Below are 100,973 nucleotides of genomic sequence, written 5' to 3' on the forward strand. Positions count from 1 at the left end.
CATTGCGGCGAAAATTCAGTTGATGGGGGATACTAGGCTACTACGGGCTGTGAGTGTGCGGCTGTGGGTGTGTGTGCTGCGTCATCGTCTATATTGCACTCCCTCTCCCTGAAACACTTTTTAAAATTCATCTTTGGAAAATGGTTGACAATGAGTGACTACCATGCCAGTGTAACATTGAATGGGGTCATGTTATAGCCATTTCAGTGACGGCAGTATTAACCTACTATATTCCAAATGGTTTATTTTCGTGTTGTAATTTGACTTTATACATTATAGCTCGACAGGCCTGATATTTTTTAGATATTAAACCTTGTGGGTGAACTGGGGCATGCATGGGTCCCTATAGTGACAGGCAATATATGAGCATTCACCTTCAGTCATCATCATGGCCACTGCTCAGTGAAGTGACTGTAAGCAGTGTTTTTACATGGATGAAATTGTAAGGTATTGAGCCATATGCACAGCATGGTGCTGCAGCGGCCCTGTGCTTTCTGCTTGAGTTCAAATAAAGGAGGTCTTGCTTGAGAAAATAGCCTTGAGTGGTAAATGAAGTGAAGCCATGGGTCGAAGTGAAGGCAGGCTTTATAATGTGTGACTGTTGGTGCAAGGAGGTGCCCTCGACCCCACAGTAAATAAAGTAGCGGAGGTAATGACGTGAGCAATTGACATCCGTGTTTCTGTCACTGGAGCTGGGCTGTAATGCCGTGATTCTCGACCCTTTTCCATTTCAAGGACCCCCAGATATAAGCATTATAGGCCACGGATGGGTCCCCATTTGTTTTTAATCTCTGGGACCCCAATATGCACGCAGTAAAATCCTTGGTGTTAATTTAACCCTAAGATCCCTTTTCCACCAGAGTTGAACCGGTTCAGTTCTTTCTTCCCACCTAATATTGAACCGGTTCAGAGTGTTTCCACTGAAAATGAACTGGTTCAGAACCCTAAGTTTGTTTGGAACTGGAATAAAAAAAGGTTCCAAGAATCTAGAAGGGAACCAGTCCTAGAACCAACGTTATTTTGGTGGAAAGGGGGGCGTAAGAGTGTACCCATACGGGTCCATTTGGTTCCATTTGTACACCCTCAGAGTTACAGACCCATAAGTGGCCATGTGGACCCCTGGGGGGTCCCTGGACCCTGTATAACAATGGTCTGTGTGGGTAGTGTGACATTGGTTTCTTGTGCCAATCTATCTGGACTAATCTCCTTCCAGAGGATGTCCTGCAACACATCCTAAGCTACACTTAAAAGTGTACACAGTTCAAATCCACACTGTCGATTTTACTATCAGAGTGTGTATACATGGAACCTCAGAGTCAATTACTGTGCACATACAGTGAACACATCCATGCAAGCTCACACAACACAACACACCCACGCACACACATGCCTGTATGCAGGAACATTTGCATGCACCTGCACCACACATGCACTGTCATGCATGCATGCACATGTAATGTACCACACTCATGCACACATGTATTGTGCACATCACATATAGCCTATATAAGCAGGCGTACACACATACACCCACACACACACACAAACGTGCACAAGAATGCATGTCGGCAAGCGCATACTGTACAGAACACGCATGCGCACACACCACGCACATGGTTCTATATACAAGCATGCATGGACTGCATTGGACTGGCAATATACGAATGTACACATACATATGCTTGCATGCAAGCCTAATACACACTCACATATGTACACACGCATGCAACACATATGCACAGACTGCACACGCATCTGAAAACGCACGCACGCACGCACGCACGCACGCACGCACGCACGCACGCACGCACGCACTCATGCACGAATGCACGAATGCACACACACACACACACAAACACAAACGAGCACATACTTGCACAACACACCTATACACGCATGCACACACGCATCACACATGCTCACAGAATCTTTGCACACAGTTACGGTCCCGTGACAGTTCCCTGCAGTGCTGCTGTGTATGTGAGGCTTAAAGATGGTGCTGAACACTGAACTGCACACTGGAGAGCATTAACTTCTCCAGTAAGGAACTCTTTGTTGGCATCCCAGTGGAATCAAGACACTTAATTTAGCTCCCTGACAGCTAAACCAGGGAGAGAGTATTGGGGCCATATCATCCGATTAAGACCATAATGCCTTTTCCCATTTCGCAATTACTGTAAAAAGGCAGAAAGTGAATTGGATTTTTTCCCCCGTTTGCATGCCATCTCAACATAAATCCAATGATACTTGACTTGTACTGCCTTGTTTTCCTAAGAGCCTACATGCACCAGCCCTTTGGCCTGGCATTTGCATTCTGCCTTTTTGTCTCTGTGAAAGTGCCTAAGTTGCGTATCGTCACATCTGGTTGTTGCAGCGGTATTACCTCAACTTGAACTCCCGCAAGATTTCCCATGTGCCCCGAGGTAATACATCTTAAAGAACAGGGGCAAGCGCAGGCGCAAATATACGTTCGATTCCGGCTCGGTGCCATGTGTCACGCTGCTGCTGCAGTGGCCTAAATTTTTTATAGCGAACTTAATTCACAGAGCTTGCCAATTAGAAGTTGCAAACACTCTTGTCTTAGCCGGTTCTGCTAACTGCGACGGCCTTATCAGATTCAGCCTATCGTTATTAAAGGAACATGTCAGGCCCGAGGCTGCCGTCGGGTCGGATGGCGATTGAAGCTGCCTCCTTTTGAACAATAAGGGAGATTGTTCAGATAAGGAACAGTGCACTGTGTGAGCGCTTGAATGAGGCAGGTGCAGCAGCGTTGCCAGTTTGAACTGCCATGATGTCTTGAGGTCGGAAGGGTAATGGGGGGTTTCTGTCAGCCAAAATGTGCAGTGGAACTCCAGCAGGGCGATTTCTCAGTGGCACAGTAGTCAGCTATGTGTCGATACCCCCCCCCCCCCTTCAGTTAGTTCACTGCAAAACCTGAAATAGACAAATAGGAAAAAGGTTTATTGGCAGATTCCACACTTATTTCATATACTCACACCGAACTAGCTTCTGTATTCAAACGTGTTTATACAGTAGTGCGACTGTTTGACTCCAACTGTTTGACTCCAATGACAACATTCATGTTCATTCATATCTCGTTAGATCATTATTTATCACTTTCATTGTCACGTCCATGTAAACATTACACTTGGTAATTAGGTGTGTTTGCCAAAGCGCTGAGCCGTGGCCTCACCACGGTGGAATTCAGTCATTATTTTTTTAAATGAGATGTTGATGCAGGACAAGTAAGTCATCTCAAATGAAACAAACCCTTGTGGGCTTCTTCAGGCAGTTCTTGCTCTATTTATTGTCACAGCTGATTGTAATTCAGCCCATGCTCATGAATCTAACCTAACGGTTAATATTCAACAGTGTCAGACTCAGTAGAACTAACTGACCTCATTCAGCCACTGTTAAACTCAGAGATGCCTAATCTGAGACTGTTAGTTAACATTTATTTAATAGTTTTTCAATGCTTTGTATGCTATGAGCTTGCCGATCTGCTACTTACTAGCACTATTTGTGGAAGTTTTAGAAACATTTAGCTTCTAATACAACTTGCCCATAATAGGTGGATGCCAGGTTGAAGGTGGCTAACACTGTACAGTGCTTGCAGCGCCCAAGAGTACACCACTGGAATCAGAAATGAGGGCAATGAACGTATTGCCAGGCAATTATTTCCATTGTGTAGAACTGGGTGCCATGCGATCATCCCTGTGCCAGGGCCTGTAACATCTGGTGAGCGGTTGAAGTGTGCAGCGGGGAAGCAGGCGGTGTCAGACGCAACTTGGACCACCCCCCCCCCACAACACGCTCAGCCAGAACAGCCGTCACTGCCCGTTCCACTTCCAGGGGACTGCCTGGGCATCCTCAATGCATCAATGCCACCAACCATCACATGGGAGATGTAGAGTGCCAAACCAATGATTCATTAGGACTCCGTTGGCTTGGAGGCAACCGGGCAGCCCGCCATATGCCTTAAGGTTTCAGAGGCAATCTGCACCCACTTCCCCACTACAGCATATCGTAGCTGTCAGGCAGAGAAACCTAGTATATTTCCATATTCCATCTGTATGTTCTTTTGTCGCAGGACAGCGTCATGCGGAATTAGCTAATTATACAAGCTCAAAACATGTGGCATTAGCTATTTTTGAAATGTTAAAAACAATTGCCCAAAATAGGGACGCAGAGTTGAAAGTGGTTAAGTCTGTCGGTGCAGCCAGGTTTATAAATATTTAACCAATGAAAAGCATAACTGGCTAAATCCTTACTATACTGTACCTTGGATCCATTGGACCATAGGTTATTATTTCCCCCCCCCCCCTGAAAAGTAACAATTTTGGACATACAAGGTCTCCACCCGACGACGGCAATTTTCAGCTGTTTAGGGCGAACCCCAAACGGCCTCTCCGTGTGTGAGCTAATCCGATAACTGCAACCAGCCACGCGGGAATGCAGCCCTGCCTGCCGCCGTGTTTGTGTCTCGTCTTCAAGCAATCGCCTCTTTGTACAATTAAACAAGTCGATAGCGGAGATGTAGTGGCCTCAGTCTCCAGCCACCCATTTTCGGAGCTGAAAATGAGTCACGGTGACCTTCAGCTCAACTTATGTTGTGCCAGTTGGCACGGTATGAAACACCCATCCATCTATTGAAGAACGAGGCTGCGGTGCCCCAGATAAATGTACAAGAGGCCAGAAAGAACCAACTCAATGCAGACTTCATGGTTACGGTCTTGCCAAGAGGCCGAGGGTGCGTGTTTTCCAGAAACCTACCCCTTCTTCAAATCAAGTTAGTCTCATCTCTGCCAAGGTGAAGGGCTCATCCACCGGAATTAATGGAGTGAGACGGGGTGGCGCACACACTCAGTGTGTGGAAGGGCCCCCGGTCTACGACATAAGAACGTGTAGTAGACGAACACGGCAAACCCCAGAAGGGTACTCTTTGAAGCATGTGTTGTGTAGCTGATAGAACATGTTGTGATGCAATGCATGTGTGTGCATGATGCATGTATGTTTTATATTTGACGGCCAAACAGATAATTCTGTATATACACTTTAGTAGCCATTTAATGAATAAGTAATTCATATCTGCAGATTGTATATGGGCCTACTAGTATCTTATCCATCACGAGAATGTGTCATTTGAGTGTGTAGAAATCATAGTCAGACCCTTCTATCAGTATTAATATTCATTCGTATCCATAAAATATGGATATATAAAATGAGTTTGGGCGAGCATTGCAAACAAATCAGTCAGGCTGTCCAGCAAAGGCAATTCTAGGATATACAGTACTGTATGTGTTTGTGTGATTGCATCACACGTGTGTGTGTGTGTGTGTGTGTGTGTGTGTGTGTGTGTGTGTGTGTGTGTGTGTGTGTGTGTGTGTGTGTGTGTGTGTGTGTGTGTGTGTGTGTGTGTGTGTGTGTGTGTGTGTGTGTGTGTGTGTGTGTGCGTGCGTGCGTGCGCGAGAGATGTGTTTTGGCAAGGCGTAGAAGGAGATCTCAGGCATGTGTGTAAACGTGTCCTCGTTGGTGTGTGTTTTCCAAAAAGAAGGCATAACATATCGATATGGCTCCGGGCGAGAGAGTGAGAGGATTGGAGGAGGAGGAGGAGGAGAGGAGAAAGGAGGGAGTCAAGTGGAGTCGAGGAGCGGCTCTGCCCCAGTTGTTGTGGGCACGTGCGCCCACAACCCAACCGTACTCCCGAAGCCTTTTCACCACATTACCCAGAAACGCCATGTTGGCGTGACCCAATTTATCAAAGTCTCCTCCCCATTCATCTGCTCTCGCAGATGCACCACAGGGAGGCTGCATTCGCTGCGGCGCATTCATCACCTCTGAGGACGGAGGTCCTTCAGTCCCATCTCCGTGGTCTGAGCTACAGCCCCTTTATTCCCCACAGGCCAGACAACCACTCCATATGTGGTTGATGATTATAATTGTGTAGCGGGATGGCAGCACTAGGCTATAGCTGAGATGCACTGGTGCATGCATTCGTGTGTGCGTGTGTGTGTGTGCGTGTGTGTGCGTGCGTGCGTGCGTGCGTGCGTGCGTGCGTGCGTGCGTGCGTGCGTGCGTGCGTGCGTGTGTGTGCGTGCGTTTTATAAAATATGCACTCACATGTAAGGCTTAGAGCATTGTTTTAAGTTTCTTTCACTCGCGTAGACGCTCATTTTAAATATTGTATCCACCGCAATCCTGAGTGCATTTCATTTCCGACCACTGTAGTAAATGGAAATGTTTAGTTCCGCCTCGAGGAAGCTATCAAACCCATCTTTGTGTTTCTCTATTTCTTATTAAAGACAAAGTGGATTTTCTAGCCTTTGATCACTCACACCGCTTTGTAACGAGACCTTAATTGACACGAGAGCAAGCTTGCTTGCACAGCACAGTTCTTCTCACAACTTGTGAATTAGATTAGCATAGATGTATGGTTGTTGGAATCAGCCTTATCTGCCCAGCAATTGCAGGACAGGCAGTTTCCCGCCCATAAGGCTGGGGTCAGATCCAGAGCGATAGCCTCTACAGGTTAATCAGGTATTGGGACGTGCGGGCACTTTAGCCTGTTTCTACTGTATGTTAACCACATTTTCACCCTGGCGTCCCTATTTTGAGCACGTTATTAACGTTCATTATTATATGAAAATGTACATGTTTAAATAATAATACAAAAATAATTCATAATGGGTCACAATGCAATGTGTTGTAACGTTGTAGATTAGCTATTTTCACCATGCTCCTTATTGGCTATTTCCCCTACCATAAGCCCTAAATGAATTGCATTGAATTGAATGGGAATTGAATGGGGCTATGGGGTGTTATGCTAATTCGCTTATTTCCATCGCTCAAAATTATTATTTTTTTGTATATATCCTCTCTTCATAATGTAAACAATATAAGCGGCACACTTTACTACTTATTTCGATGGAAATAAGCGAATTAGCATAACACCCCATAGCCCCATTCAATTCCCATTCAATTCAATGTAATTCATTGAGGGCTTATGGTAGGGGAAATAGCCAATAAGGAGTTTTTGCACAAAAAAACACCTGGACCTCTTTGGTGGGGACGTAACAACTACAAAGAAAGGTAAGAAAGCCTTCTAGCATGGAATTCTCCTTTAAAGTGGGGTCCCAGGGACCCTCTGGATTCCTTGAGGGTGTTCCATTACAGGCCTGTACGTAACTCGGTGGGTCAGTGTTCACGTTTGTACACTCTCAAAGTTATGGGTGGCCATGCCGGGTCCTCCAAATGAATAGGTTTGACAACCACTGAAATGGGGCTTACTGTAAGTGGTTCTTCTGTTTCTGCACGGTGGTGACATGGAGAACCACTGAAATGGGGCTTACTGTAAGTGGTTCTTCTGTTTCTGCACGGTGGTGACATGGAGAACCACTGAAATGGGGCTTACTGTAAGTGGTTCTTCTGTTTCTGACCACTGAAATGGGGCTTACTGTAAGTGGTTCTTCTGTTTCTGACCACTGAAATGGGGCTTACTGTAAGTGGTTCTTCTGTTTCTGACCACTGAAATGGGGCTTACTGTAAGTGGTTCTTCTGTTTCTGCACGCTGGTGACATGGAGAAAAGATAATGACTAGGATACCAACCCATGACTCAACCATACGATGAGCTTTGTCTCAGACATACATGAACAGAACTTGCTGTCAAACACTGAATGCCCTGTTCCTACTTTGATGCTGACATTATGTGGTGTGTGAGGGAGACATGGGCGGAATTCTAGAATATCTTTTCCCAAAGTTATTCATCAGTCATCACCAGAGCAACAGAATATAATGCAAGTAAGCAGAATTGCTCACAAAAGGTGGTTCATTGCTTGATTTTCTGCAAGGCAAATAGTTCTGGCATTGTTTGAAGGATAACTTTCTGATTTTTCACCTTTACTTTTGACTGAGTCATTTTCTTGCCAGTCATGGTGATGGAGATATTGCAGTAAAAAAATAAAAATAAATCCAGAATAGCTGTTTGACAGTAAACGTATAACTTTGATCCCACTTCTCTCGTGTCTAATAATAATAACGCTTACTCAAGTAGAAATAAATACTTGACAAATGGCTGACCCAGTACTATTTATTTTAATGATGAGCCTTATTGTAGAATGTACTTACACTTTACACAGTATTGCTACTCCCATACTCCAACCAGACCACTTCCACAGATAGTATTGGCTCTTTTTGACCCAGAACCTCCTCTAACCTGAAATGTTCCAGAAAGTGTGAAGTTCTGTGATCTTTTTGTTTGTGTTGTTCTGCCGAAAATAGCAAGCTGCAAGCTCTTCTGCTATTTTCACTATGTTGAAACATTTTGAAATGATACATTCTGAGTCCTTAGAAGTCAGGGTTTGTAGCCTACTATCTCCTGACCAGGTCCCAAATTAGGTTATGAGAATCCTATCCGAAACGGAGCTGTAGTGAATGGAAACAAATCCAGAACCTGTGAAATACGTTTAATGGCACGACACGGTTCACTTATAGTTCTTAGTCGAAACGAGCACTATGATACAAACAGAACAACATGCTCTCACTAGGTTTTTAGCACTGTAGCCGGGTGTGACAGTACAGTTACTCTCTGAACCACAGGCATCTGGCACAGTAAAGACATTGGTCAGCATGACGTCCCCCCTCTCTAGCTCACTCCTCCTTATCAAAGCACCTCGGTTGTTTGGCGCTAATCAGCATTCAAAAGTGACCCATTCAAGAGGGGCTTCACTCCAATTTGTTTCCCGTGTCTGTTTGGGGTTCAGACAAAAAACATGAAAGAAAGGGAAACCGTGAGGTGGGCGGCAGCGTGCATTATGCCGAACGCGTTTGAGGGACAGATCTTGACCTTGTGATGCCATTGCCACGACAGGGAAAACTACGAATATTTCACTTATCATTAGCGGCATGATTAGCTGCCAATGGGCTGTGCCTGGGCACGCTTTAATCCCGGCGGTCTCCAGAGGGCGATAACGTATGAGATGACAACAGTTTCACACCCGGTTTCACACCTCGCACCATACGTCGCGGCGGCCTAATCACTCTTGTGAGATTAATGAGGGACGTTGAGGTGTGGTTGGAGACTCACTAATTAGCTACACGCACACTGTATTGTAATCGGTGGGGGGGGGGGGGGGGGGGGGGGGTGTGTGTGTGTGTGTGTGTGTGTGTGTGTGTGTGTGTGTGTGTGTGTGTGTGTGTGTGTGTGTGTGTGTGTGTGTGTGTGTGTGTGTGTGTGTGTGTGTGTGTGTGTGTGTGTGTGTGTGTGTGTCATATGTCTTGTATGTTGTCAACGTTACATTGATGTATGGCTCACCATGACCCTAATGCCAAGTGGTGGAAAAAGTACTTATTTTTACTTGAGTGAAAGTATCAATACTGTAATATAGTCTGTTGCAAGTAAAAGTCCGTAATTCTAAATTTACTTGAGCCACAACTTTAGCAGATCTACAAGCTCACTTTGACCTTGTATATCTGCTATTTTCAGCACTCGACACGATGCACAACCAAGTACAAATTGGGCGTAATCATTGCCAACGAACACATAAGTTGCAGTCTGTCTACAGTGCAGTGTCTCGCCTCTTTGTGTCTTTTATTGGGGATGCAGGCAGTCTTGTCTATGCAGACGATACGGTACAGTAGTAGCAAATGGCTTTTTCATTGCAGTATCCATCAGATAACTTTTATCTCACAGAGAGAAGGTCAAAAGCCGGAATCGTGTCATTTTCATCTTCAAAATATATTGAAACCTAAAAGTCAGTCACTTATTCTCAGCCGTGCGACTCTCTGCAAATTGAAACTAATATTGAAACATGTTCATGCTCAGCTGCAGTGCACATCTTAATTACGGTATATCCGTGACCTGCATGCAATTAAGGAGGTTACTTTTTGGCTATTTATTTAGTTCAAAGACAACACAGAGACAAAAAAACAATAAGAATAATTGTCTCATTAATTACTCTCTCACACTGATATGAGCTGGCTGCTGTTGTTTTGTAAGTTTCAAAAGGAAAATGGCAAGACAACAACGTTTCAACCTCCTCTCAATAACAGGCATTGTGTGTGGGATATAGAGGGAGAGGTAGAAAAGGAGGACAGAGGGGGGGGGGGGAGGAGTATAGTAGTAAATAGAGAATGGAGAGAAAGAAAGAAAGAAAAAGGACAAAAGGCTGAGAAACAGAACAAAGGAAAGAGGAGAGAGAGAGAGAGAGAGAGAGAGAGAGAGAGAAGGAATAGAAGGAATTGGGCGATGAAAGAGAGAGAGACACACACACACAGAGAGACACAGAAAGCGAGATACCGTGTGAGAAAGAGAGAGAGAGAGAGAGAGAAAATAGAGAGACAGAGAGAGGTTGATAGGAGGGGAAAATGAAGGGAAGAGAAGTGTTGGCTGGAAGAGGTAGAGCGTGGTGTCCCTTCAGGCCTTCTTGCTCTAGAGACCCCCCCCCCCCCCCCCCCCACACACACACACACACACACACACACACACAGAGTGAACAGGCTGTTTTCAACACACGCACTTTGTTCAAATGCCCGGGAACACCGCGCGACAACAAACCAAATCAGCAGTGAATTAAACACTCCTCAGGGAAGCCATATCGGCTAGACATCAGACGAGGTGTCGGTGGAGAGAGCCCCGCCGCGGAGACCGCAATTAAAGCGGCGCACGGGCGGTCGGGGTCCGGCGTCTCACGTCTCACGCCTGGCTGTGGTTCCGTTCCGCGCCGCGCCACGCCGTGACACGCCGCGCTGCGTGCTGGGCATCCATCCGGTGGGAGGAAGTGGATAAATAAAACAGCGCCTTCCCATTGTTTACTGTCACCATAGGGAGATAGTGACACCAGATTAGCCTGAATATGTCTGTTATTTTTGGCTGTAAAAAAAAAAAAAAAAAGTGTCTCAGAAATGCAAACATTCAAAGGAGCGTGCATTACAGATTGTGTGTCTCCAGATCTCCAGTGTACGCCGTACGCATACCGCTTTTTTCACATTTCTGTCACGTCTCAGACACGAACCCCCCCCCCCCCATCACACACCTCCTCTTCCTCCTTTCTGCCGTCTAAATTGGGGCCCGCTATCCTGTAGCTGAGCTGAAACCAATGTACAGTAGGGCTGTTTTTAGTGCCGTAAAGTAACGAAGTAGCTACATTTACTATCTGCTATTGTATTCAAAGATCTGAAAGATTTGAGTACTATTACTTTGGTTATATTGATGCCAACGGTACTTTTACTCAAGTTTTGAATATAGAACTAATTACTTGCCTACTTCTTCCCTGGCTGGGTGTTTCTCCTCTTCTCTGGCCTCTGTCTGGCCAATGTCAGGGCCACAGCTAAGTGAGTGGCGAGCTCCAAGGTCTACTCTGACATAAATCTGCACGGCAAGGCAACTGCGCCGCTGCAATACTAATTTACTTTACCAGCTGTAGCCGCTGAACCTGAAGCAACGAGGACTCTGTGTCTACCGGGAAACCAACGAAAGAGAGCTTCAAGCACATCAAGAGGATTTATATATGCATGTATTTTGCCACACAACCGCATTTCCTCTCTCCCACCACACACACATACACACGTTTTTATTACTGTACTTGTGAGGACACCTAACATTTTAGGACAATGATTTTATGAATGCCTTTTTTTAATTAGCCACCCTTCCCCTAAAGCAAAATAAATCTACACGCATTGTGAACTAGTAGATCGGCTATTTTTGGTGCACGACACTAGCGAGCAACCAAGTATAAATCAGGAATAACTTCAGCCCCGCCCCCAACACCTAATGTCTAAAAGTCTAACCCCAACCTATTCTGTTCCTAATATTGAAAAGAAAAATGAACCATACAATCAACAATTTCTCTAGTGAGGATCAGGACAATTTTCCTCACAATGTCTATTTCTCAAATTCTACTATACTTGTGGAGACATTTGAGGGACAGCAGTATCGCTTGTGTGGGACAAGTGGGACAGGACGGGGTTAGCAACGTATTTCTTATGTTGCTATTTAAATGCCTTGATGATGTCATATTTGACCATAGGCCTAATATCGCCTATCATTTTGTTATTAAACCCCTCTGGCGTCTCACATTTTGTTTTACAATGCTAATTTTGGTCATGGGTGCATGGCCGACTTGGTATACTGTAGCCTATAGGGGATATTTCTCATGTTATTTTAACAGGCTTAAAAACACGTCTTGCAGGAAAAGAGGCTATGAGAGAGCTTTACAACAGAATTAGGGGACTAACTATTAGGGCATTTGAACACTGATGCCTGCCAGTCACAAAGTGGGACAGGGTCTCAATTTGTGGTCCGCCTGAAAAGTCTTGGAAATGATGGACTGTCCCACGCAAAGGGGGACATCTGGTCACCCTAGCGCGCACGCACGCACGCACGCACGCACGCACACACACACACACACACACACACACACACACACACTCTCTCTCTCTTTTACTTGAACGTTGTGTGGTCGGAGGTCCTCCATCTTGTCAGAATGTGTTGGACTAATGGGCCATGCAGGCTGAACTACTATGTGAACAGGCTGAGCTCAGAGGCCATCAGTTCCCCCTGGAAGACCAGCAGGCTGTCACTTCCCCCCAGGACAGGACAGTGCTTCTGCTGCTCCAACACTCCCATGTCAAGGAAAATAGTTTGTGCCAGGGAAGGACCCCCATGAGAGACCAGGGAAGGACCCCCATGAGAGGGAAGGACCCCCATGAGAGGGAAGGACCCCCATGAGAGGGAAGGACCCCCATGAGAGACCAGGGAAGGACCCCCATGAGAGACCAGGGAAGGACCCCCATGAGAGACCAGGGAAGGACCCCCATGAGAGACCATTTGTGTTTTTATTTTATGTTTGTGTTTAACATTTCAAATGTTAAACATAAAAACGAATAATCAGACCCGTCTAAACTGAGTGGTGCTGTTGGGGTGTCAGACTATTGGTTGTCGGACTACTGGTTGTCTGACTATACTGGTTGTCTGACTAAAACTAAAAACGAACACTGGCCAGGGCTCTGCCATCAGACCCACAAAGGGGCCACGTTGGGGGCCCCACCAGAGGCCCCTGAGGGCCACAGGTGCACCGTTGCTCCAATCCATACAAATTCAGGGGTCTGCCATGACAATAGTCACAACAGGGCCACGTGTGGCCACCGGGGGCCACTTCAGGGTCCTTCGGGGATTATAGGCACACTGTTGCTCCAATGTGCACCAAACTTGTCACACATGCTGTTCAGGGGTCTGCCATGACAATAGTAGCACCCCAAAAAACTATAAACAGCGCACATATGGGACATTACGGCAGTGTTACAGCAGTGTGTGTCTAAACATTTCAAATGACCATAACCTGGTGACAATTGCTCTGATCGGGGTGCAGACGTTGGTCACACACTCTTAGTACGTCAGAACAAACAGATGTACCTGTTCTGATCAGTGAGATGTAGGACTGGATTTGAAGGCTGCATATCTAGTACATTTAAATAGGGTTTAAGCGGCTAAACTGATTTTCTACAAGCTGGGGCCACCCAGGACCTTCTCAGGGACTCTGGAGCCCACATTGAGAAGCACAGCCCTATAGGCCTGGAAGACCTAGCCTGGCTTTGGTCCCACATTGAGAAGCACAGCCCTAGGCCTGGAAGACCTAGCCTGGCTTTGGTCCCACATTGAGAAGCACAGCCCTAGGCCTGGAAGACCTAGCCTGGCTTTGGTCCCACATTGAGAAGCACAGCCCTAGGCCTGGAAGACCTAGCCTGGCGTTGGTCCCACATTGAGAAGCACAGCCCTAGGCTTGGAAGACCTAGCCTGGCTTTGGTCCCACATTGAGAAGCACAGCCCTAGGCCTGGAAGACCTAGTCTGGCTTTGGTCCCACATTGAGAAGCACAGCCCTAGGCCTGGAAGACCTAGCCTGGCGTTGGTCCCACATTGAGAAGCACAGCCCTAGGCCTGGAAGTCCTAGCCTGGCTTTGGTCCCACATTGAGAACCATAGCCCTAGGCCTGGAAGACCTAGCCTGGCTTTGGTCCCACATTGAGAAGCACAGCCCTAGGCCTGGAAGTCCTAGCCTGGCTTTGGTCCCACATTGAGAACCATAGCCCTAGGCCTGGAAGACCTAGCCTGGCTTTGGTCCCACATTGAGAAGCACAGCCCTAGGCCTGGAAGACCTAGCCTGCAGGCTTTGGTCCCACATTGAGAAGCACAGCCCTAGGCCTGGAAGTCCTAGCCTGCAGGCTTTGGTCCCACATTGAGAAGCACAGCCCTAGGCCTGGAAGTCCTAGCCTGGCTTTGGTCCCACATTGAGAAGCACAGCCCTAGGCCTGGAAGTCCTAGCCTGCAGGCTTTGGTCCCACATTGAGAAGCACAGCCCTAGGCCTGGAAGTCCTAGCCTGCAGGCTTTGGTCCCACATTGAGAAGCACAGCCCTAGGCCTGGAAGACCTAGCCTGGCTTTGGTCCCACATTGAGAAGCACAGCCCTAGGCCTGGAAGACCTAGCCTGGCTTTGGTCCCACATTGAGAACCATAGCCCTAGGCCTGGAAGACCTAGCCTGGCTTTGGCCATACTGATAACGTGGATTCACGTTTCTGTGGAAACTTTTAAACTTGTTGCATCGAGGGCAGCCATTGTTGTTTTGAAAGTACCACAGCATGTATGTTACGTCACCATATACACATGGACCAATCAGAGGCTGCTTTACCACTGTTGTACAGACAGAAGTTGAAACGCAGTCACTGATTGGCCCGGTCATTTTCTGATTTCTCCAGCATACTTCTGCATCTTCCACATACTCTCTGCCTATGGGCCAGACTCATAGCGGTGAGGAGGCGAGACTGAATCCACGTTATGTGTCTGGCAAAGCCAGGCTATCGAAGACCAGGCCCAGAATATGACAGAGAAGAAGAAAGCATAGTCTCTCTCTCTCTGTTCAGAGCTAAAGTCGTCGAACGGTCTCTCTCTCTCTCTTTTTGGTACATTCTCCAAGAGTATATCTTTGTCTGCAGAGTCTCTCTCGGGGAAAAGAGCAGTCCGTTAGGCTTAATCTCTTTAGGCGGTTAGACAGCATGTAGATTTATGATACAACCACAATATATATGAATAGTACTGTGTGTGGGATCATCATGAATATGGGAAGTTTTTGCTAAAGCCAGAACAAAATGCAAATTATTATTTGCGTTCTCACCAGATATTCTCTGCTCATTTATTTAACTGTTAATTTGTTGAAGACCAGTCCATTATTCTGATGACTCATTGGTCCGACTGGCCCCATTATAATAACCAACCCTAACCTCACACTAACATAATGGTTGGAATAATGGGATGTTGGAATTAAGAGTGGACTCCATTAGAATGTATTATTGTTGTTTTATAATCGACCTAAATTGTTTAGTCTGATTTACCACTTTACCTTACATGTGTTGTACTTTGTTATGTACAGAAATAACGAAAATAGCCAATCTACAATGACATGAAGTCACATCGCCCATCCGTCTGTTAGATTTGAATTCTGAACCTCTTTTACAGCTGTCACTCCTCTCTCCTCTGGCTACTACTCTGGCTACTACTGGCCAATCACAGTCACTTGAGTGGCAGCGAGACATGGAGGAGTCGCATGAGTGATGTCCCCTGGGCAGCAACGCAGCATGAGTGATGTCCCCTGGGCAGCAACGCAGCATGAGTGATGTCCCCTGGGCAGCAACGCAGCATGAGTGATGTCCCCTGGGCAGCAACGCAGCATGAGTGATGTCCCCTGGGCAGCAACGCAGCGTGCCTTCAGCACAATGAGGCATCTATTTTCCTGAATATCTATGCTTGTTCTGGCACAGGCACTTGTTGTGGCGCAGGTGGAATGCTGCCGCAGGTGTGTGGGATTGGGGAGATTGCACACATGTCTGGACATGGAAGCATGGTCTGTATGTCGCTGTCTGGCTTTTTATGTTTTTTTACTGCAAGCTCTGCCAGAGGCTAGTTGTATAAGGTCTTGCGCTCTCTCTCTCTCTCTCGCGCACGTGTGCGAGAGAGAGACAAAGAGAGAGAGAGAGAGAGAGACAAAGTCTATGGACTTTAATGTTTGTTTAGGGTAAATAATCTGCGACGTCATCTCACTGATATAAATACATCTTTTACCACATGTATTTCATTCTTTACAGACATGAGAACATCAACATGCCCCCAAAAATCTGGGGGCCCCTCACTTCACAAAAGTGTGATTCTAACGGGCCCGGCCCACAGGTTGGGAATCACTGCACTAGGCTTTACTTTAGCATTCCACTTACACTGCAGTGAAACCTACCGTTTTCTGTCCGGATTTCATTATTCTCTTAATAAGTACTTTTGTTTAATGTTTGCCCGCCTGTGTGACCTCCCTTTTGTTGCATGCCAGTGTAACAAATGTGGCTCTCGTACAGGATTATGTAAGCGCAGCTTTTTCGGAAATGAACTACTTTGTCTTCTATCCAGCATTGTAGCTTTGTTTTTTTCCCCGAGACAATGTAAGAATAGTGTCTGTTTGGGGGTTTTGGTTGGAGAACTGCTTTGAAGTGTGTGAGCTTTGAAGTGAGTGAGGAAAACAAACTATTAGTGTTCATCTTTAGTGGGAAGAACCCAAATGGAGTGATATTGGTTGCAAAATTTTGATTTGGGTTTGGTTTGCTTGTTTGTTATCTGCTGTGCTTTAGCTGGAGTTGGTGAGTACTGTGTGTGTGTGTGTGTGTGTGTGTGTGTGTGTGTGTGTGTGTGTGCGTGTGCGTGTGCGTGTGCGCGTGCCGTGCGTGCGTGCGGGTGCGGGTGCGTGCGTGTGTAATGGCCGATATATTGATCAAGTCCAGAACCGATATATTGGCTAGAATTTTACAGGTACTAACATTTGTAATTTAAGTGAAAGTATCAATACTGCAATGTAGAAATACTCTCTTAACACATTTAGTGCGGGGCTTTTCAATCGTGAAACTAACTTTACTGCAGGAGCTTTTCACTAACCTTTAATCCATTGAGACCTGGAACGCATCCATGTCACGTTAGCGTTTAACCACATTAACCATTAACCCATTTTGGGGCGGGAACCCCTTTTGGTGTTTTAAACATTGTTATAATTTAGCTATTGAAAAATAGCAGATCTACAAGCTCATAGCGCGCCACCGAGTGGCGCGCTATGAACTTGTAGGTCTGCTATTTTTTTAAAATCGTTAAAATGTGCCTCAAATCTTTCCGAAAATTGTCATGATTTAGAAAACTTTTTTTTTTTTTAATTTCGACGTCAGGCCTGAATGGGTTAAAGAAACACCCGGTCGTTAACGTAGGTCTGTTTCATGAATGTCTGCCTTAAAGATGGAGTGCCGTGATTTTTTTCCACCAAAATACTCCACCGCCGCCATCCAGGACAAGGAAGGAGAACAAAGCGACACGGAGGCTGCCATGATCCCCCATAGACATTGCATTGGGACTAGTTTTCCTAAAAGCCCTGAGAAGCCAGCGTCATTTTATTTTATTTTTTGGGTCACGTGATCCCAACGTGCGACGTATCCCAGAGTGTTCGAGGAAAACCATGTATGTCTTAAAACAAAAGTTATCAAAAACAGCAGATAAAACAAAAGTCACCTACAGTATATTAATGAACACAACGTGAAAACAGGAGTTGAGGCTGCTGTAATTGGTTGAATATGTACTCATAAAAGCCTGTGCATGATGAAGTCTGTGAGCAGGAGTCCTGGGATTTGAAAAGTTTGTTACGAATTGCCCATACAGTCATTTCTCAGTTGCCTACAGTATGATGTGTGTTCATTTGTCCTTTTTCTGTGTCTCTTGCCACATTACCGTGTTTGACAAGGTGCACATTAGAGCCCTGCGTGTGTTCTATTAATCCCATTCCTGCCCGCTCCCATTGGATTTCTGACCACTCCCGCCCGCTCCCGCAATGATTTCATTTTTTGACCGGACGCATTGACCGCCTGTCTGCCGCTCCCACCCACAACAATAATTGAAGTCTCATTTAGTCCCGCACCATCTCGCTAAACCAGCAATATTTCCATTGAGACAACGCCTGCTCGAGATCGAGCAGGCGTGCACGAGAGAGGCGTTGTTTTCAGAAAAAGCAAAAAGGGGTTTAGAATAGAGAATGTCCTTCGCCGGGAAAACAAACTAGTCCATCTGTAAAACACACACTTCTCACTTCTTCAGTCACATGCCTGAAGATGTCTCTTGGACTTTATTACAGAGAGACTCCACGTATGGTGCGTTGTCCAGCACAGTAGGGGAAATTACATTCTTCTCAGACATATTCATATCTTGTTAAAGTGTATAAGCTCTGTAGTATCTGGTTAATTTGCGGGAGGATGCAGGATTTTACGGGGCCCGCTGGTTTTTAAATACCACCCGCAACATTTGCGTTGGCTCCCGCTCCAGATGCAGGGCTCTAGTTCACATGTCCTGTGTGTCTCGTTGTCTTGGTGTGTGGCAGATGAGCGTCTTTGTAGATACATGCACAGAGCAAGTTCTGTCCGGGAACTCAGTGCACTTGCTGCTGGCCGACCATTGGTCGGTCTGAGCTCCATGCTTCTATTCTCAACCAATCACATGCTCACGTCATAATATGTGCGTGCCGTTTGCCGCTGCTTACAGCTGTCTGTACTCTGTGCTGCTGCTTTAAAACTTGCTCTATGTACTGGGGATTTGCAGTCCCTATTGGTAGGGAGATGTAATGTGTTTTCTCAGAGTAGCTAAAATCACATCCAATTCATCGCAATTAATCCATTCAGTTGTCCTGACTGGACTGGGGTTCTGATGCTCAGTGTGCTGCTGCTGCTGTTGAGCTGTTGTTCTACACTGGCTTGACCTTTCTCTGAAGAGATAATGGCCAATGGGTGGTCCCTGCCTGCACTTCCTTCAAGCACATCCAGCTTTGATGTATTCTAAGAGCTCTGATAGTAACCTTGTACTGTACCAGCTACAGTTAAGGTCCCTGCACACTGCTGTGTGCTTCAGATTTTTAGCCACGTTTTTCTGCCGGTTTTCCGAAAAAAACGCGCCCAGTCTGCGAGGACCTTTATTACTGTACATGTTCAGACCTGGACGATATGGAAAATAATCAAATATTCACAATATTTTCGAAGGAAGGAGGAGCTTGTGAAAGATTAACTGAAATAACAAAGTGTAAATTAAGTCTTAAAGCAGCACTATGTACTTTATTTGGGGCCACTTTGGACATATAATATGGAAGCCTTAGCCAACATCTTTGACTTTATTACACAAGATTCTCTGCAAGCATGTCTGGCAGGACGTGCTATGATTGGCCAGTCGTCGCTTTGACTGGCAGTTCTGCCTTGATGCCTTGGCAAATGCCAGGATGAAAATCATTGTCTCCCTTATACATAGAAATACAGTCAAGCCCCTGGCAGGGACTATACAGAGGGAGTCTATACATTTATGGAAGGATCATGTTATTGCTTAAACATGTTAACTTTATACTTTTGTGGGACATAATATGCTATATATCTCATGTCACATTATCGATTTGATAGTCATAGTTTACAGGACTGGGTGGACAATATATATTTTTAAATAACCTAAGTATAGTATGCATAGGGCTGAGGTGGTTAATGCATGTTTTGTAATAATAATCAGTATAAGTCTAATATTTGCCTCTGGGATGTAATGCAGTTCAAAGTAATGAAGTATTGAAAATTAGAAACAAATCCTCAAACATTCCTCAAAACTTGAGTGAATGTACTTAGTTACTTTACTCCACTGGTTACCAGGTCGTCAGACCAGAGTGTATTTTCCTCTTTGAACCTTTGGTAGCCATGGGGTAGGTACAGTAGGTACTTCTCTCCGAGGAGAGATTAAAGTGTGAAGGGAGTTGGTCTTCATGCATCACTAGTCCATGACAGTCCCACAGGGCTTTGCTTCTGATGAGGGGGATTCTAGTTCATTGAATGTGTTTGGTTTGCCTACAACCAATTTACATGTATACGTCTGTAATGCACATAACTCGAGAACCGTTCCCCCCCCCCCCCCCCCCCCCCCCCACCGACTTAAAATTCGACACACGCGTTCCGCACCCCCGCAGGGAGTGCAGTGCCCGGTGTCGGACCCACGGTTGTCCGCCACGAAAGGCCTCTACCCGGGCTCTGGACCTGATCTCCATATATGGAGTTGTCCTGTTCTGACATCATTATGATATCGGCATAGACTCCATATTTGAGCATGCGCCTGACAAAGAACTCCATATATGGGCATAAAAGGGACACAGACATAACTAAATGCAGAGGTATACAGACTTGCGCCTTGCACACACGTAGGCCATACATGGCCTACTTGTGCGCAAGCAGAGAGCGCAAGTACTGCTACTAACTAATGTCTATTACAACTGCTGTTCTAAATCCTTTAGACCCCTTATTGACCTTATACCTACCTTGAAGCGTACCTTATGTCACCATCAGCAGCCAATAAGGGACCACCATTCTTACCGTTCTTACCGACATACATACATTCATGTATACACATACGTTACCCTTTACCCACCCAACATTGAAACATATCTTAATTACATCACCATCAACAGCCAATTATTTATAACCATGCATACCATACATACATAAGACTTTCAGGCAGGCCGACCACAGTACTTGCACGCTCTGCTTGCGCAAGTAATAATAACTGGGTGGGGCATGCATTTCCAACTTGCATCGTTCCAAATAGGCCAGTGCCCAATGGCACCGCTCTAGAGGCTCTGGAAAGGGCCCCTGCCCAGGCTCTGGACAGGGCCCAATTTAGCCAATTGATCACATACCAAAATCTAACAAATAATTTTAGCAGTGTCCTCAAAAGTTGAGGATGGAAAATGATTATGTATGGCACCGAAATTGAGGACAGAGGGGCCGTTGTGATTGGATGGAAATTGGCGCTGTGATTGGCCGTTGTGATTGGCTGAAAGGTGTGCCATTCTGTGCTGTGATTGGCTGAGCATCGCATAACGGGTGCGCCACAGCCCACAGGGGACAGCACACAGCGAGAGGAGAAGCAAAAAGTTGGATGAGCAGCAGCCAACATGGTTTAGCTTTCGCCAGAAACGGTAATATGTCGGGCACGATGCGATAAAAAAATCACTATTTACATCTGAACGTCGGACGGATTGGACAAAAACAACAACTTTGGAGTATTTTTCTGAGAAAACAAGCACCAAAGAAACTACAATGAATGGATTCCTATGGGGTGCGCGCGCATTTATCCTCATGCTGGGAAGGACGTATAGTCGTTGCCTATAGCAACCTGTTTAAGAAACAGTGGTCTATATGATAATGATAATGTGTGGCATTCCGGAAGGGTCTGGCTGAGGCTATACTGTACTTACTGTATTTGCAGTGGACCAGACAGTCCTTCTGTCTCATCTCTCTTCCTTAACCACATGAACCCTACCGTTTCAGGGGGTAAACATTCAGCCGATCTACAAGCTCACCACGCGTCCTAGAGCCCTGGCGGACCCCGGGCTGGCTTTAAGTGCTTTTAAAATTGGCCCCAGGCCTCTTTGGTTAAGCCACGTTGGGGATCTCTCTCTCTCTCTCTCTCTCTCTCTCTCTCTCTCTCTCTCTCTCTCTCTTTCTCGTCTACGTTTTACACTATGAGAGAGGTCATAAGAGGGACAGGCTATAGGTCCACGCACAACATTGTTTTTTTGTTATTGGTCAATCAGAAATCGTAATAAAATGCTGCAATCAAACTATATAGGTTCAGTTGGACACAGTGACGCACAACCATCACAGCCACTCTCCAGACAGCAATTTTGGATTAGGTTGTTTTTATTATCATGCGCAAAAATAGGTCTCCAGTGTGCAAGGGGCTTAAAGGAGGGGGATTGTTCAGTGTGTACTCTCCCCCTCGGCCTCTATCCGTGATTTGTTTGTCTTCACTTTTATTATACTGTAGTGCCAAATTACAACAAGTTGTCTCAAGACACTTTGCATATAGAGCAGAGACCCAACATTTTCCCCCTGAGCAAGCATTTGGCGACGGTGGCAAGGAAAAACTCCCCTTTAATGGGAAGACACCTCGAGCAGATCCAGGGCTGTGTGTGCCTGCGTGCGTGTGGGCGTGCGTGTGGGCGTGCGTGCGTGCGTGCGTGCGTGCGTGCGTGCGTGCGTGCGTGCGTGCGTGCGTGCGTGCGTGCGTGCGTGCGTGCGTGCGTGCGTGCGTGCGTGCGTGTGTGTGTGTTTGTGTGTTTGTGTGTGTGTGTGTGTGTGTGTGACCATCTGCCTCCACTGTGTGGGGTTGAAAGAGCGGGAGAGAGTTGGGTGACACAAAGATGCACAGCCACTGTAATAAAAACAATAAAATGACAACAATCTGCAGTACATTTTACCATTACACTATATCTTAATGCACTACACTTTACTCTAGGAATCCACTTAAACGGAAACCTTATTACATTATATTCTCTCTGAATTTCATCATTTTCTTAATATACTCTTGTTTAATGTTTGCTGTTAATGTTGCATTGCCTTGTGCCGAGCAAGTTTCTACATTTAAGTATTATTATATTCCATCTTTTGGCTTTCATGGTGACAATTTTATCGGACTTTCTAATGTTACACTTAGGCTACTTATTTTTTCTGATCTTTTAACGCATTTTTTTAACAAATATATATTATATAAAAAGAAAAAAATATATAGATTTTTTTAAGCACTAATTGAATAAATGTACATTTCTAAACATGTGTTTAGTTGTTTACTTGTCCCCAACATCCTTTTAATTTGACACCTGTAGAAAATAACCATCCTGTTGACTCATAAGGTCAGAAGTATTAACTCTGTTATGGCCCTGTGTGCCAGTTAGCCATACGGTACAGTACAAGAAGCTAATTAGTCTCACACAAGCAAATTAACCCTATCTAACATTCCAGGGCTATCAGTCTCTCGTTAGGGCCACATGAGACTAAGTCTATTGTTGCTTGAATTTGATAATTGAAGCTGATAAATTGATGATGTTCACAATACATGCTGTTTATGTAATGTGTATGGCGTTTATAACAAATGGGGGAAAAGCTTTGCGAAGGCAACAGAGAATACAGACTTTTCAATAGAACCACACACAGATGTTGTCAGGTTGCCGTGGCCTTGGCTGTGTTCCATTCCGAGAAGAGACCATAGCTGTTGGCTCGCTCTGCGTGCTTGTCACATAGGTGACACACGGCAGCGCGGCGGGGCTATTCTCTGAGGCTGCGCCGGGCCACGTTGTGACAGCGCTGTCCCGCTCCATAAGCCGGGGGGCGTTCTGTAACAAAGATGACCTGCGCTAGGTGCCAAAGCCACTCTGTCGAACAAACGTTCCACCAGCACCAGCCACCCTCCCAGGCCTCGCCAGCCTTGGCCCGGGAACTCACTGAGATGATCGGGGGGGCGCCGCCTCCCCCCACTCCCCCCTCCTCTTCAGTCACGCAGCAAAGCTGGAGAGCACAGACTGTGCCGTCCGTCGGGAGCAGAATGAATGGAGGTGTAATTGGCCATATCCGGTGATAGATGGCTGTTCAACCTGTGTGGCTCATCGGTGGCAAGATGCAAGGAGGCTTGTCACACAATATGAGGTTGATTGTGCAGTCTATTGAGCCGCAGTAGTCTCGGGTGGAAATGTTACTTACCGGTATGCAGGGCGCTAAAGAGAGACTTGAGGTTGGCCTGATTGAAATAGCAGTCAGTGTTCTATGATTGCCCATTATATCTCCATGTGAGATGCAAAACAAGACTGATGAAGCCAGGCTTACTTAATGAGTCGTGCTCATCCATTGTAATGGCGGCTGTGGCTTGCTTCTCTGCTCTTCAGCAAGCAGTCGGAACAGACACTGGAGGTTGGTAAATTGGCCTAATGAGGGCCTTAGAAAGAGTTGAAGCCCTTTGATATGAGTACGATAGTCGCTCAGTAGTCTTCCCGTCACGGGAACTGCAGAACCTGATCACAGTTTAATTCATAGCAACTCAAATGAGTAATTGCCACCCAATTACATTTCTTATGCTTTTATTCCACATCTGGCACAGATATAGCCCATGCAGTCAACTGCATGTATGTGACAGTATGTCACTTGATTTATTTTATTATTTTTAACTTGCTCTTTTCAGTATGTGTGACTGGTGATGGTATTGATCTCATTTTCGGCCTACTTAAGGGGATGGCTGTGAAACGTGTGAAATATATTGAAATGAAAAACAATCTATTTTTCCTATATGGTAAAGCTTCTTGAGTGCGTCTCATCGTAGTACACTTTATGCTACATGACAGCATGTGTACCTGCAGCCTGTTACCCAAGGGGACTGGAAGCTATACGCTCCACCTCTCCTCCTGAAAAATCAATGACTCACACTGTGATTGATGTGCCGGGTGTGAGGAAGAGAGAGTTGTCATATTTTATCAAGCTTCCCGTTCGCCATTTGTTACAGTCCGCAGACTTGTGCAGACTCTCGGAGCTGCTAGACTTCTGTGCTTACACAGCCGGTTTAGTGAATAGTTATCTCGTGGTAACGTCAGCCTTTTTATGGAGAGAAGTGGGCGGTCAACTGCCCGCTGAAATGAAAATGACATCTATCTCTCTAGTGGTAGCATTTCCAGTTTTTGATCATTTATTTTTTTATACTCTTTTTTTTGGGATAGTGCACTGTACAGTAAGCTGACAGAAAATGGGGGGAGAGAGATACACGCAGCAAAGGTCGTCGGGATGGGGATGTGCTGTCAGGCTGGATTAGCAACCTAGGTGCCCGGAACGCTAGGCCGGCCCGGGCCATCATTTACTGCACTAGCCTATATCAGAGGCAAATGTTCAACTTTTTGAAGATTTAGATTATAAATGCAAAAGTCCAAGTTCATAATTTTGGAAAAAAAAAATAGTATAACTGTTACTTTGGTACTTTAAGTATTTTGACGCCAATACTTTTGTACTCAAGTAAAAGTTTGAATGCAGGACTTGATACTGTAATTGATACTGTAATTGTTGCTTTTCCACCATTGCATCCCTCAGGGAAAAGTTTGCTCACTTCATTAAAAAAAAGAAAAAAATGAAAAGAGAAAAGAAAAGAACAGGTGGTGATGAAATTAACAAACAGATAAATGAAAGTGTGGCTTTTCGTCAGGGGGCTTTTGGGGCAGACAGACTCATGGACTAGCGGCTCAGCGGTGGCTGGAGAGAGGTAGAGTCGTTCGTTAACTCTGACCCAAATCACAAGAGACACTGGGAGCCGCTCGCTAAAACAGCACAGCGGATTGGGGAGGAGGCCTGGGTGACCTAGATAGCGTCGGGTTTCTTTTTTGAGAAGCAGCCGTACATCATATTAAATCGCTCCCGCGTCTTTAGCACAATGAGGCATATCTCCCTTCCTCGGTCATGAAAATTACATTTTTGATAAGGGTCTCTTTTGTGACATGGAAAATATACTCTGGAGGCTTTTCTCTTTCTGCCGTTTTGAGACGTATGGCGGAGATTGCCCTCCTCCTCCCCTAGGCCCGGCTGGCGAGACATTATCTGCCTCATGAAGTGCTCTTGAATCATGGTGCGCTGTGAGGCTGCGGTTGCGGCGACACATGGGGCCAGACATCTGTGCAGGAGTATAGGACCAGTAATGACTACTAGGGCCATCGCCACAACCTGTTGTTCAGGGAAATGAAATGTGTCTGGGCTTCACTGCTCATTCCTGGAGGAACAGGCTAGGACAAATACTCGCCTGCAGAGAGGGAGAGAATGATACACAAGGAGATGGATACTGCTGTGGACTGGCTGTGCTTTCTTAGCATGCTGCGCACACACACGCACGGAAACATATACGCACACACGCATGCACTCACACACACAGACACACACGCACGCACGTACAAACAGGAAAGGGTTGTGTTTATTCACTGGGGCTCATACATTCCCATTATCTCATCATCTCACTTGCAATTCTCCACTCACAGTCACCGCGCACACACACACACTGCACACACACTCTCACAGTCACACACTCGCAATGTCACCCAATGTCACACGGAAGGACGTGCGTGGCCCTCCCTGTGCGAGCGACGTGCCGTGTGGCGGTCCTCTTGTTTTCAGACCGGCGTGGATAGAAGAAGGGCTACAGTGCTTCTCCAACAATGGTCCATCGCCATGCCAACCGGGGATGTGAGGGGGGTGGGGGGGGCCTTGGCACCACTGCTCATGTTGATTCAAGGGCATTAAAACACTGTGTGTGTGTGTGTGTGTGTGTGTGTGTGTGTGTGTGTGTGTGTGTGTGTGTGTGTGTGTGTGTGTGTGTGTGTGTGTGTGTGTGTGTGTTTTGGGGGGGCGGTGTTCCAGTTCCAGTTCATAACTAGTCTGTGCCAGGATTCTCTCCATCGAAACAGTCTGTCATTCACTAGTTCCTCCTTAACATGCTGATGGGCTGAGTGGAGGGGTTGGGGGGAGCGGAGGGGGGGGCATTACAAACTCATTTTACTGGAAAGAGGGGAGCGGGGGGTCTCTCACAATGCGGGCCGTGTTGGTTATGCTTTTTTCCCCCCCGTGTGCAACATATTTATTCATAACTTGGCTGTGAACATTTCCCTCTGTGCCTGCGTGTGTGTCGTTCCTCCTGGAGAGGGTGTGTGTGTGTGTGTGTGTGTGTGTGGGTGTGTGTGTGTGTGTGTGTGTGTGTGTGTGTGTGTGTGTGTGTGTGCGTGTGCGTGTGCGTGTGCGCGTGCGCGTGCGTGCGTGCGTGCGTGTGTGTGTGTCGCACATACTGAGCAGGAGCTGCTGCCGGTGGTGTGTGTTGGGAGAGGGAGACTGAAGACCACTGTGTGTGTGTGTGTGTGTGTGTGTGTGTGTGTTGGGAGAGGGAGACTGAAGACCACTGAAACAGTGGTCACCTCATCACCTAAAACTGGAGTATGAATAGGCCGTGACAGCACTGTTGGTCATGTGCTTTTAAAACTTTTCCACGTCAAGGACCCCCAAATGGATGTGTGTTTGGCCATGGACCCACATCTGTAAAATATGTTGTGCCAGGGAGGGACACCTCCCGTACAAGATTTGTGTTGTTAAAATGTTTGTAAAACTAATTAAAACAATTAAAATGATATTAAATGGCTCACAAGGGTCACAACATGCATCGCATCGGGACGCATTGCTCATAGATCGGCTGTTTTCAAATAGCCGATGTGTACAATATATATCGTTATGATGATATGATGCTATATTAACTCAAGGACCCCACCTTCGAAAACCTCGCGCTGCGCAGCCTCGTGTGCCGTGTGCACAACTGGGTGTGTTTGTTGATACTCTGATTAGGACCTGATTACGCCTGGATAACAGATAATAACCACCTCGTTGAGTTTAGTAAATTGGTACCTGTCGACTTTGTCTACGTCTAATTAATGTCACGATGAGAGGGCGATCAGAGGGGGGTCACATGTTTGTCATGTTCATTAATCACTCAACATTAATGCCCCCCACCCCCCCACCCTTGTCTCTCTTCTACCTTGCAGTGTGCAGAGTGAGTGAGTGTCGGCGTACGCGCTGCAGTTGGAACGGCATCCGGAGTGCTCTCAACCAACGGGCTACGCTGACCTGCTGCGAATTGTAATCCATGATCCAAGCTGCGAGCTCCGCGGCCGCTCCGCTCTGCATTGCTCTCCCTCGGGGGGAATTCCTGCCTGAGCCATATAGGTGTATCGGCGGTAAAGAGCAACGGTGGACCATGTGATGCTTGACCTTCACTGGAGAGCTCAGGGACACTCCACTCCGTATGAGATGCCAAAGCGCCTGTGAAGCCCCTCCGCTCTCTCTCTGAGCGCTCTGTGTTCCAACGTTGTTCCATAGTGGTGCCTGTAAACATTACCCGAGAGCCAACGCCGAGGGTGTTCGAGGGCTAATTATAATAATCAAATCCCCTGCTGCTGGATCTCCACCAACCCTGAGAGGATTTTAGCAGACTTCTCGCCATGGGCTTGGAGGAGATCCCCTCCACCGTGTAGAGCAGCTGTGTGTGAGCGGGCTGTGGGGAGCGGCAGCGGGGCGGTGCTGTGTGTGAGCGGGCTGTGGGGAGCGGCAGCGGGGCGGTGCCAGGACTGTGGAGGAGGTGGTGGTGGGACGGAGGAGGAGGAGCAACGTCCAGTGCTGGAAAAAGTACTCATTTGTTTCAATTATATGTAAAAGCATCAATACCACAATGTAGAAATACTCTGTTACAAGTAAAAGTCAGAAATAAAACAAATACTTGAGTAAAAGTACAAAAGTATTGGTATAAAGATTAACTTAAAGTACCAAAAGTAGAAAGTATTCATTGTCCTGTTTCACAAGTTTTCAAATGTAATGCAAGCTCACAATGCGTCTCGATGCAACGCATTGTGAGCTTGTAGATCGGCTATTTTCAAATGGCCAAAATGTATATAAGGTTGAAGAGCTGATACCCCCCACCTCAAGGACCAGGAGTCCTTGAGGTGGGGGGTATCAGCAAAAGTGGGGTCCGCAGACCCTACACTTTCGCCAAATCCTACTATAAATGTGCCACGTCTCTGTGTGTCTGCGTGTCTGTGTGTACGGTTGTAATGCACGTAACTCGAGAACCCACCGACTTCATATTCGACACACGCGTTCCACACCCCCGCAGGGAGTGCAGTGCCCGGTATCGAGTCGGTCGGACCCACGGTTCTCCAGAACCACCAAAAAAGGCTCTGCTCAGGCTCTGCCAGTGGGCCTAATCAGCCTAAATCCCCTCACCTGTGCAATTTCCAGCCTCTGCCTCAGCCAATTGATTGCCATGGTAACCCCACACCTGACAATTGATTAGCCTACTTAACCAGTCCCCTTTTCACGGTCAGTCAATTTGCCCTCTTCAGACACAGGCAGATACAGAGATCTCCATCTCCATGTGGGACACAGACAGACAGTTAAAACGGGTGCTATGACAAGTTGACAACAGGTATTATTAGGTTCCCAAGTTGCATCGTTCTCAAGTAGGCCAGTAGCTGACGGGCACGTACAGGTCTAGTACAGATAATTCTGGGGGTCCTTGACATGAAAAAGATCGAGCACCACTGACATAGAAACATAGGTTTTTCAGATAACTGTTAGGATATAGAAGCCATTTTTTTAGAATCGGCCTCAGGTCTAAATGAGTACTTAGTAAATGGACTTAATGACTTTCCACCACCGGTAGGAGGAGTACGTCCATGGTGGGTCTGCTGTGAAACGGGCGCAGCAGGGAGGAGGATCAGAAGGTCCATGGTGGGTCTCCTGTGAAGCACCACGGACGCAGCAGAGAGGAGCATCAGAGGAGAGGGTCCATGGTGGGTCTGCTGTGAAGCACCACGGACACAGCAGAGAGGAGCATCAGAGGAGAGGGTCCATGGTGGGTCTGCTGTGAAGTACCACGGACACAGCAGAGAGGAGCAACAGAGGAGAGGGTCCATGGTGGGTCTGCTGTGAAACGGGGCGAGCACCACGGACGCAGCAGACAGGAGGATGTCGGCGGAGGCCGAGCTCCAGCCGGGCGTCAAGACCAGCCAGAGAAGAGAGTCCAGGAGGGTCAAAGGTCAGTGTGAGGCCTTCATCCATACTCTGTTGACGAATGAAACATACAACTCTGTGTGGAACTGATTGATTGATTGATTGATTGATTGTTTGATTGATTGATTATTTGATTATTTGATTGATTTGATTGATTCATTGATTCATTCATTGATTGATTGAATACTTTATTAAACATTTTGTAGGAAAAACGCACAGGAAAGTACAGTTCAATACAAGGTCTGAGAGGTCTGTTAGAGGCAAAAAGTGTGTGGTTGCCTAGAGACAAGGCAGCCAATCAGGACGATAGGTTGTCAGTACAGCCAATGAGAAACATAGGTCTCAACTACAGCAAGATGGCATGAAAGCACCGCAGAGAGAACATTGACCAGCTGTGCTTACACAGCAGCTGGTAAAAAAACATAATTTTTCTATAGCCAACGCTAAAATCTAGAATGACAGAGATGCGTTTTAATGGGCTAATACAACTGTGAGTCAATACAACGGGCCCACAACAAATAATTGGATAAACACAGACACACATATACACACAGTTAAAAGAATATTCACATTGACATAATCACATTGACATGGGAAGGAAAGACAAGAATTGCTAGCAAACACAACAGAAAGCACTTAAAAACACACGGCTAACCGGGGCACACTGCTCAGGTGCTGTATTCTCTTACACAATGCACGCACGCATGCACGCACGCACGCACACACGCACGCGCGCGCACACACACACACACACACACACACACACACACACACACACACACACACACACACACACACACACACACACACACACACACACACACACACACACACACACACACACACACAGAAGAGGACACAACACTCGAGGCTACAAAAGAAACGAGGACAAGTAGAGAAAGGTAGAACAAGCAGGACAAGCTTTTATACTCTGCACGTTTGGCAGACGACCGCTGAAACAGTGAGTCATGTTAAGGATGCAGCTAAATATGTAGCTGGACCGCAAGCCCTGTCTCATCCCAGAGGTCCAACAACGTGTCGTAACATCTTCCATCCCACGCGGCCCCGGGGGCTTGGTGCTAGTGCCATGATTTAGGTGTCACGGACGGGGGGGATTCACACCCTGTCTCTTTGATGAACAGTATAAGTGATGTAATAGGCCGAGGCAGCCTCGGAACGATCGCGGGGAGATTGAAATGGGATTGAATTGGCTAAAAGGGAGGAAGAGGATGAGGGGGTACTAGAAAGCACGAGAGAGAGAGAGAGAGAGAGAGAGAGAGAGAGAGAGGGAGAATCAGAGGGAGCTAAGGATATCATCGTAGTTGGACCTGTGTTGTCCAAAACTGTTACTTTTCACCTCAGGAAAAAGAAACCTGTGTTCCAATGGAGAGATTGTAGCTATTATTTAGTTGGTTAAATATTTACAGTATAAAACCCACAGACAACTAGTTGTGTTACTTTTGCAAGACACTGTCATATCACAAAGTATAAAATAGGGCATTCATTCATTAAAAAGATTAAATATAGAGATACTACAGTAGGTTTCTGCCCTTCAGCGACGATTATCTTCTCCCCCTCTCCGTCCTTCTCTTCACCCTCCCGTTTTCTTCATTTCTGGCGTCCATGAATAACGCCCGCTGCTGCGGGGTCCAGTAAATCTGGGGGGCTTCAGGAGGGCCGGCTGTAATGGGGTCCATGGGGCCAGGTCCTCCGTGGCCGTTTCTCTGCCTGCGACGGCTCGCTCAGATAAATGGCCGTGCTGGAGGAGGGCCCATCGATTTGAGTTAAGTGGAAGGAGGGAGGGGGAGAGGGGGGGGGGGTAGAAAGAGAGAGAGAAGAGCTGGGGGTTGGGGGCGTTTAGGCCATTATGCATAAGGCCCAATGCGACTCACTGGAGGGGGCTATCAGCACACTGGAGGGGGCTATCAGCACAGGCTATCAGACTTTACCATGTTAATCACATGTGCTGCGGGGGACCGGCGTCGCAATCACTGAAGATGCTATTTAGATCCATATAAATGGAAATAGGGCCACATCAAGATGGATGCGTGGTGTCACGCGTGAACGCAAGCAGCCAGCCGCCAGTCTGCAGCGTTAGCGGTGAGGTGGCTGGAAGTGGAACCAGGTGAAGGAGCCTCAGTGGAGGGACAGGCTGATGACATACATTTAGATAAAGCACTGCCTGTGTTTTCCATTGGGGTGTGGGGAAGGAGGGACACATGGTGACTGTGTGTTCCATTGGGGTGTGGGGCAGGAGGGACACATGGTGACTGTGTGTTCCATTGGGGTGTGGGGCAGGAGGGACACATGGTGACTGTGTTCTCCATGGGGGTGTGGGGCAGGAGGGACACATGGTGACTGTGTTTTCCATTGGGGTGTGGGGCAGGAGGGACACATGGGGACTGTGTTTTCCATGGGGGTGTGGGGCAGGAGGGACACATGGTGACTGTGTGTTCCATTGGGGTGTGGGGCAGGAGGGACACATGGTGACTGTGTTCTCCATGGGGGTGTGGGGCAGGAGGGACACATGGTGACTGTGTTTTCCATTGGGGTGTGGGGCAGGAGGGACACATGGGGACTGTGTTTTCCATGGGGGTGTGGGGCAGGAGGGACACATGGTGACTGTGTGTTCCATTGGGGTGTGGGGGAGGAGGGACACATGGTGACTGTGTGTTCCATTGGGGTGTGGGGCAGGAGGGACACATGGTGACTGTGTTCTCCATGGGGGTGTGGGGCAGGAGGGACACATGGGGACTGTGTTTTCCATTGGGGTGTGGGGCAGGAGGGACACATGGGGACTGTGTTTTCCATGGGGGTGTGGGGCAGGAGGGACACATGGTGACTGTGTGTTCCATTGGGGTGTGGGGCAGGAGGGACACATGGTGACTGTGTTCTCCATGGGGGTGTGGGGCAGGAGGGACACATGGTGACTGTGTTTTCCATTGGGGTGTGGGGCAGGAGGGACACATGGGGACTGTGTTTTCCATGGGGGTGTGGGGCAGGAGGGACACATGGTGACTGTGTGTTCCATTGGGGTGTGGGGAAGGAGGGACACATGGTGACTGTGTGTTCCATTGGGGTGTGGGGCAGGAGGGACACATGGTGACTGTGTTCTCCATGGGGGTGTGGGGCAGGAGGGACACATGGGGACTGTGTTTTCCATTGGGGTGTGGGGCAGGAGGGACACATGGTGACTGTGTTTTCCATTGGGGTGTGGGGCAGAGGGACACATGGTGACTGTGTTCTCCATTGGGGTGTGGGGCAGGAGGGACACATGGTGACGGCAGTGGGATAACGTTACTGTGAACGTTTTTCCTATTTTCAAAAACATTTTTGAATAGTTCAACTAGCCGATCTACATCGACACATTGTGAGCTTGTTTAGATTGGCTATTTCTTTTTTCTAGAGCAAGGATGGCCACATTTTTGTTCGCTAGCATTGACGCTAATATTTAGCATCTACAATAGAGTGCCAAAACGGACATGCGTCACTAAAACCAAGTAGATCCGTGTCGGCAGTGAAGCGCCATCACTTTCGTCCACCAGGGGGCAGATAATGTGTTAATGTACCAAAAGTACTCATTATGCAGAATAAATGTCCGGTTTCACAAGCTGTCATAATGTCTAAAAATATAGCTTGTAGATCGTCTATTTTCAAATAGCTAACATTTAAATAGGGCTGAAGTGGTTAATGTATCTACTAATGCAAATCTATAAAACGTAACTTTTCAAATAATTTGTTTCTGAGATGTAATGGAGTAGAAGTAAAGGTATTGCAAATACTCCAGTAAAGTAAAAGTACCTCAAAGTTGAGTAAATGTACTTAGTACTTTCCACCACTGCTGATATTGATCCTTCGAAAGGCCTTCTCACCGCTTTTATTTCCAAACGAGAACAGTATACAGAGCAACAGCCCATGCAGGCGAGAAGGCACACGCCTCTGTAATGACACTAAATGATAGACTAATTAGTGTTTGTTGGCTGGACCTCAACGGGGGGTCAGAACGCCAATGTCTCTGACTCACCGCTGTCTGCTGAAGTCACAGCATTGGTGGCCACTTGGCCTAACGACCAACTAGCCAATTACAGAGGCACCGTCACTCCAGGCTGTGTGTGTGTGTGTGTGTGTGTGTGTGTGTGTGTGTGTGTGTGTGTGTGTGTGTGTGTGTGTGTGTGTGTGTGTGTGTGTGTGTGTGTGTGTGTGTGTGTGTGTGTGTGTGTGTCGCGTGCGTGCGTGCGTGCGTGCGTGCGTGCGTGCGTGCGTGCGTGCGAGAGAGACCAACCGCGGACAGTCTGTCAGCCTGGATGATCTATTGAAGTGGGATGACAAACCTCTATGGGGATAGCACAAAAACCTGGACATCACTGACTGATGAAGTTCTAGGATTAGGCTATAGGCTACAGCTAAGTTATGGGTGTCAGCGCTTGGTGCTTCCTCTACGTGCTGTTTGAATGAGAAGCCCTGCAGCATTTCATACAGCAATATACTATAGGTTTTGACCCAGTCTTGTCTAGTCTTGTAAGAGATGTTCGTGGTCTTTCCTAGACCCCAGATGTTAGTGGAAGAGGGAAAAAAACATGGCTGGTCGCAGCAGGGTCAGTCTCTCTCTCTCTCTCTCTCTCTCTCTCTCTCTCTCTCTCTCTCTCTCTCTCTCTCTCTCTCTCTCTCTCTCTCTCTCTCTCTCTCTCTCTTTGCTTGGATAGAAGCGAAGGCTCCCCTCTGCCCATCGACGGATTGCTTCACATGCGTGACTTCACTCCATCTCCATAGCAACTGTTGCTCTCCCACTGTAATCTGTGCACACACACACACACACACACACTACACGCACAAATATTAATTTCAAAAAGGGATAAGAGAGAGTGGGTGAGAGCGACAGAAAAAGAGAGACAGACCGAGGGAAAGACAAGACACGAAAGACGGAAATTGCACACCGTGAAATCTCCAGATGCCTTTTGTACACGTGTTGCACATGGTGGGGTTGTAGCATGGCCTAAATATACTGCTTTCATCCTAGCTGCAGAACAGGTTATGATTTAAAAATAAGTACCGGCGACAGGAGCCATGCTCCTCTAAATAGAGATTAGCTGACACTGTGGTGTGCTGTTCAGCTATACTGTTGGGTGAGCAGCACACCCATCCTACCAGTTCACCATTACTGGAGGTGCTGGGAGATATTATTAACATTATTTCTATGTTTACCTCGATTATGATTAATTCACTTTTATATATTCACGTATGTATGTATGTATGTATGTATGTATGTATGTATGTATGTGTGTGTGTGTGTGTGTGTGTGTGTGTGTGTGTGTGTGTGTGTGTGTGTGTGTGTGTGTGTGTGTGTGTGTGTGTGTGTGTGTGTGTGTAGTGAAAATTGCAGATCTACAAGCTCACAACGCACCACCATGCGACCTTTGCACACCACCATTGTACAGGGTTAAGTGGTTAACCCATTAAAACCGGGAAAGCATCTGTGTTGTTCGCTATTCAAAAACAGATGATGTGCAAGCTCACAGTCCGGCACAAAGTGAGCTTATACTGTAGATCTGCTATTTTTTTGTATCATGAAAGTGTGAGTACTACTGATTTAGGAGGAAGAATTGGACTCAGGCATCAACGGGTTAATCAGACTAATCGTGTCGATTCGTTGATATATATATATATATAAATAAAAAAGATGATAAAAAAAAAACTTGAATATTGGTTATTCAATTAACCTACATGAGCAAGATAAGTAGTTTTTTGGTTAATCTAAATATGGGTTTCGATAGATATATATATTTTGGGTTAATTGCGCGGCGGTAGATGACGGTGTCACTGAGCCCTCCAACCTAAAGAGTGATGTGGGCCATCCCCGCTCACCCCCGCTCCCATCAATAACTGTATGTAACTCTGCCGTTGGATCGATGTGCTATCCACTGCTTTGATGATGTGCACAATACCCCTCATTAACTCTATAATTGGTTTAACGATCCTCTCATTTAACCAAAACCTCCTATCTCGCCGTTTGCCGCCGGAGTCGCACGCTGTAATTTCTTTTTATTTGGCGTCTCGCACATTAGCGTGGGTTTGGAGGGATGGGGGGGGGGGGGGGGGGTGGAGGGGTGGGGCCACGGCACGGCACTGCTCCTAATATTTGTAAATGTGTTTGCGGAGAGGCTGGTGGATGTTAGCTGGTACACATGGGCGAGGCAGATGGTCGGGACAGATTTCCCCCCCCCCCCCCCCCCCCCCCTCCCCCCATGCACTCTCTCCCCCCATTTGGAATCATCAGCCCTCTCTCTGAGTTACATTAAAGGCCTATTCATACTCCAGTTTTAGGTGATGAGGTCATCACCTAACGAATAGGCCTTAACACTCAAAATGTTGCTGTGTGTATACCGTCTATAAGCAGACAAGGCAGGTGGACATAGACGACGTGTACTAGACGTGTACTAGACATCTACTAGACGTGTTCTGATGTGTATACTAAACGTGTACTAGACATGTACTAGATGTGTACTAAACGTGTACTAGACATGTACTAGATGTGTACTATAGACATGTACTATATTATACTAGATCCATGCATTTGCAATGCAATTAAATTAATGTTGTCTCTGTCGGGGGAAAACCTCATATGTCCAAAACTGTTACTGTTCAGAATTCAAATTCAAAAGTAGCAAAAGCAGCAGATTGGCAAACATTGCGTTTCGAGCTTGCGGATCTGTACTGTAAGCGTGTGACGCTGTAGTACGATCAGGGTGTTCATTTACGAAATCAAACAGAAAGAAAGGTTAAACATGGAGATGCAAGGTTTCTGCCCTGACAGCGATGATATGCACGGCGGCATATCGTCGGCAGACACGGCTCTTGATAGAAGACGACTCAGGAGTCGGGAGAACGCGGCGTGGGGGCACGTTTTCGAGAAGTTCAAAGGTTATTCCTGGTTGCCAAGTCCTCATGACTGGAGGGGCGCTTATGACAGTCCATCTGTTGCCATCTGTGCCTCTTCGCTGTCCCCATTCTGGTGCGGCGGGGAAGGAGGAGGAGGCTTCCGACCATCCGATCAGGGATGAGCCCCTCGTAACAGTATGAAGCACCGCTAGCAGTAATTGTTCGCTCTGCGGGCCCGCCAGGTCCTCGTGTCGTATAGGTGGGCAAATCCCGCCGCGTTTTAATTTTGAGTCACTCGACCCCAGATCCTCCTCGCATGGCTCTGTTCCTCCGTTCCTCAAGGTCGGGTCTGGGGGACGACCGGCATCAAATGGACCCTTGTGGGCTTGTATAGTTAAACACCCATATGAGTCACACTCTCTATTTTATATGAATGCTGAGGTTCGTGGCCTAATGCATATTAAACTGGGGGTCCTTGAAATTAAAAAAGGTTAGGACCCCCTGTTCTACAGCAGTCTTTAAGGTTAGGACCCCCTGTTCTACAGCAGTCTTTAAGGTTAGGACCCCCTGTTCTACAGCAGTCTTTAGGTTAGGACCCCCTGTTCTACAGCAGTCTTTAGGTTAGGACCCCCTGTTCTACAGCAGTCTTTAGGTTAGGACCCCCTGTTCTACAGCAGTCTTTAGGTTAGGACCCCCTGTTCTACAGCAGTCTTTAGGTTAGGACCCCCTGTTCTACAGCAGTCTTTCTCAACCTGTGGGTCGGAACCCCCACATGTTTTTCGGGGGTCCCCACTCCCATGATGATGAAAAAAATGATAATAAAAATAAACTAAATGAAAAAAAGACCATTACTGGATCAAAGTATAATACACAAACTATATACCATTAGAACTGGTCAAATATTGGCCAAAATGTATTGTCAAATAATATAAGAAAGAAGCAAAAATGTCGAAAATAGCTGATCTATAAGCTCACAGATCGGCTATTTTCACAAAATGTATGTACAATATGATTATTTTGGAGGGTCACCAGGTCAAATATGATTATTTTGGGGGGTCACCAGGTCAAATATGATTATTTTGGGGGGTCACCAGGTCAAATATGATTATTGTGGGGGGTCCCCAGTTCAATTCTGATTATTTTGGGGGGTCCCCAGTTCAATTCTGATTATTTTGGGGGGTCCCCAGTTCAATTCTGATTATTTTGGGGGGCCGCGGCCTGAAAAGGTTGGGAACCACTGCTCTACAGAATGGTGACCTTTTAGTCAAGTGGATTATAAACATGGTGCTTTCCACTTTACAATTTGCATTCAGTAGACACTCTTTATCCAGAGCCAAGTGAAAGGCCATGAACCCTATAGTCAACAAACCAGCGGGTAAATGTCCACAGAAGTAGAGAACGGCAAAACAAATGTAAATAACGAGCGTGACCTCTCAGTGTTTGTTTGGTGATCCAGGAACCGAGGGGAGCAGGTGTCAACTCTCATCCTGTTCTCTCACTGTTCCATGCTCTCTCTCTATCTCTCTCTCTCTCTCTATCTCTCTCTCTCTCTCTCTCTCTCTCTCTATCTCTCTCTCTCTCTCTCTCTCTCTTGCACACGCTTGCTCGCACGCACGCACGCACGCACACACGCACGCATACGCACATGCACACACGCACACACACACACACACACACACACACACACACACACACACACACACACACACACACACACACACACACACACACACACACACACACACACACACACACACACTCCAAATCAAATCATAATTATAATAACCTCATAAAGGTCTAATCTTAACCCCAACCTGAATCTCTACCTAATTACCTCCTCAAATAACCTTTCAACCACTAAAAAACTAATTCTCTTGTGAGGAGTGAGACCGGGAAAACTTTCTCGAATACTACTACACACACACACACACACGCACACGTGCGCGCGCACACACGCACACGCACACGCACACACGCTCTCTTCCTCTTTTGGTGTCACTCCTCTCTCTTCCTAAGGCTGTGTGTAGTAGAACATGATGAAACAGCATGCCCTGCGGTGCACTCCATCACCGCCATATGAACCCTGGGGCGCCACACGGTGCCCCGCACGGCACGGCATGACGCACTGAGCTACTCATATATATATATACTGTATACATTACTACCGTACTACTGCTCTCATTCAGTATATGTCTCTGCATACTGGCGCAGACTTAATGACTAGTATTCAAATGTTATTGTCTTTTTTTGTATTTGTATTTAGTTCGTAAAGTTAACATAACTATAACTAAATGCATTTGAAAACAAATAAAAAGGTTACTTTTCAGGATTCAAAGGATGGCAAAAAATTATTCAGGATTTTAATTCAAATCTAGGAAAAATAGCTGATCTACAAGTTCAAAACGCGTCGCATTGCGACGCATTTTGAGCTTGTGAGAGTACTTTTACTTTTGGTACATTTTGATATCAACACTTTTATACTTTTACGCAAGTAAATGTTTACTTGTAACATAGTATTTATACATTGCAGTATTGATACTTTTACTTAAGTAAAAATGTGAGTACTTTTTCCACCACATGTACATTTACACTACTACTGTTTCTACTGTGCTCATTCCATATGCAAGGCCAATTCTTCTTTTTTTCTTTTGTTTTCCCCCGGATACACGCATAAATCTTTAAATCTCTCCTGAAGTGTTATTAGGAGAGATGGCACACTGTGGAGAGAAGCAAATTGTACATAACATCTGGTGAACCTCACATGGGAGAGAGAGAGAGAGAGAGAGCACCACTCAATTGAACCGCCATCAATGATGATGTTATACGATGCAACTGGAGCAGAGCGGCTTGTGTGTTCCTCGCCGCGTTGTCGCCGAGCGCGCGACTCAGTGAATTAAGCATAACATTAAGACCTGAGGCCCATTCTACAAATGTCTTCTAAACTGTTTTTCTCTGTTTTTCTGTTATATCAGCGGTTCCCAAACTCTATTTGGTAGCCGACCCCCATCTCAAAATATTTTGTTCCAGGGACCCCCAGAAGTTAAGATGAGTAAAACAATGTTCACTTAACATTAAAAGATTACCACACATTTTCAAGATTTTTCAAAAATAGCAGATCTACAAGCTCATAGCTTATCTGCTATTTTGAATAGCTAAAGTATAAAATAATGGATAAAGTGGTTAAAATCTAAAATGACACAGATGCTTTCCCGGTTTTAATGGGTTAAATGAATCCCTATAGCATCCATATTCTTGAGGGCAACATTCACAGAAAATACAGTAGCAGATCTACTGTACAAGCTCACACCTCATCGTAAGGTCATGCGGTGTGAACCTGAAGATCACTCTCAATGATTCCTTTTTTATTGTCTTGAAAAACTTTTTAAATGTCAAAATCTTAATTCAGCAATGCATTGATATTAAAAAGAAAATGTGCTTTGTAATTTGAAACTTTGAACACTCAAGTATTAACACTCTAGCCGCTAGCATTTATTGAAAAATTAGGATCTAATTCACTCCAGCATTTTTTTCAGTTGAGCTCTTATTTTGAAAAGCCACATTTCCAGACTTCCGTCTGTATTAACCTAGTAAGTTGAACAGGTCCAGGACGACTGTTGTTTACAAAATGGGTCTATGCCGGGGCTCCGGAGGGCTCCACATCGCCGGCTCTGTGCCGTCAAAGAAACGTTGTTTTGACCAAAAATGCCATTTGGGACAATGAATAGGAGATACTGGCGATTGAAAGAAACGGATAGAATGGATTATTATGGCGAAGACGATCTAAGATGGCGTGACCCATTGTCATGACAACAACAGTTAGCTACCCGATGCTAACGTAAGTAGCATTATGGCTTGATCGACCGAAAGCGCTATAAAAGCGCAATTGACCTAGATCTACGCCAATGGCGCGGAAGCTGTATACTGTTGAATACTTTAGTGCTATTAAAAGCACTACTCCATCAAGTACTGAAGTACAAATTAGACTGAGCAACATTCACTTGTAGTTCAGTAATATTTGACCAGCAGTATCCACAGTATGCTTTGACTCAAGTGCTGGAGTAGAATATTTTTTCCACCAACTGCACACACTACACACAATGAGCATTGTACTGTATGCACTGTATAACTATGCCCAGGCTAGCAGGTGAAATGCATCTGAATAAGTCCCAGGTTTGACGTCCATTTACTTAGTCTGTAATGACTCTATAGAGCATCGTCAAGCCCTCGCTCTTCCCTTTAGAGAATTGAGCCCTCATGAATTAGTGAGCAGATCTGTGTGTGTGTAGCCGAGAGGAGAACTGTACATTTTTTTCCCATTCATGCAAGCCACTTAATTTGAGATTTTTTCCCCTTCCCATTTTCGTCCCTCCCACCTACCTGCAACTCGGAAGTTCTGTCGAGACTTTCTGTTGAAAGTAGGCCACGAGGAAGGGGAGGGAGTTCATACTTTAGGATATGTACAGTAGGACACCAAATGAAGTGCATTTCTTGGTGGAACAAGCTTGTTTGGTGTAATATTATGGTCTTAGTGCACGGCCTGACATTTTCCGTCAGGGATGTGAAAGCGTGTCCTCTCGCGACGAAGCTTAGCCTTAAGCATGAGGCGAGCCTGATGTACTGCGTGCGCCTCGGCGTTGGCCTAGAATGGCGTGCAAAAAAAGGAGGAGGGCCGCCAGAAATAGCGGTAAATTCTCCAAGGTGTCGCTGACCTTGATTCCAAACGCTGCTATCTCTTTTGTGTCTGCACGTGGTGGGGAGACGCCGTTAAAACCCACTTCATGAAATAAGAGTGGAGAAAAAGAAAAAAAAACGCGTTAATGAGGAGACGGGTTCTTCACAGCAGGGTACATCGTCAGTGTCGTGTGGAAACCTTGTGTATGTCATGAAATGGAAACAAGCGTTCCAGTGGATCCAGTGAAGTTATTATTTAGTCACTATACTATTAATACTTTCCATCGGTTAAATATTTATATATAATATCCACATACACACTTTAATCACTTTCACATTAAAAACAGGAGATTGCTGCAATCTGAAGTGCGTCCTGCGGGCACGTTGTATAGACCTGCCAGCTAACTCAGCCCCAACCCCACCAGACCCCCACCCCTCAGTCTTCAGTTTCACACCAAGCGTACGCCACCCTCCCACCACCCCCTCCTCCTCTGTCTCACATCCATCAGCCTGGGGGGGGGGGGGGGGCTCGGTGGATTGTGGGTGAGCGCTGGACCGAGATGATTCCCCTCAAAGGCAGTCTTTAGAGCTGTTTGTCACCAGCCAATAGCGCCCATGGGAACCACCCGATCGACCTTCCCACCCCCTCCGCCTTCCCCCGATCCCCCCTCAACCTCCCAGCGACCGACTGGCCGGAAGCACAAACACCCCACAACCCCACCACCCCAACACCACAAACACCCCACAACCCCACCACCACAAACACCCCACAACCCCACCACCACACCACCACAAACACCCCACAACCCCACCACCCCACCACCACAAACACCCCACAACCCCACCACCACACCACCACAAACACCCCACAACCCCACCACCACACCACCACAAACATCCCACAACCCCACCACCACACCACCACAAACACCCCACAACCCCACCACCACACCACCACAAACACCCCAGAACCCCACCACCCCACCACCACAAACACCCCACAACCCCACTACCACACCACCACAAACACCCCACAACCTCACCACCACACCACCACAAACACCCCACAACCCCACCACCACACCACCACAAACACCCCACAACCCCACCACCACACCACCACAAACACCCCACAACCCCACCACCACCACACCACCACACCACCACCACACCACCACCCCACCACCACAAACACCCCACAACCCCACCACCACACCACACCACACCACCACAAACACCCCACAACCCCACCACCACACCACCACAAACACCCCACAACCCCACCACCACACCACCACAAACACCCCACAACCCCACCACCACACCACCACAAACACCCCACAACCCCACCACCACACCACCACAAACACCCCACAACCCCACCACCACACCACCACAAACACCACTCCGCTCCCTCTCTCCTCTCATTCAAAACCTCACTCAAAACCCACCTCTTCAGGATAGCTTTCCCCAGCTGAGGTCTGGATAGGATGTCCCCCCTTCCCTCGTTTATCCTTTTATCTTTTTAACCCTGTACTGTTGTTGTGTCTGTTTTGCTTTGTTTTTTTCTTAACACAGCCGACGCGAATCGCGTATCAATACGTTATCAATTAATCAAACGTCGGGTGCGGATCACGTATCAATACGTTTCAATCACTTTTTTATAGCATACTTTCATTCATCTTTTTACCCACCCGGACAATGAAGAACCATCGCCCTATCATTGCTGCTTAGTCCCGCTCACGTGATCAGAAAAAAAAACCAAAAAAAAAAAAAACCCCTCCCCTCCTGAAAACAGGAGGGCGGACCGCTTTACGTGTATAAACCAGTGTAGAATGGCTGCGCCCATGCCGATGTAGCCCGTGTGTGAAAAGAATCAAATTTCACCTAACCTCGCCTCACCAGGCTTTCCTCCACCTATTGGCTTTTATACTCGATTCCCCCCTCCCCTCCTGTTTCTCCTGCAGGAGGAGAGCCTTGCGAGATGGGGGCTCATGTCTCGGAAAAAAACATACGGAACGCTGTTACGCTGCCTAACACATGATCTGCAGATTCTGCACCAGATCGGCAACACACATGGACAGATGCATGTTTACTTCTTCATACTGTAGCGACCAAACGATCCCCGAGCCTACAATACTACGAACTAACAAACGAACCACAGTATCGAGGGGCCGCCATGACAACAGACAGTCTACCGTTGGTGGATCACGTATCGCCATGCAGAGCCGTCATAATCGGAGATCGCTCAGACGTGTGATTGTAACGCTTTTTTATTCATTATAATTGTAGTGATAAGACCGCAATGAACGCGTCGGGGACGTAATCGACCCGGGTGTAATGTATAACGAACTTTTCCGCGACCTAAACCGTGGTGTTGTCATCTGTGGAAGTCATTTTTTCCTTCTCGTCGACATCACAGCCGGGTGACGCTTTTTTCCCCCTCCATCGCCCCCAAGCTGCATGCCCATAGCCTGGCTTGGCCAGCCTCATAGCGGGGATTCACTGAAGATTCTTCCCCGGAGGAAACATCAGTGAACCCTCGCTATGAGTCTGGCCGTGCCAGGCTAGCATGCCCAGGCATGTTCCCCTACACTAGCTTGAAAAACAAAATCAGCTGATGACAACGCGTCTCACCGTTATACTATAGTTCTGAACCGAACGGTGGAATGGGACTTTTTATAGCCGTACGGATCAAGACTTTTGCTGCCCAATGTGCCCATGACCCCCCCCCCCCCAATGTTACTGCGATCAAAACAATGAAAGCAGTGAGATAGATTAGGCGAGGCGGCAATCATCATCAAAAAGAAAGCATAGTTATGAAGGTTTATAGTCAGACATTGACAGGCAGATATAACAATAAACACAATAAATATGCTATACATCCTATACATCGAATGAAAGCCCTGAATGTGTACTTTTACGAGGAAAAGAGTAAACATTGATCCCATGTACAGTTTGTCATAAATTGGATACTGGGTGGATGCACATTGCGCCCACCAGATATAACTGCAGAGAAGACATGGACCCGAACTCAATATTCACAAAATAAGGCCTATAGCGACATATAAATACTATATACCGTATGCAACTGTTCTCTACAGTTGCACCGCGCAACTATAAAGAACAGTTGCACCGCTCACTTCACAGGGGTGTGATTTTTATTATTACAGTAGAAGTTTACAGACCAAACTGTAAATAAAAGGTTTACATGACTTTCTGTCTCAGTCCGTATATAGCGAGCTGTAGTGAATAAGTACAGAACAGTTGCAACGCTCACTTCACAGGGGTGTGATTTTTATTATTACAGTAGAAGTTTACAGACCAAACTGTAAATAAAAGGTTTACATGACTTTCTGCCTCAGTCCGTATATAGCGAGCTGTAGTGAATAAGTAGAGAAGTAGAGTTGCACTGCTCACTTCACAGGGGTGTGATTTTTTTATTATTACAGTACAATTTTTTTCCTTATGAAAGCAGAGAGTCTTCTGTTTCATACGGTATATAGTATTTATATGTCGCTATAGGCCTTATTTTGTGAATATTGAGGAGTTCACGTCCATGTCTTCTCTGAAGTTATCTGGTGGGCACAAGCTGCATTCAATAACCAATTACTGTCTAACTGTAGATGGGATCAATGTTTACTGTTTTCCTCGTAAAAGTACACATTCAGGGCTTTCATTCGGTGTATAGGATGTATAGGATATTTATTGGGTTCAATTTTATATCTGCCTGTCAATGTCTCTGACTTTAAACCATCCATAACTCTGCTCGCTGTTCAAGATAACCACTTCCAGGCAAATGCAGGTGTCAATATCTCCAGAATGGAACATGGTAAAATCAAAACGTATTTTTTTAATTGAAGTGGACAAGTTCAGCTTTCTTTTGATGTAGGCGTGTGATTCTCGCTATAAGAGAACATTTTACTGTGGGCCCCCGAACAAGGCCTTTGTGCAATGTTAAACGGCAGCAACATCCAAATAGGCCTGTTGAGATCTTGCAGCAATCAAAGTGTTAATAAAGTCTGTTGGGTATTTAGAAAAGCGCTATATAAATTTGAGCTATTATTATTATTAATATTATTATTACCACCACAAACCCCACAACCCCACCACCACACCACCACCACACCACCACATACACCCCACAACCACACCACCACCACACCACCACAAACACCCCACAACCCCACCACCACACCACCCAACCACACCACCACAAACACGCCACCACCACACCACCCAACCACACCACCACAAACACCACACCACCACCACACCAAACCACCACAAACACCCCACAACCCCACCACCACACCACACCACCACACCACCCAACCACACCACCACAAACACCCCACAACCCCACCACCACACAACACCACCACCACACCACAAACATCCCACCACCACACCATGCACAACACCACACCACACCACAAACACCCCACCACCACACCACACCACCACCACACCACAAACATCCCACCACCACACCATGCACAACACTACACCACAAACACCCCACCACCACACCACACCACCACCACACCACAAACATCCCACCACCACACCATGCACAACACTACACCACAAACACCCCACCACCACACCACACCACCACCACACCACAAACATCCCACCACCACACCACCACAACACCACACCACAAACACCCCACCACCACACCACACCACCACCACACCACAAACATCCCACCACCACCCCACCACAACACCACACCACAAACACCCCACCACCACAACACCACAAACACCACGCCACACGACAAACACCACACCACAAACACCACACCACAAACACCACACCACACCACAAACACCACACCACCACAACACCACAAACACCACACCACACGACAAACACCACACCACCACACCACCACACCACAAACACCACACCACAAACACCCCACCACCACAACACCACCACCCGGCCCTGATATGATTGGTCACAAACACCCCACCACCATCACCAGGCCTTGATAGGATAGGTCAGCGTTGTGTCATGGGCCCCCAGATTGATAATGTATTTGGCCGCAGAACCCTATCTGTAACGTAATACTAGCCGCTGCGTGTTTTAGCCAGCCATAATGAGCTATTCATTTTGGCGGTTCAATTTTCTTTCGATCTCAACGCTTGCAGCTAATTTCCTATTCGTCACTCATTTGATATTCCATAAATATTTATTCTCTTATGCCAGAGAGAGGTGATATCCCCCTCCATTTGCATGCGTACGTGCGTGCGTGCACACACACACACACACACACACACACACACACACACACACACACACACACACACACACACACACACACACACACACACACTAAACTCTTTTACCAAGAGCATGATGCTCAACCTCTGCTAAATCAGTTAAACTGACACAGACTTGTGCATCTCTCACTTTCTCTGTCCCTCTGTCCCTCTGTCCCTCTGTCTGTCTGTCTGTCTGTCTGTCTGTCTGTCTGTCTGTCTGTCTGTCTGTCTGTCTGTCTGTCTGTCTGTCTGTCTGTCTGTCTGTCTGTCTGTCTGTCTGTCTGTCTGTCTGTCTGTGTCTCTCTCTCTCTCTCTCTTTCTCTCTCTCTCTGTCTCTCTCTCTGTCTTTCTCTGTCTATTGTCTGTCTATTGTCTATGTCTCTCTCTCTCTCTCTCTCTGCAGGTCAGGACCGCAGCGAGCCGGGGCTGATTAAGCGTTTCCGTGGCGATGGCGTGCGCTACAAGGCCAAGCTGATCGGGATTGATGAGGTGACAGCCGCACGCGGGGACAAACTGTGCCAGGACTCCATGATGAAGCTCAAGGTGTGTGTGTGTGTGTATGTGTGTGTGTGTGTGTGTGCGCGTGTGCGTGTGCGTGCGCGTGCGTGTGCGTGCATGCGCGCGCGCGTGTGTGCCAGCATGTGCTTGGATGTCTGGGTTTGAGTGGATGGGACTCTGTCTCTCATTCTCTCCTCACTGTGTGTGCGTGCGTGTACATTGCCTTCCAACCCATCTGCCTGTTTATTTGCGGTGGCATCGAGTCTGATCGTGGTTTCCGGGAAGCGTCATTTAGAAGGTCTCAGTCCGATTGGGAAAAGACACCCAGCACTGCCTCACGTCTCCACTGTCTGCTGCATGACTCACTGGCAGCTGTCATGTCCAGTAGCGTCTGATTCACTGAGTCCTGCTAAAGAGACTTGGCCAGGAGGAACTAATATAAGACCTACAGTACTGTTACACCGTGTCATGCAAGAGGCAACCGTGTGTGTATGTGTGTGCCATATGGTGGAAACTAAGTACATTATTTTTCCTTTTTTCTTTATTGATTTTGCTGTGTGTTGTGGATGCACTAAACATTGTTTGTTTCATTGTATCTCATACAGTGACAAATAAAGATCATCTCCTCTCCTCTCCTCTCCTCTCCTCTCCTCATCTCATCTCATCTCATCTCATCTCATCTCATCTCATCTCATCTCATCTCATCTCATCTCATCTCATCTCATCTCATCTCATCTCATCTCATCTCATCTCATCTCATCTCATCTCATCTCATCTCATCTCATCTCATCTCATCTCATCTCATCTCTGCAACTGCAGGTCGCAGTTACTTTCGTGAATTCGTGCATTTCCCGTCAGTAATAGCCCCATATATGGTCATGCCTCGTGACATCACGTGATGTCATCAATATTAAGCCCGTAATATGGAGATCCCTGATGTCATCAATATTGGCCAGCAATTCTACATCTCACCTCAAACCTCAAACCCTTAGATCTCCATATATGGAACTGACCTGTTCTGACATTCCATATGTTGATCCTTCCCCATCCATCCTTCCTCTTCGATGTCTCCCTTTTGACTGATACCTGTCCATTTAAACTCTAGACGGGCAAAGTTATTAGTGCAGCCGTGCCCGGCAGCCGGTGAAAACTAGAGTACTCAACAGGCCCGAAAATTAAGGCCGGCCCTACCTGGGCCATCATCAAACTCTGTACACTCAAGACACTGCCCCCACTGCCACCCTTACATCTCTGGAGCTGACCTGTTCTGATATCCCATATGTTGATCTGACCTCATCAAACCCTGTACACTCAATATATGGCCAGTACAGAATTCATTCCATATGTTGATTGTCCCCCCATGCCAAAGCGCCAGCGCTCGCCCAGCAGTCTGCTGTCACCCAGGCAGATGCGTGCACACGACCTCGCCCTTTTGGTCGCTTCTCGCCCTCAGGTGTCTTACTGGTAGTTTGGCTATCCGATCTGAAAGACAGTTTTGTCACACAGCTTGTTAGATATGCTATTTTCAATATATTTCAATGACAACAACTTTGTACCTTTACGCAAGACGAAATGTTTCACTTCAAACAGCATTTCCTCCACCACTGACCCTTGCTGTTACACTGCGTCATGCAAGAAGCTGTGGTGTATGTAGGCCATGTATATGCACAGTAAGTCCTGGATGTAAGTAAGTAGGTCGGAGTGGCTTATTATCGGCATGCAGAGCAACGAGGGCATGCATCTATCCCCCGTCTTTACCATGCACTACAGTACCCCTGGGAGATGGATCGCTGAGGCTGGAGCCCACCCCATATCGTCAGCTCCCACTACTTGCCGCACATATTAATTACCTAAGCCTTGCTTACGTACGCGTATATATACTGTACGTATATACGCTGCTGAGTTGGCGATGCATGGGATCTAACCCAGACCCCTCAAAGGATGGGATCTAACCCAGACCCCTCAAAGGGTGAGTGCTCTGCATGGGATCTAACCCAGACCCCTCAAAGGGTGAGTGCTCTGCATGGGATCTAACCCAGACCCCTCAAAGGGTGAGTGCTCTGCATGGGATCTAACCCAGACCCCTCAAAGGGTGAGTGCTCTGCATGGGATCTAACCCAGACCCCTCAAAGGGTGAGTGCTCTGCATGGGATCTAACCCAGACCCCTCAAAGGGTGAGTGCTCTGCATGGGATCTAACCCAGACCCCTCAAAGGGTGAGTGCTCTGCATGGGATCTAACCCAGACCCCTCAAAGGGTGAGTGCTCTGCATGGGATCTAACCCAGACCCCTCAAAGGGTGAGTGCTCTGCATGGGATCTAACCCAGACCCCTCAAAGGGTGAGTGCTCTGCATGGGATCTAACCCAGACCCCTCAAAGGGTGAGTGCGATGCATGGGATCTAACCCAGACCCCTCAAAGGGTGAGTGCTCTGCATGGGATCTAACCCAGACCCCTCAAAGGGTGAGTGCGATGCATGGGATCTAACCCAGACCCCTCAAAGGGTGAGTGCTCTGCATGGGATCTAACCCAGACCCCTCAAAGGGTGAGTGCGATGCATGGGATCTAACCCAGACCCCTCAAAGGGTGAGTGCTCTGCTCTGACTGGGTGACCCAGGCCCGGTGGATGGAACTGTCCCCTTGCCTTGACCACCTAATCCACTCCCACTGGTTCCCAAACGTTTTAGCTGGAGACCCAAAAGAGAAAGTTGATACAAGACAAATGGGTCCCGGGGAAACAATGTACTATACCAGTGGTTTTCAACCAGTGGTCCGGGTGTTCCAGGTGGTCCCCAGCTAAATGATGGAGAGTTGGTAACCAAATTGATAGATCTTTAACTCTTGAGAGTGTAAAATGTAACCAAATGGACCCCTATGGGTCATTTGGTTTCATTTTATGCTCTCAAGAGTTACATTTTTGTTAAACATCTGCATTGTTTAATTCACAAGAAGTTACACAATTAGAGAATGTAGACGAATTGTTATTTTGATCGTTTGCCTGTTATCTCTCCTACGGTACCACATCAATACAGCATGGAATTGTGTACAAAATCTTATCCAACAATAACTACATATTCTTGAGTTTTGGGTCTGCGAGGCTAAATCTCATGGTGACCCGTGGCTCAAATGCCGAACAAATAATGGGCCTCGAAATGAAAAATTAAAACCACTGCACTATACAGTGTGGAGTGCTATGTAGCAGTGTATCTGGTCCGTTTTTAGGGTGTTGTATAACTTGTGTACCGTTGGGTTCAAAAGCGTTTTGGGTTCATGGGCTCATTTGGACGACAGACTATGCAAACTGTGGCAAACGAACTGGCTTCCTTATGAAACGGATTCCGTTTTGTGGAACGTTGTCATCTATTGTTCTGTGTGCCTCCTATGGCTGCAGCTGACGTTGCCTGCTTCGGGTGTTTCTACTGAGTTAAATTAACACTCTAAATGTCCATGTCAGTCTCTGCATGTGTTTGTTCTATACGGTATTTAACATGACATCATATTTCAGTATACAAACAGTTTGTCCCAGTTTACTGTACATTTCAGTGTAATTTATCCCGTACTACACGGTAAAGTCCTGAGATTTAATTGAACTGGTAACTACTGTAACTGTGGGTTTTAATTTGTATGCCTGTCAGAAGGTAGTCCTTGGATGTCAGAGAGGTTTGTCCGGTGCTGTGGTGCCTGCGTGGTGGAACCATCTGACTGTGAACAGATTTAATGTGACTCTGAAATGTAGTTGAAACAGAAACTACCCCGGAATACAAAAACGGCTACCGCTAAAAGGATTTTTTAATCTGCCAGAGTGACGCTTGGCTCTTCCTCAGATTTCTGTTACATGCTCTCCAAAAGTAGCACATGCAGAATTAATTCCAAGCCCCCACCCCTACCCCCACCCATGGGAATAAAGTTGTGAATTCGGAAAGCCGGCGGCGGCACGTTCATGTTGCCAGAAGACTGTTCGTGTGAACTTAGCTTATTTTTAATTATTCATTATTATTATTTTTTTTGTCTTTTTCATATTTCGTCCAAATGAGCATGAGCTCCATGCTCTTTGTCTGCATGGAGTGGGCTGGTTCCACTCAACTTCCTTCCTTCTTGATGATCCCTGAAAGCCACTTACCACTAAGCACTCTAGATACTCTAAATATCTTTGCTAAACTAGCCAATCTGAAGCTCACAGGACGTCGCGCAACGCTGTGCGATTCCAGCTTCTAGGTCTGCTCTTTTCACCAAACATTATAGCTGTGGATTCAGGGACGCTAGGGTTCCCGTCGTTAAAAAGCAGCTCTAAGTTAGTGCCTTCAAAGTAACGGGAGGGGCGTTCGTACCGTATTTATCTCTCTGTGTTGAATAAAAGTTGCGCATAAGCATCTTTGCAGGGGGAGGATGTGGGATAAATCCCTGTCTGAAAGAGAAAGCACGTACTCACAGGTTTATAACTATCTCCTTGTAGACTTTGCTGGGTCTTAAATGTGTGGGAAGCGGTCGTGAGCAGTACAACAGCTCCCAGCCACCAGCCAAAGCCTTCTCATCCAACCGCCCATATGTACTGTAAACTAAGTCAGTTACGTTTTTCAAAAAAGAAAGGTATTTCAGAAAATGAAAATCAAACATTTTTCAAAATAATTTCTGAAATCCAAAAAATGTTGGAGTAAGTTTGGATCCCGGGACGCCACATTTCTCTGTTGGGTCTGGAGCTGATAAGGTTACGGAACCCCTGAACTAAGTGGCTTTGTCACAAAAAAGCAAGTTCTTCCCCTCTCGCGTCGATATGACATCCAAACACCGACCCGCGCACAAGTTCCCTATAGCCGCCACTCACTCACTGGTCCAGCAGTCGATGCGGCATCAGTCGATAATGGACCGCTATTATCTGGACAGGCCATAGAAGAGGGTGAAAGAGCCTCTATTGAGCTGCCTCACGCCTCCTGGAGGACTTAATCCACCAAATGGAGGAGCCGATCGACGATTGACGGTAGCCACGGCAGGCTCCCCTCTCTCTCTCTCTCTCTCTCTCTCTCTCTCTCTCTCTTTCTCTCACACACACACACACACACACGCACATGCACACACGCACACACGCACACACACACACACACACACGGTTATTTCCACCTCTTATTCTCTGTTTTATCTATCTCCATCTCTCTCTCTCTGTGTGTGTGTGTGTGTGTGTGCATGTGTTCGTGTAGTACAGCAAGCCTTCTCTTTTTCCCCGTCTCTCTCTCTCCCAGAATGGCAGGGGAAGTGAGCTATAATGACGTTCTGGCTGCTCTGATTTATAATGGAGTGCGGTTCAGATCTCCTGTAGAGCTTAATATCCAGTGAGGGTCCACTCCCTCGTCAATGTGACCAATGTGTTCGGTCCTGTCAGACGTGTCCAGCACAGTGAGCAGACACCCCCCCCCCCCCCCACACACACACACACACACCTCCCCAATCCCCCCTCTTCTCCTCCTCCTCCTCCCCTTCCCTTATTCTGCCCTGTCAGCGGCCTTGGCTACATCAAAGACACGGAGTCGTAAGAAGTGGGAGGAACAATGCAGAAATGCTAATTGTTCCTCACTAGAGTGGAGAATACCGTATTGTTGCTGTCGGATAGAAACCTTGTATGTCCATATACAGTATATATCATTTTTTTACAGAAATGAATGCCCTACTTTGTCGTGCAAGTGTGTGAAAATGGAAGTTAAAGTGGATAAGGGTATCTGTGGGTTTTAACCAATGGAATGTATTAACAAGAGCTTGTGACTAAATAATAACTACATCGGATCAACTGGATCAATTTTATTATTCTTTTCCCCCAAAAAAGCAGCCGTTTTGGACGTGCAGTACAAGGTTTCCGCTCGACAGCAACGAACGATACAGTATATATATATATATATATATATATATATATAGCAAAGCGTTGAGATCTGTGGGGAAGGCGGAAAAAATGAAAGGCCTTGGAGTGTTGTTCAGTCAGCAGGATGTGACGGAAGTTGCCCTCACCACCAAGTCAGCGTCAGCTCCACTCCAGTCAGCAGATCCTCACCCTTATTGTTATTGTGTTATTGCCTATGTCACGTCCACGAGCTAGTATACACTCCCACTCAACTTCCTGGAAAGAAAGAAGAAAGACAGAAAAAAACCCACACGTTTGAATGGGGTAAAGAGTGAATAAAGAAAAGAAAGCCAATAACAAAGGTGTTCGTTCGAAATGGCATGTTCGTGAACCCTTCAGAGCGTGGAGCTTAAAAAAAATACAGAGAAGACGCATGAAAGAACATTCTGTCCTATTGCACCTTACGTAACAGCTGTCACCCTCACCCCGCCATACCCACCCCACCCCCCATCCTCCCCCCGCTGTCACGCTCACCTGCGTCGGAAATCAGAAGATGGCTTCGCTTTGCCTTTCATGCTGAGCTCATGAACCCTTCATCTCCGCATGGCTTTTTATGTTCCTCTTTTTTTCTCTCCCTCTCTCTCTCTCTCTTCTCATTTCCTGCAGGGGATGGCTTCCTCCGCCCGCTCCAAGGGGGAGCACAAGCAGCGAGTATTCTTGACGGTCTCCTTCGGCGGGATCAAGATTTACGACGAGAGATCGGGGGTGAGTATGGGCGTTGGTCGGTCGGAAGCGGGGCCGGGCCTCCGTGGTGGGCGGGGGAGGCTCCTCTCAGGCAGGGCGCCGTGCCAGCTCGCTGCCACGGAGCCGCTGTATAGGACGTCCAGAGGGCACTACAGTGTGTTCGGGTTCACTTCACCACAGCTGGCAGGCAGAGCCGCTATCTTCCAAACCAGCCATACCCGAGCTGTGGGTCGGGGCGCACTGGTGGGCCATAAGTATATGTTAAGTGGGCCCCTCAAATAATTGGCAAAACACTACAATTTTATTCATAATATTACAAAATCATTTTCTTGTACTTTTCATTATGATGTTGAGGAACTTAATTACACAATGTTAGTTCCATTGAACCAAGCTAGAGCACAATCGATTGATGGAGTGATCGTTAAACTAAACATGCTCTGAAAATGCATTATGGCCCACCCATTTGACCACTTAACACAGCAGCCACTTTTGAGATTTTCAAGTGACCCTGAGTCAGCAAGTGACTCAGGGTGAGTTCAGTGATTCTCAACCTTTATCATTTCAAGGACCCCAGTTTGAAATGCATATTAGACCCTCATTTGATATGATTATTATTTATAATTTTGAACCCTGGGACCCCAATCTACATTGTAAAATTTGAGAATGTACACATTATGGGTCCATTTGGTTCCATTTTTAGACCTTTTGGACTCCAGGTGGCCCTCGGCCCGGCGTTAAGAAACTCTGTCTTAGTGCCTTGACAATGATATCACTCTAATATGGCCAACAATAACATGGCTTCCATCATTCAATAGGACAGGCAGCACCACAGGCCATTAGAAGGTTTGAGTCCAGCACCATTAGAATGAGTCCAGCACCATTAGAATGAGTCCAGCACCATTAGAATGAGTCCAGTACCATTAGAACCATTAGAATGAGTCCAGCACCATTAGAATGAGTCCAGTACCATTAGAATGAGTCCAGCACCATTAGAACCATTAGAATGAGTCCAGCACCATTAGAATGAGTCCAGCACCATTAGAACCATTAGAATGAGTCCAGCACCATTAGAACCATTAGAATGAGTCCAGCACCATTAGAATGAGTCCAGCACCATTAGAACCATTAGAATGAGTCCAGCACCATTAGAATGAGTCCAGCACCATTAGAATGAGTCCAGCACCATTAGAACCATTAGAATTAGTCCAGCACCATTAGAATGAGTCCAGCACCATTAGAATGAGTCCAGCACCATTAGAACCATTAGAATGAGTCCAGCACCATTAGAATGAGTCCAGCACCATTAGAATGAGTCCAGCACCATTAGAACCATTAGAATGAGTCCAGCACCATTAGAATGAGTCCAGCACCATTAGAATGCGAGTCTCGTGTAGACCTGATATTTCATATTATTATATTATATTGTGACACACACGACCTACTGTACAGGGTGTGGTTAGGAAGAAGAGCCTGCTGTGTTAGTGGTGGTGTTAGCTGTCTGCTAACACCAGTAAGACAAGTGAGCGATGATTGTTATGATGATGTTATGAGATGAATCCCCCCTTTCCTACCCACCATTCTGAATACCCCCCCTTCCCCCCCACCACCCCCAGAGGAGTAGGAAGGCCTGCTGTTCCATTACAGGATGATGGAGGAGCTCCTCTCTGCCGGTCCTGGGGCACAGTGTTGGCGTATAGATAGGCCCACTCTCTGCTCATCAGCGCTAACCGATAATTAGCGCTCCGCTCCACCCCTTAATGATCATCGTTGCTAATGCTAATTACACCGCGGCTCCACCTCGGCTGTCGTTGGAGCTAAACCGATAATTATGCAACGCCGCGGGTCCCGTGGCTACCGGCTCAACCCCCCCCAACCCCCTCCCTCCGCTCTAAAAATGAAGACCCATCGTTTGATTTCCGCTTCCAATGTGACTGGCGTGGTGATAGCACTTTGTCATTGACCGGTAATGGAATAAGACATTAAACCCCCAGCCTCCCCGCCTAGCCAACACTGCGCTTTTTTCTGACAAGCTCATTTGTTGTTTTGGACCCCCAACCCCCCAAACTAATGCGCCTCGATTTTATTTACCGATTACACCCCGTAAATAACGCTCCTCACTTAATGCCCCCCTCTTGAGTTATTATGGGGGGGATGGAGATTATTTCAGCGCAGAGGCAGATGTGATTGTCTGTCATGACGAGTAGGTGAGTCATATTAGTTGTATATTTGGCTTTAATCTGGCGTCGTTTCCACTTTCCAGCCATGCGTTCCACAATTAGTGGAGCAGCAGGTGGGTGCCAAATTATAGCATTTGAGTGCACAATAGTTTATTTGTTTTTATTTGTTTTGTTTTGTTTTTTTCACGATTTTCAAAAATAGCAGATCTACAAGCTCATCGCGTGGCACAAAGTGACAGGCGATCAGCTTGTAGATCTGCTGTTTTTGAATAGCCAACGAATAATATCTAAAATGACACAGATGCTTTCCCGGTTTTAATGGGTTAAGTTCCTGCTTATCAGTATCACAATGAAAAAACAATTTTTTCCATTTTTTAAATAAAAACATTTAGTATTGTTATACTATCATTATAATCGTAGTGTTTTGCCAATTATTGAAAGGATTTAGAACATCCTCACAGCCCACCCTGTGGGCTACATGCTCACATATGCAGGCCATAAGGTCCCTTTAGATTAGAATACATTTTGAAAAAAAACATGTGGAAATTGGATTGTGTGGCTGCCTGGCCCTTACTGATTTACCACTACTACTCATGCAGTAAATTATTCCACTGACACACACGTGGAAGAGGGAAATGAGCAGAGGAAGTGAGCGCTAAAAATTGGCTCCACTTATTCTGGTCGAGTCTTGTTGCTGTCAGTAGTGCGACAAAGAAATAACCTATTCCAGCCACTTTATCTGACACAGAAGCAAAAGGAAGCATGGAAATACTGCAGAGTTATGTCTTTGTGACAGAAGACCAATTGTTGACGTTCTGTCGGCTCCTCATTTGGACTAACTACCAGATTCCAGATACCGTGCAGCTTAGATTTGAACCCCGGGTGGCATGCAGAGACCTGTCAAAAACGGTCTACTCTTCCTCTAGCCATGGAAGACATTATATCGTATTGCTGCTAGGCTGTTAAGGCTGTTTTATGCGCATAAGACAAGTGTCTCCCCGCTGACATGAATACCATATTTTTTTTAAACTAAAACAAGTGTCGACATGAAATGCTGTCAGGGTCATATGATGAAGTATAAATGGCTTTATAAGATTCAGGCATGTGCATTTGTGGTTCAAAGCTAGATTGACCTCTGGAAAAGAGTTCCTTTAACTTCATTATTTTATAGCATGGCTGTAAGCCATAAAGGGTTTGTTCAGTATGTACAGTATGTCTATCCCCTCAAAAACGACTACATGTTTGACGTCACAAAACAGAACCATCTACCATGAGAAGTAAAAGTGAAAGAGCATGGTGGGGTTGTACTGTAGATGAAAAATCTGTGAATCTCTTAATTATACCTCTATTGTTCTTCAACACTTCTGTTGTGATAAAATATTTATACAAATTGTGTATTCTACGGTATTTGGCCTAATGAGGCATATGCTGTCACCAAACTAGGATATGCACACAGGCAGCCAGCCAGTATAGTGCAGCTACACCACTGATTGTTGTGTTCAGCCTCCCACAGTTAAAAGCTGAAAACCTAGCAAACAAAAGGCAAAAATGGGGATTAAGAGTTAGAATCTTCTCCATCTGTGTCTCTTCCAGATACTGCTGCATCACCACTCGGTCCACGAGATCAGCTACATCGCCAAGGACACCAGGGACCACCGGGCCTTCGGCTATGTCTGTGGGAAGGAGGGTCACCACAGGTTTGTGGCCATCAAGAGCGGACAATCAGTGAGTATCTGCTCATGAAGGTCAACCCGCCATCAGGGCTCTGTTAACCACTTTAAACCGGTAGCTCTATTTTGATTAAATAGTGAGTGAGTAATGAGCCGAGCTCACAACAACGCGCGTGAGCTGTTAGATGGGCCATTTTTGCTATTTTGTCGTACGGTGTGTATATGAGGATTAAGTGGTTTAGTGCTTGCAGGTTGTTATTGTTCAGTGTGTGCTGAACAATTCCTGCAAATATGAAAACAAAATCTGTGGAAAACGGGATGAGTCATCCCTATATATTCATATACTCCTTCTCCTCCTAGGTACAGTAGCTCCTGTACCTCCTCATTTTCCCCTTCTTAACACGCCATTATTCATCTCACACCACTTGATCCCCTCATTTACCTTGTCCATTCTCCTCCCTTCAGCCCGTAATTGGTGTCTTTGCTTTCTCCTCTGTAACTCGGTACCCATCTCCTCTCCTCCTCTCCTCATTTCGTTAACATTCTTCCTCCTGGTCTATGGTTTCTGTCATCCTAATCCACCCTCTTTTCTTCTCCTGCTGTCCTTCATCCCCCTCCTCTTCCTCGCCGTCCTATTCTTGACCGACCGTTCTCTGTTCTCCTCGTGTGACTTCTTTTGTCCGACCGAAAGAAAGATTCTCACAGTCAAAGAACTCCATTCATGTCACATTACAAGGTGGTGATGGGTGATATTTTCACATGTATATACGTTTATAATAATCACTCTCTCGGGCGCCCGCTGGCCTAGTGGTCCAGGCGCATGCCACAACGTGGAACGTGTTGGTGGGTTGTGGAAGACCACGGGTGACTAAAGTCTGCCTTTGGGGGACCGTTGGCTCTAGAACCACCTGCCTGAGGATCTCTAAAATAAAAAATTCAGAGGTTTCATTGTTTGATACCGTTAGTGTTTATTCCATTTGTCATTGCCCTTTATATTTTATGAATGCCATCTTGTTTTTGAGAGGCGCCAATAAGCTTTTCGTAACAACTCATGTCACATTTGCCATTGACAATGAATGGAGAATTTATTTCATATGTGTCCGAGCAATTCGCCTTTTTGTTTCAACACAAACATTAAATGCCATTGACAATGAAAGGATAATGTCATATGTGTCTGAGCAAATCGGCTTTTTTAAACACAGTGTGTTTTGTTCATATCTATTTTATATTAACATTAAATACATAGATTTAAAAAAAAACATTGTATCATGGTTAAAAGATAATAACACAAGTTGACAAATTAATTGGATGATAAGAGCGCCCCTCACTTCACACGGGTGTGATTTTTATATACTGTATATAGCAGAATAAAAACACGATGGCATTTACATAATATAATGATGATGTTTGAAGAACAAACATTATAGTGAATAAAATGTTACATTTAAATGCTTCCTCTGTCGTCCCCAGGCGGAGCCGCTCATCATTGACCTGCGTGACCTCTTCACGCTCATCTATGACATCAAGCAGAGGGAGGAGCTAGAGAAGAAGGCTCAGAAGGACAAGCACTGCGAGCAGGCCGTCTACCAGGTAAGGAGCACAGCGATTGGTCCATCCGCCGTGATGTCACCACTCCATATATGGCTGTGCTTAGCCCCCACTCCGCTGCGGTGAGATGACTCGTGTAACCGGTAAATTAGTCCCCATTCAGGCAGTCGCTCAATAGAAATCACAGTTCTTTCAAGCTGCTTTTTGAGTGGCTTTTGCAGGTGCGTCAAAGGATTCAGTTGGCTGGAATGCTCATTTCCTTTGCCCCTAAAGATGCAAAGTCCTGGCTTTGTTGAATATTGTTCCTGTGTAAAGCGAGATTGTGTGCACATTTGTGTGCGTGCGTGCGTGCGTGCGTGCGTGCGTGCGTGAGTGCGTGCGTGCGTGCGTGCGTGAGTGCGTGCGTGGAAGTGTGCGTGTAAGTGTGCGTGTAAGTGTGCGTGTAAGAGCGCGTGTAAGAGCGCGTGTGTGTGTGCATGTTGTACAGTATATCGTATAAATAATGGTTTCAGTAAAGGCCAATGTCACTCATTCTGTGTGGAATTGTTCTCATTTTGCATGCAGATAATTCCCTTTTCCCTGTTGTCCTATTATTGTCACCTAATGAGACGATAAAACATTTAGGATCTCTCTCTCTCTCTCTCTCTCTCTCTCTGTCTTCTCTGCTTCCTTCTGCTGTTTTTTTCTGTGATCTATTGCAGCGATTCCCAACCTGTAAATCGGTTATTTTCGCTGTGCAAAATAGACCCCCTTCCACCATTGCAGTGACTTTAGTTTTTTTTTCTGTCGCATCTCTCAAACCATAAAAAATGCGAAACACTAAAGACTATTGCTAACCTAAGAGTCATGGTATTCTTTCTTTTAAACCTTTTTTTTCATGGTGATGCTGATAAATAGGTACTAATAGTTACATCTCAATCGATCGATTTATCATTGAAACAGCCAAACATGCTCTGAAAATGCCCACCCAACTGACCACACGACACTGCCTCCAACACTTTGGAAACGTTCAAGTGGGCCGTGGTGGTTCAGAAAATATTGGGAAGCACTGATATGTTGTATTGTATGATGAAAAACAAAACATGCTGTCTTTTCCATCGCCACACAGACCATCCTGGAAGACGAGGTGGATGATCCAGTCTACCAGGTACGTTCTTGGGCACACAGTGCCACCACAACGCCCCCTCCCCTCCACCCGCTTGTTTTCACTTGTGATGAAGTCCTAAATCAGGAATTAGAAGTAATTAAGTAATGCAGATAACCTTCTCCGGTCCCGCCGATCTGCTCGTATTAATGGCTCATGATACTCCACCATTCCAGTAATACACAGTAGACCATCCTAGTGGACAGTGTTGTTCAACCATTCGACTCCCATTTGCCGGTGCAATGTCGTAAAACCATACTTTTTTAAGTTGATCTGTGTCAATGTCCTGATTTCTTCCAAAGACACCCCCCTCCCCCGTCCCCCGATCCCCAGCTGGTTGTTATCTTCTTGACTACCCCCCCACCCCCCCACCCCCCGGCATTTGGCTGAACCAGATTTTTGTATTGTTTGCTCACACTGAATACAGACAACACTAACTCTTATTACTCTGAATGTAACGTTCAGCGGTACGCCCCGCCCCCCCGAACACATCCTAAAACCATCTCTATTCTTTATTCTGTAGCTTCTGTCGCAAGTGCGTTTGCATACCAACATTCCATTTGCAGTTTTGTTTTGTTTTGTTTACTTATTGTTATGTTGATGTTGACTGACAGAAATCCATGCAAGGCCCGCGGGTGGACTCTTTCACCTGAGATCCTGAAATGATACTTACAATATATTTGCCTGTTGCTGTCGTTGGGCAGAAACCTTGTAACTCCACATTTCAACTTTTATTAAATGTGTTTATTTTTTCTCATAAATGAATGCTTCACATGCTTCTATCGTATATAGAGTCTTGCGAAAAGTGAGCAAAAAAATACGCTATTTTCTAAATTTTTGGAAGAAGAAGAAAATGATTACGTGAAAGTGTGTCCGTATTAACAAGAGCTTGAGACAAAATAATAACTACATTGGGTCCATAATTTGGAACACAGGTTATTTTTCCCAGTTCCTGATATGTGACAAGGCATAGTTTTGAACATGCAGAACAAGGTTTCACCCTGACAGCCACATGTGTTGTGATAATGGATCTCAAGTGACGGTTCTGACCTGTGGGTCTTTGTTTGTGGTGGAAACGGCGAGTATCACTGCTCATTTTGGTGAAGGGAGCGCTACTAGTACTAGACCTCCACAGTAGGGCTGCGCAATCAAATCAATATCCTGATTATTTCAAACTTTTGTCTCAATTTTTATTAATGGCATTTTCTTTTTAGACTGCCCACATAGTTCTCTGACGGGATCTGTACTGTAAGTATTACAGGTGCAGCAGTTAATCGAGCTAATCGTTTTAATTAATTCTAAAAAAGAATACGTTTTCGTAAAATCTAGTGTCATTATAGAAAGAGAAAGCCTTTAGAGCGATGCACAACACCGCTGTACAACAAAGAATAAAATAGGGCTTAAATTTGACTAATCAGTTTAGTCGTTTATAATTAAATCAATTAGAACATTTTTGTGTTGATTCTTTGATAAGAAAAGAATATATATATTTATTTATTTTATTATTATTTGATTAACCGACGTGAGCCAGATTCAGTCGGTGAGAGATTCTAAATTGTCCATGTTTGGTTAATTGCCTAGCCCTACTCCACAGTGACTTTAACTGCTACCTGACCTATATTCTACTTGTGCTCTCTCTCCTTCCCACCTCACTCTTTTCCTTTCTCTCCATTCCTTTCTCTCATGCCCCGTCTCTCTTTTCCTTTGTTTTCGTTTTCCCTCCCCAATCTCGAACGATCCCTCGCTGCCCCAACTTGCTTCCAACCAACCCCCCCCACCCCACCACTCGCATCCCTCTACCTCGCTTCAACTCTTTGTTTTGTGCACCTATCTTATACCCATCTCCATTTTGATCCTCTCTTATCTCTTACACCTCTTTGCCTTGCCAACTACTTCTGTTCTGTAGTACATTGTGTTTGAGGCCGGACACGAACCCCTCCGTGGCCCCCACTCAGAGGAGAGCGTTTATCAGGTACAAAGACAAGACCCCATGCCCTTTTCCTTTCCTCCTTAAAGACAAGACCCCATGCCCCTTTCCTTTCCTCCTTATACCCTGTGAGAGATAGTAACCTCTTTATTGATACACAACTTCTTTTTTTTAAGGTGCAGTACAGTTGGGTACCACCGATATTGTCCCTTATCATTTGACCCATTTAGGCCTGACCTCAAAATTTTAAAAAATCCTTCTAAATCCTTTTCACGATTTTTCAAAAATAGCAGACCTACAAGCTCGTAGCGCGCCACTCGGTGGCGCGCAATGAGCTTGTAGATCTGCTATTTTTCAATAGCTAAATTATAACAATGTTTAAAACACCAAAAGGGGTTCCCGCCCAAAATGGGTTAACTGTCCTTTTGCGCAGATCACGCAAACCTCAGCAAAAAGAAAAGGACAATATCGATGGCCTCCAACTGTAAGTACATTTATTTTGAAAAAATAAGTGTCAAATCTCTATATTCCTATAGCAATCATTGCTATAGAGTGTTTGGTGAGTAACAGTGGTCTCCCCTATCTCTCCAGATCGTTAGTAAACAGCAAATGCAGTTTCAGGTAGGGATACCAAGTGTATCCAATCAGGAGAAAGAACTCATACAGGATACAGGATAAATTATTAAAATTGCTAGGTATGACACAAAGAAACTGGAACACTATAAAATTGAATCTGATAAGAGGGTAGGCTACTCTCTCCTGATTGGCTGAAATTGTCAACCCACCTGGGAATGTACAGTATTTTCTGTTTATTAAAGAGCTGGAGAGATAGGGAGAGCAGACCCCTGTTATTGAACAAACTATATAGCAATGATTACTGTCAGATATTTAGAGCATTTACATTTTAACCAACCAAAAAATATTTTTTGTTTTAACCAAAATAATATCACTTATCACTTAGGTCAGCACTGATGCAACTGTAAATAAAAAAAATGGACAGACTTGTAAAACATCCACAAGGGATTTTTTTGCTGGTTCAACAGTACTGTGCCACTGGGCAAAGCAGGAAAGGCCATTATGTTAATATCCAACGCACTGCTGTAAGATCTATGGCAGTAAGGCTCAGCTCTCGTTTAGCATTTAAAAAGGGAGGAGGCAGTCTGTTTGTAAATTACACCGTGTCTAGTATTATGTTTCATTCAGGTGCTGCACAGTCAAGGTCAGTGCTTTAGAACAAATATTCACCTAAAGCCTGTGTGGCAGTCCCCCATTTTAGATATCTACTACTCTGACCTTTTTGCTTCAGTCTGTTTGATGGGACCAAAGACAATACTGTAGGACTCCAGGGACCGGTTGTGTGGTTTAATCATTCTCTCTCTCTCTCTCTCTCTCTCTCTCTCTCTCTCTCTCTCTCTCTCTCTCTCTCTCTCTGTCTCTGCATGTCTCTGTCTCCCTCTCTCTCTCTCTCTCTCTCTCTCTCTCTCTCTCTCTCTCTCTCTCTCTGTCTCTGCATGTCTCTGTCTCCTCTCTCTCTCTCTCTCTCTCTCTCTCTCTCTCTCTCTCTCTCTCTCTCTCTCTCCTCCCTTCTCTCCTTTTGTACCCCTCGCTTCTCTGAAGATGAAAGATGCAGGGAGAGATTAATCACCCTCCATGCCATTTGATCTCAGAATGATGCGAGATCAATAGACTTGCAGAAAACGTAGCCAAAAAGCTGTGTCGGCCACTGAGAGAGTCGGAGAATGAGAGAGTTAATGCAGGAGATTGTTGACTGCACCTAATAGATAAATGTGAGGAAAATACACAAAGGAGAACAGAGCTGAGACATTTTCTCGGTGTCAGACGTTAGCCAGTTGAGAGAGACGTACTGTTGCAGAATAACAATGGCCTTCCTTAATACCCAATGAACCCTCCCTGGTTCTTCAAGCATTGTTTACAATCAATATTGATTTAAGTAGAATTGATTCAGTGGCACAACTGTAGAATTTGCATAGCACCATTGCTCTAAAAGACCAGGACGTATGTCGAGCAAAGAAAAAGTATTTGTATAGACTAAATCTAATTGGATGAACAAAGCTTTTTCTCGGTCGAAATCGTTCAGTTCTTCAAGGTCTTGTTTCTTTTCTTGTTTTTTAATAACCAACCAACCTTTACAAAAATACAGAATGGTGTTGCTCACTTACTTACTCTTCATTTGAATGGACCTCCGATCCAATGCAGGTCCCAACCAGTCAGCAGAAGGAAGGGATCTATGACGTCCCAAAGCGACATTTCATGACTGTAGGTGTTTTTTTGTTTGTTTGTTTTCTATTTATTTGTCGCCATATCCTCTTACGTGCAAGCCTCTCTGTGAGACCCTTTAGTAGTGAAATGCCCTAAAGCCCCCTTTCTCCAGTGTCCATTCACTTCACAGCCCGTCTTGTGCCAGCCTCATCTGACATTTTCACTCTTGCCCGTTCAGCATTTAGATTCTGTCACTGCTATTACTCACAGCAAAGCCCCATTTGCTTTAGAGGTACTGTAGTCATTGCCCCCGGTACCCTGCGAAAGATTTCCTGGGTGAGAAACGACGTGTGCAGGGCTAAGCTGCATTTCGCTGCTGTCGGGCAGAAACCTCCTTTCTCCATATTTCAAGTCTTTATGTTTCTTCGTAAATTAATGCCCCACTTCGTCATACTGCAGTGTTGCACAACAGTAGCCAAAATAGCCGATCTACAAGCTCATTAAGCGTTGCATGCCAAGGCGTGGTGAGCTTGTAGATCTGCTATTTTTGCTATATTGGAAAAGCTTTGAAAGTGAAAGTGGTTAAGTGTGTCTGTGGTGAAGTATATAATTGAACCAATGAAAAGTATTAACAAGAGCTTGTGACTAAATAACAACAGGTTACACAGGTTCACTTCTGTTTTTCATTTCCTCAAAAGTAACCACTAACCATACAAGGCCGTCCGTCGTCCGTCCGTCTGTCCGTCCGTCCCGACAGTTGACGAATTGCAGCGACGTTTCTTTGATCATGATGAAACAACGCTAAATCAGCCATGCCTTGCCTGCTCAAAGACACAAGACTAATTGATTGGTCAACCAAAGTTGGACGTGTCGCCAATTTCACAGAACATTAGGGAGGCAGGCTCGGCGTGCAAATCCAATGTTACGCAGGAATCTGAAACGTGACGGGAGCAGATGGCCTGGACAGTTACATTATGATGACTTTGTCGATCCAATCCATGGCGTATGCCTAATATAATGGACAGAATAAATGGGAGGTTGGGCTGCATCATCCACAGAGGTGACCAGGAGAGGTTTGTAGGTGGAGTGGGCGTGTGTGGTTGAGCTGCATGCAGTGTAGTCACAGCTACATGCAATCAAATCAACAGACTCTAATCCAAGACTCATAAACAGCCATACCTAAATAGACAGTAATATATTTTCAGCAGCAAATTCATTTTGTCCGTTAATGGCACCACAAAGTGGTGCACTGTCTTTTTCATTTTCTGCAAACTGAAAATGTATTTCCGTCTACTCTGGGGCTGTAGATTTCATGAGTCCTCCTATCACCATTGCAGTAACTTTTGTTTTTCTTTCTGTCGCATCTCTCAAACCATAAATCAAAACATTTATTCAAGCCTTTTTGCGCGAGGGAAGATTTTCCTCGCCACGAAAACAAGTGTTCAGCTCTTTGCTGCTTTTTTTTGCTTGTTGCTCAGCATATCAAACAGACAGTGTGCCGGCCTGGCCCCAGGCTATCACAACCCAACAGCCCCATGCTAGCATTAGTATATCAGCGCTGCCATATCTCTTTAAGTGTTACTGTTTGTCTGTTCATTCAGTTGGAGCTTTTTCCCCCGATGGTGTGTCAGTCCTTGAGGGGAGACCTCTGTGTAGAATCTCTATGCTTACTCCTGACTCTTTTATCGACCTTTTTGTTTTGTCAAGTGAATACACAGTACCGAGGAGACAGTTGGATGTCCTAGCTTGTTCCAAGTGGACCCTCCCCCACCCCCTTTTCTCAGCAATGCTGATTGCTGCGTTCTCCCATTCAGTCCCCTTATTGTTATTTGTGTTCTTTTCAATTAAATTCCTCATTGTCATGTGTTTGTGAACTTGTGTATTTACGCCATGCAAAAAAAAAACCACATGTGCTTTGCTGTGATTCATAGTCTGCTTGTGCATGGCGCCACACACCTGTAACTTGCAATTCATGCAACTCATCCATCCAATATCCTCTTGTAGGCCGTCATCCATCTGCTGTAGCATAGGGGGAAACCGAGGTGGACGTATGGATTAGGCCTACAGTATGCCTATAGGGCATGTTCAAGGTGCTTCCTCATAGATGCTCATTCATTCATTTATTCATTCATTCATTCATTGAAATCGAACACAATCCGAGCTATATGCGCGGAGCGGAATCAGCGTGACAATGCGTCACAGGGCTCTCGAGGGCCCTCTTGATTGGCAGACATAAGAATATCTAATCAGCGCGTGTTTTATTGGGCTTGAATAGCCTTTTACCAATCCAATTATAGCCAGCAATGTGGGATTCATTTTAGATCCATTTTCTGATAATGAAACTGGGGAAGGGAGCAGTTGTTTCTCGCCGTCCTCGGTACGATTGTCATTGTGACTACATTGGATATATTTCACCCCCCACCACAACCACCCAACCACCCACACACCTGCCACATAACCCTGTGTTGAAGTGTCATGACTGTGCAAACCTGGTGTCATCACTTTGTCATGAAATATCACTTTACTCTTACTGTGTCTCCCTCTCTCTCTCTCTCTCTCTCTCATCTCTCTCTCTCTCTCTCTCTCTCTCTCTCTCTCTCTCTCTCTCTCTTGCTCTCTCTCTCCCCCCCTTCGGGGTGCGAACTGCAGAACATCAACCACTTTGATCTTTTCGGCGACATGTCCACTCCCCCCTCGGTGAGTACACCAACGACCAGATGAAAAGCGCACCCTTGCCTTCAAGGCGTTCTGACGCTGAGAATGCCATTAGTGAAATGATTGGATTGGGACTGGAGTGTCAAATGGATTTCATAGAGTTTTGCAGAAACTTAACACCGGTCCTGCATTACCATTCATATTCTGTCTTTAACGTCACATCTTTAACATATTGTATTCCATCACACGGAGCCGCAAGCAATTCCCACCGACCTCCGGGTCGCGCAGCAATAAAGACTCTAATCAAATCTCTGATAATTGTATTCTACAAGGACAATAGTAGTTGTGGCTTCGCCATCATGACAGCAACACAGGGATATTAATTTACTCAATAACCTATTTAATTCTGGAGAGGGGGAAATTTCCAGTGACTTTGCCTTGACTTTGATTGTGACTCCCGCGCGAGTGTGTGACGTGTGTGTGCGTGCGTTCACTTATTAATAAATGTCCTCCCAAGTATAGTAGAATTTGAGAAGTATGCATTGTGAGGACCCTGGTCCTCAGAATGCAACCATAAAATGGTTGTTTTATGGTAAAAGTAAAAATGCAGTAGTCTGCAAGGACCTTTATGCTTACATTTAGGAAAGGGTTTCAGGTGGGGGTTAGGATTAGGTATTTAGAGGGTACAGACCACCATTTGATGACATTTAGCCTCTCAGACTCAAGACTTCTTTTGTTCTCTTTGGATAAGATTTTTGTCCACAAATTCCATGCTGTATTGTTGTTGGTACCATTAGGAGAGATAACAGACAAACATTGATCAAAATATCAATTCTTCTCTTTGTGTAGACTTCTTGTAAATTAAGTAAGTTAAGCAGATGTTTAACAATAATGTAACTCTTGAGAGTGTACACACTCAAGAGTTAGAACCCGTAAGGGTCCATTTGGTTTCATTTTACACACTCAAGAGTTAGGACCCGTAAGGGTCCATTTGGTTTCATTTTACACACTCAAGAGTTAGGACCCGTAAGGGTCCATTTGGTTTCATTTTACACACTCAAGAGTTAGAACCCGTAAGGGTCCATTTGGTTTCATTTTACACACTCAAGAGTTAGAGATCTATAAGGGTCCATTTGGTTACCAACTCTCCATCATTTAGTTGCGGGGACCACCTGGAACCCACTCAAGGGCCACTGGTTGAAAAGCACTGATTTAGAGGGTAGATTTAGGGGTGGGTGTTGGAGTTAAACCTATGTGTATTTGTGTGCTGGTGTCGTAACTCTGGTTTTTAGGTTACAGTTAAAAAAAAAATCACACCGTGTGAACTGAGTGGTGTAATATAGTCTGTCTGACGTAATGAAATCATGTCTGACGTAATGAAATCACACCCGGGTGAACAGAGTGAACATAGCAACCATGCTCATTTTTTCTGCACAACAAAGCCAGTTGTAGGAATCACACCCGGGTGAACAGGGTGAACATAGCAACCATGCTCATTTTTTCTGCACAACAAAGCCAGTTGTAGGAGTGGTTTACACCACTCAAAAAATGGATTAAAGGGGAGTAGTATACTAATTTTCAACATTGAACTATATCGTCAATATACCTTAGAGTTGTAAGGGGGGGGGGGGGGGGGGGGTACTTATTATTATTATTATAATAACAACTCTAAGGTATACCAGTAAGGCGCCCTGAGGGCAAGGTCGCTCTGAAACAATAGGTCTGGGAATGCCCATATATGGACCCTTTTTTATTTTATCTTTTCGGGCCGGGGTAGGGCGTAAAATGTGTGCTAATTAGTAAGTCCAGACGGGCCTCGGGCCAGCCCAGTTAGGGCGGGGCCTTCATTTTGGTGCCTGTTGAGAACTCTATAGAGCTTGAATGGACAGGTATCAGTCAAAAGGGAGACATTGAAGAGGAAGGACGGATGGGGAAGGATCAACATATGGAATGTCAGAACATATGTCATCTCCATATATGGAGATCTAAGGGTTTGATGAGGTCAGATCAACATGGTGTCTGTGAGGTCAGATGTAGAGTTGCTGGTCAGCTCCATATTATGAAGATCTAAGTGATGATCCAGCAGTGATGGTCAGTGTTGTGATCTTCATATACAGTATGTAGACGGCCATGTATGGAGTGTGTCACGAGGCGTGATGGACTGACTGACTGACTGACATGAAATGCAGGTTTTCATAGTAAACCTACGGTCGCAATTAATGACATAGTTCAATGTTGAAGTGGTATTCTCCTTTAAGTGCTGTGCTAAAATGTGGATGTCCTCACAAAGTATACTAATACAAAAGGTGTGTGTGTGTGTGTGTGTGTGTGTGTGTGTGTGTGTGTGTGTGTGTGTGTGTGTGTGTGTGTGTGTGTGTGTGTGTGTGTGTGTGTGTGTGTGCGTGTGCGTGCGTGTCCGTCCTTCCAGATGCCCCCATCACCCGCCAACACCCTGGACCCCAGCAGGAGCCACCGCCAGCAGCAGCAGCAGCAGCAGCACCCTGCTGGGGAGATGTACGCCCCGTTCAGCCCCACGTCTGTGCCATCAGGTGTTGGAAAAAGTACTTGCATGTGTTACTTAAAGGATAGTTCAACCCTATTTTAAAGGGCCTTTCTTTGTGAAGTTTGCACGTTCTCCCCGTGTCCCCTAGCCTAGGTCTAGGGCAGTCGAGGGCCGGACTTGTTCAATGTTCATTTAAAAACGTATTGAAATGATTGCACACATTGAACCTGGACAACCTATATTATTGCATTTGAATTCATTTATTAAATTATTAATCATTAATATTATTAGTGTGGTTGCCCTAACAGGGCATGATTACTCGCGCTTAACTCGCGCTTAAACAACAGGTCTGGGAATGCCCATATATGGACCCTTTTTATTTTATCTTTTCAGGCCCGGTAGGGCGTAAAATGTGTGCTAATTAGTAAGGCCAAACGGACTTTAATGTCGTCCAGACATTCCAGGAGTTGGAGGGGTGGTAATGTCTCGCTCGATGGGGAGGTAGATTTGGGAGTCGTCAGCATAAAAATGGAAGGACATACCATGTTTACGTAAAATCGACCCTATAGGGGGAGTAAGTAAAGTTCAAAAAGAATGGGCCCAAGGATTGAGCCCTGGGGCACCCCATAGGGGAGGGGGGCAGAGGATGACATTGAGCCACCAGTGCTGACGGTGAAGCTTCTCCCAGTGACGTATACGACCTAAACCAATCCAGTGCTGTGCCCTTTATACCCACCCAGTGCTCAAGACGTGAAATTAGGATTGTGTGGTCAATCGTGTCAAAGATCTAAAAGCAATAAAACCGCAAAATTGCCAGAATCTGTAGTTATTAAAAGATCATTAAAAACCCTTAAAAGTGCTGACTCTGTGCTATGAAGTGGTTTAAAACCGGACTGGAACATCTCAAAAATACAGTTTCTATCGATAAAATCCTGGAGTTGTAGAAGTATAACTTTCTCTAGAATCTTAGAAATAAAAGGGAGTTTAGAAATGGGTCTAAAATTGGAGAGAATTGTGCTATCTAGGTTTGGGTTTTTTTAATTAAGGGCTGCGCTACTGCCTGTTTAAGATATGTTGGTACAATACCGGAAACTAGGCTGCTGTTTTTAGGAAGCATGAAGTCAGTCCGTTGCTCTCCCCAGGTTGGCAGAGCTCAGGATGACATGATTAGACAATCGACACTGGGTGAAAAAAATGGGTTCCAAAAATCGTGGAGCCTGTCATTTAGTAACCGTAGGTCCCGAGAGGGAACTTCTCATCTTGACTTAATAATGTGCAGAAAAACCTTGGCTGTCAAACCATCACCTATTGTCATCATGTGCAGCACACACAATTTCACATTTGAAAAGCGTGCCTGAAAATAGTTCCTGGAGAAAAGACTTATTAACCGTTCAATTATTCAGGTGCGTTAGGTAGCATTTTAGCAACAAACACAACATCTAAAAATAAAGCCATTATGGTCTGTTTATGTATAATGCAGGGCCGCAGCTGTCAATAGACAATGTTGATATGCTCCTTTGAAAAACACATTACGGCTACATTTACGTTGCAAAACAGTCCATGTCCCAGTTTCCAGCAAAATAGCTTTTGGTTCTAGAACTGGTTCCGTTCTTTATTTTTTTCCCACTTCCTCATGGCAAGAAGTATTTTTGAAATTCCAGTTCCGATCCAACTTTTAGGGATCTGAACCAAAGTAATTTGCTTCAAAATTAGGCAGGAAAAGAAACAAACCGGTTGGAAAGGGGCCTCAGTGGAAGCTCGGGTTGCTTTACATTCAATACCAATGTCCTGATATCCCGTCTTTTCTCTCCAGGCTACATGACCATGGGCCCGGTGCAGGCAGCCCAGTGGGCCCAGCAGCCGTTCCCTGGCCAGGCTCAGACCCTGGCCTTCCCGGTGGCTCAGGTACAGTGTTCATCTCGTCGACTACCTTTTTTTAACTGACGGAAATTTGAGGACGGAAAGATTACCGTGTCCAATGTCCATCCATCCATCCATGCATCCATCTTCAACCGCTTATCCGTAGTCGGGTCGCAGGGGCAACATCTCCACCAGAGAGCTCCAGACTTCCCTCAGCAGAGAAACATTAGTAGCTTCCTCCTGGGGGATCCTGAGGCGTTCCAAGGCCAGTGTGGCGATGTAATTCCTCCATCTGGTCCTTGGTCTGCCTCGAGGTCTCCCAGTGGGACGTGCATCGAGAACCTCCCTAGGGAGACGCTCGAGAGGCATCCTAACCAGATGCCCGAACCACCTAAGCCGGCTCCTTTCCAGGCGAAGAAGCAGCGACTCTACTCCGATTCTCTTTCGCATGACTGAACTTCTCACCTTACTTAAGGGTGATGCGATGCCAGCCACCCGCCGGAGAAAACTCATTTCGGCCGCTTCTATTCGCGACCTTATTCTTTGGGTCATGACCCACACTTCATGTCCATAGGTGAGAGTAGGAACAAAAGTACCATGTATGGTGCCGAAATTGCCGCTGTGATTGACTGGAAGGTGTGCCATTCTGTGCTGTGATTGGCTGAGCATTGCATAGCGGATGTGCCACAGGGGAAGCCTGTTATTTATAAGTGGCATGCAGATATTCCGTTGGTATATCATAGGTATGTCATAGCCCCAGATTGTGTATGGATCTCCGAATGGGTTTGAAGACTTTAATAATATTAAAAAAAATGTTGATTGGCAAATTGAAAAAAAAAGTAGAGTGTTCTTCTGGCTCCTTCAAACGCGACTGAGCAACTTCCATTGAAATGATGTGGGGGCGAGGGGGGCGAGGCTGTCCGGTCTCTATATAGAACTCTATGGTCATATCCCCGAACGGGTATGGACTATTTAATACTCATCATAATAATTAGTATTAAATGTACTCCCCTCCCACACCCCAGGGTATGACCACATTGACCAGGGTGTGGTCTGTGGGAGGGGAGTGGGCGGAGCCGACACCAAGCAACGACACACAGGGCACACGGCAGACCTCTGGAGCCACAAGGCGATGCAGGGTTTGTGGTAACCATGGTTGCAAGACAAACGAGTGTACACCTCCCCTGCAGTGTATTCACTCCAGCAGATGCTGCAGGAGTCCTCCGCAGACTCTCGGACGCTCATGTGTGGCAGGCTGTCTATCAGATGCTCGCTGGCTGCCGGAATCGCTGGGTTAAACTCAATGATGGGGTATGGAGGCACCTCAATGATGGGGTATGGACCCGGGCTGGCGAGTGGAGGCACCTCAATGATGGGGTATGGACCCGGGCTGGCGAGTGGAGGCACCTCAATGATGGGGTATGGACCCAGGCTGGTGAGTGGAGTCACCCCAATGATGCCATGCCGTCCCAGCTGGTCCTCCTCCACAGGCAGCTCCCATACCTGTGCTTCAGCACTCAGCCTCGTCACAGTTGTCAGTTCCCACTCCTCTACCCTACTCCTCTCCAGTGTCAACCTCAACTGCTCCATCTCCTCCTCCCGCGCCCACCGCGCAGCCCGCTCCCGCGCCCCCCGTGCATTCCGCTCACGCACCATCTCCTCCTCCTGCGCCCACCTCCGTGCAGCCCGCTCACGCGCCATCTCCTCCTGCCGTGTCAACCTCCGTGGTGCAGCCAGTATCTCCTCGTCCATCTCCTCCCACTCGTCCATTGCCTCTCTCTGTCGATGCTTCATGCCCCTACCCCCCCTAGCCATATGGCTATGACGTTCCATATTGGCACCGTACAAAACACTGCGATTGTAAATGGAAATCCAATCGTGGGGAAGGGCGAGTGTGGTCGCCTTTATAGCATATACTGTAGCATGATGTCACCCCAATCCTGGCATCACGTGACGGGTGTGCCACAGGGGATTATATATATATATAGTTGTATATAAGTGGCAGATATTCCATGCTCAAAATGTGTATATAGGTTAATTTTAACCTACTCAAGTGGGTTTTACTGACAGAGGAAAGACAATAGAGGACATTGCCTGTATGTCATATCCCCGAAGGGGTATGGACTAGGTAAGACAATTTAATCAACAAAAATCACACCTGTGTGAAGTGAGGGGCGCTCTTATCATCGTACATCATCGTGATGTAACATGTCGATTTGCTCAGACACATATCATGTAAATTCTCCATTCATTGTCAATGGGAGTTTGTGTAAGACGAAAATAGCTGAATATAGGAGGGGCTAGTGGCACTCAAAAACTAGACTAAAATGTTATGGAGGGACTAATGGAGAAGAGATCCAGTAGAACTTAAAGATGAGTCATTTCATGCTTGGTCGGGCTCAGGTGTTGTGCTATGAAAATAGCAGATGTACAAGATAAATGTTGCTTAAAGCATTGGCTCTCAAAGTGGGTGCCGTGGCACCCTACGGTGCCTTGACGCAAATCCTGGGGTGCCTCAGAATACTTATACTGATATTTGGAAATTATCAATGTCACTTGCACTTTACTTGCGTTCTTTTTCAGTCTACACTACACCAAGTCGCGCCCTGCGACGTGTTGTGAGCTTGTACATCGGCTATTCTCAGCATGCAAACAAGTGTAAAATCAGCCATTACGACGTCATCATCAAATACATTTGTGTCGACAAAATCAACTGTACATTTTGTGGCCTAAGATTAAAACCTTTCAGATGACAAAAATATGACACAAACTAACTAACTTTTTCTATTCAAAAGACTACGATTAAAAACTAAACCAAAAATATTCTGCCAAACCTCAACACCGCTCTGCAGGTACTCCCCGGTGGGCAGCCGGTCATCTGGAGCCACCAGGCCAACATCTTCCCGGCCACGCAGCAGCAGTGGGCGGCCATGGCTGCCTACATGCCGGGCCACGTGGGCGCCCACGTGCTCCAGGGCCTGGTGCCCATCACCGCCATGTGCCCCTCCCAGCAGGCCTCATGCGACATGTCGGCCCCCTCCTCCGCCATCACCAGCCCGCAGCACCACGCGGCCATGGACCCCGCCCTGTTCCAGAGGCAGCTGAGCCTGGGGGGCAGGGAGGGGGGGCTCCTCAGCGGGGACTACGACGCCGGAGAGGGTCCTTCCACTTCTGGAGCCGGAGGTGAGTGAGCGGTGGAAAAAGTAACTTAACCACTTAAAGGGGAATACCACTCATTTTCAACATTGGACTATGTCATTAAAGGTATATTCAGTGATTTCACTTAATTGAATTAAGTGAAATCACAAAAACACAAAAACAGAAGTGATATTTGAATTAAGTTAATTGAAATATCACTTCTGTTTTTGTTTTGTTGTGATAATCCTCCCTACTATAGAGTGTGTTGACCATATAAGGAGTTCCTCCCTGTCCCCAGTTAACCCCTGGGGGTCAAAAAACCTTAGGTTTTGTTTTTGGCTAGGTGGCCCAACCTTCATCCAATCAGGATAGAGGGGGCCTTCCGGCCAATCTTGATCGAGCGGGGCCGGTCCTTGGTGTGTGTGCTGTTGGCCTGTCGCTTGTCCCCCCACTGTAGTGTGTGCATGTGCACATCTTGTTATCGGGTGGACCAGGGTTTTGTCCAAATCACCTAATCACTGAATGCTCCTTTAATATAACTTAGTGTTGTTGTGTGGAAATAATAAAAAAAGTCCTTGCCTTCTGTTTAACCTAGAACTGGAGTTCTAGAACTTGGGGTCATGTGATCAGTGACATCACGTCGGTGTACGTACGACGTGAACATAAGGCAGGGACTTTTTTATTATTTCCACACAACAACTATAAGTTATATAAACTAGACCGGTGCCTGGCTGTAGAGCGATGGAAGTTGGAGATCTATGCCCCATATATAGAGATTTCTCTGTGCTCCTTTATTCCTATATATGTAGTTCTGTGTCAGGCATTCCCAAATATGGAGTGTTGTTATGTCAGAACAAGCCAGCTCCATATCCTGGGCAGGAGTCCTTTCCAGAGCCGTGGAGAGGCCTTTTGTGGCGGCTCTGGACAACCGTGGGTCCGACCGACTCAACACCGGGCACTGCACTCCCTGTGGGGGTGTGGAACGCATGTGTCGAATTTGAAGTCGGTGGGGTTCTCGAGTTACGACGATTACAACTGTACACATGTACAGACAGACAGACACTGCATTTATAAATAGATGACATAGTTCAATGTTGAAAATGAGTGGTATTCCCCTTTAAACCCCATATTGTTGAGCGAAGTGCCTCAGGGCTCTATGCTAGTGTCCGATTTTTGATTTCTGTTGTGGGGACGATTTTGCTGAAAATGGCCGATTGATAAGCTCACACAACGTTTGTCGATTTTCTATTTTCAGCGAAAAACATTTCCCGACCACAATGCATCTTCTGTTTAATAAAGAGGTGGTGAGACATGGGGACTCCGGTTAAAGGGGCATTCCACTCATTTTCAACATTTTACTATGTCATTAATATACCTTAGATTCTGTGTTTCCTAGAACTGGAGATCTGAAAACAATCATTAACATGGTGAAACACATCTTGATGATGTCATCAAGATGTGTTTCACCATGTTAATGATTTTTTTCATACTTACAGTTCTAGGAAACACAGAATGGGGGAACTTTTTTATTATTTCCACACAACAGCTCTAAGGTATATTAATGACATAGTAAAATGTTGAAAATGAGTGGAATGCCCCTTTAATGAACAAACACTCCATAGCATTGAGTACTATCAGAATATAGAGCTATTTAACACTGTTACTGAACAAACACTCCATAGCATTGAGTACTATCAGAATATAGAGCTATTTAACACTGTTACTGAACAAACACTCCATAGCATTGAGTACTATCAGAATATAGAGCTATTTAACATTGTTACTGAACAAACACTCCATAGCATTGAGTACTATCAGAATATAGAGCTATTTAACACTGTTACTGAACAAACACTCCATAGCATTGAGTACTATCAGAATATAGAGCTATTTAACACTGTTACTGAACAAACACTCCATAGCATTGAGTATTATCAGAATATAGAGCTATTTAACACTTTTAACCAACGAAAATCAACTTACCCCATACCTTTAAGCCAGTGGTTCTCAAACATTTAAATAATAACTTTTTCATCCACGGCAACCCCAAAATAAATTGTAATTTATAGCACCATAAGTCATATTAATTAATCATAATGGTATGTAAATGTCAATCTTTTCCACCTAAGATACAGTATGTCATGATGAGGAAAACTTCAGAGAATATCATTGGCGTTTAACCACTTGAACCCCAGCATCCCTATTCTGGGGGGAACATTCACCAAACATAGCCGATCTACAACTTGTAGATCTGCTATTCTTGGTGAAGAGACATCCAGCGTAAGCGATAGTTCATTGAGGCACGGAAGGCAGAAGGTTATTATATATAGTTCCCCTCATTCATTCCCCTTAGTAATTCATTCTGCTTCTTTAAATCAGATGCCTCTCCAGGTCATCTCCCTTCTCACTCATTCGCTACGAGCTATCTCATTCACGCCCTCATTCCCATTGTGCAATTCAGGCGGCTTTCTTAGCAGCAGCCTCAGCTCACTACTCATTCTTCATGCTGAGCTGTCAAAGCAGCTTGTTCAGCGTCTGTGTGAAAATTTCCCCCACCTCCCCGGCCTCCTCCCTGTAGTTCTTAATCCAGGGGTTATGGGATATTATTGGATTATTTGCGGTTGTGTTGAATGATGTGTTGATGTCTTATTACTGTGTATTGTTGTTCATGGAATTATTGTATCTTTGGCTCTGCTCTGGGGGGTCGTTGATATCAGAGCTGTGTCTCGGTGCACAGATTATCACATGAGCAGAGCCACACCGCCATAATAAAATGCAATAGCTTTGAAATAAATGGTTTAGGGTCAATCTGAGCTGATGTGTCTCAATGAATTAGTGTACTGAAAAAGAACACATCAAGTAAAGTGCAAGTGACATTGATAATTTCCAAATATTAGCAAAGTATTCTGAGGCACTGCTGGATGTGCGTCAAGGCACAGTAGGGTGCCACGTACGGCAGTCCACTGCTTTAATCCATTGAGACCTGGAACGCATCCATGTCACGTTAGCGTTAGCGTTTTAAACATTATGTTATAATTTAGCTATTGAAAAATAGCAGATCTACAAGCTCATAGCGCGCCACCGAGTGGCGCGCTATGAACTTGTAGGTCTGCTATTTTTTTTAAATCGTTAAAATGTGCCTCAAATCTTTCCGAAAATTGTCATGATTTAGAAAACTTTTTTTTTTAAATTTCGACGTCAGGCCTGAATGGGTTAAGCAACAAAAGGACAAACCGGAAGTACTTTTTCTCTCCCCACCACTGCAGGAGGTATGGCGTACGGCCTGGCGTCGGCAGGGGTGAGCAGGTGTGGGACGCCGTGCATGGTGGGCGTGCCTGACATTCTGCCCTGTGGGACACCATGCATGGTGGGCATCCACCCTGACACGCTGCCCTGTGGGACGCCGTGCATGGTGGGCATCCACCCTGACACGCTGCCCTGTGGGACGCCGTGCATGGTGGGCATCCACCCTGACACGCTGCCCTGTGGGACGCCGTGCATGGTGGGCATCCACCCTGACACGCTGCTCTGTGGGACGCCGTGCATGGTGGGCATCCACCCTGACACGCTGCCCTGTGGGACGCCGTGCATGGTGGGCATCTACCCTGACACGCTGCCCTGTGGGACACCGTCAGCGGCAGTCTCCCAGGAGGAGGAAGGCAGCTGCAGTGACCTGGACCTCTCCAGAATGACCCTGAGCCCCGGCACGTCCACGTCACCCTCGTCCGACTCGCGTAAGTGTTTTTTTTTCTTCTATTTAGTCACTACTGTACTTTGGCATTCCCAAAATATGAAGGAAAAAAAATGTTCAAAAGCTCACTACACGAAGTGGTTGCACTGCGAGCTTGTATGTCTGAAAATCTAAATTGGCACAGATGCTTTTCCGGTTTAATGGGTTTATTAACGAATATATAGAAAAAAGTTTAAAAAAATCGTGAATTGTTCCAAAAAAAATTGCAGTTCTACAAACTTACAGTGCATCTATTTTAGAATTTGGCGTAACTGTGTCATTTTAGATTTAAGCTACATAATAGATAGATGTTTTTCAGAAAACTGTTGTAGAAGATAGTAGCAACTGCCTCGGGTCTACTCTAAATGGTTTAATATGATCCATTTTTAATTAAATTGTTATATTTTGTTACAGCATTTCCCAAAAGGAAGGGCATGTGTTTTACTGTAGTTCAGTTCTGCTTCTCATCTGATGCTGGGATAACCCCCCCCCCCCCCCCCCCCCCTCCACCGCGGCACCGCCCCCACCTCGCCTCCCCAGCGGAAAGCACCTTCATAATGGGTGGAATTGAATTTGCTAGCTGTAGCTCCTGGGACAGGTCACTGCAGCCAGGCGTCCTGATGGGAAACAATCAATGATCAAATTCCCTCTGTGACCTTTTATTGTTTAGTCTGGATTTCAGCCAAGTAGGCCCTTCTACACTAGAGGATGCTCTATATGCATGCAGCCAATAGGCTCTATGCACAACAGCCATACTGGAAAGAAACTGGGCACCTTCCTTGCTTCCTTCACACGTCTTACATAATGATAATAATGAAGCTCGGTTCCATTTAGTGTAGCACAGCGGTTCTCAAACGTTTTAATTTCAAGGACCCCCATAACTCCACCCTGGCCAAGACCTACGCTGAAAAGACTATCATCGGAAGTTGTGGGATTTTAGCGGAAGTATCGTTGATGCTTTACAAATCAGTTTACATTCTCCGCGAATGAAACAAGTGTTGTGATTGGTCAGGAAAATATCGTATGGGGGAAATACATGGGGGAAATACATGCGACGGATGTTCCGGAGGATACATCCGCCCGATAGCTTCTCTGCCTTACGTTGTGACCAGGCTTTTCTTTTCGCAGATAAGTAAGCCTGGGACCGAGGCTACCATAACTCTGAGAGCGTACAAATGGAACTAAATGGACCCGTAAGGGTGCATTTGGTTCCTTAGGCCTACACATCCCTAACACACCCGTTCCTTACACACCCATAAGGTAAGGGGCCATTTGGAACCCCCTCAAGGAACCAGTGAGCCAACATGGACAATATATCAGCACCCAACTCTGTTTGACCAGAATGGAACAGAGCCTGCATTAGTATAATTGAACCAGCCTGTGGAGAATGCGTGGAAGCCCAATTTATTTCCAAAATGGCTGCTGTGCATAGAGCCTATAAGACCACCAGAAACTCCTTCAAAACGAGCTCCTTTTAGCTCGTTTTGAAGGAGTTTCTGCTTTACGTTAGAGGAAAGTTGGAAATGCATACCAAACTGGCGGTCCTTGAAATTTAAGTCGGAGAACCGCTGTCGTACCTGCACAGTACCCGTCCGGCACACAGCGGTACTGGTGCCGGTACCACTTTTCATACACATCACCCTAGATCAGGGCTCTTCAACATGTGGGCTCACAACGTGTCGCAGACGCGTTGTGAGATTGTAGATTGCCTAAAAAGCAGACCAAGTATAGAGCCATAAGTCAAGTTTAGTCATTAAATCGCTGAAAATACATGAATCCAATAGAGGGTATCATCAGGGTATCATCATCATACCCGGAAGTTATGCGGGAACGCCTACTGAGTGGCAAAAAACTACTTTTATGGCCTTGACAGCCCTTTTTGATTACATTAAAAAACGTTAAACTACATTAAATTCACTTTGCCACTCGATTTGACACTCACTTTATGCATGCACATACCCTCTATATGTAGTGGGGTTGGGGTCCCTGCTTCAGCTCTCTCTCAGCTAAGGGATCCTTGGCCTGAGAAACGTTGAAGACCCCTGCTCTAGATCGGTTTGCTGAATTCAGAATGACATTGTACGGTATATTGTACTGTATTTTGTTGTACTGTTGCTGTGCAGCGTCAACACCAGCTCCACAGCAGAGCTCCTCGTCAGACTGCCCCCCCTCCCAGGGCAGCGACCCCCACACAGACTGCCCCCCCTCCCAGGGCAGCGACCTGTCCCCTGTAGACCCAGAGGCCACGCCCAACGCCACCAAGGACGACCAATCGGTGAGTTCCCTTCGTCAAGCCACGCCAATAAGATCAGACGTATACCTCCGTATTGATGGGTTGACGTAAAGGAGCTTTTAGTCAATTTTCAAGCTATCGTCATACAGTATAATTTGGTCCTCATTATAAGATGGCATCATTCCTGTCTACATGCTCTGTGTCTCAGACGAGGACTGACCGTTCAGACATAAAGGCAGGTTCAGCCTTTTTTTGTTTGTTTGTTTGTATATTTGTTTTTGTTTTTAATTTCATCGTCTACTCAGGCTTTTGTGTTGTTTCAGTATTTAGATATTTGATATTCATTTTAGCTGCCCCGCCCCACTCCATTTTAACCATGTTATCAAAAACACCCTTCCTTCAAATATATAAGGGACCAAGCAGTTTCCCGAAGGGACTTGGTCCCTTATTGTTTTTGTCTGTTTTTTTCTTCTCCTTCTCCTTGAACGTGCATATCTCATGAACCGCTTGACCGTCAGCAATAAAACTTTGATACACATATGTGTCTCCTCATGCCGAACAACTTTCTTACTTTTGACCTCTGACCCTTAGGTCACTCGCCATTTTGTATTATATGAAAAACAGTTAATCTGATAAAATGACCCAAATCATTTTTTAAAGTGAAATATCCCTTTAATGTGAAAATGTCTCTCTCACCAGGAGGAGCCCACTGTCCCCAGGACTGTGTCCCCACTGCCCTGTGAAGTTCCACCTGATCCCCCTGAAGACCACACCTGTCCACAAGAAGACAGCTAGAGAGCAGCGCATTCTGGGTAGGGGTGCAACAGTTAATCAAACTTAAGGCCTATTCATAGTCCACATAGGCATGAGTCGTGTGACGTCATGTTGTAGTTGTAGTCACCTCTTCACCAAAAACTATGAATGAACAGGCCTTAACTATTTTTGCATGCACCTTTGTGCGACAGGGTATGAATTAAAGCTGTTGCTCATTGTTTCGTTAATATAAAAAGAATACGAAATCCACACACGCTTCTTGAAAAAAGTAATTTGATCGAATAATCGCTTTGAAGATAATCAATAGTGTAGCTGCTCAGTCTGTGTTACCGCCTTTTCTTCTTTCCTCTTTTCATCTTCCTTCCCTGTCTTTTCTTCTCCTCTTCTCTCTCTTCTCTGCTCTCTGTTGCTCCCTCCCTCTGTTCCTCTCTGTCATCTTGTTATCTCATGGTTGTGTACTGTATGTATGTTGGCACTCCTCAGCTTTGCTTCATCATTCCACGTTGTTTCCTGGGTGATATATATATTTTTTTTAATTTCATTTCCCTGGCTGTATGCTTATTTATAATTTGTCATTTGTCACTGTGTCTCCTTTGCCCTTGCGGCTCGGTGGTTCGCTGCCAGTTGGAAGAGCCTTGGCTTAGTTTAAGGCTTTTCTGCGTTGTGCCCCCTTGCGTCATCCAATCAACAGTAGCGCCGCATTCACAGTGAAGAAGGCACAACGCTGCCACCCGGTGGCCAGTGTTCATAACTGCACATGTAGTAGACACAGGATTGAAGCCATGCATGCCTGCTGCTGTCTCTTCCAGGGGATGGAACGCCTCGTGGCCTAGATACAAGGCTCATCGGGAAGAGAAGAGGAGAGGAGAGGAGAGGAGAGGAGAAGAGGAGAGTGGGGAGGACAGCAAGCGCTTTACTGGAAAGGGATGAGTGACTATAATGGACGAGCGCATCTCTCACAGCTGGATCACACAGACATGTTCTGTATTGTCATTAAGGAAACATTGGCAGTTCAGTTCCATCGTGAACTGGCTCTCCTTCCTGAGACCACAGCCTTTGGCCGTGTTCTCCAGTTGGGGGGACCTTGAACCAGGAAGTGACCTTTTTTCTGTTGCTTTTTGACCCTAACACAGACGTACAGGAAGGTCGTGACCTCTGTCATGTGACATGTGACCATGTACTGTATGTGTGATGAGACTTTTCATTGGCCGTAGTGACATGGAGGATCCAAATTATTTTGCCGTTGTGTGCGCGCGCGTATGTGTGTGTGTGTGTGTGTGTGTGTGTGTGTGTGTGTGTGTGTGTGTGTGTGTGTGTGTGTGTGTGTGTGTGTGTGTGTGTGTGTGTGTGTGTGTGTGTGTGTGTGTGTGTTTTGCGTTTGTTTGCGTACGCGTGCGTGTGTCCACACTGTGTGTTGTTAAGCTTCACTTTGCTGGTGGCCGCCATGCAGACTGCTGTGTAGTGGATGGATTTGCCAAAAGTTTTCTGGATTTGCTCTCATTTGCATGAACAGACTTTGTTTGTGGATCCAGCGGACTCAACTGTGAGGGGGACAGAAACCTGTCCTCTACTACGGGCTACGGCGTCCCTCTGTCCCCCTCAACTGTGAGGGGGACAGAACCCTGTCCTCTACTACGGCGTCCCTTTGAACTCGGAAGACATCTAAAATACACACCCCCTCTCCCCCAGGCCCACACACCCTCTTATTTTGTAAGCTGCAAACTCTTTAGTTGACGACACTGAGACCTTAAGAGACATCGAAGCGGTTCGCTGAGGCATCAATATTGAAAAATCACTTTTGCCAAAACATATATTTTGTAAATAAGATATCTCCTCATTTCCCTCACCTGAGCCTCGGGTGCCACACGATAGCTCTCTGCCTCTTAGACGCCGACATCTGCAGTACCTGTGGTTCTCAAAGCAATGCCCTACCAGCACCTCTGTTTTCAACATCTGGATGTTTGCTTTGCTTATTGTTGCCAATTTAATGTGGTTTTATTTTCTGAAAGAGGAACAACGCCGACCTCTTAGTGTCTGAGTGCGTTTCTGGTTGGCCTGTGACATAAAGAGCTGTGAATCTGTGTTACATAATCATTCCAAGCGATGCCTGCTGTATCCGTCTAACATGTTTTTGATGAACTCCACAGACGAAAGGGAGAAATAATCATTAAAGGGACACATAAACATGACTAAAAAAACACAGTAGAATGGTTTCCTACACGTCCTTGTTTTTAGATATTGTAGATCAGGGGTCTTCAACAGAGGGTCCGGGACCAAATAGAGGTCCTCAGAGATACTGCAGGGGGGCCGGAAGTCCTCGTGTGATGGCGACATTAACCGGAAATACCATATCTACAAGCTCTGTTGGCTATTGTCGGCAAATAGGTTTGGTCTACAGGGAGAACAGGGCTGACCAAGTACCGAGCAGAAGGTCAAGCTTTAAAAAGTGTTGTTTAAAGTAAAGTACCGTTTGTCCCGAATATAAGACGACTCTGATTATAAGAAGCCCCCCCACTTTCCAAGACTCATTTGTGGAAAAGAACATTGAATGGCAAGTAGTCTAGTCCCCAATTTTAATACGACCCCGTTTTTTGAGTGGTGTAAACCACTCCTACAACTGGCTTTGTTAGTGCAGAAAAAATGAGCATGGTTGCTATGTTCACCCTGTTCACCCGGGTGTGATTTCATTACGTCAGACATGATTTTTGAGTGGTGTAAACCACTCCTACAACTGGCTTTGTTAGTCTGTGCAGAAAAAATTAGCATGGTTGCTATGTTCACCCTGATCACCCGGGTGTGATTTCATTACGTCAGACATGATTTCATTACGACAGACAGGCTATATTACACCACTCAGTTCACACGGGTGTGATTTTTTTTGGATATATTTCCATTTGAAAAAAACATGGTCTTATATTCAGGCCAATAGGGTATTGGTTAAATGTCTGAAAATACACATTTAACATGAATCCAATATGTAGTGTGGAGTGCGGGAGTCCTTGCTTCATCTCTCTCCCAGCTATGGGATCCTTGGCCTGAAAAACGTTGAAGACCCTCTGTTGTAGATTGACAAAATGGTGGTCCCTTCCTTCACGGATTGCTTTCTAATCTAAATGCCATGCGGACCTACTGCTCAGTGCTCACCTAACCCGGGTGAACCAATGAAATGAGCCCCTAGTAGTACTGACCTGATAAGACTTAACACCTAGATACAGTATACGCCCCAGAGACTCTTATATTGCATCTCGATGCCTTATCAGTTGTACAGGTTTTTTTTTTATGCCCTCTTTTATTTTCTGTCATTTTTTTGTTGTTGTTGTCGAATTCACTGTTTCCTCTCGTCCGGTCAATGTAAACAAGGAACAAAAGGCAGCTGTTGTTCGGGGCATATTTTTAGGCCCGCTCCACTGAGACAACAAAAAAGAGAAAAAAAAAAAAGAAAAATGGCCAAAAGGCGACAACTTTATATCATGAAATAATAGAGACATCACTATTTACTTCTAGACCTGACGATGGAGATGATAACTGTAACCCTGCTTGTTGTAAGAAGAAGAACGCAAAAAATAGTCCGTAATATTTTGTAAATTTTATTTATGGAATTCAAGGATTGCCATGAAAAACAGAAAAGGGACTTTTTTGTACGTATATTCCCTCCCCCGTTCACTGTACTCATCATCCCACTGTTCAGTCACCAATAAAAGAAACCATGTGAATCCCACTTCCCCCTCCGTCCTCACGCATTCATTGATTCATGGAACGTTATGTATTACAATAATATTATATCAACACTGTCTGTCATCCATTTATGGAACCCAGTGGTTCTGGACCAGGAACGTTAAACACTATCATCCATTGACCTAACCCAGTGTTCTGGACTAACCTGACACCACCTGACATTTTCAATCTACGAGAGTCTAAGCTGTCATATTGGTTCAGAGGATTGTTCTCCCCGGACCTAGAATTGCTCTCAACGTACAAATGCAAAATCTAAGGTGCTTACCCGGGTGCCCCACTTGTCAGGTCGGCCTGCGTCCAGCGTTTAAAACTCATAGGTTCGTAGTTTTCAATCAAAAAGGTGTTTTGATCCACTCTTTCTGTCATCCACCATCTTGGATCTCTCCTCGTCTTCCCCAATGAGTGCAACTGGCTGCGCAACCCTGACCGCCAGGGCTGCTGTTGCGCAGTTACAACCGAGGAGAGATCCAAGATGGATGACAGATTCCGAAAGTGGGACAGCCGTTTGTTAACACTTTTGTCGTTCGCGGGGGTTGTTTACTGTCCTGCTAGCGCAGCTACCATACGTCATGTAGACACGTCAATATGATTGACAGACGATCACCTGCCAAGTACTTTGAAAAAGGGGATGACTTTTTTCAGCGATTGGGTTACAGCTAGAGATCCCAGATGGAAGTACATTGGGTCTGGGCACACCTAAGATTCCATGCGCGGACAGAAGAAGCTGTCTTTTGCGTCATTTCCGGGTTTTTAGTGGATGGAAGGATGGAAAAGAAGTTCCACCCACGCGGCAGGTTGCCGCGTCGGCCAGATTCCCGGAAAAGCTTGCCGCAGCGGCATTCTGCCGCTGGAGCTTCATTTCCATCCACCAGCTGTCTAAAAACCCGGAAATGGCGCAAAAGACAGCTTCCTTTGGCCGCGCATGGAAGTTCAAGTGTGCCCAGGCTGATTGTGAAACCAAAGTGATTGTGAAGCAAGCGTCTCTTCCATCTGGCGGAGTCAGGTTAGTTCTGGACCATGGGGCCCACTAGAAACTCATCTGACCACAGCTCTCAACCTGTGGGGGGCAGTGGTCCCCACATGAAAGAAAGAAAAGACCATTACTGGATCAAAAGTAATCAACAAACTATACTATAACAACTGGTGAAACATTGGCCAAATTTGTCAAATAATATAAGAAAGGCGCAAGAATTGGGCATCACATTGATCAAGTCAATCACTTTTAACATGTTTAGGCCTACATAATAATAATAATAGTCCCTTTTAGCTGTTGGGAATTTGAGAGCATTATCCTTCTTCAGTTTGGATGGTCAGGTCATTGTTATAGTAGTTCATTCTTGGTGTGACCTTTAACTACTGGGATTGATACTGTTTAACAGTAGACGTATTATTTTGCAGCTCTTCTCTTCACTGGATGGCACAGTTGTTTGATTCTGTATTGTCCAAAGTCACTAGAGGTCAATGAAACATATAAACATTTGCCTCAACAAGTCTGTAACGGGAATCTTTTGTTTGCAAAGCTTTCGGCAACGCTGTGATGTTTGTTCAGTTTTTCCCAGAAATATCAAAAGATTAGGATGATTCGTTCCCCTAAAGTTTTAAACTGAAGCATCTCTAAATTACATTAGATGTAAATTACATGAATTATTTTATTCATGAATAACAAGATTTAGATAACTCATTCACATCAAGCAGACAGCTACTGAAGAGTCAGCTGTTTACCATAAAGGATGGATTTCTCAAATGTCCATTGATTTATTTATCTGTATGTATGTTTGTTTTTTCATTTGGGGAGTGAGGTCCATACAGGCCTGTCTCCAGACGGCAGTATGTCAACACAGAGGTTGAGTTAACTTGAACACATATCACTTAATAATTTATAATATCCGCAAGTGTTTGGTCTTCAGCTCTGGGTCTCTCCCAGCAGTTGTGGAAAGTAACTAAATACATGTACTCAATACTGTACTTAAAGAGGGTTTTTTTTATTAAGTATTTACAATTTTCTGTACTTTAACTTCTGCTCCAATGCATCTCAGAGGCAAATATTGTACTTTTTACTCCACTACTAACTACTCCACTACAATTATTTGAAAACGTTGTATATTTGAATTATTATATATAAAAAGAAAACATATATTAACCATTTCAGCCCTATTTAAACTTTGGCTATTTGAAAATAGACAATCTCAAGCTCACAACGCTCCGCAATGCTTGTAGATCTGCTATTTACAAGAATTCAATACATTTCATACATAATGACACCTTATGAAACGGCCCATTCTGCATAATGAGTACTTTCTACTTTTGCTACTTTAAGCACATTTTGAAACCAATACTTGTACTTTTACTCAAGTAAAGTATTTATATACAGTACATTGCAGTATTATTATAGGCCTACTTTTACTTAAAAGTAGGCCTTAAAAGTACATCAAATGTGAATACCTATTCCACCACTGTCTCTCAGCCTGGGCTATACTGAATAGCAGCAGAGGGTCCACTCCATGCCCTTCCTGGACGCTATATTGATTATTAGCCGTTGTTTACACACGCACACACACACACACACACACACACACACACACACACACACACACACACACACACACACACACACACACAGCTGAGCAGTGAGTACACTGCTGTGTGTGCTCATTCACTGTCAGACACAACAACACAGCACCATGCTCTCTGTAGGGAGCCCGAGGTGCCCGATCAATGCATCTCCTCGCTGCCTCCTCCACTTTGCTTTCAGCTTGACACTGCTAAGGTAGGAAGAATGCAACTTGTTTTGTGTTTAGAATGCAACGGATCTGAGCTTATGTTGTGTGTGTGACGTGATGCCCCAGGAGTTTTACTATAAGTATGATGTATCGTGTGCTGAAAATACGGTAGCCTATATGTATACAAGCTCAGAATGAATTGCTTGATCGGCCATCATACAGCTGTTTAATTAAGCAAAAGCAAGTATTATGTGGATTCTCATTTTATTTGATCTTGGATACTTCATTTTACACAATGATCTGTGAAGTTGATACTGCTCCCTGTAATTGTATTACTTATTATGCATTAACAAAAAACAAAACTATACTGTAACTTAGACTGGTCCAATAAAACGTTAGGTATAGGCCTATACTTTTCCAGGAATCTGCACCGTTTAGTTAAAACTCTGTAAAATAAAAAAAATAAAATGTTTTTTCTTTGGTCTAAAAGTTTCAGTCATGTTGCCATAGCCCCAGCCAGCAGCCAGGAGGCCAGAGTTACCGTCCAGCCAGTGGACTGTGTCCTGTCAGCCTGGAGCCCGTGGTCACGTTGTGACATCTGTCAGAAGAAGAGGGTGAGCAGAGCGGGGCCACACCTGGCCAAACCCTGGAAGGGATATAGTTCATCCCCAAAATGTTTTTTTTCCTATCGATTAATACCCACCCCATGGAGACCTGAATTCATTCATGGATATTATTTGGTTTTTGTCGCATTCCTAAGCCTATAATAAATGGTGCATTTATATAGCGCCTTTTATCCAAGGTGCTTTACATAGATTGTGCATTACATTCACCCATTCACACACACCGATGGCGGCGGAAGCCGCCATGCAAGGTACCAACCAGCACATCGGGAGCAATTTGGGGTTCAGTGTCTTGCCCAAGGACACTTCGACATGTAGACAGGAGGAGCCGGGATTCGAACCACCGACCCATGGATCATTGGACGACCTGCTCTACCTCCTGAGCCACAGTCGCCCCAGTAATAATAATAATAATCTAGAAAGTCGCAATTCTGGGAAATTGCCAGTGTGGTTGCACCGACAATTTCAAGCTTTGAGTAGTATTTGAGTAGTACAAGTAGTAGTACTTTGAGTATTAATGTGGTTCTCACAAATAATTTGATGACCAGTGGTGGTTCCCTATGGAGACACAAAGGAGTTTATTTGGGTCTCTATAGGGAACCACTGATGGTCATTCAATTATTGGCTCAGGAATGCGACAAAAACAAAAGATATCCATGTATACAAACTGTTACGGGTCCATTTGGTTCCATTTGTATACACTCTCTGAGTTAAAAACCTGTGAAGGTCCATTTGTTTCCTAACTATCAATGATTTAGCTGGAACCCATGAAGGACTATACCTGCTCGTGCAGGTATAGTCCCGCCTGCACTTCCAGCTTTGGCCAGTAGGGCAGAGCAGCTTCACAGTTTCCCAGACGCTCTGGGGGCTTGGTACCGTAGGCATAACAAGGTAGACACTTCCTTCGGCTCTGGGGCGTGTGTATCGCTCTGAAATAATATATATACCTATTCAAAGATTTGTGCCGCATTTTTACGATTTTTCAAAAATAGCAGACCTACAAGCTCATAGCGCGCCACTCGGTGGTATTCTGTGGTATTTAGCTATTTTTCAATAGCTAAAGTATAACAGAAGTCTTGAAACACCAAAAGGGGTTCCCGCCCAAAATGGGTTAAAGCAGTATATTAGACACCACTTACGCTAACCAACCAGAGAAATGGAGTTCATCAGAAGAAAAGCAGGCAGAGATGAAGGTCTCATCGTGTTGTATTTATTCAAACAAAGACAGAATCCTCCGGCCCGTAGGACACGGAGGCCCACAGCAGGACTGACCACAAGCATGCTAAGACTGAATTATTTCAGAGTTACAGTGACAATATATACTTTTGCATAGAACAGAGTTGAATACAGCTAGTAGCTGTTGCTTCAGAGTTATTTTACATATAGATGAAAGGAAACAGTTGCTTATCAGAAGTATCTCTGGGCTTCATACATCAAGACAATGTTTTGATTTACACCTATATGACTGAGCCTCAAAGGATAAGAGACAATGGGGTGTCTGCATGTGAATCTCTGAGGTGATAAGCTTCCCAGGCCAGGCTCTGATATGAGGTTTTTGAACAGGACATGGCTGACTGTGGTATATTATGTGCAATTATGAATATTGATTATTAAACGAGGCTTCAGCGGAAGCATAGCGGAAGCTTGCCAAGCTTCCGTGTGCGTCCAAGGAACATAATGGTGCATCACAGAAAGGGACGCACCATTGCCAATGTAAACGTTTGTTTTCTCATGCCAATAAAGCTCCTTTGGATTGAATTGATAAGACCCAGAAGCCAGTAGTCACTTGAGTGCCAGTGACGCAGCATGCCTTCCCCACTTCCACTTGACTTCCGTCTTACGCTGAAGACATGTCTCCAACGAACTGCAGCGGCCAATGAGGCATCTAATTTTTGTCTATCTATGCCTGCCTGGTACTACCACGGTTCTGGGTGCTTGGTTCAGAGTATGGGACGTCATTGGCGACCACTCATTGGCTGGCCTTTAGCCAATAGGAAAAAAGTGAGTAAGTGACGAGTGACAACTATAGTTGCAGGCCCTGTTCATTGACAGCTTGTTGCCAAGCTGCAAAAACAACAACCCCAAAGGCTTATAAAGCCTCAAATTGGTATGCATGTGTAACGAGGGACCAATGTCAACTTGTTTAACTGGTCAACTGAGCACTGATTCAAGGCAAACAATGCAGCTCAGCAGTTGTGCTGGTGCAGCGGCGAGCACATAAAAGAGGGACACGTCTTCAGTGTCTATTGACTGCCATTCATATATTTGCCCCCCGTGGCCCATAGTGGTACCAGCGCTGCATTTCAATGATGCTGATAAAGCCACTTGGCTGTTGGCACCACTTTCTGCTGATGTACCGACCAAAAGTACTGCCGGCACGTCTAATCCAGTTTAGACCCGGCAAGATCAAACTAACCTCGACGTGACAACGTCAAGACGCCCCACTAATGTCATTTTGCTTGTTGTAATTTCCTGAACGGTACTTCACACCCCGGAATCCTGCGGGGAAAAAATGAAACGTGTGCGCCGGGGGAGCGGTTAACCTCTGTCCTGCAATCTGTCCGCCTGTCTGATCCTTCGCCCCCCAACCCCCCAACCCCCCCTCCATTCCCAACACAGTATCGCCATGCTAAACTGATCAAGCCGTCTCAGTTCGGAGGGGAGCCATGCAACTTTTATGGCCGTGAAGAAGAGGAATGCACCATTCCAGCCCAGTATACCTGTAACACTGTTCCTCTGTGTGAGGGCTTCCTGTGCACCACCACAGGTACACTGTGGTAATTATATACTGGAAATAGCCAATCTACCAGCTCACATCATGTCACAATGCAATGTGTTAGGTGTTTTAGATCTGCTATTTTTGTACCGCAAAAGAAATCAACAACAACAACACTTTATCTTCATATTAATACTAAATGCATGTTTGTTAGGTTGTTGGCTCGAGGGAGAACAAACATTTTAGCATTGAGATTTGTGGGAAGAAGCAGTCTTGTATCATCGTCTCCCATGGGCCGAACACAAACCATTTAGTGGTCAGCTACAGAGGCTGCCCCTAGCCAAGAGAGATGAAGTACTGAATTAATACTCACATAAGCACACTTTTGGGGCAAAGTGCTTCTCCCCAAACAGAACATTTGACCCTCTGAAAAAAAGTAACATCTGCTGCTCTGAGCTCAACGGACAGCATAAAATCGAATTATGGTACTTGAGTCCAAAATTGAAAGCAATTTTACAGACTGTTTCATATTTATAGAATAATCAACTTGTTTATCTCTAGAATGGATGCCTGCAGTCGCCTTTATTAAATGAACTGCTTGAGGTGGCTGTAGAATAGAATAGCTTAGAATATGGAGATAAGAGGTTTCTGCCCAACAGATAGGAAAACCTATGATCTTTAACCCATTCCCGTTTTTGTTTTTTGTTTTTTCTTCCCTGGAACCACTTAAGAACAATCTTTTTGCTCCCTTTTCCCCCTCCCTGTCACCCACGTCCTGTCCTGTGGTTGCAGGCCGCTGTATTCCCAGACACCTGCGGTGTAACGGGGAGGATGAATGCGGGGACATGTCTGACGAGTTAGGCTGCGCCGGTCCCATTCACAAAGCCTGCAGGCAGGAGGCAGAGGAGTACTGGGGCATCGAGAACCTCGCCAAAGGGTCAGTCACTTTTTACATTTATACATAGATAGGACCACAATGGAAACAAGTCCCCCGGACATCTTTTGTGTTATCCTTTTTCGCTCAAATGTCTGACTGTACTCTATTCAAGCAATCAATAACCTTGCCGTTTTAGGATCAACGCCTTGAACAGTCACTTGGAGGGTGTGGTGCTGGACAACAGATACTACGCTGGCAGCTGTTTGCCTCAGTACATCCAGGATGTCAGGTTCAGGAAGCCCTACAACCTGCAAGAGTACACTACGCAGGTGACAATTAATGACAAGAGTACACTACGCAGGTGACAATTAATGACAAGAGTACACTACGCAGGTGACAATTAATGACAAGAGTACACTATGCAGGTGACAATTAATGACAAGAGTACACTATGCAGGTGACAATTAATGACAAGAGTACACTACGCAGGTGACAATTAATGACAAGAGTACACTACGCAGGTGACAATTAATGACAAGAGTACACTACGCAGGTGACAATTAATGACAAGAGTACACTACGCAGGTGACAATTAATGACAAGAGTACACTATGCAGGTGACAATTAATGACAAGAGTACACTACGCAGGTGACAATTAATGACAAGAGTACACTACGCAGGTGACAATTAATGACAAGAGTACACTACGCAGGTGACAATTAATGACAAGAGTACACTACGCAGGTGACAATTAATGACAAGAGTACACTATGCAGGTGACAATTAATGACAAGAGTACACTATGCAGGTGACAATTAATGACAAGAGTACACTATGCAGGTGACAATTAATGACAAGAGTACTGTACCCTCTACTGTACTGTACTGTCACTGTACTGTACTGGCACACCCGAAATCATCATATATACAGTTAATATGTGCGTGTGTGTTTGTGTGTGTTAGGTTGCGCACAGGTGGTGAAAAACAACCATGCTGTTTTCGTGCTCATACCCAGCCAGGCAGGCACCCACCCAGCCAGCCACCCACCCACACACACACACACACACACACACACATAGCTCCATAAGGGAGTGGTTGCACCACTCAACATAGCTCTGTAAGGGCACCACTCAACATAGCTCCATACAGGGAGTGGTTGCACCACTCAAAAAAATGCAAATAAGTCAACCCACCAAAACAACATACATTAACCACTTGACCAACCAACCCATACTGTACATTCCGGCCCTTTGAAAATAATAGAACAAGCTCACAATGTGTTGCTATTGTGAGCTTGTACTGTAGATCTGCTATTTTTATTTGTAATTTTTTCCTTCTTCTTTTTTTAATTCCGGGCTATTAATTGTAACGGAGTGTTTTTACATTGCCGGTATTGATACTTTTACTCAAGTATAGAGAATGTGAGCACTTCTTCCACAAACTGCCTGTATCCCACTCTTCCACAGACCAAAGGCTCGTATGATTTCACCATGCAGTCTTCGAGCTCTTCCTCTGTTTACCTGCTAGACAGCAGCATCTCACACAGCAGCACGTACTCCTTCTCTTTTGGCATCGCCATCCCTCAAGTAGCTGAGTTTGGCTTCAGTTACAACGAAAGCAGAGAAAAGAAGTCGGTCAGTAAGATCAGGCGTGCCTCTTCAAAGGTGAGGCTTCTCGTTTAGATTTTGTTTTGTTTGCTTGTAGTTTTTGCTTCACTCTCTTCACAGCTACAATATGTGCAGGTTTCGCAGACATGCCAGCAGTGGTGCAAAGTAACAAAGTACATGGACTCAAGTACTGTACTTAAAGGGACACTTCACCCTTTTTGCAAAAAAAAAAAATGTAAATGACAGTTTAGAAGATTTAGAACACTTTCTTGGGGGTCTTTATGTGTGTTTTAGCAGTGAGCCCAGTGTCTCTGATGTCATGGACACTGGGCTCACTTACTTCCTGGACTACAATTCCCATAATGCTTTGGTGCACTGCTCCTCCTTGTGGATAGGGGGAGGGCTGTTTTGCTGAGGCCCAATCCCAATCCACCGATTTAGCTGCTTGTTCATGTGAAGTCCACAAGGGCGGCTGTGGCTCAGGAGGTAGAGCAGGTCGTCCAATGATCCATGGGTCGGCGGTTCGAATCCCGGCTCCTCCTGTCTACATGTCGAAGTGTCCTTGGGCAAGACACTGAACCCCAAATTGCTCCCGATGTGCTGGTTGTTACCTTGCATGGCTTCTGCCGCCATCGGTGTATGAATGTGTGTGTGAATGGGTGAATGTAATGCACAATCTATGTAAAGCGCCTTGGATAAAGGCGCTATATAAATGCACCATTTACCATTTACAAGGGCTTGAAGGCTGTCCCATTTGAAATGGTCAAATCAGTGAGGGCTCAGCCCCGCCCCTTTATGCACCCTTTGCCAAAGTCAGCATCGATGCTGACTTTGGCTGACTTTGGCAAAGAAATTACCCACAGTTCATAGCGTTACCAGGGGAATGAGAGGAATCCTCTGAACGTCAATCATTTAAGTATGCAAATTAGTTATGTATCGCGGTTAGAATGTCAACAAACAATAGTGCTTTCTCACTGTTCTCAAAGGGAGATGGAATGGAAGGATAGGCTATATATTTAATAATAATAATAATAATAATAGAAACACAAGGTCTATCATTTTAATCTTAAATACAATCTTAAAAGGCCAACAGCTTTGTGTGGGCCAGAGCAGAGCTGGAGTTGGCCCAGTATGTGCTGAAGCCAGACGACCTGGTGCTGCACCCGGAGTTCCTCCAGCGCCTGCGCGCCCTGCCCTCCCTATACCTCTACGGGGAGTACAGGCAGATCTACAAGGACTACGGCACGCACTACGTCACCGACGCCAGCCTCGGCGGCAACTACGAGTTCACCATCGTCCTGGACAAAGAGAAGCTGGAGAAATCAGGTGACCACGCCAAGTCACGCCTTAATAAAGTGGTTCTCCACCTTTTCAGGCCGTGAACCCCCCTTATTTGAACTGGGGATCCCCCCCCCAGCCCGAACCCCCCCCCCCCCCCCCCCCCCGATTGTACCCCTTGTTTAGTTTGACTTTTAGTTTTTAAATTAAATTGTCACCTCACTGTCATCGCAGGAATTAAACTTACTTCAGTATAAAATGAAATTAGGAGAATGGAACAAATCAATGTATTTATTATACAAAAAAACAAGAGCTCTCGGACTGTCCCATGCAAATGCATCCTCAATCATTTAATCGCTATCAATCATTTAGCTGGGGAACCCCTGGAACCCCCTCAAGGACAACTGGGGGTCTGTGGCGTGGACAGCACAAAATGAAGAAGTAATAAGAAGTAGTGAAAATTGCCGGTCTACAAGCTCGCAACGTGGTGAGAAGCAACGCGTTGTGTGCTTGTAGATCTGCTATTTTCACCAGTTTTGGCCCCTGGCAAACGTCTAATCTCTCTTTTGGGTCTCGACCTGAAAGGTTTAATGGAACCACTGGTCTACAGTGTAGTGGACGTGGTTGTAATTGTTCGTCTCTTTCTCCAGACTACTCATTGGACTACTACAAAGATTGCATTCAGCTAGGCATGAAGGTTGGAGCCAACATTGATGGCGTATACGTGTCGGCGGGGGTGGATGCTGGAGGCTGTGACTCCCTGCTCAACGAGATGGGAAGTGAGAACACAACGTTACACCGTCTGGCAGAAACCTCCTATTTCCATATTCTAACTTTTTGTGTGTTTTTTTCCCGTAAATTAGCGCCCTATACTATCATACTACAACATCTTCAACTGTATGCATTGATATGAATACCCTGATGAAGAAGAGTGTTGAAAAGTAGAATTTTGTTACGTCTTTTCATTGCAAATGGGTTCTCTAATTGCAGATGGAAGTCTTTCTGAAACATCTGTAAACTGCTTCATTTCATCTCTGTGTCTCTCCGTGTCTGTCTCTTTGTCTCTGTCTCTCTCTCCCTCTCCCTCCCTCCCTCCCTCAGAGGATACAGTGCATGGCAGCATGGTGGAGGATTTCATTGTCACCGTGAGGGGAGGTAGCAGTGAGTCCATCGCTGGACTGTTGTCCAAGACACTCCCAACCTCAGACCTGATGAGGCTGTGGGGCGAAGGCATCCGCTTTAACCCTGCTTTCATTCGCAGAACGGTGAGGAGCTCAACCCTCTGTCTGTCTGTCTGTCTGTCTGTCTGTCTGTCTGTGCACTTACTCAAAGGCGTATCTGGGTTTTTACCAACTGCTGGTGGATGGAAAATTAAGCTTGCGTGCGGCTGCAACTTGCAGCATTGGCAAAGCGATTCCGGTTTTCTGGCCGACACTGCAAGCTGCAGCCGTGCGCAAGCTTAATTTTCCATCCACCAGCTGTTTAAAAACCAGGAAGTGACTCCTGCTTACTCCTGCTTACTGTGTGATTGTATTCTCCTGATACACCAGAAGCTAATTAATTAATTAGCTGCTGGTGGCTTTACTTACTTACTGTGTGATTGTACGGTAATATACGGTATGCTCCTGATACAGCAGAGGCTAATTATCAGTGAAAACCTCATTGAAGCATTTATGTTTATATCTCCCATGATGGTACTGGTACTGGGTTTGAATTAACCCATTAAAACCGGGGAAGCAGCTGTGTATCCACTTCAACTATTCTCAGCTATTTTCAGAAAACTGTTTTTTCTGTTGAAGGCGGGGAATAGGTGGGTTTTCAGTATATCCACCAGTGACATCATCGATGGGGAATCCAAGCTAATAGAAACGGCAGGCTTTCTATTCCTGAAAAGTTGCAATGCGAAAATGGAAGCCATCTGTCACGATAATACAAATCTAAATATTTTTTTAAACAAATCTTGTTTAAATAAAAATCTGCCTAACTATGATGTCACTGGTGGCCGGGTTTCTGAACTGCCCACAGCCCTCCTATATGAGACACAGACCGAGTAGAAAATAAAGTGGTATTTTACCATGAGCATTAGTGAGGACCAATTATATAAAGATAGACAGACAAGACCAATCACTAGAAAAGCAACCAATCATAGTTGGGCCTTATAGTTGTACACGTACGCGTCTCCCCGTCCGATCAGACTCGGCCGCTGTATGAGCTGGTGATCCCCAGAGACTTCTCCAGCGCTGACACCCTGAAGAGGAACATGAAGAGAGCTCTGGCGGAGTACCTGGAGGAGGCCAGCCCCTGCCGCTGCGCTCCCTGTCTGAACAACGGGATCGCCGTTCTAAAAGGTAACAACAACTGGAATAAATGGTGCATTTTATAGCGCCTTTATATCCAAGGCGCTTTACATATATTGTGCATTACATTCACCTATTCAAACACCGATGGCGGTGGAAACCATGCAAGGCACCAACCAGCACATCAGGAGCAATTCGGGGTTCAGTGTCTTGCTCAAGGACACTTCGTCACTAACTCTGGGGGAGCCCGGGGTCGAACTGCAACCTTGCGGTTACCATCCGGCCACTCTACCCCTGACGTGCTTTGAGCTTGTCGATCTGCTACTTTTGTGTTTTTCTGGGGGAATTTAAATCCTGGAAAGTAACAGTTCTGGCTTCTACCAGCCTCAGATCTTAGTGGGCTAGCTTAAAATAGTGTTGTACTTAAAACGTAGTATTGTGGAGACTATAAGTCGAGGCAAGGCTACTTCCTCTCCTCTGAGAAGCGTAAACCTAGTCTGTGCTGATATCAGAGCGAGGTTGCCCCAGAGCATGTCTTGCATCATCAAACTCCACTCCTCGTTGGTTGACCCCTGATCCACTTGTTCTTATTGTATGCTAGTCATTGTGGCACCAGTGCAGGTCTGCACTCTGCTGTGCACATCTCCTTTATAGTTTAGTATTTTCATTTCCATACAACAAGCGACATTTTCCCAGATAGAGAAATGATTTTACCGGCTCGTGCATTGAGGCCTATTTACAGCTTGAGAATAACTCAGTAGTTAATATCTGATTCCTTTGAATTGTCCATTCAATATAGATTTATCTTTCTTTCTTGCTACTAATGCACTTACGAAATGTTTCTATTTTATCATCATATTGAATCAGACTGTGATAATGATGGTATATGGCTGTTGATAATAATTGATATGATTATTATATCATGTCCTCCCTTTTTAGGCACCAGGTGTGACTGCATTTGTCCAACAGGCTACTCTGGGAAGGGCTGTGAGATCACTAAGCGACGAAAAGGTTAGGCTCTAAGAAACATAAATATCATCTTCTGATTATATGTTTACGTATATGTAATTTATCTTGCGTTGAAAATAAGCAAAATAAGATACGTATATGCCTGAATATTGTTTTCTGGGTGAATCTTTATTTCTTAAAGGGGAAAACCACCCATTTTCAACATTTTACTATGTCACTAATGTACCTTAGGGCTGTTGTGTGGAAATAATAAAAAAGTCCCCCCATTCTGTGTTTCCTAGAACTAGAGGTCTGAAAAAAATCATTAACATGGTGAAACACATCTTGATGATGTCATCAAGATGTGTTTCACCATGTTAATGATTTTTTTCATAATTACAGTTCTAGGAAACACAGAATGGGGGGACTTTTTTATTATTTCCACACAACAGCCCTAAGGTACATTAGTGACATAGTAAAATGTTGAAAATGGGTGGTTTTCCCCTTTAAGCACTTAAGCCATACCGTATTTTAAACTTGTCATATGATGGTGTTGCACAAAAATAGGCAATCTAAAAGCTCTTTTGCACATTTTTGGCTAAAATGGGACACCAGGTTGGAAGTGTTTAACAAATGAAATGACTCAATCTTTTCCCACTACCAGATCTAGCCATCCAGGGCAGTTGGAGCTGCTGGGGGGCATGGTCGCCATGCAGCCATGGGTCCAAGACAAGGAGCCGGCGTTGTGACAACCCGGAACCAAGCAGCGGAGGTCTAGCATGCAGAGGACCCACGCAAGAATCTACTGAATGCTATTAAGACATTAAGACCTGAGGCCGATTCTACACATGTCTTCTAAACAGTTTTCTGAAAAAAATGTCTTGCTATATCAGTGGTTGTCAAACTTTTTCATGTCAAGGACCCCCAAAATGATATGTCGGCTATTTGGCCACAGAACCCCATGAAGAAATGTTAGAATATATATAAAAAAATAGCAGATCTACAAGCTCGTAGCTTGTGAACTTGTATATCTCATATTTTTTAATAGCCCTGCCAAAGTATAAAATAATGGTTAAAGTGGTTAAAATCTAAAATTACACAGATGCTGTCTCTGTCTTAATGGGTTAACAATATGCACATTAGGCTCGTCAACCTTGAAATAAAATAAGAATTTGCTTCCTTGAGAGTAACGGGTCGATTTGTGGTGGTTTTTCTTTTTCAACTTTTGAATTTTAGGAAGTAAGAAAAATGTGATTTCTGTTTACACAAACAGCCAGAGTAAAGTACACTAGTTGTATTGTACAAGGGCTAAACCTAGCCTATGAGTGTGTTTCAGTTCACTTCCCCTGGGCTGTGTACTGTCCTGATTTCCCCTTTTATCCAAATGTTGTTGTGTGGAGGTTAATATCATTAACCTTCACATGAGGGGGCGTCCGCTGAACACTGACCTGAATCACTATCTACAGATAACGGAACTCTGTGGTTGAGACTTGAGAGGCACGACACACACAATGAATTTATTCCTGCTCTTGTTTGTGTTTCATTTTCAAGTCACCATTTGCATGCAATAGTTCCAGAATACATTGTGTCAGCAAATAAATATATTACCGTAATAATAATTCAAGGATGAAGTTGCACATGTCGCACGCATGTACAGTATATATGCTACAGTGCATGTTTATTTATGAGACCATTTTTTTCTAAATTCACCACAAATAGCTCATACTGTAGGTCAAGAATAGGGATGAGGAGGTTAATCCCAATACAACAACAAGCGAAAAGACATTATTGGCGTCGGTTTGCTCCAGATGTTGACTTGGGCAGTGGTGGAAAGTAACTAAGTACATTTACTTAAGTACTGTACTTAAAGGGGCATTCCACTCATTTTCAAAATTTTACTATGTCATTAATGTACCTTAGAGCTGTTGTTTGAAAATAATAAAAAAGTTCCCCCATTCTGTGTTTCCTAGAACTAGAGGTCTGAAAAAAATCTTTAACATGGTGAAACACATCTTGATGATGTCATCAAGATGTGTTTCACCATGTTAATGATTTTTTTCATAATTACAGTTCTAGGAAACACAGAATGGGGGGGACTTTTTATTATTTCCACACAACAGCTCTAAGGTATATTAATGACATAGTAAAATGTTGAAAATGAGTGGAATGCCCCTTTAAGTTCAATTTTGAGGTATTTGTACTTTACTTGAGTATTTACAATTTACAATACTTTTACTTCTACTCCACTACATCTCGGATCCAAATGTTGCACTTTTACTCCACTACATTTATTTGGAGATTTAGATTATTACAAAACATTAACTACATATATACCTATATACATTTTGGCCATTTGAAAATAGCCGATCTACAAGCTCACAATGTGTTGATGTATATTTAGCACCAAGTTACCCAAATTGTGTCGTTAGCAGTGATGGTCGTCGAAGGAAGAAAGGAGAAGACCAGCAGGTTGTCGTCACATTCTGATCATCTTTATTGAACAGAATAACTCAGTACAAGGCTTTCCACGGGCGGAAGGCCCCGTGGAATACATGAGGTCACATCATAGCTAATCAGTGTGGACTCTCTAGAAGTTTCACTGCGTCCAAGTATTTACTAACTTCTAGGTCCCGCCCCCCTCCCTGGAAACTCACAGGCTCTTCCGGTCAAGGAGGAGGCGGGACATACACATGGCATGCAGCTCATGTGTCACTCTATGTTTTATACCAAATAAGACTAATTCAATATCTATACTATATATGAAGTATGCCAAACACATGTAATGAAATAGTTCAACTATATTGTTAACCAGTCTAAATGATTAAGCACAAATACACAGTGTAGATTCATGTCTATTCTGGAGCAGAGAGCAAGGAGCCCTCTGCAACACACACACATGCACAGCTGTTGGATTAGCAGTTGGAGATAGGAGCTGTTCCTATCATTAGGTCAGAAACAGAACCCCCGACCCCCTGGGGTGCCTGGCCGCATTCTTAACAAAAGGCTTTGTTTTTACAGACTGGCTGTAAATAGCTCTAAAGCAGTTGGCACACACACAGAGTATTGCATGTCTTAACTTAGTTCTGTGTCCTGTGCACACTGACACTGTGTGTCAACTGTCTATTAAAATATCAACTGATTGATATATACGTGTCCATGTCTATAAAATATCCATCAGTGTCGCGATATGACGGATTGTGAGCTTGAAGATCTGCTATTGTCAAAATAT

At 45.4% G+C, this 100,973-nt stretch overlaps 2 protein-coding genes across 2 annotated transcripts; both read left to right on the forward strand.

Moving 5' to 3' along the window:
• The first annotated feature begins 29,330 nt into the window (after nucleotides 1–29,330).
• On the forward strand, nucleotides 29,331–82,188 carry LOC306943009 (disabled homolog 1-like). Its single transcript, XM_079529214.1, has 16 exons — nucleotides 29,331–29,502; nucleotides 46,704–46,843; nucleotides 53,287–53,385; nucleotides 57,135–57,266; nucleotides 58,682–58,801; nucleotides 59,868–59,906; nucleotides 61,810–61,875; nucleotides 64,048–64,107; nucleotides 66,700–66,747; nucleotides 69,134–69,254; nucleotides 71,022–71,113; nucleotides 73,921–74,251; nucleotides 77,473–77,940; nucleotides 80,060–80,211; nucleotides 80,869–80,981; nucleotides 81,753–82,188. Exons 1-15 carry the CDS (start codon nucleotides 29,433–29,435, stop codon nucleotides 80,962–80,964), a joined length of 2,034 nt encoding a protein of 677 aa, XP_079385340.1. The 5' UTR covers nucleotides 29,331–29,432; the 3' UTR covers nucleotides 80,965–80,981; nucleotides 81,753–82,188.
• Nucleotides 82,189–87,359: 5,171 nt separating this feature from the next.
• Nucleotides 87,360–98,831, forward strand: c8b (complement component 8, beta polypeptide; the record flags this gene model as incomplete). The annotated part of the gene is made up of 12 exons (XM_079529215.1): nucleotides 87,360–87,445; nucleotides 87,889–88,012; nucleotides 90,641–90,788; nucleotides 91,530–91,674; nucleotides 91,811–91,943; nucleotides 93,081–93,278; nucleotides 94,307–94,547; nucleotides 95,150–95,278; nucleotides 95,601–95,764; nucleotides 96,694–96,847; nucleotides 97,736–97,807; nucleotides 98,409–98,831. The coding sequence occupies 12 exons, from the start codon at nucleotides 87,360–87,362 to the stop codon at nucleotides 98,561–98,563; spliced, it is 1,749 nt and encodes a 582-aa protein (XP_079385341.1). The 3' UTR covers nucleotides 98,564–98,831.
• Between the last annotated feature and the right edge of the window lie 2,142 nt (nucleotides 98,832–100,973).

This window comes from Electrona antarctica (assembly GCF_951216825.1).
Source record: "Electrona antarctica genome assembly, chromosome: 19".
NCBI classification, from domain to species: domain Eukaryota; kingdom Metazoa; phylum Chordata; class Actinopteri; order Myctophiformes; family Myctophidae; genus Electrona; species Electrona antarctica.

Coding starts and splice junctions, on each gene's coding strand:
- LOC306943009 (XM_079529214.1), top strand. CDS start 29,433: ATGTCGGCGGAGGCCGAGCTCCAGCCGGGCGTCAAGACCAGCCAGAGA. Junction 53,386..57,134: donor TTTACGACGAGAGATCGGGG/GTGAGTATGGGC, acceptor TGTCTCTTCCAG/ATACTGCTGCATCACCACTC. Junction 74,252..77,472: donor TTCCACTTCTGGAGCCGGAG/GTGAGTGAGCGG, acceptor CCACCACTGCAG/GAGGTATGGCGTACGGCCTG.